The sequence below is a fragment of the Phaseolus vulgaris genome, chromosome 1 (genome assembly GCF_000499845.2).
Source record: "Phaseolus vulgaris cultivar G19833 chromosome 1, P. vulgaris v2.0, whole genome shotgun sequence".
In the NCBI taxonomy this organism is placed as follows: domain Eukaryota; kingdom Viridiplantae; phylum Streptophyta; class Magnoliopsida; order Fabales; family Fabaceae; genus Phaseolus; species Phaseolus vulgaris.
In genome coordinates, this window is record NC_023759.2 from 8,741,926 (window position 1) to 8,886,104 (window position 144,179).

General features: G+C 35.1%; 6 protein-coding genes across 6 annotated transcripts in view; 4 read left to right on the forward strand and 2 right to left on the reverse strand.

The window, feature by feature from the left end:
• LOC137813487 (pentatricopeptide repeat-containing protein At2g35030, mitochondrial) overlaps nucleotides 1–306 on the reverse strand; it is a 2,510-nt gene extending 2,204 nt beyond the window's left edge. The window contains exon 1 of the mRNA XM_068615778.1: nucleotides 1–306. This exon is cut by the window's left edge and continues 2,204 nt beyond it. Coding sequence (XP_068471879.1) covers nucleotides 1–178 — 178 coding nt within the window. The 5' untranslated portion in view covers nucleotides 179–306.
• A 27,218-nt stretch (nucleotides 307–27,524) lies between these two features.
• LOC137813488 (rust resistance kinase Lr10-like) lies at nucleotides 27,525–29,825 on the reverse strand. Its single transcript, XM_068615779.1, has 2 exons — nucleotides 28,944–29,825; nucleotides 27,525–28,750 (listed from the first exon to the last, which is right to left on the reverse strand). The coding sequence occupies exons 1-2, from the start codon at nucleotides 29,689–29,691 to the stop codon at nucleotides 27,660–27,662; spliced, it is 1,839 nt and encodes a 612-aa protein (XP_068471880.1). The 5' UTR covers nucleotides 29,692–29,825; the 3' UTR covers nucleotides 27,525–27,659.
• Nucleotides 29,826–33,260: 3,435 nt separating this feature from the next.
• Nucleotides 33,261–57,812, forward strand: LOC137813489 (uncharacterized). Its single transcript, XM_068615780.1, has 5 exons — nucleotides 33,261–34,042; nucleotides 34,714–34,746; nucleotides 44,092–44,136; nucleotides 49,024–49,047; nucleotides 57,653–57,812. The coding sequence occupies exons 1-5, from the start codon at nucleotides 33,289–33,291 to the stop codon at nucleotides 57,727–57,729; spliced, it is 933 nt and encodes a 310-aa protein (XP_068471881.1). The 5' UTR covers nucleotides 33,261–33,288; the 3' UTR covers nucleotides 57,730–57,812.
• Nucleotides 56,077–57,381, forward strand: LOC137813490 (rust resistance kinase Lr10-like). Its single transcript, XM_068615781.1, has one exon. It carries the CDS (start codon nucleotides 56,282–56,284, stop codon nucleotides 57,299–57,301), a length of 1,020 nt encoding a protein of 339 aa, XP_068471882.1. The 5' UTR covers nucleotides 56,077–56,281; the 3' UTR covers nucleotides 57,302–57,381.
• A 28,435-nt stretch (nucleotides 57,813–86,247) lies between the features above and the next one.
• Nucleotides 86,248–90,032, forward strand: LOC137813492 (uncharacterized). Its single transcript, XM_068615783.1, has 3 exons — nucleotides 86,248–87,033; nucleotides 88,003–88,044; nucleotides 89,856–90,032. Exons 1-3 carry the CDS (start codon nucleotides 86,622–86,624, stop codon nucleotides 89,930–89,932), a joined length of 531 nt encoding a protein of 176 aa, XP_068471884.1. The 5' UTR covers nucleotides 86,248–86,621; the 3' UTR covers nucleotides 89,933–90,032.
• A 43,513-nt stretch (nucleotides 90,033–133,545) lies between these two features.
• LOC137813491 (rust resistance kinase Lr10-like) lies at nucleotides 133,546–134,598 on the forward strand. Its single transcript, XM_068615782.1, has one exon. The coding sequence runs from the start codon at nucleotides 133,546–133,548 to the stop codon at nucleotides 134,527–134,529; it is 984 nt and encodes a 327-aa protein (XP_068471883.1). The 3' UTR covers nucleotides 134,530–134,598.
• The last annotated feature ends 9,581 nt before the right edge of the window (nucleotides 134,599–144,179 follow it).

Below are 144,179 nucleotides of genomic sequence, written 5' to 3' on the forward strand. Positions count from 1 at the left end.
TGTCAAACACTTTGCGTGCATCGTCGATTTTGCCATCCTCACAGAGCCTGAAGATTAAGAGATTGCAGCGCTTCATTTCCGGGTGATTAGAAACCGTGGATGTTAACCTGATAATAGTAACATTGCTGCTTAGCGATTTGGGAAGAGTGAATGGTAATTGATATAGCAGCTTCTTCATGTTTGTTGGTGTTTAGCGAATCGACGAGAGAAGATGAAGAACAAGAATTAGATTGTTGAGGAGATTATTTTCTAATTCTACACTAGTTGCTACCCAGATTTTCTTCAAATAAATTACTGTGAAAATTTTTCTTCTACTATTTATATCAACTCGTACCCTTTTAATAAAAGTAATATCAAATTTATATAATATTTATTTGTTTTATTTTGCATAACAGAATTACCTATTTTGCTTTTTATATGATTTTTTATTTAATATTTCAAAATTTCAAAATTTATATCATAATTCTTCTGTTATATTTTTCATCCTAAACTCATTTATTTCAAAGTTCTAAGTGTTTTTATTCTTTACAACTTTGAAATAAAAGGTGTCTAATTAAGACCTTTTAAATGAAAAACATAATTGAACTACGTAGAAATTATGATATAAATGTTAAAAGATTCTTATTTTATCTTTGAAGATAAGGTGTTTAATTAGGATATTTTAGATAAAAAAAAAGATTATATGAAATTTGAAGTGCTGCTGCCAAAAGTTTCCTATAAATGCTAAATAGGGAAATTTTACAATGGAAAGGAATCAACTGAACATTCAAAACCAAAGCAACAAAATATTCAAAATTTCTAAATGAATGTTCATAAATCAATGTTATGATGTAAAATCAATCTTCATAAATCAATGTTCAACAAGCAGATTTTTATTAGTAGATTATTTTTTAAGTAAAGCATGTTGCAAAATTTCAGACAGAAATTGAACGAGTTTTAGGTGGGGAATTTGGTTGAAGACTTTATATAAGCTTTATCATCCTTGAAAAATGTTGTATTTTTCATCAAGAAAGATTATGTTGCATTCTCTAAAATCCGACCAAATGTTTAAATTTAAAACAAGTATCTTCTTCCACACAAAAATGCACGCTCATGGATAAAAATTAACAAATAAAAAGAACTCTAAATCAAAGAAAACAAGTAACTAAACTTACATTGAAGACTTACAACCTATAAGGCTTAATGAAACTCATCATTGCTATCTCAAAAAACTTGCAGAAACTTTATAAAATTGTAGGGACATGGGTTCCAAATATTAACAATGCAAATAGAATGTCACACACAACAATATTTTACAGTTAAGCCTACAACACATGATTTATCTATATATTAAGAAAATGGAATCAATACAATAAATACGAGATTTGATATCCTCTAATAATAAAGCTATGACACAAATAAATAAAAGTATTCTTCATAATTTATATATATATATAATATAAATATTCTTGATTATATAAGATCTACTACTTGTTTCTAAAATTATAACAGGACCTATAAGCATGTCTCTGTACAAGTTTTGGTAAGTCTCCACTCTTTATATGATAAATTCACAAAAATATCAGCCTCCAATGATTTTATAGATTAAGGGTATGCTTCGAAAAATTTCTGCATAAGCATTTCTAAGAGAAAATAAATAAGAAAAAGTTAAATTTTTTTCTTGAGCTAAAATCACCTTATGCATAAGCTGAACTAATTTTAGCTTACGGGGAAACTGTTGTAAGTGTTTATAGAGAAGCATGTCCAAACGAACTCTAAATCAAATGACACCAATCCAAAACTTGACACACTCACATAAATCAATGCCCCTATATAGAAAATAATTTTGATTAATCCACCATTGAATTGTTATTATGCAGAACTTGCATATCAAATTTAGAAACTTTAAAAATTAATAGCAAAGCATCTGATGAAGTTCGAGCATTGTACTTTTATTTTAAGATATTTCAATGTAACAAGAAATTTTATGAGCTTGATGTTTATGATGCAAACAGTAATGGATTGGCATAAAATTAACTTTGATTTACTCCACCACGGTACATATCCTAACCTAACCCTATGATTGCAATAGAAAGAATATATTGGTGACATCCAAAAGAGCATTATTTAAACAAGGTCACTGAAGCATAAGAGTTCATACTTTTACAGTATAGAAAGGTCTATATCGATTCAAAAGATATCATAAATTACTAGGGCAGTGAACTGAAGAGGAGGTGATTGAAAAGTATCTCCATGAAACAAGCAGGAAGATACCTTTAGCTGTTTAAAAGAGCATAAACTTGTTTAAAAGAGCATAAACTTATGGAAGTAAGGAGATTACTAAAGGAACAAATGCTGAAAAGGTTTCTTGAGATGTCTGGAAACATCTATCCAAACTTGGTAAGGGTCTTTTACTACAATTTTTAAATTGTTGGGGATAATATTTGTCATTTGAAAGGGGTGGACATGAAGATCACCCATGATGCTTGGACAACAATCACTGGCCTAAAGTACACTGGATTAAGGATCAACAAAGGGAACATAGGAGTTGTTGAAGAGTTCAACAAAATGCAGTATTACAAAAGTTGTCCAAAGAATTCTCTTTCAAGAGTGAGAAATTTTTCAGTAGGAAGACTGAAACTGAATGAAAGGCTCATTGCCTTTATCATCTCATGGATATTTACTCCAAGGGGCAGCAATCACTCCACCTTGTCTGAAAAAGATATGGTCCTCATCTATTACATAATGAACAAAGTGAAACTCAACTGGATTCACATTTTCAAAGATCATATGCAGAAATCAACAAGGTTAAGTGACTATCATTACCCTTATACTGTTTTGATTTCTAAATTTCTGCAGTATTTTGAAGTGGACCTAGAAGAGGAACTTTTTGAAATTGTGAAGTCCACAAGTGAGATCAACAATGGTTCCTTAAGCAAGATGGGGTTTACCAAAGTTGATGGTAGATGGGTAAGTAAAAATGGAGATCAAGCTGACTCATCAAGTGGCTCATGCTGAGGAAGAAGATGAAGTTGCCGCCACTAGAGATGAACCTGCTGCTGCTGGAGCATTTGAAGTTGGACCAAGTTCGAAACACATGGATGAAAGAATAACATTCATGTCTCCCTTTGAAAGACTCATGGTGAACATGATGGACAACTTTGCTGATAATCAAAGGAGTCTCCATGAGCCGTGTGCTGCAAGATTTCAAAACATGGATGCAAGGTTTCAGACCTTGGATGAGCAAATTGAAGCAGTACATAATCAATTGTTTGAAATGCAGTATGACAAGGATGACTGAAGACATGTAATAGTTTTTTTTTTTTTTTTTTTCATTATGGTTTAAGTTTCTAAATAATTGTTTTTGTTTTTATCCTTCTTTCATTCTATTTGTGAAGAAAAATAGGGGGAGAATTGCTATGGGGTCTGTAATGTTCTGAGGTTTGCCACTAATCTTGTTTTAAGACTGGTTAGCTTGGCTGGTTTTAGTTTAACTACACTAACTCTGTTTTTTTTAATTGGTTGATTTTTCTTTTAACCGATTGATTTTATCCGCTGCATCAAACTGTTTTTAGCTGGTTTTCACATTGATTTTGCTGATCTTCCTTTTTGGAAATCACTCAGTGAAAATTGGTTTTGTGATGTTTATTGTTTCTGGAATGGATTACCCCTTGTACCTGCACATTTTGTGTATTGCAGGTTGTGCCAAATTCAACAGAACATCCCAAAGCAACCCAGGGATTTGTCTTCATCAGGGGGAGAATGTTGAAAATGAAGCTTTGATGCCTCCAAATTTGTGAAGATAGCTTGAAGTCTGTGTTTTTGTGTATGGGCATGGGTTTTAGGTTGTTTAGAATTTGTTAAATTCACTCTTAGTCAATTCAAATATGAATCAATCCAATTCCTTAAACGATTATTTTTGAAAGCTATAAAACTGGGATTATCTCCCTATATCAAAACATACAAAAAGAGAGATTCAAAAACACATTTGTGAAAGATTGGATTCAAGATTGCAAGATTGCTTTGGCTTTGCATTGGTTTAAGAGTGGAGTAGGTCTAACTGTAATTCCTTGAATCAGGTGTAATCTTTCCTGTTTTCATTTGTAATTGTTTCCTAGTTTGTAAATTTGCAAACTGTTGTATTGTGAAGTCAGAGGGTGTTATGACTTTGTGTGTGGTTTATCAAAGAGGGTGAGTGTTCTTGAGAGGTCAAGATCACCTCTTTGTTGGTGTGTGTGTTTGTAATCTGTTGTTGGTTACATAGTGGAATGTCATAGAGTTTCTGAGAACTAGATGTAGCATTGGTAAGGAGTGAACCGGTATAACTGTTTGTGTGATTTTCTCTTTCTCTCTCAATCCTTTAAAATTGTCCGTTATGTGATTTTAACATCTGCGGATATAAACAATTGGTTAATTCGCATAAACAACCGATTGATTTTTTGAAATCAGTTTAAAAATAGTTTTGGTTCTTGGCTGATATGATTGTTTTGTCTGTACTTCTTCATTAATCTTCATTCTACTCCATTGTTTGCCAAAATCTTCCATTAAACAATTCACCCCTCCCCTCTTGTTTAAGTCATTAAATCTAACAGTTCTGCTGCCTACCGAGGAGAGGGAAAAGGTCATGACCCACGATGAAGGCCACCTGATTCGTGAGGCCATAAGGCGGTTTGGCCAAGCTCTTGCTACAAGTTGATTGGCCGATACCAAGATAAAAGAACGGGCGACCGCAGAAGACTTGAGAGCCCAATAGACCTTCAAGCTCCGCAAAGAGGTAGAAAATCTGCAAAGCGAGCTCCAGCATACCAAGAATTTCCAACAAGAAGTTGAGCGTCTCATGGCCGAGAAGACCAAAGAGGCTGCAAACCAAGCTCAAGAGGCTGTGGCAGAAAGGGGAAGGCTCTTGGCTAAGGTCGAAAAACTTAAGGGGGAGCTGGCTCGCAAAAGATGAAGAATTCACTAAGGAAAACAAAGCATGCAAACAAGACGCCACCCAAGCCTTCCTTGTAGGATTTGAGGTGGCCATTGAACAAGCTTCAAGACTTCACCCCAACATTGATTACTCCTAACTCAGCCCGAGTAAAACCGTGGTCGATAGTCAATTAATGGAGGAGTAGTCTTACTCTTCATTTATTTGTAAATATCTGAATATTTTAAACAATATCATGCTTTTCATTTACTTTACCTCATGCCTGTTAACTAGGACTTTCTTTGCTAATCTCACTATTTAGCTTAGTAAACTTCAAATAGTGTAACTCAATGCATGCCTTGTTATTTAACTTAGTGAACTACGATCAACCTAAGTATAACAACTATTGTTAACATCAACTTAACATTTAGGCTTTAAGCTTGAAGTAATAAAAATAACAAGAACTCAATGCACAAAACTGAGCAGGTGAAATCACGGGGTTCTCAAGGAACTAACCTTTTGACGAACTATACCCCTTAGCCACAAAGAATCGATGCCCATTCTTGACGTACATATGTGTACTTCATATACTTGGGTAGGGGTCATATACCTTGACCTTGCCAGGCATTGCTTCACTTACTCAGATAGTTGCACCTTTATGAGCTTGGTCATCTCATCCTACATTAAGAATGATTCATTTTCTTAGGGTATCTAACTCGGATGCTCATTTATACACCGAGTCAACCCCAATTTGTCATAAACATAACCAGACACCTTCATCGCACATTACTTAAGCATTCCATATATAGCGCTTGAACTCGGGTGATCGTCCTCTCAACAAACTAATCCAACTTATCATACACTTAGACAACTTAGTCACTACTCATATGCAGAGCGCCTGAACCCGGGTGGTCATGTTGAACAAGATGCTTTGATGTCTCCAAATCCAAGAGGAAAGCTTGAAGACCTTGCTGCTGGGTGTGTGTGTTGTCTAGTTGTTTGAAACTTGTTAATTCATTCATTAAGTTGATCCAAGTTCATTTGAATCTTTAACCTTTTGAAAAGATGTGTTTTCTAAAAAGCTGTCAAAAATTTAACAGGTTGTTTTTCAAAACAACAGGTTGTTTTACCTTAGCTGTTTTTGAAAACTTGGTTGACTTTGCTGTCAAACCAAAACAATCGATTGTTTCGACAAAACAACCGATTGTTTTCCTGCAAACCTTAACAAAATTCTGTTAAGCGGTTTTAATATGTTTTAAATGATCCTAACTAACTTGGCTCCTTTATTAAATGCTTTGTACCACTTGGTGGGTCTATATAAAGGTGGTTTTATCAAAATAACAGAAAGAGTTTATCAAAATAGTTTTTCCAAGATTTGAAAGAGCTTTGAATCATTTTTAAGTGTGTGGAATAGGATTGGGTTGTAATTCTGAACTTTAAGCTTTGTAATACCCAGGTGTATTCTATTCCCTTCTTCCTTGATTACTATATTTCTATAGTTGTGTTGCCAAGGAGTGTTGTGTGTTCTTGAGGGGTTCAAGATCAACATTCTTGGTGTGGTTTGCCAAAGGTAGTGTGTTTCTTGAGGGGTTCAAGGTCACTACTTTGGTGTGTGGTGTTTGTAATCTGGTTTTGATTGCATAGTGGAATACCCAGTGGTTTCTGGGGACTGGATGTAGCTCTTGGTGTAAGAGTGAACCAGTATAAATTGCTTGTGTGCTTATCTCTTACCCTTAACTCTTTAAATTCTGTTTTTAAGTTGTTTTCATAACCTGCTGATAAAAACAACCGATTGTTTTTCTGATATCATCTTAAAACAGTTTTGGGTATTTGTTTCCTTGATTATTTTCTCTGTAATTCAGCATTGATTTTTATTATACCTTCAAAGTTTGTGAAAATCTCTCTTAAACAATTCACCCCCCTCTCGTTTAAGGCCATATATTCTAACAATTGGCATCAAGAGCTAAGTTCTTGAAAGATATTCAAGTTTTGATCCTAAATCTTTTTTAAATGGCTGAAAAGTTTTCTTTTGGGGAAGGTGCCTGTTTAAGCAAACCACCTTTGTTTTGTGGTATGAAATATGAATTGTGGTGCATAAGAATGAAATTCTTTGTTGAATCTATAGATAGAAAAATCTGGAATGTTATTACAAATAGCTATCTCATGCCTATATCTGAAAATGTTTCTTCTGAAAGAAAGCATCTTGATTGTGTAGCTATGAACATCATTGTATCTGCACTTGATTCTAATGAATTGCTCAAGGTTTCAGAATGTAGTTCTGCCAAAGAAATGTGGAATACCCTTGAACAGTATCACAAGAATCCAAGGAGTACCTTGATGGACAAAAAAGAATCTTTTGTTGAATCTTTCTCTTCAAAATCCAAAAAAGAGGTTTGTCTTATGACAAAAGAAGAATTTGGATCAAGTCAAGCTGTTGGGAACAAAAACTGTCAATACTCAAGTGATGAGAGTGAAGAGGAAACATTTAGGTTGTTGTTTAAGAAATTCAGCAAGTCCCTAAAGAAGAGAAACAACAAAAGTGACTCATTCAACAGGTATGATAACAAGAAACCTACTGAGTTTAACACTAACAAATATACATGCTTTGGATGTGGTGAACAGGGTCATATTAAAATTGAATGTCCCAACAAAAAGAGGAAAAACTTCAAGAAGCATGAGAAGAAAGGAAAATCAAGAAGAGCTTATAATGATGACTCATCAAGCTCCTCTTCAAGTGATGAAGAAGAAGCAATTTTATGTCAAATGACAAGACAAGAAAGTGACACAAGCAGTGTAAGTTCAAGCTCTTCCATTAATGTTTAAAATTATAGCCAACTTCTTGAGGCCTTCAATGAGACTCATGAAGAAGCTAATAGGTTGGCCCTTTTGAACAATCGGTTGAAAGGTTTAAACAACTGGTTGGAAAATCGAGTCAAGACTTTGGAAGAAGAGTTGAACCATTCAAAAACAGATTTTGAAAGTTTGGAAATGATTTACAAAAACTCTTTTTGCAAGTGTGATTCTAGCTTTTGTGAAAATTGTGAATCTCTTCAAAAGAAGGTTCACTATCTTTTAAAAACCATGGACAAGTTTTCCAAAGGCCAATCCAATCTTGAAACTGTTCTTGCTTCTCAAAAATGTGTTTTTGGCAAGGCTGGGTTGGGGTTTAATCCAAACAGAAAGAACAAATCTGTTTCAAAACCCTTTTCAAGTTTCTTTGAAAAATAACCTGTTGTTTTATCGAAACAACCGGTTGAAATTTGTCATTACTGCATGAAAAGGGGCCACACTATTAGATTCTGCAGAGTAAGAAGGTTTTCTGTTCCTAAAGGTATTTTGAAATGGGTTTCTAAGGTTTCTAAGGTTCCTACTAACATCATTGGACCCAAATTCATAAGGGGACCAAATCTTGCTTCTTAATCCTTTCTTGTAGGTATCCTTGGCAGCCAAGAATAATCTTTGGGCTTGAAGAATGATTGTCAAAGGGAAAAGTGACAAGAGTAAAGTCAATCTTTGTACCTACACTTTCAATTGTATATGTCTTGCAAGGTTCTTTGAAAGTCAAGAGACATCTTGGCACATGCATAGTGGGTGCTTAAAAGAGAAACTTCAAGAATAAAGAGAGTATGTGTATTTTCATTTCTCAATTTATGTAAGTGTGCCTTGTGACCATATGAACATCTCAAAGTCTTCTTTTTGAGTGAATCTATTGGGGTTCTCTGTGCAAAGGTATGAACAAATTGCTTACTGCATTAAAAAATGTTCTTTTTGCTGTCACAGTAAAACAATCGATTGTTTCTGCGAAACAACCGATTGTTTTTCCTCTGGCACCTTTGTATAATGCTGCCAAGTTTTCTTATGCATGATTAAACCATTCCTCTTTTTCAAATCTTGCTTTTGGATAAATATACATTGAGTGTGCCTTAGAATTTGATAATAAAAGTTATATCCACTTATTTTCTTGAAAGCTCTATGACATGTTCTATTCTTGAAATGTCAAAATTGTTTGTACTGCTGGACTACTCTATTATCATTTTGATTTCTGGTATGTACAACCCTTCTCATTGTCTATTTGTAGATCAAATAGGGGGAGTTGTTTATGCTTGATTTGGTTGTATAAGATAGCTTTAAAACTGATGCATTATGTTGTTGCTTCTCTGCACTTGAAAGCACTTGATTACTTTAATTTTTTCTGGTTTTTCTACTAATGTTGTATATGCAGAAAACTGGTTTGTGTGTGTCTTGTTATCTTGTTGCTATACTTGCTTTGTATATGCATCAATTATGTGTTACAGGACCTTTCAAGTACAGGTGTTATGATGAAGAATAATCAAAGTGATGCTTATGGTTCAAGAGTATACACCTTATTCAAATTTTTGACAAGTCAAAATTCATGACCTATGTAAAGTAAGTTGTATATGTTCATCCTATGCTTTTGGCTTCATAAGACCAAATGAGATTCTAAACATGCTTGTGGTAATGCAAAGGTATGAATGTATTTCATTATGCATTTCCCATCACTTTGAAAGATGATTTGCTTTGAAAAATAACATTTTCTTGCTGTATCAGAAAAACAGCCAATTGTTTTCACGAAACAACCGATTGTTTTACCTCTGGAACATTTGAATAAAGCTGTCATGATTTCTTATGCATGATTACAACTGTTTCTTTTCTTTCATAATCCATTATGAGTCAAATATGCATTCTTTGTGCCTCTGAATTAGATCATAAAGAGATATATTCTTTGTTTTCCTTGAAATTCAAAGCTTTTTATGAATGGCAACCACATTGGTGGTCATGGGGTTGATGAATATTTGTGAATGTAATCTTTGGAACATCTGGAAGGTTTGCTCTTAACAGAAGAGACAATGTGTCTACCAAATCCAACTCTTGAGCAATCATTTGACCAACTTGAAGATGAACTTTTTGAAGTACTCCATTGTTGGGTGCTGCTGGATGAAGAAAAGATAGGGGGAGAAATTGTGGTCTCCTTGCTGAAATTTCTTGGAGTCTATGGTACTTTGATTCTGCTGTCGTCATAGCTCTGATACACCATAGTTTTTACTGCAATTCTGATATGGTATCAAAGATTTGTTGCTGCAATGGTGCTGCTACAACACATAGGTTTTCTGGTTTATCATGTTGCTGTTATATGCTGGTTTTCAATGCTGGAAATTCTGTTGTTTGTATCCCTTCTTTCATTCTATTTGAGAAGACAAATAGGGGGAGAATGGTGTGGTTTTATGTGTTAAGTTGTTGTTGCTACACTATGGGGTTATCTGGTTTTATCATGGTTTAAATTCTGCTGCTACCATGCTCTTAGTCACCATAGTTCTGTTGCACACAAGTCTCATTTGGGCAAAGGTTTTTATGGTTATTTGACTGGTTTTTCTGCTTAAAGGCTTATGCAGAAAACTGGTTTTGTGTGCCTTGGTATCCTGCTGGTATACTTGCTTTGTATATGCACAAATTCTGTTTTGCAGGACCTTTCAAGTTCAAAAACAACAACACAAACAAACCAGGGATTTGTCTTCATCAAATAGGGGGAGATTGTTGAACAAGATGCTTTGATGTCTCCAAATCCAAGAGGAAAGCTTGAAGACCTTGTTGTTGGGTGTGTGTGTGTTGTCTAGTTGTTTGAAACTTGTTAATTCACTCATTAAGTTGATCCAAGTTCATTTGAATCTTTAACCTTTTGAAAAGATGTGTTTTCTAAAAAGCTGTCAAAAATTTAACAGGTTGTTTTTCAAAACAACAGGTTATTTTACCTTAGCTGTTTTTGAAAAACTTGGTTGACTTTGTTGTCAAACCAAAACAATCGATTGTTTCGACAAAACAACCGATTGTTTTCCTGCAAACCTTAACAAAATTCTGTTAAGCGGTTTTAATATGTTTTAAATGATCCTAACTAACTTGGCTCCTTTATTAAATGCTTTTGACCACTTGGTGGGTCTATTTAAAGGTGGTTTTACGCTCCTAATCTTGAAGTAACAGAAAGAGTTTATCAAAACAGTTTTTCCAAGATTTGAAAGAGCTTTGGATCATTCTTAAGTGTGTGGAATAGGATTGGGTTGTAATTCTGAACTTTAAGCTTTGTAATACCCAGGTGTATTCTATTCCCTTCTTCCTTGATTACTACATTTCTGTAGGTGTGTTGCCAAGGAGTTTTGTGTGTTCTTGAGGGGTTCAAGATCAACATTCTTGGTGTGGTTTGCCAAAGGTAGTGTGTTTCTTGAGGGGTTCAAGGTCACTACTTTGGTGTGTGGTGTTTGTAATCTGGTTTTGATTGCATAGTGGAATACCCAGTGGTTTCTGGGGACTGGATGTAGCTCTTGGTGTAAGAGTGAACCAGTATAAATTGTTTGCGTGCTTATCTCTTACCCTTAACTCTTTAAATTCTGTTTTAGAGTTGTTTTGATAAACTGCTGATAAAAACAACCGATTGTTTTTCTGGTAGCATCTTAAAACAGTTTTGGGTATTTGTTTCCTTGATTATTTTCTCTGTAATTTAGCATTGATTTTCATTATACCTTCAGAGTTTGCGAAAATCTCTCTTAAACAATTCACCCCCCTCTCGTTTAAGGTCATATATTCTAACAGGTCATACTTGTTGGGTCTATTAATGTCTAAGTTTAAGGGGGGGGGGGGGGGGGGTTGAATTGAGCTTTGAATCGGTCGGCATCCTGAGAAGAAAGAACAAATTGATTTTAAAAAGAACAGATTTATTTTCTGATTAGTTTTTCAAATTCAGAACCTTAATCTGATTAACTTGAGATTAAAAGATAGTTTTTCCAGAACAGGTAGGATCTTTTACAACAACAAGATTTACACCTAGAAATTAAACTTTGAATCTTTAACAAGTGATCTTGAATGGAATATGAATCTTGTGAAGAGTTAGTTCAAAGATTTATTACTCTCTTTAAACAACCAACACACAGATTCAGATATTTGCAGACAACCAAGAATTTATTCAGGATCTTTGAAGAACAGTTATGAACAAGCCCAGAAAGAAGAAATTTAATTTTGATTCAACAGATTTATTTTCTAACAGATTATCAAATTATGCAGAAAATGAGTGCAGGGATTGAGAAGAAAGATGAACACACACTTTATACTGGTTCACTCATCAAGAGCTACATCCAGTCTCACCTCACACCAAGGTGAAATCCACTAATCAATATACAACCAATTACAAGATCGTGGTTCTTGAACCCTTCAAGAACAAGGCATACACAATGCTGAAAAACCCTATTTTAGCACCAATAACACTCTAAGAAACCCTATCAAGAAGTTTCTACACAACCACATTTACTCAAGAATGACCGATAAAAGATGTGTGGATCGAGTCGAGTTTCTTGATAGTTTTAATTCTGGTCACATTTTGTGGGTTTATAGGAGGAGTAATCCTTTAATAAATGCAATTGGAGTCAGAACTCCTTATGTTCTGACCTGCCGTGGTAATAAAATATATAAAGATAAAGGGAAGGAGATAAGATGATAAAAATGTTTAAAGTGCCTCGTTAAAACCTTCTTGTTCGAAAACCCTCCTCAGGGATAAAACAACCAAGCGAGGAAAGAGTACACTGTCAATGTTTATTAGCTATAATAAAATTTTAGATGTGTGACATTCCACATTCTTGGCATAGCTTTTCCTGACAAATATTCTAAGTAATAAGCACCTCCGACTGCTGGGTCGGTAATGTGGAACGGTCCTTCCCAGTTGCTTGAGAATTTGCCTTCAGCCTTTCGAGCGTCACTTCACATTCGCCACACTAAGTCTGCTCTTTGAAAATTCCTTTGCTCTACTTTTGAGTTATACCGTTTGGTCGCCCTCTACTTGCACGCCTCTTCCCTGATTCTGTTTTTGTCTCTTAACTCGTTAATGAGGTCGAGGCTAACCAATAAGCTTTCGTTTTTTAGGGTCAGATCCAACGTTTGTCGTCGCAAAGAAGGTTTTCCCACCTCGACCGGGATCATGGCCTCTGTCTCGTAAGTCAAACTGAACGGTGTTTCTTGTGTGGTGGATTGTGGCATACATCGGTAGGCCCATAGGACTTCTAGGATTTCTTCGATCCATTTACCTTTAGTTGGCCCGAGCCTCTTAGTAGGGAAGACTTTACACCAGACAGACTTGTCAATCGTGTACAGAGTCATTTGGGTCTTGAAGACATTCATATGTTCGTCTGGGTCGGTGGAGCCATCATACAGTTTAACAGTCAGCCCTTTCCACTTGGAAGGGAGTGGTGTTTCTGTGAATGAGTATCCCCAAACGTCTTCCTCATTATCTGGGAATTCTGGAGCTTTGGTGCGTCTGATTTGTTTGGAAAGTGGGTGGCGGCTGTGGGATTGGATTAGTTGGATTAGTTGGCGGAGCATGAGACTGCCCTTCTCGTTTATGACTCTCGAGCTGTTGTTGCAAGGATCTGTTTTGCTCCCTTAGGAAGGACATTTCCTCTGCATGACGATGCTGGTTTTCTTCATTGCATAGTTGATCCACGACACTTTTTTGACGCAGTTCCTCCATTTGTGCTTGAAGGGCTCTAATCATGCCTACTTGTTCGTCCATCATGCGATCGACATTATTTCTTGTTGAGGCCATAGTTGCTTGTTTTTGTTGTCGAAGATCAAGTTTGCTACCTTGGCCCTATGATGGACGCCAATTGTACCTGTATAGAGGGAGCGGGACCTAGGTAACACAATTTGGTGACGTGTCGATGTTTGCTGGTTATCTGCTGAGTAACTTCAAGCTTCCTTCTTTCACTGTTGAATTCAGGCGGTCGGGGGTACCTGCGATTGCACTCCGACGCTCAAGTCAGTATTAGAATTTTGGGGTGTTCTTTCAGAGTAAAAACGTACCTTATTACAACTTTGTGAAGGTTTTATTTATAGTGCTAGTTATGGGCTTTCTCCATGATGGGCTGAATATTAGTTATTCACTTATACATCGTGATCCTTGATTAATTGGGAGGTGTGTTGTTTAAAGAATATCTGCAACGTCTTTTAGTTAATCAGTATTTGACTAATTTTGCGGAGATGTTTCCCACATATTTTAGATACGATTATAGCACATTAAATGCTATTGTAACTATAGTTACTCTTATGTAATGCATGACTTGAAGTATCATTTGATTCGGTCGGTTGCTGTGTCCAGAAAAGACTCGTCTGATGCCGATCGATACATTATAAAATAATTTTTTAATATTTTTTTCACCACTTTGAAAAAGAGAGATGTTGTTTGAAAGATTTAAACTAAATTTGAGTATGATTAAACTAATATATATTCTTGCACTATAAATATTTTCTTAAGATCATTCACTAATTATTATTATAAAAAGTAATATCAATAATAAGTTGCTATATGTGGAGCTTTGTGTATGTTATAAATTTTGATATTTCTCATTTGCTTTCTATTTATTTATTTTTTGTTAACTTTTATTTTGTGTTACAGGAGGCTGTGAGATTGGACGCAGATCCAAAAAGTTCCTATTTTTCATTTTTTTTAAAATTATAATCATTTTTATGTTTTACTTATTTTGATAGTTAGTGTTTTTTTCGATTATTGTATTACATATAATATATCTTCTTTCTTACCCATATTTTTTTTCACTTTTTATCCCTCAAAATTGAAACTTCACATATTTTGTTATTCTTTGCTGTTAGTATAGAAGTGTAGTAACATGGGTTGTTTTATTTTTGTTTTTATAGAAATGGTTTTAGTAAGAATCTATATACAAAATATCACATTTAATAAATACAAAAATTTAAATTGTATTTTACGATTTTAAATACAGATGACAATAAGGTAAAATGGTTGTAAAATATTTATTAAACATTATAAAAATTTAAATAAAATAGATGGAATATGATGTTGACACAATTTTAACGATAGAATTAAATATATTTTATTTCAAAAGAATTTTAATTATATGAATTTTAAAATAAAATACAAAATAAATAAATTATTCATATTTTAGAGATTTAAAATAAGAACAAATATAAAAAAATGATTTAAAAATCAAATATTACCGTAATCACTAAAAAATTATTAATTAAGACTTAATTTTTTTTAGTTTGAAATACTAATTAAGATAAATAAAATAATAAAATATTTAAATTAAAATGATTTTTTTTCAGTTGCAAAGTTCAATCAAATAATTTATCTAATATTAATTAAGATAACCATATTTCTTTATTTTTTATTATATAATTTATGACAATATAAGAGTAAAAAAATAAATATAAAATTAAAAAATCATTAAAAGTATGTGATAAGAATATTTTAATAAATTAATATTTCTTAACAATTTCAAATTTTAAAAAAAATCATTCTAAAACCTTTCTAGTCACATCCAATATATGAAAAAAAAATATAATTGAATATGTGAAAAAAAACTACACTAATTTTACAATTATGGTTGTATCTGATGAAAAGTTTACAAAAATATTCAAATAGGTATAAATGAAATCATATTATATGTGAAATTTTTATTTAAAAAGATACAATTTTTATTGAAAGTGTGAACGTTTTGTTGTGAATTTGTCTTAATCATGAAAGATACCACTTGCTTATCTCCTCTATCTTTTTCTACTCTTCTAATCAATTCTACTGTTAATTAACAACAACAAAAAAATGCTTGTTGCATTCATTTTTCTTATATTATTAGGCAAAATCTTACCACACCTTAAATCCTGTGACATGCATCCGATTGTTTTTTAAAATTTTAAAATTATCCCTCGTTTATGTTGTGAGATAATGGACTTAAAAGTGACATCAATGATTGAATTGAAGTGTGGAGAAGATGAAAGGGAGAAGAGAGGTAAAGTGGCATCAATGACTGAATTGAAGTGTGGAGAAGATGAAAGGTAGAGGAGAGGTAGAGACTTAGAAGAGGTGTGACCAACTTCTATAAAGATTCAAGCAAAACACTAATAGAAGTGCAAAGTTGAGGGTGAGAATTTGAAGACAAACCAGCTAACAACTTGGACAACATTTCATTATTAATTCAAATCTCATTTATAAGAGATTAACACTTATATTTATAAGGGATTAACACTTATATTTATAGTGCTATGTAGTTAAGCTAATTTCCTGACTTGGGTAGTTTATGTGACTGACTAGGAGTTTCATCGCGCAAGCATGGTCTCATTATTTTCAGTGCAAGAAATACAAAGAAGGGGATAACTGCATGGCTGGTCCATCTCTGTCATGAGTTTGAAGGGTTTAGGGTTTATTCAGACCACAAGAGAATTCCTCATCGCACTCGTTATGAGCGCTGCTGCCATTTTGTTTTCTTACTTTGAAAACAGCTGTTAACCGAGCTGAGTGCCTCTTTTAGTTTATCTTAACACTTCTAATTTCTATTTGTTTTTTACATTTGCAATCAGTTGAAGAAACCACATAGAAAAGATAAAAAAGACTTGTGATTTCTCATTAGTCAAAGTCCGCGTTATGAAAAAATGAAATCCAGTCCAGTGTCATAATTTAGCGATAACTATTATTATCATAAATTTAATTCTATGAATGTCAAGGTAGATGCATATTAAGTGCCAAGAATTGACTCCCCCAAACAACAATAATGCAGTGAGAGTCTCACTCGTATACAATACCACCTTATCAAATTCTTTGAAATTCACAGCTACAAAAGTTCTATATCTTCCGTGCGTTATATTAATGCAGAAAAGTCAAGCCAGACTAATGAACAGTACACGTGACAATAACAAAAGTTTGTTCCAAGAAATAACAGAAGTTTGTTCCAAGAAACACAAAGACTAATAAGTACTTAAATATAAGCAAATTTCAACATCCAAAACTATATACTTATCTTTAAACATAAGCACATTTCCCCCTATAAATGAGGCCCCTATAATTGAGGTAATGTTGGAAATCCCACGTCGACTAGAGATTATAACCTGAAGTTGAGTTAGGCTTAAAGTTCACTTCGTAATAGGTAATTCAGTAAAAGTATCTCTCCATTGTATGAAAATGAAACTATTAAATAAACTTAACTACTCTGAAATGACATTAATTAAAAAAAAAGAAGAATGGTTCATTCTTCAAAAATAGTTGTTAAAATTTTAAATTGAGAAAAAAATTAGTCAACAAATTCGACACATCGAGAAGAATCGGGTCAAGTTATGAATAAGTGATATATTGATAACATATATTAGTTTACATTTTAATTTTTTTTCTAAAATCTAAGTTTTTTTTTTTCATGAAATGATAAAAATATTTTTTCTTTATATCATTAATTACAAGTTGTATATTAACGTAGGTTATCAATACATAATTTTTGAAAGTTATGATGACGAAAATCTTTAAAAAAAATAGAAGAAAAGATTTATTGTTTTAAACAAGTGTTTAATGGACATATATTTGCTTGTAAGATAACTGGATCATTAATAACATTGTTTTAAATGTCATGTATAATTAGTGGTGTAAAAAATATTTGTGAATCATTTTCGAAATTTGTGACATTGATGGTATAACTAATTAAGTACATTTTGTTTTGTATTTCTTTATAACTTTCTCTTTAGTTTCATCAAAGGTCATCTATACTTGTTTTACAATTACTTGTTTAATTAAGTGTTTATGACATATCAATCACTTTTTGCTCAGAGACGGTTAATATTGTTTGGAACACAATCTGGGTCGGGGTGGTTAGCGAGATATGGAAACACAGGAATAACATAATTTTCAAAACTGGAGTGGCTGATGTGTTTGAAGTTTTTGCTCTGGTGCAGGTAAAGGTGTGGTCTTGAGTCTCTACAAATTTTCGGTTAGTGTCGTTTTCATTTTCTGATTGGTGTTTAAAACCTTTGGTGTGTATGAGGTTAGTCACTTGAAGTTTTAAGGGCAAGGTTTGTTTTACTTTATTTTAGCTAGTTTCAGAGGTTTTAGGCTGGAATCGGTATTTGGGCACCGTGTATAAAGGTTGAACCACCCCTGAAGTGGTTCCAATTTATTTATTTTTTATTGCCGATAAAAAAATGACATATCAACACTTATTAATCGTTAACACGTTAAACCATCATTAATACATAACAATGCTTTAACGATTGTTAAAAAGTTATATAAACACGGTTCAAAAATCATCATTATTTTGGATGTCGTTATAAATCAGTTGTGTATAACAATATAGTTCTACAACCATTGTTATAAACCCCATTAACGACACGTGTAAAAAACTGTCGTTATTCTGCAAAATAAATGAAATATATATAATGGAACGGTTGTTATAACTGAACTTTTAAAAAAAAAATTATTATATATATCCTAATCTTGCATAAAATATCAAATTTGCAGCACAATAATGCATGTAATATCATAATTTAAACATGAAAGTCTACACACAATAAATTAGTACATATAACATTATACAAAAAATTTCTACAAATATATGAAAAAGTTCTATGTGATTCTAAACCCCAAATCTTAAGTTTTTTTTTTTGTATTATAAGGTATTACTTGATCCCAACCTCTATGAATTCCATCTTGCACAATAGTCGACATCCACCGCAAAACATAATATTTGTACTCATAATCAACCTCTATTAAATGAATGAATTAGACACATTAAAGCGAGTGAACAAATATAACTTCAAATACCTTAAGGTGCATCATCCAAGTGATTTTTTTTGCATTTGTGCTTCCCCTCCCACTAACAAGCACTGAAATAATAAGATTTCATGTTAGCCCTTTTGTTTAAATTGATTACATTTTTGTAATAGCCCTTTTGAGCCAAGATTTTTTTTATTGCACCCAAAACCTTAACTAATATATTTTCCTACCTGTTGACATGATCAGGGAAGGAGAACATAAATGCAATTTATATAAGAAAAAAGGGTGGTTGGTTTTGGTTGTTTTTAATATTATAAGTTTAAATAATTCATTTTGCTGGAAATATGAATAATCTATTTTTATTCTCTTTTGAAAAAAAATAGAAAAAAAATTGTTATGATGAATAAGAGATATGAAATGAAAATGGGGAAAATGTTACGAGAAATTGATAATTGAGTAATACAAATGTGACTGCATTTAAATTGTAGGTATGTTCTTCTTCTTTTAAAGTGTGCATTTTGTTATCGAAAAAATCAATACTTTTTGTAACTCAACCTCATTAAAACCCTATAAAAGACCTTAAGATTCATGTTTTTTATGTGATTATGATATAAAAAAAAATGAAGGACAACTATGATTTGTTAAAATTTAATGAAAATTGAGAGAAAACACTTACCTATGAAAATATGATAAAAGATTCCTTACTAATTGTCATTTCATGGTTACACTTGTTTATCTTGGATATTGATTGCATTTATATCTTGCTACATTTGGAGTTGGAAGCAACATATGTTTCTAATTTAATCTATTATCCAGTGAATGAAGTTGTTTTGATAATTGAACCATGGTCTTGTTTATCTGGATTTATTTACTTTGCTTGAGGACAAGTAAGATTCTAGATTTGGGGAGTTGATAAGTGTTATTATTTAATGAAATTCCATGCAAAAAGTTAGACATTTATTGATTTTAATTGTTGATTAAGCTATGGCTCAATCCTAATTTGAAAAAAATAGAATTTAATAATATATTTTGGAGTTATGAGATTAATAGAACTATTTATTCACAATTTTGTTTTCTTTTCAAGATTTAAGGAGAGATGAAACAAAGAGATATATTATGAATAGAGATGTCACTTAGCCTAAGTGCAATTAGGTTAAATAAGGGCGTAACAGAGAGAAAGAGAGAAAAAGGAAACCCTAGGAAGCAGTCGTCAAGGAGAAACGTTCTGGATTTCTTTCTTTTGCTTTGGTGCATTTAATAAGTGGCTAATTCCTTTCTTTTGAGATTAAATGTAATCTTTTCAAACTCGGATGAATCCTGGTAATTTTGATATATGATATTTTGTTCTTAATTGATATTGGTATTGTCATTTTATGCTTAAAGCTTGAATTTTTATTTGTGAACTTGATTATTGTATTTTGTGCTTAAAGCTTGAATTTTTATTCATGAACTTGATTCTTGGATTTATCTGAAATGTATTTCTAAGAATCTAACCTAAAAGAGAATATTTGATATGTTTTGATACTAGACATAAATTAGAATATATCAATTGCTATTATAACATCTTTTCTTAATGATGAGAATGTTTTCTAAATATTTGAGACATCAATGTTTAGGAGATAATCTTAATAATTTCATAATTGAGACATCAATATGAATGACTCTTATATGTTGCATCAATATCAATTAATTCAAAATATTGAAAGTTTCTATATTCATCCATGATTCAGAAGAGTGAGAAAGATTAACTTCAATCCCGATTTTATCAATTGAATTCTTTTAAGTATATACTTTGTTTTCATTTAATTTTCACACGAATTTATTTTAACAATGCCAATATCTTTTCAATTAAACTTTTACACATATCTTGATATTTAGTGAACACTATACATTGAAATTTTAAAAGAATTGTTTCACGTAGGTTCGATATCCGTCTTTTGAAGAGACAAATTATTACTTTTGACTCGGTACACTTGTCGTATCATGCTAGCAAGTCCGGAATCAAAAAAAAGCAACAAGTAGAAATAACACTCTTATAATTGCACGAACATTAAAAAAAGGTTTCCATAGTCTTAGAAATCACAATAAAATATCAAAATAGGTAATTTCTACACCACAAAGACAAAAAAACCTACCTAGCAAAACCATCCTCAATCAAGTACTTTTTTTTAGACAATAAGATAAGAAGTTAAAAAAATCTTTATTAATTAAATTCATTCTTAGAGTTATATTAGTGAGTGGCACGTTGTGAGGAAGAGAGGTTCTGGGTTGAAGAAATCAAGTATTAACTTTTTCTTCACAAACTTTCCTCTTGAATATCAAGAGGAGGATATGTGGAGAGTGTTTCAGAAATGGGGAAGAGTGGTTGACGTGTTTATCTCCAGAAGACTGAATAACAAAAACCAGAGATTTGGTTTTCTCAAGTTTCAAGATGTGGTAGACGCGGTAGATCTAGAAAGGAGACTGGATTCAGTTTGGATTGGTTATTGGAAAGTAAGGGTAAACAGTCCGAAATATGGTAGAGACCGAGAACCTTGGCACGTTAGGAATTTAGATCCCAAACCAAAAGTTAGTAGAGCTAGTATACAAAGGAAGAAGTGGAATGGAGTATCCAACGTAAATCAGAGCCATAATGTTTGGAAGGAAAAGCTATCAAATCCTTCTGCTGTGGAGATTGGCGGTAAGGGGGAAAAAAGGATGAAGAACCCCATAGCGTTCAAGGCAGAGGTGCAACATTCAGAGTGGTTAGACAACTGTTTCATCGGGAGAACCTTGGAACCAAGTATGACTAAGGATATGAGGGAAAGTTTTTATTGGGTGGTTTTAAGTTTATTCGTGTGCGGTTCTTGGGAGGTAATTGTGTACTGTTATCTGGAGAAGACGCCATTTTAATTAAAAAGACCATAGAGGAAAATAAAGAGTGGTTTGAATCAATCTTCGAATCAATTATTCCTTGGGAGAAAGATTTTATGGTGTCAGAAAAATTTGTTTGGGCTCGCATTAGAGGATTGCCCCTGAATCTGTGGAGTAGACATAGTTTGGAAAATATTGTGTCTATGGTAGGAACACTTGTAGAAATTGATAAGGATACTTTGGAGATGGAAGAACTAGAGTTTGCAAGAGTCTTAATTAAACTACCTGTAGAAAGGGATGTTCGTTGGTCAAATTGTATGAAGGTTAATGAGACTATATGTCAAATAGCTATTGAAGAAGAACCTGTCAATACAGTTAAAAAATGTCACTTTGGTGGAAGGGAAAATAACTCTGATGATGGTGATCTCGGAAGTCTCGTTGGGAGGGAGTGTGGTGCTTCGGAAGAGTCAGAATTTGGTAGTAATTTTATTTTTAATGGAGGAGTTGGGGAGGAGATGACGGTGGAGGAGGAGGAAGAGCTCCTTCGCAGGGAGGCACAAAACCAACTTGCGGCTACACTAGTCAGGAGTGATGACGTGGAAGGTCAGAAAATTAGTGGAATACAAATTGTTGAACATTTTAATGAGGCAATTAATGTTTTAGATGGCCAAGAAGGGGGTTTTAATGAGGTAGGTGACAAAGTAGAGGGGTTGTCTAGTGAAGATACCGTTGCATTCAATGAGATTGGTGGCCAGCGACAAACCCTAATAGAGATAAAAAACCTATTTGTTGATATTGGGCCCCTTGAGTGTGATTAGCCGGATCTGGCCCTAGTCTTAGTGAAACTGAATTATCTGGTGTGGGAAGTAGGGCTGACGTGGCCCTAGGTCATCCTAGCAGCGGTCACCGTTCACCGCCACCTGCGGTTGCCGACGATAAGGGAGTTCCTATGGTTGCGACGTCAACGTGGAGTGGCTCGGCGGCTCGAACGACGACCATTCCCGCGACTCGAACGACGACCACGTCTGCGGTGACGTTGGCTGCGCAAAGGATCTCACACACGGGGGTCTCCTCCGCAGTCCTCGACGGCGAACCGTGGCGCGTTACTGGTAAGATGACCTCCCTTGCCGTTGATGCGTCACCTCCTTGTACCTTTGACTCTACTCGTATGGCTGCCACACGCGAAGCGAAGGTGTCTCCGAACTGCCTAGTCACGCCTGTATCTGCCGGAGATGTCGACTTGGTGGTGGCGGAAACCTCATCGGAATCTGGTAGCAACTCTGCGTACTCGCTGGTGGTCCGTAGGCCGTTGTGCATGGCTACAAGCCCTGTGGGGAACATGCGTATTTACCGTAAAGGTGTAGTGATGCCCGGTGTTGGACAAAGGTTGATGGAAGTTGGGGAGTGTAGCAACAGCAAGTCACAAGAGGCGGGACTTACACGCGTCGATGGACTCAAAGATTTATCTCATAAAACGGAAGTAAGGTTAGTATCTAATTCTACCGCTTGTACTAATAATGATACTAAAAACTGTTTGGTCTGGTTAAACAATGAAAAGTTGGAAGCAGATAGAATTTGGAATTCAGGAAAGAAACTAGGATACTCTCGGTTTGGAAACGAGGATGATATTTTAAACAAATTAAAATGCTTGGAAGAAAGGGACAACGAGAAGAAGGGATTAGGTTGGGATGGACAATTTGTTGTTAATGATGAAACTCATTAGTATGAATATAAGGGGGTTGGGGGGAAAGATAAAAAGGAAGTATATTAGTGAGCTCATTAAAAAACAACAAGTTGGAGTTATTTGTCTGCAGGAAACAAAATGCGAACAGATTAGTAAGGAAAAGTGTTATCAAATGTGGGGGTCAAATGAAATCGACTGGATTGAGGTTGGAGCAGTTAATAATGGTGGAGGAATAATCACGATGTGGAAGAAAGATTGTTTTGAATTGAAAGGGTTCAGAAGTGGGAAAAACTATTCAATCAATGAAGGAATATGGAAGGTAGGGAAGCCAATGGAAATAGTAATAGTGAATGTTTACTGTGGTGGTAGTCTTAGAGAAAAGAGAAGTATTTGGGATGAGATAAGTGAGATAAAGAAAAATCACCAAATAAAGTTGTGGTGTGTAGCTGGAGATTTTAATTCTATTAGATGTGCTGGGGAGAGAAGAGGTCAAAGTAACAATGTCAACTATAGTAGTGAAATACAAAGTTTTAATAAGTTTATTGAGGATTCTAGTCTGGTTGATATTCCTTTGGTGGGTAGAAAGTTTACTTGGTACAAACCTAATGGGACAGCAAAGAGCAGAATAGATAGAGTCTTAGTCTCTCTTGAATGGTTGGAGAAGTGGCCGGGAAGCAAATTGTATGCGGAAGGGAGATCAGTTTCGGACCATTGTGCGTTAATTTTAAAGGAGATAAATATTGATTGGGGTCCAAAACCATTCAGATGTCTTGATGTTTGGCAAAAAGATGATCGGTTTAAGGAATTCGTAAAGAATAAGTGGGCAAGCTACGACATCAGGGGAAATGGCTTGTACGTCTTAAAGGAGAAATTGAAAAGTTTAAAGTTTGACATAAGGAATTGGAACAAATATGTCTTTGGAGATGTTAATAAACAAAGAGTGGATCTGGAAAAGAGAGTCCAAGATTTGGATGGAAAAGACGATGAGGGGGAGTTGAGTGTGGAAGACAGAGAAGAGAGGAGACAACTGTTAGCTGATCTGGGACAAGTGAGAGCTAAACAAGAGGCGATCTTGCAGCAAAAAGCAAGGGTTAGTTGGATAAGTCATGGGGATTTGAATACAAAATTTTATCACTCAAGCATTAAGTGGAGGAGGATCCATAATGGGATTAATGGTCTCATGGTCGGAGATCAGTGGTGCGAAGATCCAACTGTAGTAAAAGCTAGTGTGAAGGAATATTTTGAAAGCAGGTTCAGTAGGGGGGAAGTCATTTGGTTAGATTGGATAATGTTCGGTTTAAAGGCATATCTAGGGAGGACAATGAAATGTTGGTTGGTATTATAACTGAAGAGGAAGTTAAAGCGGCAGTCTGGAATTGTGATAGTTCCAAAAGTCCTGGACCAGATGGTTTTAATTTTGGATTTATAAAATTCTGTTGGGACATTTTAAAAGGAGATGTGGTGAATGCGGTACAAAGTTTTGCAGAGGGTGGAAGTTGGCCGAAAGGCACTAATGCTTCCTTTATTACTCTAGTTCCAAAGGTTGCAAATCCACAACTTTTGAATGAGTTTAGACCGATTTCTTTGGTGGGCTGTGTGTATAAAATTATTTCTAAAATCCTCTCTTCAAGGTTAAAAAGGGTTTTAAACAAGGTTATTGATCCCAGGCAGTCTGCTTTTTTGGAAGGTAGAGGTTTGTTGGATAGTGTGCTAGTGGCTAACGAGACACTTGAGGAGGTAAAAAGGAAAAAGAAAGAGTGCGTGGTATTTAAGGTGGATTATGAAAAGGCATATGACTCAGTAAGCTGGGAGTTTATTTACTACATGTTGGGAAGATTGGGCTTCGGTGGTAAATGGATCAAATACTGCTTAGAGTCATCCTCGTTATTTGTGTTAGTAAATGGAAGCCCAACAAATGAGTTCAAACCTATGAAGGGACTAATACAAGGGGATCCTTTAGCACCTTTCCTTTTCCTAATTGCGGCTGAAGGTCTTGCAGGGGTAGTTAGACAGGCGGAAGAAAAGAAGTTAGTAGAAAGTATTGAGGTCGGGGAAAAGCAAGTAAAGGTGAGCATGCTGCAATATGCAGACGATACTCTATTTTTCTGTAAAGCCTCAATCCAAAGTGTTCTGACTTTAAAGGCTATTCTGAAGTGTTTTGAACTAGCATCTGGCCTTAAGTTTAACTATTCCAAGAGTAAGGTTGGCGGAGTGGGAGTGAATACGAATCAGATGATGATTTTTGCCTCGATCCTTAATTGTGACATTATGAAGGCACCTTTCAGTTATTTGGGGGTGATGGTAGGTGGGAATCATAAGAGGTGTGCTTTTTGGGAAGGTATGCTTAATAAGTTACGACATAGGTTGAGCGCGTGGAAAGGGAAATCTCTCTCTTTGGCTGGAAGAGTATGCCTTATCAAATCGGTACTTACGTCCTTACCACTTTTCTATGTCTCCCTATTTTGTATGCCGATGACTGTGATGAGGGAAGTGAAAAGGATACAAAAAAACTTTTTGTGGGATTGGGGGTCAGAGAACAGGAAAATTGCTTGGGTGGCGTGGGATAAGATATGTCAATCGAAAGATAAAGGCGGTTTAGGGGTCATTGACATAGAAAAGTTTAACTTGGCTCTTCTAGGGAAATGGATTTGGAGACTTAAGTCTGAAGAGAGAAGTTTTTGGAAGGATATTCTAGTGTCTAAGTATGGTGGGTGGAGGGGATTAAAATCTCAAGATCAGTTTTGTAAGGAGTCGTTGTGGTGGAGAGACCTTAGGAAGGTATGGTACTTAGAGGGGTGGGGTAATGATTTTGAAGGCAGAGGTCGGTGGGAAGTAGGGGATGGGAAAGAAATCAGGTTTTGGGAGGATAAATGGTTGGAAAACATTCCTCTACTACATAAGTTCCCTAGGCTCTTTTCAATCTCCTTAGATACTGATTGTACTCTTTCTCAAGTGGGGCTTTGGAATAATAATATTTGGTCGTGGAAGTTGCGGTGGAGAAGGAATCTTTTTGAGTGGGAATCCAACTTGGTTGTTCTTCTGATGCAGTTGTTGGATAACAAAAGGTTAACAAGAGAGGGTGGAGTTAAACCTGATAAATGGATCTGGAGGGACGTAGATAACATGGATTTCTCTGTGAAAGCAGCTTATAAGTGTCTCATGGGGGAGACGTCTGTAGTGGATGAGGTTTTATTCGTGAATTTTTGGAATCTAAAGACATTACCCTCGGCACAATTGTTGGCTTGGAGGGTGATATGTAATGCCATTTCCACGAAGGACAATCTCTCGAGACGTGGCATAACGTTGATGAGTGATCGGTGCCCTTTGTGTGGTGTGGAAGAAGAATCGGTAAGACATTTATTTTTTGAATGTAGAATCTCTTGGAGAATTTGGGGTATGTGTTTAGAGTGGTTGGGGTTCATCTCGGTGCTACATCGTGACCCACAAATGAACTTTAGGTTGTTCAAACCTATAGGCTTGAACCATGCAGTTACCAGGTGTTGGGGGGGTATTTGGGTAGGTATCGTGAGTGAAATTTGGAACCATAGGAATAGGGTTGTGTTTGAGAACGGGCGGGTGGATCTAGTGGAGGTTTTTACCGTGGCACAAAGGAAGACTTGGTCTTGGGTCACAGTAAAAGAAAAATTGGCTGTCTTCTCTTATTCCGACTGGTGTCTGGAACCTCTCTGTTGTATGAGGTATTTGAAAGACTGATTCCTTGTTTTATTTAACTAATGTTTTGTTTCCCGTCCTGGTAGTCGTGGTGTGGTTTTTTATGCAGGCTTCATCGGTAAATCTTGTCTGCCATGGTTGGATTGAGGTTAGGAAGGTATTGTATGTTTGTGCAGGTTGCCTTGGTCTTGTCTTTTTGACAGGGTAGGATTGTTGTTCTGAACTGCGATAAAGGAAGTGACTATATGTATGGTTATCAGTTTGGTATTGGATTCTTTATGATGTTTGAGCTGAGACAGATGGATATGTGACCCTTTTTGGTTACTGGTGTGGCCAGATTGGGGAGTTGTTAAGTGTTTTTTGCAGGTTTTCCTGGCGTACGCATCCTCTTCGTAGGATCGGGTTGTTGATGTTAGTATTTGGTTCTTTGGTATTTCTCAGCCTGCTACAAAGATATGGATTAGTTGTTTAGATGTTATGTCTTGTATTGGTTTTGTTGTGCTTTTCACTTGGGTATGGTACTCCAACATGTTGCCAAAGATTTTGTTTTAGTTGTTAAATGTATTTAGTTGTTTGATGTTTGTCCTTGATTAAGGGTGTGACATATTTGGTGGGGTGAGGTAATTGTGTTTGTTGGGTTTATGTATCTTGTCTGGAATTTATCTTTGATATGGAGTGTAATGTTTGTTGGATTCCAAGTTGGCAGGGTACTAGGAAACTTGGTTTTAGGGTTTTGTATAAGGGTTGGGACACCCCTAAAGTGTCTCATTTTATTTTATTTATTCTTTGCTGATAAAAAAAAAATTATATTAATCTCTACGATAAAACTTTTTTCATGTAGTTATGACAATACTTAACAATACTTTACCTTTAGTTTAAGAATTTTCTTTATTTCATTATTGTTTCTAACATTACAAATTAAGTTTATAGACTAGATGTTCATCATATTTCATAAAATAATAGACTATAATTTTCTAAGTTAAACATTATTTTTTGCCGGTAAATCATTCCTGAATCACTTCCAACTGCAAAGGTCGTCTTGTGGAACTGAGTCCCTTAGCTGTAGTGGAAGTTGTTGAGTGAAATGGATTAGGAGGCACAACCAACTGGTTTTCCTCTTCAGTTTCTAGCATGTGTATCACAGATTTTATGGATGGACGGTTCACTGGCTCCCACTGAATGCACCAAAGACCAATAATTGCTAGTTTCTTTGCAATCTTAACATCACCTTCATCCTCAACATGGATATGTACATCTCCATCAACCAGGTTATGGATCCAATCCGGGTATAGAACATGGAAATTTTGTGGAGAAGACATGTCCACATTCTTTCTCCCACCAACCGTTTCTAACAACAACATTCCATAACTGTAAATATCAGACTTGTAAGACACGTTCCCAAAGTTTCTGGAGAAGACTTCAGGTGCAATGTATCCCAAAGTTCCTCTAGCAGCTGTCATGGACACCAAACTGGGATTCTTGGAACACAATTTGGCTAAGCCAAAATCAGAGATTTTTGGAGTGAAGTTGTGATCAAGTAACACGTTGTGAGGATTTATGTCAAAGTGAATTATGGGACGATTGCAACCTTGATGAAGATACTCAATCCCTTTAGCTATACCAAGAGCAACGTGTTGAAGCTTCTCCCATCCAAGGAAATGGTCCTTGTCTTCTGGTGGAAATATGAAGCTTTGTAAGGAACCGTTTGGAAAGAAATTGTAGACAAGAGCACGATGGGGTCCATCTGCACAGAAACCAAGCAAACGCACCACGTTGATGTGATGGATTTTGCCCATAATTCCGACTTCGTTGATGAACTCATTCCCCTCTCCCTCCGTACTGTTGAGGATCTTCACAGCCACCGCAATCTCACTCGAAAGTTTTCCTCTGAACACAGCCCCATGAGCTCCTTCTCCTAGCTTTTCCTTGAAGCCATTGGTGATTCTTTTCAGGTCAGCATAGGTGAATCTTGCAGGCTTTTCTGCCCTGTAGTCCTCTAAAAACTTGCCCACTCTTGCTTGGTCTTCTTGCTTTTTCCTAAAATAGAGGATGGTCTTGAAGACAGTAATGACCAGCAGCCCCAAAAGGATCGTACCTAGAATAGCAGTGGGAGACTTCATTAGAAAAAGAAAGATTTATGTACTTGTTTCAGTCTTTACACTTAAACATTACTTGTTTCAACTCCTAGTCTATACTTTTTAACGCCATTCAATTGTTGACATCCTAAATTGTAGGAATAAGGAATTGAACTAAATTAAAAGCGAATGTGTAAGAGCCTCTGGTGTCACCTGTAGTAGCAAAAATAAAAGATATAGGAACGTGAATTCTCTTCGGTTTGCATTTAAAACATTCGGTGTCACCTGTGGTGGTGTTGGTCTTCCATGTACATCTCTTGCCTTTTCCTTTGCACTCAGCACAGTTTGGTTTGGACCATATCAAAACCAAATCATTCGATTGGATGAATGGGATTGGCGCAGAGAGGTCGAACATCTTGGTACAGGATGTTAGACCCAATCGGAGGACACTATCAAAAGAATTAGAAATGTAAATCGGACAGGAGATCATGTCTTGTGTTGAATCTGAGCCATCGTCGTAGTAGTTTATGAGGTGTGGATGCTCAGCTGAAGTGCAGTTGAAGAAGCTCAAGTTATAGTGTGGTCCATCATATGGTGATTCAAATTGGTAAGTTCGAATAAAATTGATGGTTTGGTTAAACTTGTTGGAAAAGCAGTTTTCGGGGTCAATTAAGTCAATTTCCTGACTTTCGTAGTCTATGTAAGTGACTAGGAGTTTCATCGTAGGAAGCGCAAGCATGGTCTCATTATTTTCAGTGCAAGAAAGACAAATACGGGGATAACCGCAAGGCTCGTTCATCTCCTCTGTGAGTTGGAAGGGAAATCTGATAGGGGGTTGGTTCGGCCCACAAGAGAATTCCTCATCGCACTCGTTATGAGCGCTGCCAGTTCTGATAAGAAGAAGCATTAGCAGTAGCATCATCAATGCAGAATCACGTTGGAGGAGCAACACACTTGCCATTTTGTTTTCTTACGGGAAAACAGCTGTTAACCGAGCTCAGTGCCTCTTTTAGTTTATGCTAACACTTCTAATTTGTTACTTTTGCAATGAGTTGCAGAAACCATATAGAAAAGATAAAAAAGACTTGTGATTTCTCATTAGTCAAAGTCCGCGTTATGAAAAAATGAAATCCAGTCCAGTGTCATAATTTAGCGATAACTATTATTATCATACATTTAATTCTATGAATGTCAAGGTAGATGCATATTAAGTGCCAAGAATTGACTCCCCCAAACAACAATCATGCAGTGAGAGTCACACTCGTATACAATAATACCACCTTATCTTCGAAATTCACAGCCACACAAGTCCAATTGTGTGATGGAAGTTTGGGTATAGTGTCTGAAATTTCTTCTATTCACATTGTCCTGTATCTTTCACGCGTAATAATATCAACATATTAATTATTTCCTTTCGTGTAAATATAAGAATTTTAAAATCCAAAAATTGACTTATAGACTTGCATGTATTCCACCTACTTCTAATCTTCCAAGAACCTCAAAGTTGGAATAAAAAGCTTAGAGTATGTGAGTATCATTTCAACAATAATGAATTCCATCATGATTTCATGGAAAAGTTCAATAGCAATCATCCTTATGCTAAACTTAGCAAAACACCAATAAACTCACCAATTGAATCTCTAAAAGAAAGACCTGAAGAGCCCCTAATGAAGTTATAAAAAGATTTTAATTTTATTAATTATTTCTATTTTATATAACTTGCTTCCTTCCTTTTCTCATAAATTTGCATTTTTATTTGTAATTAAATTTGTTCATATAAAATTGCTTCCAAGGTTATCACGAAGTGTATTATACTTTTACAAATGAACGTTTAGTGGATACTAAAGCATGAGCATCAAATTAAGAAAATTTTCAACACCAAAACACTCACATATATATGTATATATTGTACAAGTTTAAAAGTTTTATAAATTAATTATATATTCAAATTTATTGTAGGAACAAAAGCTTGGACAATTTGTGTTTGTTGACGTGGTCTTTCAACAAACTCACATTCAAAAGTGTTGGAGAAAATATCAACGAATATATCATTAATTTAAGTGATTTTGATTAAATGCTAGGTAAAAAAAAAGAGTATAAAACGTGAAGGTATATTTGTTTATAAGTATTAGATTTTAAAATATTTGAGGAGTTTTTTCATTTGATTAATCACAAACACAAAATGGCTTGCAATATATCTTCATCTAATAAGCTCGCTCTTAGACAAATGATATGTAGTTGTTAGCATTACAAAGTGAAACTTAAAGACTTATAAATGCTTTTACTTTGTTTTACCAAGAATGTTCTCTTGTTTGACCACCAAGAGGATTTCTCGAGAAATGTCGAATATGTTGAAGAGTATGTTTAAGCTACTTTTTGTCAAACTCCTCCTTAGGTTAAAGATAAAAGACTAAAGAGATTTAGGTATGATATTTTTATACTACTTCATTTGAAACACCTAGACTACGCCCACTTCTTAATTAACATGTTCCACTAATGTAAATTATTGCTACTAAAATACAAGTTACTTATTATTTGAACCTAGTCACTTTTTGTTAAACTACAAATATAATTTGGACACGACCACTTCTAATTAAAAACACAAGTATTCTTTGAACACAATTACTTCTAGCTAAGTATGAGTAGTGTTTGGACCCAACTACTCTTGACTAAAACACTTTGATAAACAAAGTTTGTAATTTAAACGATCACGAATATTCGATGTCCAAAAGATAATAGCGTCTTAGGACGAAAACAAGATTGAGTACTCTTTTCTTGGTTGTTATAAACATAAATAATGTTCTTCCTAAAAAACAAAAAAGGCTAAAGATTGCTTTAAAGTTGGAGAGTGATAAGAGTTTCTTTATAAGTGTCATCGTTGTCAACATTTCTTCTTTATAGAGATCTTCTTTACATAGAGCTAAAAATAAAAGAGTTATTACATGTCTTTTTTGGAGTCGTGACGAGACTCTACACCCTTAATTTTTTTAATCTTATGTTTGACCACCTTCAAGTAGGTAGATCCATTAAATGATTCGTGCAACATTAAAAGTATTTGTCTACGTGATACGACTTATCAAGCCTAGACAAGTAGTTGACTTCACAAGACTGTCATTCTATTTTCAAAAAAATTGTTTGCGTGGAGTAGCTTTAAGCATGTTCTTTTAAGAGATTTTGAATTTAACACTTTAAAGAGAGATCCTCTTAAGAGAAATAAATAGACCAACATTCTTTGCAGACAGAATAATCATTTATAAGTTTTCGATGTGTATTATGAATGCTTAGACTTTGTATCAACTTTTATTTGTCCAAATAAAAACTTATTAGAAGAAGTGTACAACCGTGTTGGTGTCTTTTGGGTCAAACTAAGCATGCATAGTTGCATATTCAATAAGACAAAACAGATAACTAAAAATGCTTGGATATTTCAAGAATTAATATTAATAAACTACAAATAAAAACAAATTTAAAAGATATCAACTTTGATGTATCAAATATTTATTCTCATCATCACACTTTTTATTATTTATTGAGTAACTTTTTCATTATGTAGTTCAAATTAAAGAAAACATATTCAACACGAAATAACTAATATTTTATTACATAATTTATTACACATAACTAATATTTTATTAAACATAATAAATATTGTAAAAAAATAGATATAACCATAGTTGAAGTTGAGAAATAAAAAAAATCTAAAAAAAATAAAATTTAAATCTAATTAATCAATAAATAAACTGACTTGTCTAAATAAAATAAAATAAAAACATATCTAATTTTTAAAAATAAATACAAATGATAAATTTTGTAATAAAAAAATTAATGACTTTTTAAAAGGTTTAAAATTATAATTATATAAAATATACTTTTAAATATATAAATTTTATTTATATAATAAAACTTGTTTATTTATTTATTTTATATTATACCGGTACGACCATGGTGAAAAGGTCACATGACGACACGTGACCGACCGACTCTTGGCGATGAGTCATGGGTTGACTAAGTCAGCAGGATTAATTCATAGTTAAGTGTTGTTTAGCGCAACCCTAAACATGAACCAACCTTCTAATCCGGCCCACCAATGAAGGTCCATTAAGGTAATATAAATAGCATTCATTCCAAGGAGAAAGGTACGGTGACACCCGAGTGTTACCACCCGACTGACTTGAGCGTTGGAGTGTCTTCTACACGTATCACCCCTGCCGGTGGAGTTAGACGACCGAGAGAAGGAAGGTGAAGCAGGAAGCTTAGAGCATCAGTGACCGACCAAAGGTAGAGGCAGGAGGAATCGTTCTCTAGGCCCAAACCCATTCGAGAACATATATCATTTTATAATTGACAAGGATTTACTACAAGCAGTCATGAATTAGAACAAGTTGACTCTAGTAAAAACTTATACTATAGTTGTTGCAAAAAATAATAATTATATCTCAAATTTGGTTTTTTTGACTGGTTTATTTACTGTTCTTGTGTACGTGAAATTTGGCTTTAAATGTCAGCTTGGATTGTGTTGGCAGTAGAAGTTTAAACAGAAAAGTCTTTGGGCGTGAGCATGTGGAGAGAGAGAGCTTTGATAGTTTTGGTGTTTCTGCTCCACCTAATTCATGGAGAAAATGCTTGCCCTCCTTCTTCCTGTGGGAAAATCAGCAACATATCTTATCCATTCCGATTGAAAGGAGACCAAGGGTGCGGTCGCAGCATATATGAGCTATCTTGTGAAAACAATATAACGCTCTTCTCTTTGGTCTCGGGAACATTTCATGTGCAGGCCATCAACTACCATAATTTCACAATCCGACTGGTGAATCCTACACTTCAACAATCAAATCGCTCTTCTCTTCCTTGCTATTTCTTCTCTCCATCCAATTTCACAACTTCTTACCGGTCGTATCTCCTGTATGAAACTCCCAATCATGGTTCTTACCTAACTATTCCTTGGATTTACGGCAGTGATCATTATACCGAGCCACAGCATATAGTGCTTTTGAATTGTAGCCATCGAGTGACTGGGAAGCGCACGTATGTGGATACCGGTGGATGCATGAATTGGGAGTGGAAAGGCTACATATATGCTATGGCTGGTGACCTAATTGCAGAGGACTTTGAAGTAGGATGTCATGTGAAGCTGGTTGCTCTCACATCGTGGTGGGGTTTGGACACAAATACATATTCCTATGACATGATGCACACAGCGCTACTCTATGGATTTGACCTTTCATGGCTTTCTATGATCTGTGAGGATCGTTGTGGACCTACTTACTGCTATTTCAATTCTTTCAGCCAGACCCTTGAATGCGAAAAGGAAGGTATAGGGCAGTGCAGGTTTTCTGTTTTTAATGTTTCTGTTAAATTGAGTTTGTTTAATTTTTATTTTTTTTATATTTACTAGCTGAACACTCCATCGGTATGATTTGTTATATTATATCCTCTTATAATTTTTTATAAATACATACATATAATTTTTTATTTTATGTGAGCTTTTTATTATATCAAAATAAAATAATTAAATATATTATATATTATATTTAATTGATATTATAATAAAAAAATATAAGGAATCAAATATTTTAAATATTTATGATTTATTTATATGTAAAATGTTCATAGTCATTTTTTGTTACAATTAGTTTTTTTTCACTGTATTTTTTTTATTTTGTAAATTTGTATCGTAGTTTAAAAATATTATTAAAGATAAAATAGAAAAAAAATTGTATATACAAAACGATAAAATATTATTAATATTATTATAAATTATAGATAAATATATCTATATATTTTTAAAAATCAAATCATACTAAATCATCATTTTATAAAAATAGTTGGGTTTCAATCCACCTATTTTCTTAAAAAATTTCAAAACCATCTGAACCCTTTAATTTAGTTTTTTCTTTATATAGTAAGTAAATAATGTAAACATTATTGAGTAATTTCTGTGCATATTTGATATTGATACTCTGTTCCTTTTTTGGGTGAATAGGGAGGAGATATTGGTGGCAGCCGTATAATTTGGGTAAGGATTCTATCTCTTATTGCCTACGTTTGAATTATATAGTTTTTAAATTAGTATCTAATTAGTTTTTAAATTAGTTTCTATTAGTTAAATAGTTTCTAAATTAGTATCTAATTAGTTACCAAATTTAGCCACCAAATAAATTATTTAGATTTTAAATTTGGTAGAAAAACCTTGGTAACTAACTAGATACCAATTTAGAAATCATTTGACAATAATAAAAACTAATTTATAAACCAATTTTTTTTTTATTTCTAAAATAGTCTCTAATTTAGTCACTATAACAACTAATTATTATTTTTATCTAAATTTAGTTTTTATTTCATTATTTTCTTGTAGTGAATTATCATGTTACTTATTATATATTTTTTTTTTCAAATTTTCATGTTTAAATATAGTTGTAATCTCTTAATTTAAATTTGGATTTCTTTTATATTGGTTTGCTAAATTAAATTTTTTTCCTTCATTTTGAAAATGGTTTTCTTATCTCTATGCGTACAGTATCAAATATGATGTGATTAATATTGTGTTTTCTAACTATTTATAAAATATGAATTTTAATGATTTTTGTTAAAATAATTAAAGTCGTATTATAGTTAAAAAATCATGAGAAATGAAGTTTCTAATATGTGATGATGTCTAAAGATTCACGTCATAAAACGACAAAAATATAAATATGAAATTTAGAGACTAAACTATCCTTATTCTTATAATCTTCTGAGACCGAATGTACCTATAGAATATATTCTGCCTTTTCTTCTTCTACTTGCCGTCAAGTATGTCTCATAGGTGGGGTGGTTTATATTATTATTATTATTAATAATATAATTTATATTATTATTATCATTAATATATTTTATATTATTATTATCATTAATATAATTTATGTTATTATTATCATTAATATAATTTATATTATTATTAATATAATTTTTATTATTATTAATATAATTTTTATAATTATTAATATAATTTTTTTATTATTAATATAATTTTTATTATTATTATTATTGTTAATATAATTATTGTTATTATTAATATAATTTATATTATTATTAATATAATTTATATTATTATTATTAATATAATAATAATTATTAATAATAATAATAAGTATAATAAAAATCGTGATATGACCAAAGAACTTGTCTAGGCGAGTGGTTAATGTTTCCATTGGTCACTAAAAGGACTAGTGTGGAAGGGGTTGTCGAAGACATTCGTCTCTCAATTGACCCTGTTGGTGGTACTGCCGAGTTGGATACACCCCGCCCTTGGACTTCTAGCTACAAATGGGTTGACTCAAATGTTTTTGGGTATCCTTCTCAGTTTGGAATTACTGCTTCCCTGAAAGCTTTTAGTGCAAGTATCGACATGGTGGACCCGACTTCACCGGATGGGGTCGTTTCCCTTCGAAGGTGCTCGCCATCCGACTCAATTTGTTTGGTCCCTGAGTCTTCCAATTATTTTTTTCTTTTACTCTTGCCTATTAACTGACGCTCATGTTGGTTTCTCCTTGATGATTTTTCCATTGGTGAATGTGGCGCCATCACAGCTCCACCCGAATAGCTGGGTGTATGTCCAAGCTTTCCAGCTTCTTTGTTTATTTCTTAATGTAAAACAAACTCCGAGGTCTTCCTGCAAATGTATAGTATGAGGCCGGGTAACCGAGTAGGGTGGTTATCCTTAATAAGTCAGCTAAGTTTTTGTTTGCTAGCCCCCTTTACTTCTTCTCATAAGAATTTTAAAGGGAGGTTTTTTAAGGTTGTGATCAGGGAAGAGGGTCGTCCCTTTTTTTATGACGACAACTTTCCACGTTTTCCCTTTTGCTGGACTCGTAACCCCGCGCATTTTTGTGTATGGGCAAGGCCATCTCTGACCTGGGAAGACTTCGATACTTTGTCTATTTTAGACAAACTCCCTCGAAAACTCCCTACCCGATAGTTGTTGCGAGTTTTCCTTTCGGCTACTCGACTTCAAGACATCGAGGGTACGCTTTGTTTTTGTGATTTGTGTTTTGATTTTGTCTTTTGATGTTTTTTTACTTTCTTCTTTTTCATCTATCATGGTTGCCACCACGTCGGGAGACGGGAAACTCTTCTATAAAGAATTGTTGAAACAAAGGCAAGCCGGGACCCTTTATGAACCATTCCTGTTGCCAAGAAACTTCCTCCTAAAGATCCCAGCTCGAAGAAAGCTTGTCGGGAGCACAAGAAGACTTTACAACGACATTCTGACAAGTCATCTTCGAGTTGGTCTTATAAGAGGCCTCATGTTGAAGTTGGGCTCGAGCTCAACTCCAGATTTTCTTGGCCGAGATATGTATCTTAGCGAAAAAGTTTCTATTTCTCTTAGCTTGTCGAGAAGGAGGAATTCATTGTTGCTTCCCCTTCAGAAATGGCCGTGTAATTCTTTGAACTGGGTACCTGTACTCTCATCCTCGGGAAACGCATGGGCTCAGTTCTAAAGGAGCAAGATAGCACCAAAGTAGAGGGCCTAAAAACCGAACTAGCCGAGTCTGCTGCTTCCCTCCAAAGTGCACATGATTCCAACAGCGTTCTACTTGGTAAAAACAAAGACCTCGCTGCCGAGCTAGCTCGGTTGAAGTTGGAAAATGATAGGCTCTTGGCACGCTGCTTATCGGCCAAAGAGAAGGAGAAGGAAGTGTTGGTCGAGCAGGAGAAGCTGGTTGTGTCTTCTTCGGCCAAGAGGGAGAGGGCTGACCAATTCCAGCCGGCTCCGCACAAGGTGGGTGAGGATCTCCAACGCACTCAAGACTTCGTCCTCCACCCACACGAGTCACGTTTCAACAAGGGGCTGGAACAAGCTGCGTTCTTTTATGGCATCCCCCTTGATGAAGGGAAGATTTTACGTAAATAAGGATTTTTACAAGGGGGAGTTGGTGCCTATTACCGATATCCTAGATGAGGGTGGTGAAGAGGAGTATGGATGACTTGCCACTTCCGATCTTGATGATGATGCCGGCAAGTCTTGATGGTTTTTCGTTTTGAACTTTACTTTTGTTTGGTCGAGATGAGCTCGTGCTTATTTTGACATCACTAATGTAAACGATTGGTCACCGTTGGTAGTTTTCTATCTTGGACATTGTATTGATTTACTATATTTAATTACGAACAATTTTCTCGTTTTTACAGCTTGCTCCTTTATTCGTTTTTTTTATTATTCGCCTTTTCGTTTATTTTTTCGTGCTTGTTTACTTGGTTGTTGTGTTTTTCGACGTTTCGACTTTCTTTTACAAATCCATTTTTGGATTCTTCTTTGGTTTTTCTTTTACTTTGTCGGTAGTGATCCATTTTTAGGATTCTTCCTTAACCGAGATGGTTGTGTGGAGGAAACTGATTGCATTCTCATGCCTTGTACAACATTTCCAGTTGGCCGTGCAATATGCTTTCGGGACGAGAGTGCATTACATTCTTAACTAAAATAAAATTTAAGGTGGCTAACATTTCACGTTCTTGGTATTGGTTGTCAATCGAGGCATTCTAGGCGGTATGCTCCGTTGTAAAAAGCTTTCGTTTACATGGAACGGGCCTTCCCAGTTTGATGCTAACTTTTCTTCGGTTTTGTCCTTCTGATCATCGCCCTTCATTCTTCACACTAGATCTTCGGGATTAAAATCTTTGGGTTTCGTCTTCGCATTATATCTTCGAGTTGCTCGTATTTTGCAGGCTTCCTCTTGTATTTTTTCTTTGTCTCAGAGCTCTTGCAGTAGATCTAGCTCCGTTATAATTCATTCTTCATTGACTGTTAAGTCAGCCAGTTGTCTTTGAATTGTTAGCTCCCCAACCTCGACTCGTAACAAGTGTCATATGTTAAGTTATATAGTGTTTCACCGGTTGAGGATTGAGGGGTGCACCGATATGCCCATAGTACCTTTAGTAGCTCTTCAGCCCAACGCCCTTTCACTACTCCTAGCCTTTTCTTCAATTCGTTTAAGATAACCTTGTTAGCCGCCTCGGCTTGTCCATTCGTCTGAGGGTGTTTGACTGACATTACTCTGTGTGTTATGGCGAAGTCTTCGAAGTACTTTTTTCAGCTTTTTGTCAGTAAATTTTTGGTAACCATCGTATGGGGTATGCTGAAACGACATATAACGTTTTTCCATACGAATTGTTGTACTTGTGTCGTTGTTATCGAAGCTAGCGGCTCGGCCTCGATCCATTTAGTGAAGTAATTGATTGCCACAAGGAGGAATTTCCTTTCCTCAAATGTCTGGGAAAAGGGACCAATGATGTTCATTCCCCACATAGCGAACGACCACGGGGAGTTGATACTCTAAAGGTTTTGGACGGGCAGAAGGATACGAGGTCTGTGTTCCTGGAAACTTTTGCATTTTTTGCTGAACTCGGTGCAATCGGCCCTTAGTTCAGGCTAGTAATATCCTGCCTTGAGGACACGACTTGCCATATTACTTCCTCTCGAATGAGTTCCACACACCCCGTTATGTGTCTCATTCATTACATACTCCGCTTCCGTTTTGCCTAAGCATTTAAGCAAAGGTGTCGAAAAGCCTCGCTTATATAGATCTTGTCTGATTAATAGGAAATGTGATGCCTTACAGTGTAATGCAGAGTCAGCTATCTCTTTGCATGCATCTCGGTCTTGGACTCCCTTTTCCATGATGGATAACCAACCTTGGGGCCCGGAATTCGTGTTTAGGCATTCCTTTACTGACATCGTCGGTCCGAGAATACTTTGTTGAATGATTGTACTCAATCCTTTCTTGTTTTTACCACTAGCGAGCTTGGACAGTACGTCAGCTCGAGTATTTTCCTCCCTCCTTATATGATTCACTTCCACCTCTTTGAAGTCGGTCATCAGGGCGGATACTCAGTGGAAGTATTTAAGTAGCAAAGGATCCTTGAATTGGTATTCCTTCTTTACTTGGTTGACCGTCAATTGGGAGTTGCTACGACACGTCACCTTTCGTGCTCCCATATCCCTGGCTAGGAGCAGGTCTAGAATTAGCGCTTCATACTTGGCCCGGTTATTTAATGCTCTGAATCCAAAATGCAAGGACTGCTCGATCCTGATGTGTCACGGTACCTTTAGGACTATCCTGGCTCTGCTTCCCATTTTATTTGACGAGTCATCCACATACAGTGTCCACCATTTGTCACTCACTTGATTGTCCTGTAGCTCTGAAACAAAATACGCCAAACGCTCGGATTTCATAAGTCATCGAGGTTCGTACTTGATGCCAAACTCGGACAACTCCACAGACCATGCTATCATTCTTCCCATCAATTCTACTTTTTAGAGTACCTTGCTTATCGGGAAGTCAGTTTTAACAATCATTTGATAACTTTGAAAATAATGCCCAAGACTCCAGGAGGTATGCACCAACGCCACTTTTTCGATCGTTTGGTAATGGGTCTCTGGGCCTTGCAACACGCGACTGACAAAGTATACATGCTTTTGGTCAGTCGTTCCTTGGGCGATAGTGGCGCTAATGGCTTCATTTGTCACATCTAAGTACACTAGTAGTGGTTCTCCATCTTTCAGTTTTCTGAGAACTAGCGGTGTAGTCAACCTTTTCTTGACCTCGGTGAATGCGGCTTCACACATGTCGTTCCAATTGAAGATGTTCGCCTTTCGCATTAGTTTAAGAATGGGCCTTATTTTCTCGGCTAACTTTGGGAAAAACTTTAACATTCAGGATATTCGGCCTACCAGTCTTTACCCTCTTGCCTAGGAATTTTCCGCCTTCGACTCCGAACACACATTTGGTCGGGTTAAGCCGCATATCAAACTTTCGAAGCTGGGAAAATATTTCTTCTAGATCTTTAGCGTGTTGCTCCGAGTTCTTTGACTTTACAATCTTATCGGTCATGAACACAGTCTTCGATTTATCTGCTTCATGCATGGGTATTTGGTTATACCCAGAGTAGGTGTCCAAAAAACTCATCACGTTGTGCCCCGCGACACCATCAACCAACTTGTAAATGCTAGGAAGCAGGTAAGCGTCTTTCAGACATGCTTTGTTCAGGTCCGTGTAGTCGGTGCACATACGTCATTGACCGTTGCTCTTTTTTACGAGTACAATGTTGGCCAACCACATAGAGTACTGGATTTCTCGAATGAACCTGGTCTCAAGTAACTTACCCACCCCCGCCTGCGCTATTAACCTTCTCTCTTCTCCCAACCTCATCTTTCTCTAACCTACCAGCCTAGCCTCTTGGCAAATGGCTAACCTGTGGAACATGATTTTAGGGTCAATGCCCGGGATGTCGTCCGCTGTCTAGGCAAAAAGATATTTATTGTCAGTTAAGATCTATACAATCTTTCGTTTTTTCTTCTTCGTGCAGGTTCGAATTGATCTACATGTCCTGCCCTAGGTTGCCAGTTTGCCATGGAACAGTTTCGCATCTCGGTTCTACCCTCAATTCGTCGTGTGGCCTTGGGTCGAAGTCACCATTTCCTACAATGGTGTTTATCTCCTCTTTTTTTGCAGTCTGTACCTTGGCAGAATTTTCAAGCTGTTCGCGTAGCCTTCCTGGGCGAAATTTTCAAGCTGGTCGCGTAGCCTTCCTGGGCAGTTTTCTAATTTATTCTTACCCTTGCAATTTTCCACTTTCGGTCGAAAACTTCATGGTTAAATGTGGGGGTGAAACGATGGCCCCAATCCATTTCAGAGAGGGTCTTCCCAACAACATGTTGTATGAGGTATCAGTGTCGACGATCACATACTTAATATTGACAGTTTTTTGCCTCTTATCCTCTCCAAACTTGGTATACATATCGACATACCCTATTGTGTCCACCCAATTCTTCAAAAAACCTACAATTTGTTCGTTGAAAGGGACGATGGGCGGTAGTCTCCACGACCTGTCCTCAGTTTGCGTCGGTCAAACCTTCTTTTCTTTTGCACGAATTGCCTCAGTTGGTCGGTCGGTATGAGCTCCTTTATCTTCTCTTTTAGTGTGGCACATTCTTCAGTAGTGTGATCGAAGTTTCGGTGACATCTGCAATGCTTGATCTAATCGACATTGGGTGGTGTAAGGGTCCTCTTTTGCGGCGGTATCAGATCCGCGTTCAGGGCCTTTTCTAGAATCTGGGATTGTTCGATCGTGAAGGAGGTATAGTGCAGGAATCTAAACGGTTTGGGGAATTCTTTGGGCCTCCTCAGCGCGCGCATTCCCTTGGGTGCCTCTCTCTTCGCTCTTCGATTCTCAGCTTCGTCTGTGAACTTTGTTTTAAATTCTCACATTTCTTCCAGTTGCATGAATTTTGCAGCCCTTTGCCTCAGCTCGTCTAGGTTGTTTGTCAGCTTTTTGCATAGGCTGTCAAAGAATGGTCCTAGTTTGAAGGCAGTCACCAGGTGGTGGAGCGCCAGCATTAGACTCAAGTCTCTCATGGAAAGGGCTACTCTTTTGTATCTATCCATAAAGGACTTTAGTGTTTCAGTCCTTTCTTGTTGAATGTTTATGAGAGTGAGAGAGGTTAGGTGGTGGGGTGTGCTTGTAGCGAATTGAGTCGAGAACTTGAATACTAAGGTATTGAAGCAGTCAATCGAATGTGAAGGTAGGCGGGTGAACCAATTCAGTGCGGCTCCTTTTAACGAAATGGGAAACACGCGACCTAATAAGGCGTTGTCAACAGTGTACAAGCTTGTTTATGTTATGTATGCATCAACATGTTCGTCCGGATCGGTGCTCCCCTCGTATTTATCAATGGACGGGCTCTTCCATATAGGTGGTAATGATACTTCCATGAAGTTTTCTGTGAAGGGGTGCCGACGTGACGACAACCCTACAGTTGCTCTAGAAGCCGTATAGCTAGTATAATAGGGTCAATAACTATTTTCTCCTTCAGGTGTGTCTGAGTTTTGTTTTCGGACAGGCTGTGTTCCTTTCTATCAATGGTGTTTGTCCAATCTCTAAACTTTTCTTCATTAATAAGTTCTCGACCTTCAAAGCCTTTATCTCTCTCACGTTCTTTTGCTTCATATTTTCAAACTCTCTCTTCATTTCCATCATCATGGCAATTGGGTCCACTGATGTTCCTTCGTGCTGTCGGTCGTTTCTTGTCATATTTCTCATTGCTACCATGTGGCTACTCGATATGTTTTTCTTTCGGCCCCACGGTGGGCGCCAAAATGTTCTTACAATCTGAGACTGAATGTGCCCTACCAAATTTCTTTTGCCTTTTCTCCTTCTGCTTGCCATCAAGTTTGTCTAATGGGTGGGGTAGCTGCAAAGACACTCTAACGCTCAAGTCAGTTTGGGTACATGAGTGTTTAGTGAGTTTGGAACTAGAAAAGTCATTACCTTTTATCATGTGAGTCTTGTCTTATTTATAGCCTTATATTGGGCCTTCTGTCTTAATTACGTTGGCTTAGGCCCAATAATTCTTAATAGTGTTTAGTTATCCATTAATCCCAAGTTATTCTAATTAATCAACTAGGCTACTTCTTACGAGACCCACCAAACCCTCCACAACCACCAAAAAACGAAAAGGAGTTATAAGGTCGCCTTGTCTTAGACCCCTTGTTGGTTTAAATTCCTGAGTAGGACTACCAATGATTAGCACAAAACCCTAATCTATTTAGCATGTAATACAAAAAATCTCACCTAATGGAGTCATAAACTTTTTCATAGTCAACTTTTATGGTTACTACTAGCTTATTGCCCTTCCTTAACTCCTCCACCACTTCATTTGTTACAACAATGTTTTCCACTAGACACCTATCTCTCAAGAAAGTAGATTGTTAGTTGTCTATAATTTTAGAAAGGATATTTTTCAATCTATTGGCTAGAATTTTATATATAATCTTATATATTGCACCCAAAAAAGAGATAAATCTGTATTAAGTAATATATATATTATAACATTTTTCTTAAATTCTCAAATGTTTATCTGTAAAACATGAAAATGCTTAACGAAGTGGGGTTTTATAAATAAATGAACAATATGCATAAATGAAAAGCCATGGTTGGTTGAAGTTGATAAAAAGTAACATAGTTAATTTCATAATGTTTTGTGTGATGATGAAAGACTTAATTTTAAGCAATTTGAATAACAAAAGTCATAATACATATGAGTTGGTCTAGAAAGATAAAAACTAGGAATGAGACTAATGCAACCAAACTATTTTAATAATAATTAAAATCATATCAGGATATTCAACTTTAACCGGATGAGGTAGAAACTGTTTCTTCCTTTTTCATAGATAAGAGAATCTCCTAGAAAAAATAAAATAAAAAATTAGAATTTTTAATTGGACAAGTGTTTGTTATAGTAAGAAACATACATACCCTATTAAATTTATGTAAATCTTCTTTATGAGTTGTGCTTACTCTTTTCCTTTTTTTGGGGGGCGAATAGTTGAATATGCACGTTTGAGGCCTCGGTGGATGAAGTATGTTTTTGGTAAGAATTATACCTCTTTGGATTACCTAGGTTTGAATGGTAACGTAATACCAACAACTAATTTTGATTCTACATAACTATCATATTACCTATTATACATTCTTTTTTTCCCTTTTTTTTCATGTTTAAATATAGTTTTTTAATCTCCTAATTTAAATTTGAATTTTTTTTATGTTGTTCTTCTAAATTAAAACTTCTTTCCCTTCCATTTTAAATTTCTAAAATATGAGTTTTAACATTTTTTAATTGAAAATTTAAATTAGTGATATAATATTATTTATAGATATTTTTAGCAGTCATAACTAAGAACATATGAAAAAGAAGAGTAATAGAATTTTTAATATTAATTTTAAGAAGTTTTTAAGACATAAAAATCACATAAATATATAAATATTACAATAGATAAAGTAAATTTCTTTAATTAATATATATAATATAACATCTCTCTTAAAATCAGCATGCATTAGTATGAAACATAAAAAGTTGTCATTCAAAAATTGAAAACGTTTGATAAAGTGAGATTTTGTAAATATTTTAACAATCTACCTAGATGAAGAAATGAAATAAAATGTAATGGTTTTATGTTGAAGTTGATGAAGAGTAAAATGACAATCAATTTAAAAAAAAATTATACTCGTGAAAGACTGAGTTATGAGTAATTTGAATAACATTTTTCTTGTTGTCATTATACATAGGAGTTGATCTATAAAGAGAAACATCCATGTTAGAAAGAAGTCAATGCAACCAAACTATCTCAGTAATGGCTAGAGTCATGACACCATATTCAACTTCATTAGAGGAACCATAAACATTATCTTGTTTCTTGCTCTTTCAAAACATAAGGGAATCTTTTTAGAAAAATGCAAAAAAACATGTAGTAGACTTATGATGAGTAAGGTCATGAATCCAATCAACATTAGAATAAGCACACAACTTCAAGGAAGATGATGAGGGAAAAAGAAAGCTCTGAAATTAAGTACTACGAAGATATCTAAGAATGCAGAAAACAACTATGCAAAGCACTAGTAGGAAAAACAAGAAACTAACTCACAACATGAACAACATAAGCAATATCAAGATGAGTAATGGGTGGATATAATAGAATATCAACAATAGTATGATACATGGTGAGATCATAAGAGAAACACCATCAGAAGAAGTATATTTCACATTAAGTTCAATAGAGGTATCAATTGTATGCGTATCAGAAAGACGAGCATGTGCTAAAGTGACAATATACTTAGATTGAGAGAGAAGATAACATTTAGGAGAATATGTACCTTCAATATCCAACAAATAATGAAAAGAACACAAATCCTTTCATTTTAAACTATTTTTTCAACTACAATTTCAACTATAATCCGATCTACATCATCTCTGATGATTATCATGTCGTCAACATATAAAGAGATAATAATACGGTCATGAGAAGAAGTATTTCAAAACAAACCAGATTCACAATCACTAGAACAAAATCCAAGAGATGCAATAACTATGGAGAACTTTTCAAACCAAGTTTAAGAGCTTGTTTGAGAAACACCTAGAGGAGGTATCGTGTATACCTCATTTTATATATCTTCATTTAAGAAATCATTTTTAATATCCAACTAAAAAATATCCTATTGACGAATAGAGACAACAATAATAAGAGTACAACTATACAAATGGTAGTCATCTTAGAAACCGGGACAAAGATTTATGCATGATCTATAACATATTCCTAAGAGAATCCTTTAGCAACTAAACTAGTTTTGTAATGCTCAACAAACCCATCCAACTTTGTTTTAATTTTACAAAAAGCCATTTTTTCTTGGAGGATATCAAGTCTCAAGTAGCAGTCTCATATAAAGTAGAAAGTTTCTCTTACATAGCCTATTGCCAAAGTGAATCAAGGACAATTTTTTTATAAGAAGAGGACTCATAAATTTATGAATTATGGTTAAGAGGAAAGCAAAGGAAGAAGAATAAAAAGAATAAACAAAATTTGGTGATTGGGTGGACTTATGAACACATGGAGGATACCAAGGACGTGAAGGATCAATAATCACAAGAGATTTCAGGGAGTTTTGGGAGTTAAAAGAAAATTAATATAATGGAATGTGTTCAAGGAAGACAACTTAACAAGAAATATAGAGTTTGTGGTTGGTAGGATCATGGCGATGATAATTCTTTTGACAATCCCATAACTAAGAAAAGTGCATATTACAAAACTAGAGGACAATTTATTATGTTCTTGTGGATGAAGAAAAAAATGTAGAACCAAAACCTTTCAAGGAAGATTAATTAGAAACACAACCATACAACTTTTGAAATGGAGACATGATTCAATCTAAGCTTGCATCTTCTTTTGTGGATCTTTTTCTTCATTGTTTTGATTTGAATATCTTCTACGAATGATGAAAACTATTGCAGAAGCATGAAGAATTGTAAAATTTTTGGAAGAAATGAAAATTATGTTAGTGAATCTAAGTGGGGTTAGGTGAACACTTAGTTTCTATAGTGAGGTTAAGCCAAGACTACTAGGAGGAGTCTAGAAATTTGTATAACAAGAAGACAACTCTAGAGAGAATTTTGAACAAGTAAAAGTGTCTTAATTGGACAACATTTCATTACTCAAATTAGAGTTAAAAATCATGTACAAGAGACTCCTATTTATAGGAGAAAGTCTCGCAAAACCTCTCAAATGAGAGTGTGACAAGTGTCACACCTTATTGGTGCAAATCCTCTCCATTGAGGAGAAGGCATGTGGAGCCTCATGCCTTCCTTGCCTACATTTCTATTTACACCTCTCTTTTACTATTATACATTCAACTTTCTTTTCTATTTACATCCTTCTCTACTTTGGCCCAAAATACAAGACCCAAACCTTCCTAACTACTTTATACAATTTTTACAAGGCTAAGAAGAAGAAAAACACTTTACAATATCTTCAATAAGTCTCAATCTTTTTCTATCTTCTCAGCTGAAAGTTTCGAGGTCGGATGGTTTTCATTAAGACATACCTGAGATAACAGAAGATGAAATTTGAATAATAACATGAACAAAATAAGACATACCTAAATCATACAATAAAAGAAATTGGTATATTCAAGATTTCTTTCAGCAACTCCCTTCTGTTGAGGAGTATCAATACAAGTTTGATGAAGAGTTCCACTGATGATAAGTAATTCACAAAAAATTATTAGAAGTGTATTCACCACCCAAATCCCATTGAAAACATTTAATAAAAACATTATATTTGGTTTTAATCATAATATGAAACATAAGATATACATAAAAACAAAAAAAAAAACTCAAAACAATGTTTCATAAGATAAACCTAATAATAACAAATATGTTCATCAATATAAGGATACATAATAGTGAGATTCACCTTTGTTAGGAACCAAAGATGGACCCTGTGCATGATAATGAGCCAATTCAAAAAGGTGTATGAGACCTAAAAACACACTTGATAAAAGGTAAAGTAGTAAATTTGACAAGTTTACAACCACAATAATTAGAGATATCATTGGTCTGTAGCTTGCCTAAAACTCCAGTGGAGACCAAGTAATTTAACTTAGTGAAAGAAACATGTCCAATACATAAAAATGATAAATCAAAATGGAGGTTTCAATAATTGGATTCTTTAGCTCATCTATTATATAAAATCCCCATATCTACAACTTGTCCGAATCAACCTCCTGAATTGAGGATCCTTCACATAAAAATTAGTAAAAGAAAAAAGAAAGCGAGTAAGTAAAGTCACATAGTTGAGCGACACAAACAAGATTTAAAGTGAGAAAATAAATGTGGAGACAAATCCAATATCTGCTAATGGCATTGAGGAACCACGAGTAGTCCAAATAGATATAGGTGAAACGAAAATTGAGGACTAAAAAACATAAGATCATATGACATGTGATGTGAGACATCAAAATCAAGGATCCATAAGAAATGAGACATATTTGATGAATTAGAATAAAAATTTTAAGAATTATGACTTGTGACGAAGTAGTAAGAAACTTTTGAAATTCTTCTGCAATATCAAATACACTGATGAAATTCAAAGAACCCTCATTTTCACCTACAATATTTAATTAAACAATAAAATATTTAAGAATAATAAAGAAAAAAATAACAAAACAAAGATGACACAGGACACAAATTAGATTGCAAATAGGACCTTGAACCCCTTAAAACTCCATTGTCCTACAATAGTTCAAACAATATGAAAGGAGATGTGGAAATCTCACATTATTTATCGAACCAGATGAGTTTAATAGTAAATGATTATCAAACCAGCTATGACCTTTAATACTATATTATATTTTAACTTAAAACCAATTGACATTATGTGAAGTTGTTTATACATATATAAACTGCACTCCCATACTTGATGCAGGCCATGTAAGACTTCCCAACACCCCTTTTAGACAGTTAAAAATCGCAGTAAATTGGAAATCCAAAACCACCTTACGTGTCTAGAAGAAGATAAAAATAACATTTTCTAAGTTATGTAACTACAAAATATTTTTTTAATGTAATGCATAAAAAAGTGAGTTAGATTTGAGGGAAAAACATATTTAAACTTTTTTATTAAGTTTAAAATATAAGTAAATTCAAATTCAGCAGTCATGTAGTACAACAGTTCCTCGAGTGGCATCATGCATGTTCCTCCTTAAAGATATTAGTTAATTCAGACAAGCGTGGATTACTCACGTAACAAATTTAAACAAAGATTTCACAATAAGATATAACATAATGCAACAAATGAGTATTTAAAACACCAACTTGTTCCCTAGATTTTACATTACTTTTTATTTTGACCCTTTACATAAAAGAATATTTTACTTTTAATTGTGTCAGATTATTTATTAACTCAAAGATTGTTTTTTTATTTTACAGGGACTATTTATAGTATCAAAGAAGGTGAGTTCCTCTATTTGTATATTTTTTTTTAGGTAAAAATTTATTCCTCTATTTATATATGTTATAAGTAATAAGTTGATGGAACAAGTTTCTTTATAAATATATTTATTTGAATAAAAATATAAAAACATTAAATAAATTATTTAAAAGTTAAAACTAATTTATATTTAAACTATTTTTTACACATTCTTTAATATAACCTTTTCAATTTCCAATTTATAAACAATTTGATTTAATTTTTAAATTTTTATTTTTCTTTTATAAAAATACTTATAAAAAATTGTACAAATATAACTAATATTATTTATAAACTATTTTTGCCAAAACAGTCCTATAATAATTTTTTATTATGATGAGATCTATCACTTTGATTTTTAACTCTTCCAATGACATACTTTTAAAGATAAGAATTTGTGTACAGGTTCTAGGAGAGTAATTGTTTTCATTTTTATTGACTATTATATGTTAACTGAACAGCATCCTTTATTAATACTAAGAAAACTCATATCCACATTTTTATTTCATTAAAATAATATAATTTTGCAAACAAAATATTAAAAATATATTAAAATTATAAAATTTATATTTATATAATTTTGTAAAAGTAAGATTAAAATAATATATATGGTTATACAACTATATATAGAGGATCCTCAATGTCATCTTTTAAAAATAAAACTAATGTTACACAACACATGTTATTATATGAAAGAGAGACTATATTAGACTGACGTAAAAAAACAAAAAAAAACACTTAAGAGTAACTTAAGCATTTACATTGAGAGTTTAAACCAAAAAATAAAAAAATTAAATAAAGATAAAAAGAAAAATAAAAGAAGATTTTCTAATATGTAGCTCCCATAAAGATAGCACGGATAAACAATTGAATTCCAAAATCCTATGATATTAATGCACATCCAGACCATTACTTTTGTTGGGTTGACTTGCTTTGGAGGTTTTATTATTGGCTTTCACTCCGACTTTATAGGACGTCCCAATCTCCTGAAAGTTTGAACTGGTTCATTGTCTTCACTTAATGATTTCTCCTTATCCATCTTTTCAGCTCCGAACTTAGAAACCAAATTGACTTCTTCTAAGAAAATGTCAGCCAACGTAGATTCAACTATACTCATTACCAAGATGGTCGAACATGTCTCTGAGTCTCTTATTCACCATCTAAACGAGATTCAAAACAATTTGCAAGGCCAAATTTTGAGAAATAAATTTAAAAGTAACTCATTTGGCAACTGCAAATTTAGGACTTTTGCATTAGTTGTAGATTCGAGATGAAAAAATCCTTCAAAAAGACTAAATTTTTCAAGAGGCAAGGAGTCTTTTTTTTTTGTAGCAAATCACTTGATTCGTGGACATTCTCCAAAGAGAGTATATCAACAAAAATATCATCCTGAGATCGTGAACCAGACCTTATATCAACAATTAAAACAAAGAAACATTATCAACAACAAATAATTCTTTTGTAGATTTCTTAAACTTTTGACCAACAAGAGATCCAACCTCCACTTGGCCAACAACAACTTCAACTAAGCGTATCAAGATCAATAGCAACTCCCTCAACTTCCACCACCCCTGTCTTATGAACAAGTACATCATATTTCTATATCTCTACTGCAAAATTTTGATTCTCTATGACACTAACCACTTCCTTGTGAGGGGCATCTTTAATTTCTTTTGGTATGGATAGTCACAGGTTTATACTCTGCAACAAGTTTGGATAAAATAGTAGACGGTTTGATTATGTCATTAAGGTTATTAGGATTGTTAGAATATAGGGCTGAAACAAGAGGGGGTGAAATGTTTTCGCAAGATTTTCAAAAAGGCTGGAAGTAGATTAGTAGATTGAAAAGATCAGTTAAATCAATCAATTGATTTATTTTTTCAACTGGTTACTCAATAGATTACAGTTATGTGAAAAATATAAACCTATTGTTTTTTACAAATCAACTAATTGTTTAATGCAGAACACACAGAGAAGTATTTAAAATAGTTTATCAGAGTAGGGAAGAGAGATTCACACAAAGAAGTTTATATTGGTTCACTATAAACAAAGAGCTACATCCAATCCCCCGCAAACCACTTGGAATTCACTAAGTAATCAAAAAATAGATTACACCACAACCAAGAGTGTTGATCTTGAATCCTTCAAGAACACACAACACTTAACAAAAACACAGTTTCTAGAAACACAATATGAAATTGTTTTACACACAATACAAATTAAAAGAATGAATTAGAATACACCTAAGCTTTATACAGTTGAAAAACAATAGAACATAAAACTCATAATCATATTTCACACAAAAGCAATGATCCAAGACTTCAAGAATGATTAAAAGCTCTTTAGTCTTCTCTCTTGAAAAACATGTTCAATAAACTCTCTTTTTCTTTTTGAAATGATGAGAAAACAGTCTTTATATAGACTTTAAAAGATGGGTAAAACAGTTTGATCATTAAATGAAATCTATTACAAACATTTAAAAACATTTGAAAATCATAACAAAATTTTGTTAAAATCACTTAATTGATTTTTAAAACAAACTGATTGTTTTCACTTTCGGTTAGAAACTCAACATAAAAAGTTTGTTCATTTATCGAAATAACTAACTATTTTTTCTTTACAAAAAAGACAAAAGAAAACAAATCATTTTTAAATCCTTTTAAAAACCGTAAGTGTAATTCAATTGGTTGTCGCGATAAATTAACCATTTGAAAAACTTGTTGTAGTCACCAAATTAGAACAAAAGCTTTTTCAACGATTTAAAACACGAAACAACTAACTAAAATTAACACAAATTTGAAAAACAAAACTTTCAAAAAAGATTTCAAATCATACGAACTTGGATCATAACTAAGTGCAAATTAACAACTCAAAATCTACCTAACTACACACAACAGCAAATTCTTCAAGCTGGATTTGGAAATCATCAAAGCAACCTTGTTCAATAAGGATGTCGTCTACATTTAGAAATATCATACCCTGTCATTTTACACAAAGAGAAAAATGGAGACAACTTCTCAAATTCAATATCTGCAAAAAAGCAAAACCAGGTATTTCCACCAAAATTTGATTAGGGAAAGCATATAACATATCAAATAAGCAAAAAAACCTCTAAATTTATTCAGGTGCGGTCATCAAGGGAAAAAGGAGTACTAATCCATTTCTCTATAGAGAAAATTGTTTTTGGTTTCCAATATTCCATAGGAAGACTGGATTTTCACTCAACATGGAGCTTTGGTGAGTTTCATTTAAGATGGCACAAAGTCTGGTTCAAGCAAAGACTATCAAGATACCCAAATTGAGATTCCATAACCTCATTGCTAGGACTCTTCTAATGTCTTCAAGAGAAGAAAAAACAAATTCATAAAACCCTTTTCCCAAAGGAATAACTTTCCAAAATCCTTGAGACTTTCATGTAAGATCCAACTTTTTGCTCATGTTCATATGAGTAAGAGGTTTGTCACCTTTGGATAGTACTATTCTTCCATGAAGGTGATTTTACCTTCTTCAAGACTTACGAGATACACATCTACATCAATTTGAATAGATATCAAATCTCCATTCACTAGTGCAGAAACATAAAACAAATGCGGTTGTTTTGAATTTATAAATGCGGCTTTATAACCGCATTTGATCAACACGCACTTGTAAATCAAGAAATATAAATGCGGCTATATAGCCGCATTTATAAATACCATTTACAAGTGCGGTTATTTGCTTAACCGCACTTGTATATGCCGAATCATTAAAAATTTTAAAACATCGTCAATCTTGTGTGAAGCCAAGATTGATGAAGAGTCACGGGAGCGAACAACGGTGGCGGCAGCAGAAGGGACGACGGACAGGGAAGCAGCAACGAAGCAAACCAAAAAATCCACAAGAAACCACGAAGACAATGAAAGAGTGCTTCGAGACCACTAATGCAAGGAAAAAAACATATATAAGAAAAACGAAAAACATTTATGCATATATTTGTGAAGATGAAGAGGAAAAAAGAGAGTTCAAGAAACTTACATTGCACAAATGGAATGCAAATGTAGTAGAAGGAGACGAACTCAGAGTGCAAACGCGAAACGAAGGCAAAGACGAGAAATAAAGTTTGAAATTGTGTGTGGCGCGCTTCAAAATTTAAGGTAAAAAAGGATTTACGAATGCGGTTAAAGGTAAAACCGCATTCGTAAATCAAAGAATTTTGATTTACGAATGCGGTTATTCAAATAACCGCATTTGTAAATCAAGCGCTTTGATTTACAAGTGCGGTTATTCAAATAACCGCATTCGTAAATCAAGCGCTTTGATTTACGAATGCGGTTATTCAAATAACCGCATTCGTAAATCAAAATAATTTCAAAAATGCCACCGCGTTTTTATTGAAAGCGGGTAGCGCAAAAGCCGCACTAAATAAAGCGTATCCTTTTCTTCTTTTTGCACTAGTGATTAATGCAAGAAGAAGATAACAGTGAAAGAGGGATATCACCAACATTATTCAAGGTTTTGCAAAATTCATCTTTTGTGTTTAAGTCCTATAAGATAACTTGATTTGCGAAGAACAACCTTAGTCCTTGAGACACCCCTAAAAAATTTAAAAATTACAAGAATTTGTCCCAATCCCACAACATTAGAGAGAAAAATAACCTAACCGCTTAGAAGAGAAGCGCCGACAAACCTTTGCTTAACCACCGAACTCTAATTTTCAAGGATATAGTTTTGTCATCTCAATAAAAAATTTATCTTTAATTTCATCTTTTTAATTGATAATTTTATCATTTTATAATTTTATTCTTTAGTAAAAAGAGGAATCCTGTTGTTGTAATGGTCTAACTTTCCCATTTAAAATAACATAAATATACATTTTCTTTTAACTTTTAAATCATTCTTTTAGAAATACTTTTTAAAATTTTATTATCTGCAATAACATTAATAAAGATAATATTCTCTTTGGTACATAAATTCTCACTGTCTTATCCTTTGATATTTTTTAAAACTAAAATAACTACTTATATAACACATTACCTACAAAATAAGAAATTATTGTTTACAAAATTATAAAAATTATTTTTAATTGGACAATTTTATCCTTTATTAATAAAAATAATTTATTTATTTATTTAATAAAATAAATAATAAAATAAATTTATTTATTTATTTTAAAATAACTAAAGAACTTATCTATTAAAAAATAATGTTTATATAATTTTTTAATCCTATTTTTATCCTTTGAGTAGCGATTTTTTAAAGCCAAAATAACTATGTATATAAATAAACTACCTATGAAATCAGAAAATAATTTATCTAAAAACTTATAAAAGTTGGTTTTTTTTACTATGATGGGGTTATTGTTTTTTGGTTTTTACCAAAATGGGGTCCGTTTAAAAAAAATTACAAATTTAGGCAAGTCGTGCCTAATTGGGACGACTTCATATGCAGAAGTTGTCCCAATTAGGCACGACTTCTGCCCTGTCATACTGAAGTCGTGCCAAGTTGGCACGACTTCTGCCCTGTCATATTGAAGTCGTGCCAACTTAGCACGACTTCTGCCACCTCATAATTTTTTATTTTATTTTAATTTTATTGTTTATATATTGGATAGTAAGTTATGTAATGTTACAAATTAATTTCTTCTCATCATTACGTGTTTTGTAAAATCATTACTTCTCAAACTATTTATTTTTGCAAATTCACAACAATAATTCTCTATTTATTTTCCAAATATAATAATTTTTCATTTATCTATTTATTTCCAAATTCAATAACAATTTTCTTCATTTTTTAATTAATCAAGTTATTGTATTACATTACCGTCAAACATGATCCATACACGATTATCCAATTTTTTGTTCCTTAAAACTAACACTCTTAGAAAATTATGTATCAAATTAATTTTTAACATTACATAACTTACTATCCAATATATAAACAATAAAATTAAAAAAAAATGACGTGGCAGAAGTCGTGCTAAGTTGGCACGGCTTCAATATGACGGGGCAGAAGTCGTGCCAAGTTGGCACGACTTCATTATGACATGGCAGAAGTCGTGTCTAATTGGAACGATTTCTACATATGAAGTCGTGCCGAATTGGCACGACTTGCCTAAATTTGTAATGTTTTTTTCAACGGACCCATTTTGGTAAAAATAAAAAAAAATAACCCCATCATGGTCAAAAAACCATAAAAGTTATTTATATTTATTTTTAATTGGACAGTTTACCTTTTAATAAATAAAATTTATATTTTTTATTTATTTAATAAAATAAATAATTGGATAAATCTTCTTTATTTTAACAAAATTAAAGAACTTCTTTTTTAAAAAATAACAGCTATATAATTTTACAATACTATTTTTACAAAATAATATATATTAATTTATATTTTTTAATTAAATATTCATAAAAATAAAATAAAAGACTATAAAAGTATTAAAATTATAATTTTATCTATTTGAATATAATAAAGATGTGAATACACATGTGAGAAAAATGTGTTTTCGTTAGTTTGAACATAAGCGCGAGAACTACTGGATTCTACTACTTTTTAAGTAAAAAAAGTTATTGTTTTGGTAGAAATATATTATTTAATTATTGTTTTATTAATTAAATAAATAAAAAATTATTAAAAGATAAAATTATCTAATTAAAAATGACGTTAAAGATAGTTATCAAAATATCTATTCTTTTTATTTAATGATATATATTATTTTTAGTAGAAGTAAATTATTCAATTACTTGTTTTATTAAATAAAATATATATTTTTATCTATTAAAGAATAATTATTTTTAATTAAAACATAACATAAAAAATAATTATAAAAAATGTATTGGCACTATATAATACCATAAATGATGAAAATAATAATAAGTATAAATAACTTTAAAAGTTTAAGGATTTTATTATTATTATATTAATAAAAAGAAGTTGATAAGTGATTTTTATTTCATTTTAAGGAAGTGTGATTTTTTTTTCTTTATTATAACATGATGACATTTGCGATTTTAATTCACAGGCTTGGTTAGAACAATAAATGGACAAAACAAAAATATTGAATATTACGGTGCAAATCAATTAGTATTAATTAAGTTGGGACAGTATGTTATACCATACTTCATAGTTAGATATGTTGTTGGCACCATATTGTTTATTGCTCTTTTGACGTATAAGTGGAGAAGAAGGCATTCGTCCGAATACGAAAATATTGAAAGTTATTTAGAGCAAAATAGCTTGATGTCTATTCGATACACATACAAGGAGATTAAGAAGATGGCCACAGGTTTCAATGAAAAATTAGGTGAAGGAGGTTATGGCTCTGTATTCAAGGGAAAGTTGCGTAGTGGACCTTCTGTTGCTATAAAAGTGTTACGAAAATCAAAAGGTAATGGACAAGACTTTATCAATGAAGTTGCAACCATTGGAAGAATACATCATCAAAATGTAGTGCAGTTAATTGGATATTGTGCTGAAAGCTCAAAACGTGCCCTTGTTTGTGAGTTCATGCCCAATGGATCTCTTGACAAATTTATATTTTCAAGTGAAGGAAATATGCATTTAACTTATGACACAATATATAATATAGCAATGGGAGTAGCACATGGGATTACATATTTACACCATGGTTGTGAGATGCAGATTTTGCATTTTGACATCAAACCCCACAACATCCTACTTGATGAAAAATTCACCCCAAAAATCTCTGACTTTGGATTGGCAAAACTATATCCAATAGACAAGAGTGTTGTGACTATGACAGCAGCAAGAGGGACAATTGGATACATGGCTCCAGAATTGTTTTATACAAATATTGGAAAAATATCAGATAAGTCTGATGTTTATAGTTTTGGAATGCTTCTGATGGAGTTAGCAAGCAAGAGGAAAAACTTAAACCCCCATGCAGAGCGTTCAAGCCAACTTTATTTTCCCTTTTGGATTTATGATCAACTTGACAAAGAGAAAGATATAGAAATGGAAGATGTCATAGAGGATGAGAAGAAAATTGCAAAAAAAATTATGATAGTTTCACTTTGGTGCATACAATTAAAACCAAATGATCGTCCTTCCATGAATAAAGTAGTCGAAATGCTTGAAGGAGATATTGAGAACCTTAAAATACCTCCCAAGCCTTCTCTGTATCCACGTGAAACTTTGGAAAGAATCTGCTTTGACCAAACAACAATGTCTGAGTTCATTAGTTCTTCAAGCTATTCCATGGGGATTGTCACTAATGATCCACTAGATGAAAGTATTTAATAATGCATATTAGTTGTTTATTTACCTCAAACTTAGTGACGACTTAAACATTATTCATCTATAATATTTACATTGTCTAAGTTATTTCCTATTGTTTTATACTTCAAAGTTTAAAATGATGGTTTACCAAATTTAAACATTTGTTTAAAGATTTTCGATATGTTAATTATACTAAAGTAGTTGTAGCATCCTAAGTTTTTTTTAATTGTTATTTAAAACTTAATCAAATATACAAGTAAATTTAGTTAAAATAATAAATTAAATAGGTATATTTTCTGATAAGTGCATGTACTAAATTCTACAATAATTGGGATTTTGTAAGCTAGATAATAGTACTTTATTGTAAGCTAGATTATTGGCATAGAAAGACTGGAGGAAAGAACTTTGAAGGATCAACCTCACAAGATTCTATTGCAAGTACTTTATAAGACAAACATATTTTGACGAGAGTAACAATAATTAGCTCTAGTGGTGGAAAACAATGTTATGTGGATAATGGATTTAAGTGCAACTTGGCACCTTACCCTGCACCAAAATTGGTTTTACACTTATGCACCTATTGTTGGAGTCGAAGATTGAGCCAAATTATATTTCATGAATTCAACCCTCATGACGATCGAAGACTTTGTTTAATGAAGAAAACTTTATTTCATATAACATTTGTGTGTATGTGTGTATTTTAGTCTATTTCATTGTATGGTTCGTATGCTTATAACTATCAACATAAATGAATCATAAGAAATGATCCAAGGATAATGATTCAAATTTTTTTAAATTGTTTAAAACTTAGGTATTAAGGCAATTTCAATTAATTGAAATTATGTTTTAATATGTTAAAATTACTTACAACCTCAAAAAGTTCTATACAGATATTTAATTTGTTAAAAACAGTTGTTTGACATATTCAAAACTCTTGGTTTTAAGGATATTATTATTTTATATGTTTAACAAATTTAAATCTTTTAAAATTTTAGGATGTCTTATCTATTTTGTTTTAATAGATTGAAAACTCAAATTAAAAATCAACAAATTGATTGGAATTTTTAATCCATTAAACTTTACAAATCAATTTTTGAAAAGTATTTTTTTTTTAAAAAACATCTTTTGAAAAACTTTGAAGATAGAGAACTTAGGTTTTTAAGAGAGGATTTTACTCTGAGCAAAAGTTTTTATTCTTGGCTGAATTTTTAGAACTTAGCTGGTCCTACTTGTATTAATGTGTAGTTCTTCCTTGATTCTTTTTTTTATGTGTAGGTGAATTGAAATTAGATAGTATTTCTAATTTTTATAATAACAACAAGGTGTTGTTTCACTACAAGAAAAAAATGATTTTAACAGGGGTTTATTTTTACATCACCAAGGGTTAAAACCTTCATTAAGTCACTTACCCAAGATTGTAGTTTCCCAACCATCCCTGAGGAAGGTGTTCCCCGACGTTTTTTAAAACCCCAAGAAAAGTCTTTCAAAACTCCTGTTAAATACCATGGGTTTAAGAACCTCCGTAAAATACCATGGGTTTTAGGACCTCCATAAAATCCCACAAGTTTTGAAACATTCGTAAAATACCATGTGTTTTAGAACCCCCCGTAAAATAACATGGATTTTAATACATCCATAAAATACCATGGGTTTCAAAACCTCTATAAAATACCATAGATTTTTAAACCTCTGTAAAATACCATGGTTTTCAAAATTCCTGTAAAATATCATGGGTTTTAAAACCCACAAAAAATACCAGAGGTTTTGAAACTAAAAACATTTGTTTTTTTACTCATTTTATCGTTAAAACATTCATGTGCTTCTTCAAACACAACTATAAGAAATGAATATAAGAAATAAATTACAAACTTTCACTTTATATATATATATATATATATATTATTCACTGGTACTATTTACGATAAAAGTTACTAATAAAATTTTTTTATCCACATATCCAAACAACAAAAGAGTTCAAGAGTTAAAACCCTTTTTTCTTGTAGTTCTTGTTGGGTATAACACTCTTGTAGGGTTCAAGAGTTCTGTTTTTGGTATTCTTTGTGTTGTAAAGATTTTTTCCATAGTGAAATCTCAAATAGTATGGTTGGAAAACTAGATGTAACTCTAATAAAAGAGTGAAACTAGTATAAAAGTTCTTTTGTGATCCTTTTTCTCTCTCTATTTACGTTTTTGCATTTAGTTCTTGAATTGATTCTTATGTTTTAGAAAAAATTAACAAATTGATATTCTGATTAGATCTAATTTAACCGATTGAATTTTAAATTTTTTACCAGTGAACTAAAATTTTAATTTGTTATCTGCAAATAATTTAATCTGTTGATTTTTTAAGAACTCCATTCTAAACTATATTTTCAAGAAATTGTTTTTAAGTTCAATTCACATAGCCCCCCCGAACTCGACCTATCATTCTAACAATTTCAAAGCTAGTTATTTAAATTTATTAAAGTTTCAGTCCTTGTTTTATGAAAATGGTTGAGAATAAATTTCTTATGCTGAGGGTGTCTCTATTAACAAGTCATCCAAGTTTGGAGTTGTTAATTATCAATTTCGGAAAGTTAAAATGAAGATCTTTATACAATCAATTGATCAGGGTATTTGGGATGCAGTTGTTGTTGGATCTATTAGTGTCTAAGTTCAAGAGGGGAGGGGTGAATTGAGCTTATAAAATTTTCGCAAGAACACACAATTTTCAGTATATCAGAGGCAAAAGAACAGATTGTTTTTACATGAAACAGATTGATTCTTCAGAGCAGTCTAGCACAATTTGAATTTGTTCAAATTAAAATTGTGATCAACAGAGGGTTATAACAGAATCAGATTAGTTGGATATTATGAGTATGAAGAATACAGCTATGCTCATAAATCAATCAAATTCATTCAACACAAGGTTTTAAGGAGAATGACTCTTTCTCTGATTTTAATGAATAGACTATTTGTTCACAGATCAATTAAAACATCATATACAACTGCCTTGTTTGTGATCAGAGAGCTTTAACAAATCAGGAAGAACAGTTTTTATTAAACCCAGAATTAACAGATTCAATTTCAAAAGAACAGATTTAGTTCTTGACAGAATTAAGCAAAACCAGAAACGAGTGCAGGGATGAGAGGAAAAAGGCAAGCAGGTTTTTATACTGGTTCACTCATACAGAGCTACATCCAGTTTCACCTTACCCCAAGGTGGAATCCACTAAAAATAGTACCAATCACTTACAAACACAGCAGTTCTTGAACACTACAAGAATAATACAACCAATGCTGAAAAACTCTATTTCAGCACACCTTGCACTCCAAGAAACCCTATCAAGGAGTGACTAACACTTACACCTTTACAAACCAGAATAAAGGAAAGGTTACACCTGAAAAGAAGATGCAAGAACTCAAAACCAGTAGTTCAATTTGCTGCAGAACTGCACCAACACCTTCACCAAGATCAAAGGTTTCCTAGAACAAGCACACTTGAGAATCCCTTTGGAAAACCTTTCAAAAATCTTTTCAATCCTTCTTCTCACATTGAAAGTGTTTGATCTCTGTCAAAAACGTAATTGCTCAGCATCCTTTCATGTGAGAGAGGCTTTTCTTTATATAGAAAACAGTTTCTAACTTCTTTTCAAAAAACAGTTGAAAAGCTGTTATGAAAACAACAGATTCAGTTTTGAACTTAACAGATTTATTTTGTGAAAACTGCCAACTCAGCTAACTGAAATAACTGTCTGAGTTGTACCTTTGGTGCCCTAACTAACTTTCGAAAATCCTTTCAGCAGACCAAAGAATAAACCTGTTCTTTTACAGAGAAACAGATTCATTTTTGTGCAGTATCCTGATTTTAGGAGAAAACTCCAAAAAGCTTTTAACCACTTCATGTGCTTATTCTAGGCTTGGTTAGGCATCTAGAATAGATCATGTAGCAAAAGGCAACCTTACACATACACCAGCCTACATACAAGATCATCTAAACCTATTACAAACTTTACAACAAACTAGCTATTTTCTACATCAAACACAAACTAACACTAGGTAGAGAAGAGACTTCATCCATCTTCAACAGTTGCTAATGGTTATTTTGTGCCTAAGCATGTCATAGATGATGAAACAATTGCTAATGGTTATTTTGTGCCTAAGCATGTCATAGATGATGAACTTCTTGAAAATCCATGGGTTGACTGGTTTGAAATCGAAAATAAAGAAATCTCAATATGAGTGCACTCCAAAGAATATTATAACCTCTACGTTGAATATGAATTAAGTTTTTAGGGTATCACAATCTTCTCCGGCTAAGGAAATGTGGGAGATTTTGGAAGTAACTCATAAAGGAACTTCAAATATAAAGAGAGCCGAAAAACATGCTCTGATACACAAGTATGAACTCTTCAAAATGTAATAGGGAGAGGGAATTACATATGTGTAGAAATGGTTTACATATGTTGTAAATCATCTCATTTGTTTAGGAAAGATCTTTGATAGAGAATAGTTGAATATCAAGGTTCTGAAGTGCTTAGATAGAATATGGCAACCCAAGGTCACGACTATTTCAGAATTAAGAGATTTGACCACCCAAACAATAGCTTCCTATTTGTAAAAATGAGAAAGCATGAGATTGAAATGAACAAACTGAATGAGCAGAAAAGTGAAGTTAAGAAGACCAAAGGAATTACTCGAAAATCTTGTCTTCACAAAAGTGAGGAAGAATCCAATGAATGTAGTGATACAAAAACACTTAACATGTTGACTAGAAAGTTCAGTAAATTCTCAAAAAAGAAAGGCAAGAATAAGGTGCAGTGAACAAAAAGGTATAAATTTAGAAAATCCTATTGAATTTGGTTCATCTAACTACACCTGTTTTGGTTGTGGCAATACAATGTCCAAATGTTTCAATCAAAGAAAAAGGTTATGAAAGGAAACATGAAAAAGGAGGAAAGTCCAAAAGAGCATACATAGCTTGGTAAGACAATGATGAGTCATCATCCAACTCCACATTTAGATAAGAAGAAGTTAACATATGCTTGATGGTTGGATATGAATCTTGAACTAGTAATGTAAGATTGAACTCTTCTTAAAATGATGAAAACTATAGTCAATTGTTAGATTCATTTAAGGAAACTAATGAGGAAGGAAATAAATTGGCTCTTTCAATGAATAGATTAAAAGGCCTAAACAACTATTTCAAAAACAAGGTCAACACTTTGGAAGAAAAGTTAAAGAATACCAAGTATGATTTTAAAAATTTAGAGATCATGTACAAAAACTCTTCTTGTAAATGTGTTGAATCTAGTAAATCAGTGAAGAACTGTGAAAATTGTGAAGTTTAAAAAAAAAAGTTCATTATCTTATAAAAAATTTAAGTATTTTTTTATAGGAAAAGGAAATTTGGAAGCTCTACTAGGTTCTCAATTTTTTATTTTTTTTATAAAGCTAGTTTAAGGTATAAACCTGAATTTCAAAATAAGACAAAATAATAGAATTTTTTTTAAAAATTTAGTAAAACACAATCCTCACCTCTTGTCACCTGTTTAGGTTATTTAAGAGGTCATACCACTAGAAACTACAACATAAGAAAATTTGAAATTCCAAATGGCTTAATTAGGTGGGTACCAAAAAGTAAAATTAATAGTTCTAGACCTAAGTTAATAAGAGGCCAAAACCTGTTCCTTCAATCTATTTTGCAGGATTCATTGACAACCAAAAACCATCTATGGTATCTTGATAGTGACTACTCAAAGAACATGTCTTGAGACACTTCATAATTGATTGATTTGCAACTAAAACATGAGGAATATGTCACTTGTGGTGACAATAATGATAGAAGGATTCTTGGCAGAGGTGATATTGGTGATCATAATTGAATACTTATCAAAGATGTGTTGTATGTAAAAGAACATAAGCACAACTTGTTGAGCATTAGCCAACTTTGTGGAAAGGTTACCAAGTCATCTTTAAGCCACATTCGTGCCTAATTTTCGAAGTAGGTTCAAGAAAAGTCTTTCTAGTAGGTAAAAATTCATAATGTTTACAAGTTGGATATTACAAACACTACATCTAAAATTTAATGTTTACTTCTGAAGCCCAGTTGTCCATACAACTGGGCTGGTACAACATCTTATAAATAATGTTATATCCTTTAAAGGGAAGAACATGTGTGAGGCACAAATATAACAAATGAAGGCTTTCCCAATTTTTATGTATAAGGGTAGGATGAGGTATGGATGAGTATTAGTTTATTTGTATGGTAGAAAGGATATAGGACAAAAAAAGATTGCCTCAATGTGACTTTCTTCTACTTGTCCTTTTGGTTGAAAAAGAAATGTCCCCCTCTTCTAAGGCATTTCAATCATCATATCATTTACACAGTTTTTCTCCCTTTATCTTTTCCTTTTCATTCATTTTTAGCGACCAATGTTGTTTCAATAATTTGAAAGAATGCATTACTATATTTTTTTTCCCAAAAAGGGTGAAAAAAATATTTTTTTTTTTGATAAAGAAACATGGTCACAAATTATTTCAAATCCTAGTTATTCCCTTTTTTTCAGAAAGATTAACTCTAAAACAATAAAGATAAACCCCTTAGCCAGACGAGACAAAACTCAACAAATCTGCCACAACATAAGATATTCTTGTTTTTCTAATTCAGACAATGATGGAACCTACCATAGGATTTCAAGTGACATGCGTATGAATGCTTCAAAAGAAAAGGTTGGTTGGTTGTTAAAACATTATACCACGAAAAAGCATGACACACATTTGTCATTATTATCCTTTTTATTTATTTTTTGTTTTTAGTCCTTATTTGCTATTTTTGGAACATCACAAATTTGATGATTTTGCCAAGAGAACAAATGAATCAATTTCTTTCTGTTATATTTATTTATTTATTTATTTTTACTTGAAATAAGTTTTATTTATACAAATGAAATTTACTATTAACCAGAACTAATAAACTATTTTAACCAAATGTGTTTAGCATTCAACTGATCTATCAAACTACTGAACAACCTCTATAGACATTCAGATTGTCTATTATAATTGCAGTTTCACAAAACACTGTTAGAATGTTCATATCACAAATAAAACGTTTAGTTTATTTCTATTATCATCAAAACTCAAACTTCACATACGATGCATTGATAATCAAACTATCTAGTAGAGTACAGACCATCCAGGTTCTCAGCATTGTATATGTCATAAGACTTTACCCTTTTTAATGAGTTAAAATTGTGATATATTTATCACTCAAACTTTGTGTTTGTATAAGTCAAAAGTGGCTCATAAAAAAATACTTATTTAAGCTAAAATTGACTTGTTGAAAGTATACTTGAACAGGGTCAGACAGAAGTAGTTAGGAGTCAAAAGTGGATTGTGAGAATACTTAGGTTAATCCATCAATGAATTTTTTAAAGAATAGTTGAGCATGCTTTGCAACAATAGTCTGCTTACTAGAACTTGACTGGTCGATCAAGAATTGAATGTAGTTTTTTGAGGTAGATAAACTAGTATAAAATCACTTGTCTCCTTTGTCTCTCTGTATATTGCATGTTATCTAAATAACTAACCTAAGGAGGGTGAAATGTTTAAACTAAGGTTACAAAACTTAAAAGTTTTCATCTGTTGGAAAACTAAAATTATCATCTGACTATCACACTATACTTATGAAAAACAAAGAAATTTTAAAGACACAATTCAATTTTCCCTCGTATTTTTATTGTTTTAAAAAAATATTGAAATATTGTTTTCAAAACTAGAGTAATTTATCACTTGATAATTTATCCATAGAAGTTGTGAGCAGTAGCTCACAATTGACATGTACTCGACCTCTTTTTATCCACATAATATAGTTTGTGTGGTAGAAACCTTCTAATATGAAACTTACATTTTTCTTATAACACAAGCATAAATTATTTGATCCTAAAAGATAATAAAAGATCCATTTTACATCCTTTAAGTAAGACTCTTTTAGAAATTATTGGAATATTGCAGATAGATAAATGTTATGCATAATACCACATTCCAAAAAGGTTTTGATTTTGTAAAGTCATTTAAAAAAATTTAGGATCTCTGTTTTGAATATTTCTCAAAAAATAGCTTTAATGCCAATTGTTATAAAAGGATAAATGACTTGTTTTAACTCAAGAAGGGGTGAATTGAGTTTCAAATCTTTTTCATTGGTTCAATTTTAAATTAAGTTCTTGTTCATTGTTCCACCACCGTGCACCACTTTTCTTCCACTGTTGTCACTGTTGTCGTCGCTGTCCTTCACCGTTGCCCTCCACCGCTGCCATCACCTTGAGGTTGGTGTTCTTTTTACTTTTTATTTAATATTTTTTTAGTCTATATGTGGCTTATAGATGGCGGTTCTACCTCAATAGAATAGACTATGTGTTGATAGACAACAATTTTGAAATCGCTGTCTAATTGCTAAAAGAACTACGTACTGTCTTTGACCTTTTATGTGTTAGTGTATGTCTTTATTAATTAACTTCATTTTGAGTTTGTTCATGTTTTTTAGGTTATCTATAGTTCCTCTACTTTAGAATTACTTGTTTAAAAATGTGAATTTATTTTCATCAAGTATACTTTTCTTTATTCTATTTTATATAAACAAAAATGCATTCACAATGAATGTGATATTCTAACGAAATTGACATCAACATTAATAGTTTACGAGATGTTAAACCAATAAAAAAACAAATATAAGATAATTAGGCCAAATTTATGAAAAAAATTTATAAATAACTATATTTCAAAAAGTCAAATCTATTCGTTAAAAAAGATGTCGAATATAAGAGAATAATTTCACCAAAGAAAACCATATTTGGTATTAATAGTCAAATTAGCTTTTAAAATCTAAAATTTCACTTATAAACTTGCATTTACTCCATCTACTTCTAGGGACCTCAAAGTTGGTATAAAAAGCTTGAACCGCTTGCATTTACTCCATCTACTTCTAGGGACCTCAAAGTTTGTATAAAAAGCTTGAACCGCAACAGTGAGTGACATTCCAACCATAATGAATTACATTTTTTTATATATATAAAAGCTTTCATGTTAGGCATCACTATGCAACTTGACATCTCAGTTAGGTTAACACCTCAAGTAACAACAATCATATGCCATTACATGAAAAAAATATTTTTAAAAAAAAGGAAAAAGAAAGAAAATTTAAAAATAAAATATGGGGAAACTAGACCAAAACTCATATGTTAACAAAAATGATAGGTAGACTATACCTATTCATAAAGAATTATAAGAACAAACTAGATGGAAGCCTATTATACAAATGAAATTATTCTTTGTGAATAAATCCTAAATTAGCCAACTTATTAGCATACGCATTCCCTTCACGAAAAATATGAGTAATCCTAAACCTAATTTTCTCACAATAATTAAGACAAGTATTCCATTGAATACGAAGCATCCACAGGACATCAGTTCTAGAAGTAAACGCAACACAAACCAAGGTAGAATCACATTCAAGTCATACATTAGTAAGCTCCATCTTTTGAGCTTCCTCCATAGCATGTTTAACTCCATAAAACTTAGCAACCATAGCAGTTTGAACTTCAAGAAACCAGAGAAAGCACCAATAAACTCCCCCATACTCCCATGGAAAATTCCTCCACAAGTAGCAAGACCAGGATATCCCCTAGCAACCCCATCAATGTTAATTTTAACCTAGCCTAGTGAAGGGAACTCCCATCTAACAAGAAAAGGACAAAGAACTTTACCAGTACGAGTATGTATATCCCATGGGTTGTTTGATGGATCAAGAAGTGTTTCCTATTAAGAAAGTGTTTTTTATTCCAGGCCAAAGGAAGACTTTTGCTCAGGCTTTGGGAAATACATGTGACATTCCTTTTTCCCAGTTACCAACTCCTTGTATTATGGGAGACATGGTTGTTGTCCGGGTTGATGAGGAAGATTACTTCGCTGGTCTTGAGGATTGCAAGACCCATCTACATGGTTGGATTATTCTATCTAAGGGGGATAAACATCTCACACACCTTGATTTTACTAAAAAGTTGCAACTTGTGTGGAAGGTTATTAGATCGTGGAAAGCAATCTTTCTTGGGAAGGGTTTTTATGAGTTTGAGTTCTCTTCTTTAGAAGACATACGGTGGGCTCTCGAGATGGGGTTGCTAGGGGATTGTTTGCCTGAAGAAAAAAAAACTTTGTTCCATCTACTATGAAGAGTACTCAAAACCCAGACTTGGGTTAGAATCTACCATTTGCCTTTGAAATATTGGAGACCAAGGGCGATATTTTCCATCACCAGAGGCATTGGAATTCCTTTGTCTTTGGATGATCATACCATGAGAAAGAATAGGTGTTTGTTTGCTAGAGTGTTTGTGGATATTGATCTGTTGTCCCCTTTTCCCGATCAGCTCTTGGTTGAACGTTCAGACTTTTCTTTTGTAACCGAAGTGGAATATGAATGGCTCCCTCCATTGTGCTCTTACTCTAAGATGATTGGGCATGAGCTTGCTCAGTGCCACGTGATTCATGATCAGGGTCATGTTTTTGGACCACAACATAAACCTTCTCAGAAGACAACTCCTGATGAACAGGAATAGAGAAAGGTCGCAGTTCCTAAACAACATAAAGAGTATCGGAAGAAAGATTCGCAGTCGAAGCTCTTGGAAGGCCCTATTGGTAATTTGACAACTGATGCTCCTGGAGGGGCTAATGCGGGGTCACTCTTGGGTCACCTTTCTTATGATAAAACAAATGGAGGGGAGGATGATATTGTAGATATGCCTCATCTCGAGGATGTCTCAGATCATGATAGGTCCTCACCCAGGCACAGGTTGTTCACTCCACTTCTAATACAGTTAAAGTTTCAAAACCGGGGATGGTAAGGAATTCACCGGTTGTTATGCAAGTCAAGGGCTCAGAGTCACAACTTGTAGTAGATTCAGTTACGATTCCTATTGATGGTCATCATGAGGAGGTCTCAACTACTATGGTTGTACCATTTCCGTCACGTCATATCTTTCCTCAGAAGCCTAAATCACTTGGGGATGCTAAAGCACTAGTTACAACTTCTATTAATGGTCATCATGTGCAAGTCTCTACTATTATGGTTGTACCATCTCCGTCGCGTCATACCTCTCCTCGGAAGGCTAAATCACTAGCGAATGTTAAAGCACTACTCTCAGATAACGATATGTTGGTCTTGCAAAATCACTTTTCCTCTCTTGATGGTTTGGAAACTACAGATGCGGGAGGTGATCCTCATAATGGTACGCCAATTACTCCGACTGTCGTTATTGAATTTAATTTTGAACATATAACTGTTGAAAATCAGGTAGTCTCCAAATTTTGGGCAAATCCTAATGAGATGGAGGAGCATGCTAGCGATATTGGGGAGGAAATTGTTTGCACGAAAAGAAAACCAGGGAGACCACATAAGGAGACTGGTAAATCCAAAAAAAAACTGCTAAGGCAGTTCTCTCTAAAACGTCGCAATAGAGGTCTTTTCATTTCTTTGGAATGTTATAGGACTGAGAAACCACAAAATTGTGAAGATGTTGATTAGCTTACATAAACTCCTTCTTGTTTTTCTTGTTGGACCTATGATGTCATACACTGATGCTTTCGATGTCCTTTTCAAATCTGTTAATATGCATTTGGTGACTACGTCTCCTATTGTTAATAAAGTTTTTAAGCTTTGGTGTTTGTCGGTTCCAAATCTTGTCCAAAATTTCTTGGTCAATGATCAATTTATTTTTGTAACTTGCCTTCTGTATGATAAATGCTTTAGCTTTACAGGTGTTTATGGTGCCAACACATACTTAGTTAGATGTTTTTTTTGGAGGGATTTTAGTTTCTTCATAGGGCCTTGGTGTATTCTGGGAGATTTTAATGTTGTGCTCTCGGCGGATGACTGCAAAGGGGGGTGGCTCCTAATCAGATTTCTCGTAATGAATTCCTTGATCGGATTAATACTAATGATCTTTCTTGTAGACCTTTTACTAGACCTTGTTATACTTGGTGTAATGGAAGGAGAGTTTTGCATAGAAGTTATAGAATACTGGATAGGGCTTTATGTAATGGAGTGTGTCTAAATGAATAAGATTCTTGTACTTATTAGGTTCTTGTTAAAAATTGTTTTAACCATTCACATGTTCTTGCTAGTCTTGCTAGTAATTGTTTAAGGAAGGTTAGCAATTTTTGTTTCTTTTTCTATGTGACTTCAGGACACTTCATGTATGAAGCTTATTCATGATTCTTAGGCTAATAAGGTTGTTGGTTGTCATATGTTTATTTTGCAACATAAGTTAAAAAGGTTGAAAATTGAGCTCTGAAACTGGAATAAAAATTCTTTTGGTAATGTTCAAAATGCAGTTCTTCTTAAGTAGGGTCTCTTCCTTGGTATTCAACAAACATTAGAGACTACTAGTTTGTCTGATATTGATGGGTTTCTCTGTCAAGAAAAGATTGCTAAGGAGGAACTTGATCATGCTTTTCACTATCAATATTTGTTTTGGAAAGAAAGGGCCGAGATGTTTTGGTTTAAAGATGGGGATAGAAATACTGCTTTTTTCCATGTTGTGGTCAAGAGGAGAAATAATTCTAGTGGGATTCATCGTCTACAGATTGATAATGAGGTTATTGAGGAACCTAAACTCATTGAGGATCATATTTTGAACTTTTATACAAATCTTTATGCTGAGTTTATTTCTAATGTTCAAGATACAAGAAATTTGGAAGATTTTATTGGTACTTATATTCCCAAACTAGTTTCCTGTGAGGAGAATATGATGTTGATTAAATGTCCTGAGTTTTTGGAAATCAAAAATGTTCTTTTTAATCTTAATGGTAATAGTGCTCCTAGTCCTGATGGTTTTGGTGGTGTTTTCTATCATTCTTGTTGGGAAATTATTGGGATAGGTGTTTGCAATGTTGTTCAACAGTTTTTAAACAAAATTGGGTTCTCCCTGTAATGAACAAAAATGTGGTATCTCTTATTCCTAAGATTCAGGGTGTTGAATCCATTAAAGATTACAAGTCAATTGTTGTTGCTAATTTCAAATTTAAGATTATTTCCAAGATACTGGTGGATAGGCTTGCACTTGTGGCTGCTAGAGTCATTTCTCCTAATCAATATGGGTTTGTGCAGGGTAGACATATTCATAATTGTATTGATATTGCTTCTGAAGTTATTAACATGTTTTCTAAAAAGGTAAGAGGAGGTAATGTGCCTTACAAAGTTGATATTCATAAAGCCTTTACCACTATGAGTTGGAAGTTCTTATTATTAGTTTTGACACGCTTTGGTTTTCACCCATCGTTTGTCAGTTGGATTAGTACAATTCTTCGTTCATCTATGCTTTCTATCAAAATAAATGGCAGTTTGGTGGGTTTTTTTCTTTATAGTAGAGGTGTTAGACAAGGTGTTTCTTTGTCTCCTTTACATTTTTGTCTTGCAGAGGAAGTTCTTAGTAGAGGTATCTCTAAGCTTATGAATGATAAGAAGATTCTACACATGACTAGTCCGTAAGGTTATCTCACTCCCTCTCATATTTTATATGTTGATGACATATTTGTTTTCTGTAAGGCAAATAATAAGTCTCTTAGAAATTTGAGTATTTTTCTTAAAATATATGGTGATTTTTTGGGTCAATAATATATGTTAATAATTCTAAGAGTAGTTTTTTCACCATGGATATTCTGCAAGATTTTGTCACCATAATTCAACGTATTCTTTTTTGTAGTCATGGTTGTTTTCATTTCACTTATTTAGGAGTGTCTATCTTAGTTTGTGCTCCAAAGTGTCGATTTCTTCAACCTTTGGCTGATAAAGTCAAATTGAATCTAGATTGGAAAGGTAAATCTCTTAGCATGATGGGTCAGATTCAGTTGGTCAATAGGATGATTACTAGATTTTTATCTTATAGCTTTAATATGTATAAATGACCTGTTTCACTTCTTAAGCAAGTTGAGCAGTGGTGTCGAAATTTTATTTAGACTGGTAATATTCTGAAAAAAGGCATAGCTACCGTTAATTGAGTGACGATTTGTTCACCTCTTGAGAATAGAGGTTTGAAGATTTTTAGCCTTCATCATGAAAATAATGTGTATCTTCTTAAGCTTGCTTCGAACTTTGCTTATAGCAACATGCCTTGGTCTTTTCTCCTGAAAGTCAGGGTTCTTAAATACGAGTTTAGAATGGTTTATTGATCCTCGTCTCCTTGACCTAGAATTAAGCAGTTTTACTCTACTATACTTGATAATATTTCTTGGACTATTGGTACAGGTAGTTTTATTAATTTCTGAAATATGATAAATGGTGTTCTACTACTTCTTTAACAAATATTCCAGGATTATTTGTTGGTGCTAGCATTCCGAATATACAATCTACTTTGAAATGGACAAATTCAATAGCGATCCTAATCATGCAAAACTTAGCAAAAATTAAATTAGAAATAGTGTTAAAAATAGTAAAAATACCAGTAAACTTATCAGTTGAACCTCTAAACGTACCAACTAGAAAAACCTCAACAACCCCTAAAGAAGTAACAAACTAGCTCTAGAAAGGATTTCAATTTTATTATGCTTTTCTATTTTATATAACTAGCTTCCTTGGTTGTCTAATAAATTTGAACTTTTATTTTGTAATTAGATTTGTTCCATCTACTAGAAATGTTTCCAAGCTATCATATAAAGTGTATTAAGTTACAATTCCTTAAGTATTGGAGAACATGGGAATGATAACGAAATCCAATAAGGATTCAAACAACAATATTGCAATTAAAATTAAAGAGAAAATAAAAACATTATAAGATGTCTACAACACCTTCATCTTGGGTCATCATCATCCAAACATTTTCACTTGTGGCTTCAAGTTTTCTTCATGACCAACAAGTTTTCTTGATTACCAAATGAACCTTGAATCAGACGAAAATACTTAACAAACTAATTTATTCATTTATTTCATTATTGTTTCTAACACTACAAAATACGTTTATAGACTAGATGTTATAGATTTCGTCATCATATTTCATAAAATAATGGACCATAATTTTTCTAAAAGTTAAACATTAATTTTGTCCGGTGTAAATAATTCTTGAATCACTTCCAACTGCAAAGGTCGTCTAGTAGAACTGAGTCCCTTAGCTATAGTGGAAGTTGTTGATTGAAATGGATTAGGAGGCATAACAAACTGGTTTTCCTCTTCAGTTTCTAAGATAATTAGGCCAAATTTATGAAAAAAATTATAAATAACTATATTTCAAAAAGTCAAATCTATTCGTTAAAAAAGTTGTCGAATATAAGAGAATAATTTCACCAAAGAAAACCATACTTGGTATTAATAGCCAAATTAGCTTTTAAAATCTAAAATTTTACTTATAGACTTGTATTTACTCCATCTACTTCTAGGGACCTCAAAATTGGTATAAAAAGCTTGAACCACAGTAGTGAGTGGCATTCCAACCATAATGAATTACATTTTTTTTTATAAAAGCTTTCATGTTAGGCATCACTATACAACTTGACATCTCAGTTAGGCTGACACATCAAGTAATAACAATCATATGCCATTACATGAAAAAAGTATTATTAAAAAAAAGAAAAAAGAAAGAAAATATAAAAAAAATGGGGAAACTAGACCAAAACCCATATGTTACCAAAAATAATACATTGGTAAACTATATCAATTCATAAAGAATTCTAAGAACAGACTAGATGGAAGGCTATTAAACAAATGAAATGATTCCCTATGAATAAATCCTAAATTAGCCAACTTATCAGCACACACATTCCCTTAACGAAAAAATATGAGTAATTCTAAACCTGATTTTCCCACAATAATTAAGACAAGTATTCCATCGATTACGAAGCATCCACACAACATTAGTTCTAGTAGTAAATGTAGCACAAACCAAGGTAGAATCACATTCAAGCCATACATTAGTAAGCCCGTCTTTTGAGCTTCCTCCATAGCATGTATAATTCCATAAAACTTAGTAACCATAACAGTCTGAACTTCAAGAAACCAGAGAAAGAACCAATAAACTCCCCATACTCCCATGGAAAAATCCTCCACAAGTAGCAAGACTAGAATATCCCCATCAATGTTAATTTTAATCCATCTTGGTGAAGGGAACTCCCATCTAACAAGAAGAGGACGAAGAACTTTACCAGTACGAGTAAAGGAGGCGCCTGAGGCCCAAGCCCAAGAAGCCCAAGCCCAAGTGGAAACCCAAGCCCAACCTATGAGCTCAACATCCTTCATGCCTCAAAGGATTACTAGGAGCAAGGCCAAGGCTTTGGGAGAAGAGCATCATTGGATGTCTCTTTTTGTAATTTCTTTTGAGTAGTTTTTTTGGTAGAACATAAAAGGAAGGTGTAGATATAGATATAAGGGGTGCTAATGTACAAAGGTAAGTCACACCTTCCATGTGACATAAAAGTAAGTGTAGATATAGTTTTAGGAGGTGCCAAAGTAAGAAAGCAAGTCACACCTCCCATGTGGCTTGTTTTGGCGCCGAATTTGAATGGTTTGTGTTTGTAATTTTGCCTCTTCAAATTCATCCCTCTCACACTATAAATAGAGGTGCCATGCTCATGTAAATGCAGATTGGAAAATTGAAGTAAAGTTACTCTACTCAAATTGAGAGAGATTTGTGTGAGACTTTTTCTCCTTCAACTAGTCTTATCTTGTGAGTTTTGGGAGCTCCAAGTGGCAGCATCTTGCACTTATCTTGGATCAATCACCATCCAAGTGACATGTTCTTCCTTTCCATGGCTTCAACCACATAAGTCTTTCTTATTCCATCTCCATTTCCATTTCTGAATCATGTTTTAGTAATTCCAATCAATAGTTTTGTGTTCTTTGTCTTGTTCTTTCATTTCAATCGGTTAATCTTGTTCATCTTGTGTTTCCTTTCAATTCTGCATTTTAATTCTCCATTTCAATCGGTTCATTTGTTGTATAATGTGTTTTCTATTCATTTTAATGACTTGTTCTTATCTTCTTTAAGTTTCCGCATCCTAATCTTGTTCTATTGTTGATAGTTTGTGTTTTTGACTATTCATTTGTGGTATAAGGAAATGAAACTCATGTTCATGAGTTTGGTTCATCATTTGGAAGACAGTGAACTCCATTGATGTTTCCTTAAGCCTCCTTAATGTATTGCACCTTGTCTTTTTCCAATTCAACTGACATCAATGAGCTTGCTCACTGTTGCGTGATTCATGATCAGGGTCGTGTTCGACCACAACATAAACCTTCTCAGAAGACAACCCTGATGAATAGGAATAAAGGAAGGTCGCGGTTTCTAAACAACATAAAGAGTATCGGAAGAAAGATTCGCAGTCGAAGCTCGTGGAGGGCCCTATTGGTAATTTGACTACCAATGCTCCTGGCGAGGCTAATGCAGGGTCACTCTTGGGTCACCTTTCTTATGATAAAACAAATGGAGGGGAGGATGATTTTTCATATATGCCTCCTCTCGAGGATGTCTTGGATCATGATAGGTCCTCACCCAGGCAGGGGTTGTTCACTCCAACTTCTGATACAATTAGGGTTTTAGAACCTGGGATGGTAAGGAATTCACCGGTTGTTATGCAAGTCAAGGGCTCAGAGTCACAACTCGTAGTAGATTCAGTTACGACTCCTATTGATGGTCATCATGTGGAGATCTCTGTTACTATGGTTGTACCATCTTCAACGCGTCATACCTTTCCTCAGAAGCCTAAATCACTTGGGGATGCTAAAGCACCAGTTACGACTTCTATTGATGGTCATCATGTGGAAGTATCTACTATTATGGTTGTACCATCTCCGTCATGTCATACCTCTCCTTGGAAGGCTAAATCACTTGGGGATGCTAAAACACTACTCTCATATAATGATACGTTGGTCTTGCAAAATCACTTTTCCTCTCTTATGGTTTGGAAACTACAAATGCGGGAGATGATCCTTTTATTGGTACACCAATTATTCTGACTGCCATTATTGAATTTAATTTTGAACATATAACTGTTGAAAATCAGGTAGTCTCCAAATTTTGGGCAGATCCTAATGAGATGGAGGAGCATGCCAGCGATACTGGGGAGGAAATTGTTTGCACTAAAAGAAAACCAGAGAGATCACCTAAGGGGACTGGTAAATCCAAAAAAAAAAACTGCTAAGGCAGTTCTCTCTAAAACGTCGCAATGAAGGTCTCTTCATTTCTCTGGAATGTTATAGGACTGAGAAACCACAAAACTGTGGAGATGTTGATTAGTTTACTTAAACTACATAAACCCCTTCTTGTTTTTCTTGTTGAACCTATGATGCCATACATTGATGCTTTCGATGTCCTTTTCAAATCTGTTAATATGCATTTGGTGAATACGTCTCCTATTGTTAATAAAGTTTCTAAGCTTTGGTGTTTGTTGATTCCAAATCTTGTCCAAAATTTCTTGGTCAATGATCAATTTATTTCTGTAACTTTCCTTTTGTATGATAAATGTTTTAGCTTTGCAGGTGTTTATGGTGCCAACACATACTTAGTTAGATGGTTTTTGTGGAGGGATTTTAGTTTCTTCACAGGGCCTTGGTGTATTTTGGGAGATTTTAATGTTGTGCTCTCGACGAATGACTGCAAAGAGGGGTGGCTCCTAACGAGGTTTATCGCAACTAATTCCTTGATTGGATTAATACTAATGATATTTCTTGTAGATCTTTTACTAGACCTTGTTATACTTGGTGTAATGGAAGGAGAGGGTTGCATAGAAGTTATAGAAGACTGGATAGGGCTTTATGTAATGGAGTGTGTCTGGATGAATGTGATTCTTGTACTTATCAGGTTCTTATTAAAAATTGTTTTGACCATTCCCATGTTCTTGCTAGTCTTGCTAGTCTTACTAGTAATTGTTTAATGAAGGTTAGCAATTTTCGTTTCTTTTCTATGTAACTTCAGGAAACTTCATTATGAAGCTTATTCATGATTCTTGGGCTAATAAGGTTGTTGGTTGTCCTATGTTTATTTTGCAACATAAGTTTAAAAGGTTGAAAATTGAGCTCTGAAACTGGAATACAAATTCTTTTGGTAATGTTCAAAATGCAGTTCTTCTTAAGCAGGGCCTCCTCCTTGGTATTCAACAAACCTTAGAGACTGTTAGTTTGTCTGATATTGATGGGTTTCTCTGTCAAGAAAAGATTGCTAAGAGGAACTTGATCATGTTCTTCACTGTCAATATTTATTTTGGAAAGAAAGGGCCAAGATGCTTTGGTTTAAAGATGGAGATAGAAATACTAGTTTTTTACATGTTGTGGTCAGGAGGAGAAATAATTCTAGTGGGATTCATCGTCTACGGATTGATAATGAAGTTATTGAGGATTCTAAACTCATTGAGGATCATATTTTGGACTTTTATACAAATCTTTATGCTGAGTCTATTTCTAATGTTCAAGATACAAGAAATATGAAAGATTTTATTATTACTTATATTCTTGAACTAGTTTCCTCCGATGAGAATATGATATTGATTAAATGTCCTGAATTTTTAGAAATCAAGAATGTTGTTTTTAATTTTTATGATAATAGTGCTCCTGGTCCTGATAGTTTTGGTGGTATTTTCTATCATTCTTGCTGGAAAATTATTGGGACAGATGTTCGCAATGTTGTTCAACAATTTTTTAAATAAAACTGGGTTCTCCCTATAATAATTTGTTTGTTTTTTATTTTTGCAATCAGTTGCAGGAACCACATAGAAAAGATAAAAAAAGGATTTGTGATTTTTCATTAGTCAAAGTCTGCGTTATGGAAAAATGAAATCCCTTAATTAGGCCAGTGTCATAATTTATCGATAACTATTATCGTACATTTAATTCTATTAATGTCAAGGTAGGTGCATATTAAGTGCCAAGAATTGACTCCCCAAAGCAATAATGTAGTGAGAGTCACAATCGTATACAAGACCACCTTATCAAATTCTTCGAAATTCACAGGTATAGTGTCTGAAATTCCTTCTATTCACATTGTCCTATATCTTCCACGCCTAATACTGCAGAAAAGTCAAGCCAATGACTAATGAATAGTCCATGTGACAATAACAAAAGTTTCTTCCAAGAAATAACTGGAGTTTGTTCCAAGAAACACATAAAGATTAATAAGTACTCTCTCTTTACTTTCAATCTTTTTTTTTAAAAAAAAACTAAGGAGCTTAAGTATAAGCAAATTTCAACATCCTAAACTACAGTTATCTTTAAAAGTAAGTACATTTTTTTAATATAAATTCTAAAATTAATAGTTAAAATTTTGATGACTAATTTAAAGACTAATTTATAAATTTATTAACAACAAAAATTACTTTAAATATTAATAATTTTTTAATTTATAAAATAGTATCTAATTTAATTAATGATTAATTATTTTTTATTTTTGAAAATAATTTTTATTTAATAATTTTTTTATGTAGTAATTGAATTCGATATATGAAGAAGTTATATAGTAGTTAAAACTACAAGTTTGAAAAAAATCATAAAATAAAATAAAAAGAAAAATCTAAGTCAATGAACGTGATATTCTAACTAAATTGACATATCAACCCTCACAAATATTTTACACCACGTTAAATCAATAAAAAGAAGAAAAAAAAACATTTATAAGGGTACTAGGCAAAAATCATGAAACAAATTACAAAAAATAATATTTCAAAAAGTCATATATTCTTAGAAAAACACCAAAACAAGAGTAAATAATTTCACCAAAAATCAGATTTGGTTTAGGCAGAGTAGCTAAAATATCAACATATTTATTTCCTTTTCGTGTAAATATAAGAATTTTTAAAATCCAAAAATTGACTTATAGACTTGCATGTATTCCACCTACTTCTAATTTTCCAAGGAACCTCAAAGTTAGAATAAAAAGCTTGAACCAGAGTATGTGAGTGTCATTTCAACAATAATGAATTACATTATGATTTCATGGAAAATTTCATTAGCGATCATAATAATGTTAAACTTAGCAAGGAACATTATTAAAAATAGAAAAAGCATCAATAAACTCACCAATTTCACCAATTGAATCTCTAAAAGATGTAGAAAGACCTGAACCCCGTAAGTAACAAACTAGTTCTAGAAAGAATTTCAATTTTATTATTTTTATTTTATTTTATATAACTAGCTTCCTTCCTTTCCTCATAAATTTGCATTTTTATTTTGTAATTAGATTTGTTTCAAAAATTTGTAATTATATTTGTTCCAAAGTGTATTAATGATGGACGAGAGCCCAAGCTCACCACACAATGAAAGCCAAGCCTCCAAGACTAGACGGTCTAGCCTATGATGGGGAGCGTCTAGACTCAAAAAGGAGCGTCTAGCCCATGATGAGGAGCGGCTACATAAGGAGCGTCTAGGCCATGATGAGGATTCCTTCTAGACCGTCTAGCTTCACATACACATGGGTCAAAGCTACGGTTTTGGGAAGAGAAGACCTTTGTAATTGTTACATAAAGGCCTATTGGGGGTGCTTAGTAATTAGAGTAGTGTAGAAAGCATATTTGTGTGAACATTCTAGAAAGACCATGGAGGGGGTGAGCATAAAAACTAGACACACCCCTCCCCATGTGCTCATTTGTGCACCCATGTGCCATGTGCACCCATGTGCTTCACATTTACATTTCATTTGGCTAGCATTAGGGTTGCATTATGGTCCTCCTTAGCCTATAAAAGGATGAGCCTACACCTTGTATTTGGCAAGTTTATTGTGAGTAAAGTTATGCTGCCATTTTGTGCCAAGCTTTGCTTCTCCCTAGAATCCTAGGCTCTAAACTTCAATTCCTTCATCTTTTCCCTTGGGCTGGCCGAACCACCCAATACCCACACTTAACATGCACCTACAAGATCAACACCACTCTTAGGAGGATCTTGCTCACCTCATCCATTGCTTTCGCCCCTTTGCTCTACTTTGATTCAAGAAGAACTTCATGAAAATGCCATCATTTGGTATCATGAGCTTTGGTTCTTCAAGATGAGTAGCTCCTTGTCTTTTCAATTTTAGTTTTTCTTTATTTCATATTGTCATTTACTTTCCTTACTTGTCTTGCTGTTTTTTACATTTTAATTTGTTCTTGGTGTGCTTTGTGGAAGATCCAACCGAAGCACTCTTGTTCAATTGATCTTGAACAATTTCTTGTGCAATTTGTGATAGGATTCCATACACCTTTGTGTTGCTATTTTCTTTTAGGTTTTTGAGTCTTTATTGCTTTCCTTATTTGGTTCATATTATGCTTTGAGTCTTTAATTTTCTGAATCTATACATGTTTTGTCAAGTCATGTTCATCCATATTGTCAACAATTCATAGTAGTCCTTTTATTTGGCTTAATTGTTTCTTGATTTTGGGTCTCTTTATTTGCTTGAACCTGCTGTTCTTTGCTCCTTTGGTGCCTTTTTAATTTTTAGTTTGAGTTCATATTGTGTTTAGATCATACACAATTCTTTTTCACAAATTTCCATTGTGTCTAAACTTTGGTATCTTGCTGTTTTTGTTTCCAGTTTTCAGATTCCCCTGTTTTCACCTTCTCTGTTTTGGTTGTTTTAACCAAGAAAAATATTTCCACCCATAGGAAAATTTTGATTCTCTGGAAAATGCAAGTTTAAAGTGTTATAGAAAGGACAAAAAAAGAATTAGGTCAAAAGAAGCAACAGAAAAAAAATGATAAATCTTTTAAAATCAGAGTGCAAATCTGAAGCGCTCCAGCTGGCCTAACCGAACACCAAATTTGCAAAATTTATTAAAAAAAAATGGTGCATCCGTTTTGAGTGAATCCAAAGCCAGATTTTAGATAAGATCCTGAGTATCTTGCATAACAAATTTCAGAGCCAAATTCTAAAAATACAGCTCAGAATAAATCGGGGAACAAACACGTTTTCTGGCCCACAACATTTTCCAGTGGTGCTGTTTTTTTTTTATTTGGTCATCTAATCTAGTGCTTTTCTTTAGGAATTCTTTTGTGTGCCAACCTTTAATTGAGTACCTTTATTTGTTTTCTTTACTTACTTGACTCTCTTTCTAGTTGTCACAATCTAAATCCTTTTGGTGGTACTGTTTTATTCAATTAAATTTGTTTATTGCTTTTGTTCTTTGACCTCTAAATTGGGTGCTGGAATTTAATCCTTCTTTGGTGCTTATGTGAATGGGAACTTGATTTGGTTAAGGTTTAGCCCTTTGCTAGGTGCTGGAAATTGGAGGATTAAAGACCATCATTCTAAGGAGAAGACAAGGCCAAAGCCGAAACAAGCATTCTTGGAAAACTCTACAAACACTTGGAAGATCAACAAGCAAAGACAACAAGGAAGTGCACTAACCAAAAAGAGGATCAACAAAGGGAGTTCTCTTATTTTCTTTGCAACTTGGTTTATTGTTAATTACCTTTTTAATTACGTTTTAGACGGTGAGTGTGTCTTCAAGGGCTCCAAGTGTCCAAGAAGCCTCACCTAGGGCCGAATAGTATAGCATTCTTGATTAGTAATTGTTAATTGTTTGTAATTGCCTTTTCTTTTGCTTAGTTAGTGACGCTTTGCATGGTTATTTTGTTAAGTTTGTGTTAAACCGACTAGCTTTGTTGATTAGTAGCTTGCATTGTTTTCTTTCATTGAAAATTTGATTTCTCAACTTAATTGTGTTCTAAGTGGTTTACTAAGAGAAAGTTTTGTGTGAAGACATTGAGGGATAGTTTTTGGCTAAGGCAAAGGCTTGGTATTTAAGTAGTCCTTTGTGACTCACCTCCCTTACCTGGAAAACTACCTTCTTTGACTTTCCTAAGTTTTCTCAAGGTAAAATACTTGTATACACAAAGCTTTAGCCATGCCTTCTTCTTCTCATTCTACAAAGTCTATTGGAAGTGAATTAAAATCTTTAAAAACTCTTTTGAAAGAAGTTTCACAAACTGTGCAATCAATTGCTTATAGACAATTGGAGAGTGAGACTAAACTTAATGTTTTGACTAAAGCAAAGAATGAGAAGTCTCAATTTTCAAAAAAATTACATTCTCATGCATCTAGCTCTAAACATCATGATTATCTTGGGGAAGAAAGTCTTCGGAAAAATGAATATCATCAACAATTCCCTAGGAGAGCTAGGAAAGAGAGACAAGAAAACCTAACCAAGCATATCTCTCACACTCCAGCTAGAGAAATTCCATGTTTAGAATACCTTGGCAATGATCAATTAGCATCTCAATGTTTCAATGAAAGATCTATGATCTTAAGGGACAAAGATGAGAATAGTAGCCAAGAAAAAGAAGCTAGTGAGAGTGAAGAAAATGTAAAAATAGAAAAGCAAGAGAAAAACCTTGGGAAACAAAAGGCGTGGGAGAAAAGTGTTCCTTCCCACACGGTCATTCAACAAGAAGGAAAAGTTGAAAATACATTTGAAAATATACCTCTTGTTGAACAACCTAGCCTTACCTTTTGTAAAGGAACACTTGCAAGCCTAGAAAAAAAAAGAAGAATCCTTAAAAAAGGTTTGCATAGATAAAAATATAGTAGATTATTTTACATACATGCCAAGATATCACCAAGTGAAGGTCAAGTCATCTATAGGCATCTACAAAGACAATTTTTTATGTGAAGTAGTGCCTAAAGAAACTTGTCATGTCTTATGAGACAACCTTTGCAAAGAATTGAAATTTCCATGAACAAAAGTTGTATCAACGAGACTACCTTCACACATAAAAGAGAAATTCTTCATGAAGGAGAACTCATGGGTCAAATTAGAGTTGATAAAACTCTAGAGCTTTTAAGAGGAAAACTTTTGTCACCCATGAGAAAAGAAGTTCAAAGACATTACTTTAGGTATAACTCTTGTTTTCAAACTACACCTAAGGCAACGTCCCAAGAACTCTATACTCCTTCACCTTTTGTAAAAGATCCATGGGAAGACACACATTTCAAATTAGAGCTTCCTAGGACGACAAAAGGTCTTGATTCTTTCTTCATGGAAGTGGATAAACTCTTCTTAAGAAAAGTGACAAGCCTCCATGATTTATTTTCAAAAATAAGGGATAGAGCTCCAAAATTTGAAAACATAGCTCTCCCTTCTATGCTTCACGAAATCATGAGGGACACCCACAATTCTTGGGATAAGAATCCTTTTCCTTTTATGCATGCATACAATGGAGTAGTCCACAAGATTACTCATATCTCTCCATTTGAAGTTGTATGTGAACATAGTCCTCTTGCCTTTTTAAAGTTGTCACCATTTCCTAAAGGGATTATGCCTAAGGAAAAAGTAACTACTTTTGGAAATTTTAGAAAACATAAGAGGATTAGAAGGCACCTACAACCATCAAAAGGGAAGCATTGTGAGAAGTTGACCAAAACAAGAGAAAAACAAAGATGGCAACTTCACACAATTAATTGTTCTCCAAATACTCACTCTAACTCCTTTGCTTTGTTTCAAGATTCTCATAGGTTGATATTTGATCCGGGGGACACACCTTGACGAAGCAAGAGGCTGCTATCCGAGATCAAGTTAGCAAATCTGAGGATAGATCTTTTCCCGAAGGAGGAGATGATGGACACCATCCAGCCACAACAAGCCCCCTCAAAAGCAAAAGCTTTGGATTTGAGGACAAATCCTTTTCAAGAGGGAGGGGATGATGGAGGAGGGCCCAAGCTCACCACACGATGAAAGCCAAGCCTCCAAGACTAGACGGTCTAGCCTATGATGGGGAGCGTCTAGACTCAAAAAGGAGCGTCTAGCCCATGAAGAGGAGCGTCTAGGCCATGATGAGGAGCGGCTACATAAGGAGCGTCTAGGCCATGATGAGGATTCCTTCTAGACCGTCTAGCTTCACATACACATGGGTCAAAGCTACGTTTTTGGGAAGAGAAGACCTTTGTAATTGTTACATAAAGGCCCATTAGGGGTGCTTAGTAATTAGAGTAGTGTAGAAAGCATATTTGTGTGAACATTCTAGAAAGACCATGGAGGGGGTGAGCATAAAAACTAGACACACCCCTCCCCATGTGCTCATTTGTGCACCCATGTGCCATGTGCACCCATGTGCTTCACATTTACATTTCATTTGGCTAGCATTAGGGTTGCATTATGGTCCTCCTTAGCCTATAAAAGGAGGAGCCTACACCTTGTATTTGGCAAGTTTATTGTGAGTAAAGTTATGCTGCCATTTTGTGCCAAGCTTTGCTTCTCCCTAGAATCCTAGGCTCTAAACTTCAATTCCTTCATCTTTTCCCTTGGGCTGGCCGAACCACCCAATACCCACACTTAACATGCACCTACAAGATCAACACCACTCTTAGGAGGATCTTGCTCACCTCATCCATTGCTTCCGCCCCTTTGCTCTACTTTGATTCAAGAAGAACTTCATGAAAATGCTATCAATTAAGCTACAATTTCTTAAACCTTTAACAACATGGAAATGATACTTAAATCTCATAAGGAGCAGTATTGGTTACATTTTAAGGTAACTTGTTGATTTTGTTAACTTAAACCATATTTTATGTTAAATTTATAATGTTCTCTTGTTTGGCCACTAAGGGATCTCTCGAGAAATGTCAAAATCAAATATCTTTTAAATAGTTTGTCAAAACTACTTTATACTACTTCATTTGAAATATCTAGACTACACCCACTTCTTAATCAACATGTTCCACTAATGTAAATTATCACTACAAAAATACAAGGTACTTATTATTTAAACCTAGTCATTTTTTGTTAAACTACAAATATAGTTTGGACACAACCACTTCTAGTTAAAAAAACACAAGTATTTTTTAAACACAATTACTTCTAGCTAAGTATGAATAGTGTTTGGACCCAACCACTTCTGACTAAAACACTTCGATAAAAAAAAGTTTGTAATTTAAACGATCGCAGATATTCGCAAATCAAAAGAGAATAGCGTCTTAGGACGAATACAAGATTGAGTACTCTTTTCTAGATTGTTATAAACATAAATAATGTTCGTCCACTACAAGAAAACAAGTTATTAGCTTCCAAATACTTGCGTGGGCCAACAACGGACGCTAATATCGTCGGACAAAATGGCGCAAAACCCACACAAAATAGCATGACACAAAATGGATGCACTTATGGATTTAATTTTTATTTTTTTTAAAAAATCCAGTTTGCAGTTGCGGCCCACGCATATGCGTCGGCTTGCGTGTCGGCTTGCGTCGGCCACGGCCCACTCATGTTTATATTTTAAGATTTTAAAATTATTTATTTAAATTTATTTAATGTATAACATTATAAGAAATATTTTAATATTTAATTCTTTATTGTATTTATTTTAAAATTATTTCTTTAATATTATAATAAATTATTTAATTTATCAATTTTTAATATAAATTAGTTAAATTAAATTATTAAATTAATTAAGTGTTTGATTTAAAATTAATTGAGTAAAAGAAAAGATGTATTTAAATTATTTAAATGTTATATAAAATATTTTATTATTTTAAAGATTATTTATTTTAAATTTATTTTATTTCTATATTGTCATATATAAATTAAACAATATAGATTATTATTTGTTATATATTTTAAAATAAATTTTGTTGTATAAATGAAATGAATTATTTTTGTTGTATAAATTGAATTTAATTGTTTTGTATTAATTAAAGAATTTTTTTTATAAATTATATACAGTTTTTTATACATTAAATTTATTTATTTGTTGTATAAATTTAAAATAAAATGAATTGAATTTTTGAAAGTTTTAATATAATTTTTATTAAATTATATTTAATGTACATATTTAAGAAAATTTTCAGGTGCCCCACATTAAAAATATTAATAATAAGTATAATAAAAATCATTATATCACAAAAAAACTTGTCGGTGTAGTAGTTAAAACTTCTTTGTCATTGAGAGGACTTGAGTTTGAGTCTTGCCCACTACAGTACATAAGTGTCCGTTTTTGGCCGCGTAATGCATAGAACCTGAGACAAATTACTAACTTCACAAGACTGTCATTCAATTTTTTCAAAAAAATTGTTTGTATGGAGTAGCTTTAAGCATATTCTTTAAGAGATTTGATTTTAACACTTTAAAAAAAAATCCTCTTTCCAGAAATAAATAAACAAACATTCTTTGCACACAAATTATAGTCATTTATAAGTTTTTGATGTGTACTATGAATGCTTACACTTTGTATCAACTTTATTTGTCTAAATAAGAAATTATCATAGGGAAGTGTACAACCAAAGCCATTGTGTCTTGGTTTAAATGAAGCATGCATAGTTGTATATATTCAATAAGACAAACTAGATAACCAAAAAATGCGCGTATGTAAAAAATTAATACTAATAAACTACAAATAAAAAATACATTTAAAGGATATGAACTTTGATGTATCAAATATTATTCTAATCATTATACTATTTTTATTTTTATTATTTATTGAGTTACTTTTTCATTTGTTATGTAGTTCAAATTAAAGAAAAAATATTCAACATGAAATAACTCATATTTTATTACATAATTAATTGAACATAGTTAATATTTTATTACCCATAATAAAAATTGTAAAAGAAATAGATATAACCCTAGTTGAAATTGAGAAATAAAAAAAATAAAAATTAAATCTAATTAATCAACTAGCTTAAATAAAATGACTTGTCTAAGTAAAATAAAAAACATATCTAATTTTTAAAAATAAATACAAATGATAAATTTTGTAATAAAAAATTAATGACTTTTTAAAGGTTTAAAATTATAATTATATAAAATATAATTTTAAATTAAATATATAAATGTTTTATATAATAAAACTTGTTTATTTATTTATTTTATAATTGACAATTTGCTGGATTTACTACAAGCAGTCATGAATCAGTACCAGTTGATTCTAGTAAAAAAACTTATTCGATAGTTGTTGCAAAAAAAGAATTATATCTCAAATTTGGATATTTTTGTACTGGTTTACTTACTGTTCTTGTGTATGTGAAATTTGCCTTTAAATATAAGCTTGGATTCAGTTGGCAGTAGAAGTTTAAACAGAAAAGAATTTGGGCGTGAGCATGTGGAGAGAGAGAGGTTTGATAGTCTTGCTGTTTCTGCTCTTCCAAATTCATGGAGAAGATGCTTGCCCCCCCTCTTCCTGTGGGAAAATCAGCAACATATCTTATCCATTCCGATTGAAAGGAGATCCACAAGGATGCGGTCTCACCATGTATGAGCTATCTTGTGAAAACAATATAACGCGCTGGTCTCTTTGTACTTGGGAACATTTCATGTGCAGGCCATCAACTACAATAATTTTACAATCCGAGTGGTGGATCCTGGACTTCAACAATCAAACTGCTCTTCTCTTCCTCGCTATTTCTTCTCTCCATCCAATTTCACTCATTCTTATCTAACAATGATTCCGTATCCCCTATATATTCACCCCAAACATGGTTCTTCTGTGTGGAATTATCCCGAGCGGCTTGTTGACGAGCATATAGTGTTTTGGAATTGTAGCCATCCAGTGACTGGGAACCCTAAGTATGTGGATACCCGTGGATGCCTGAACTGGAAGTGGAAAGGCTACATATACGCTGTGGCTGGTGACCTAATTGCAGAGGACATTGAAGTTGGTTGTGAAGTGAAGCTGGTTTCTCCCACATCTTGGAGGGGTTTGGACACAAATACATATTCCTATGACATGATGCACACAGCGCTACTCTATGGATTTGAGCTTTCATGGATTCCTCTCGCCTGTGAGGATCGTTGTTCAGATATTGACTGCTATTTCAGTTCTTCCAGCCACACGCTTCAATGCTACAACGAAAGTAGGGCAGTGAAGGCTTTCTTTAATGTTTTTTTTTTTCAAGAAAAACTAAACCTACTTGTTCTGTTAAATTTGTGTTTCTTTGACAAAAATGTTTATTTCACACTCAAAAAGAAAACCACATAATTACATTTGAAAACCAATTTATAATAATATAATAATATTTTTTTATTACTTTTTATATTTACTGGCTAAACACTCTATGGATACGATTTTGTTATTATATTCTCTTATAAAATTTTTATAAATACATATATATTATTTTTTATTTTATGCGAGCTTTTTCTTTTATGAAAATAAAATAATAAAATATATAATTTATTATATTGAATTTATATTATAATAAAAAAATTATAAAGAATAAAATATTTTAAGTATTTATAATTTAATTACATGTAAAATGCAAATAGTTATTTTTTCACAATTAGTTTTTTTCCACTGTATTTTTTATTTTTGTAAATTTGTATTGTAATTTAAAAATATTATTAAAGATAAAATAGAAAAAAATTGTATATACAAAATCATAAATTCTTATTAAATAATTTTATAAATTATAGATAAATGTATCTAGATATTTTAAAAAATCAAACCAAACTAAATCATTTTATAAAAATAGTTTGGTTTCAATCCATCTATTTCCATAAAAAATTTCAAAACCCTCTAAAACCGTTTAATTATTAAATAATTTCTATAATTATCTATTATAATAATAAAAATAGTAATGATATAATCTTTAATGATTAATAAATGATTATTTTGTACATTTTTATATATTTTATTATAAATCTTACCTTAATGTTTGGGAAACTATTCTTTATTATTAATTATTATAATAACTAAATTTTTAAATGTGTAAGTTTTTATTATATTATAAGAAATGTACATACCCTAGCAAATTTAACTAGATAGTCTTCCTTGTTGCGTTGTGCTCCTCTGGTATTGATACTCTGTTTCTTCTTTGGGTGAACAGAGAGGAGGGGACATTCATCCAACCTCAACCTGTATATTTTTAGTAAGAATTCTATCTCTTTGGATTGCCTATGTTTGAAGTAGTGTGTACTACCAAAAGCTAATTTCGATTCTACGTACTTATTATAATTTTTTTTCATTTTTTCATGTTCAAATATAGTTTTAATCTCTTAATTTAAATTTGAATTTTTTATGTTGGTTTTCTAAATTAAAATTATTTTCTCCTCCATTTTGAAAATGAATTTTTTAATCTCTCTATGTACACCGTTAAATACTGATGTGATTAATGTTATGTTTTCTAACTACTTATAAAATATGAATTTTAATAAAAAATTAAAATCGTATTATAGTTAAAAAAAAAAATTATTTGTGAAGGGTTTTAACAGTAGTAATTGAGAAGAATTAAACAAAAGATAAAAATATATGAAAAGAAAGAGTAATAATGTTTCTAATATTGGTCACATTATGAAGTCTAAAGATTCAAGTCAGAAAGAGACAAAAATATATAAATATGAAAATAACATCAAGACTAAATTATTCTTAATAATATATATATATATATATATATATATATTATTTAGCATTTTTTAAAATTTATGATGCATTGGTACGAAACATTAAAAGTTTATCAGTAAAATAAGAAAACGTTTAACAAAGTGTGGTTTTGTAAATAAATCAACAATAGGCATAAACGAACAGATGAAAGGCAACATAATAGTTTCATGTTAAAGTTGATAACGAGTAAAATGAGAATTAATTTCAATATATTTTATGCACTGAATAAAGGTTAAATTACAAAGAATTTTGAATAAAATAATATATATTGTTACAATATATGAGTTGATGTAGAAAAAGAAACATATATGTCAAAGAGAAGCCAAGGCAATCAAATTACATCACTGGTGGGTGACTAAAGCCAAGACACGATAGTAGATGAACGAGAAAAAGTATCTTATTTATTGTTTTTCGAAAACAATAAGAGAATCTCCTAGAAATACAAAAACTTCTAGAAATTCTAACTAAATTTTTAATTACGTAAGTGTTTATATAGTAAGAAATGTACATACCGTATCAAATTTTTGTAATAGATTTTGGTATATACAATTTTATCTATGTTATAATAACGTTTTGATAACTATTTTTTTTATTCTGGTTAAGGTTATGGTAAGTGTTTTGGATAGTTATAGTAACTGATCTTTAGCAATATTTAAATGATTTATTAAATTCCTTTTAACATGTCAATAATGCTATATATTTATTGATATAGTCATGGTCATTTCACTCGTTTGGATTCAAAATTTCAAACTTTATAACAATAATCTTTTCCCAATCCATAATTTTTGTATCAACGAGTGTCTTTCTAATTAATTGTGTATTTTATCTTGAAAGAAATTGATATTTTTCTTCAATTAATCACTGACTAAAGGGGACTTTTATTTATCTCCATTGACTTCTTTAATAAATATCAATATTTATTCAATTAACTCCATATATAAATTAGATATTGACTGATTATGAGTGAAACCATCTTTTATCTATTAAAACATAATTGGACTGCTAAAAACTATATTTTGACATTTTGTAAAACTAAGTTTCAAAAGTGTACACTTATTGTCATAAATTTCCATTCCATATTATCGATAAAGTATCACTCTATTAATTAAATATTTTTTAAAACAAAAATTAATTATCAGTTCTTTTTTATATTTTACCTGCATTATGCATTAACTCATGTAAAATATTTTCTGGTTTCAAAAAGAAATAAAATCATTTAGACAGATTATGAAGATAACATTTGTGAAATTATGCAAATAACCTCTGATATTGGTGCTTTATTCCTTTTCTGATGAATAGGGAGACCTCCGAGGTGGCTGATGAAATTTTTGGGTAAGAATTCTACCTCTTTGGATTGCCTATGTTTGAATTGGTAACCAAAAACTAATTTTGATTCTACATAACTGTCATGTTACCTAATGTACATTTTTTCATGTTTAAATATAGTTTTAATATCTTAATTTAAATTTGATTTTTTTTTATGTTGGTCAGTGTACTGTCAAATACTTAATTGATGTGAGTCATATTGTGTTTTCTAACTATTTATAAAATATGAATTTTAATGCTTTCTAATAAAAAAATTTAACTGCTATTATAGTTAAAAAATATTACTTGTGAAAGATTTTAAGAATGATAATTGACAATAAAACAAAAAATAAGACATATGAAAGAAAGAGTAGTAGAGTTTCTAATATGAATTCATAAATATATAATTATGAAAATAGCATAAAAATTAAATTATTCTTAACTAATATATGTATTATATATATATATAGATGAAAACATGAAAGAACTCAAACCCAAGCCCCAAATCAATATTGCCAGGACTCGAACCCAAGTCCTTCCAGGAAGGAGAAGAGTTAACCACTAGACCAGACAAGTTCTTTGATCATTTTTACTATACTTATTATTATAAATATTATTAATATTATTATCAATTTTTTTTATTTTTCAAAAATAATTTCTCTTAATAACATTAAAATGAGAAGTTAAAGAGTATACAGTTAAAGAGTAGTGTGTATCCGCATCAATTTCTCTTAATAACATTAAAATGAGAAGTTAAAGAGTATACAGTTAAAGAGTAGGTTAATAAAATAGTGGAGAGCGGTAATTAAAAGTTACATACGGTAAAGAGAATGAATGAATTTTCAAAATTTAAAATTCAAAATTGCTATTTGAATTCAAAACCGTCTCTCAAGATAGAAAATAATTAAATAGAATTTGAGTTTCACATTTTTTTATAATTTTTAATATTTTATTAATTATGGGTAAAAATATATGTATTTGGTAATAGTTAAAATTTATTTAAAACTACAAACTCAACCGAAAAAATAATTAAATAGAATTTGAGTTTCATATTTTTTTTAATAACTTTTTAATATTTTATCAATTGTAGGAATTAAACCAATATTTTTCATTAGGTCTATAAACAACCAATAATATATGACAATTATTACAATACATATGACACCATTAAACAAACAATAAACAAAAAATTCATCCTCAATTGTTTGAAAAATATTATATACAAAAGAAGAAAATGCAATGAAATTTGCTTCTCTTTTCTTCACCTTAGACCCTTGGACCTGTATAGAGACTCATTTAAATTGTTCCCATCTTTCGCACCCAAATCTAATGTTCCTTCGTGTTAGAATCTTACGATTGGGAGAGTGAGCGCGACAACGAAACTCAGTTTTTCCTTTTTGCTTCTCTGATTCCTCTATTTTGCTATGAATATTAACTCTCTACAATTAACAAATAAAAAACAAACAAAATATTAGTATAACATGTAAAACATAGATTTAAGAACACAATGACATACCTTCTCTGCATAATGCTCTATGTTGAGCAAACATATTTTGAAGGTGGTCTCTAAAATCATAACTTTATGAAAAGTTAAGATAATTTCAAAAATCAAAACCTAAAAGAAGAAAATATAGAGGAAGAGCAAAGATAAAAAAAATGGTGATGATAGAAAACTTAAAAATCAAATTAGAAGTAACTTTTCCGTAAAATATGAGGAAATGAGAATATAGTTTAGTTAATGATCTGTATGATTTCATTTAAATCCATAAAATTGTTACCAAAAAGGGTCTTATTGCCTCCTCTTGTTGAGTCCTTCTTATCCCGCTAGTCACATGTTTCAATCATAATTTCAGAAGACAAATTAGTGTTTTACAAATTGAAATGAATATAAAGAGAATTACCTATTGTTGTGATGAAGTGCGCAACTTTCTTTTCGTTCCTCTAGTCACAAACTTCAATTACAATTTCATGAAACAAATGTCAAATTAGGGTTCCACAAAGATTAATCAAAGAAATGAAGTATGATTTTACATCAAAGTGAAAAGGAAAGAGAAAAGAAAGTGAGAAGTATGGTAAAAAAAGAATGTGTTATGTGTAGTGGAGAGAGAAAGTGGGAAGTAGGTACCACTCTCTGCTCGTGCACAAAATATTACAAATATCTTTAATTTTTTATTTAATAGAGAAGAAGATCTTTAAAACAGAAAAGTAACTAATCACTCTCTCCACTCTCCACTTAAATAATAACAAATAAAATAAATTTTAAAATTAAAAAATTATTTTATTAATTTTTGAAATTATAAAATGTCCAAATAACCAAAATAAATTAATACAATAAATTATTAAGTAAGGATAAAATGGAAAAAAATTAAGAGCAGTTAAGAGGGGAATAAGAAATGACACAATGACCATAATACAATAATAAAATTAAATATTAATATAAGAATAAAATAAGAAAAAAAATTAAGAGCAGTTAAGAGGGGAATCCCCTTTATATATAGGTATAAATATTATTAATATTATTATAAATATTAATAATATTATTAGTATTAATATTCATATTATTAATATTATATTCATATTATTAATATTAATATTGTTAATAACAATAAATATAATAAAAATCATAATAATACTAAAGCATTTGCTTGGGTAGTGGTTAAATTTTCTGAGTTATCTGAAAGAACCTAACTTTGAATCCCATTCACAGCAAATTTTATATTTTGGCGCCAAAAGTTACATACGGAAAAATCCGTATGTAATGTTTTACATACGGAAATCCGTATGTAATATTCCGTATATAATTCGTGTTTTTCTTGTAGTGTAATAACTATGAAGAACTTCTTAAACTTAGTGTAGGAGCTTGTTTGAGACCATAAAAATCCTTTCTTAACTTACACATCACTTTTGGATTATGAGAAACACTAAGAGCAATCTTATACAAAGTAGAAAGTTCATATTGCATAGCCTATTGACAAATGTAAAGTATCAGGCGATCTATCACCCATTAGAATGAGAGTCTTAGAGTTTTGATGATCACAATACACTTTAAGGTGTGTTATATGTTTAACCAAGCTCACTCATGTACAACATAAAAGAAACAATACATCAAACCATACATGAGATGAAACATTGCAGGAAATACATAGATATAGAGACACACTAGAAGATGGAGTTATAAACACAAATGTCAAACTAAATGAGTGTTAAAAGAACACTTCAAAAGCTCGCATTATATGATAATCTAGAAGGATGAGAAAGACCTTATCATACAAGCACAAGAATAACTACAACATCAATTGGAAACGTCAAGACGAAGTCATTAAACGAATAATGTGCTCATGAGATTACAAGATAAAACTAAGAGCATAAAATAATGATAGTACAAAAGTGTACTATAAAATGAGCATAGAAAGAATTATTCATGGTTAGCAAGACAAACAGAATAAAGGACTCTACAAAAAGTAGTAGGCGAAGTCTACAAAGAACTCAATCGACCAAGAGTCATATACAACGTGTTAGACGAAGTTCGAACACCATAGAGCTTAAAGATAAATGCATAAGATGATGTTGCTAAACGCGTTATGCTACACGCAAGAAAACATAAGTGTTACAAAGACCAGACGTTGATCAAATGAACATAGGAAAAGAAGATCATGTGCTAGATGAACAAGTTTTAAGGAAGTTTCCATACTTAATCCTTTCACTTTTACATGAGCTCTTCAAATGTTCTAAATATGTTTTGATTATATTAAGTTATACAAATCATATTTAGTCAGAACGCAATGTTTTAATTAAAACCCTAGAATGTTTTCAAATGAGTTTCAACGAATATATCTTGTGACTAATTTGTCCAATATATTGAAAAAATTATAAGCTTAATTGATGTATCTATACAAAATATATTTTTTAAAAACACAAAGTTACTTAATTGAGATTTAAATTTGTGTTTGAAAAGGTTTTGTGGAATATATTCAAGAGAAATTATGGTTGATAATGAAAGAAATTTAATCTGGATGATTAACTTCAATATATTGATTATGTGTTTTGAATTAATATCTAAGAATGGAATGTATTGATAATTCATCTGATATTCCAAGATATTAAGAAATTTTTATTTTGTGACATATTTGCTCTAAGATATTGCAAATATTAAATCACTGATAATCACAAAGGTTTCCTAATATGATTTTAAGAATCTTCAAGACGCAGAGGAGAATGAGAACAAGTTTCCTTTTCAAGCATCCAATGGATACAACAAAGTTATTGCATAGCGAGATTTGTGGAATACAATTATTCAAGTTGTTGCTCATAAAAGGAGAAAGAGAATCTCGAAAGAGATTAAATTGAGAAGACAACAAGTGAGAATGAGCATTAAATATGCAAGCCATAACTTTCATTATTCAGCATCTGATATGTTCAAGAGTCATCACAACATTCAAGAAAGAGCTCATTTAAGAAGATTTGCGAAGAACAAGTACGTGACTAAGTGAAGAGCGTAATTTATGCTATGGAGAACGAGATTCAAGAAACATAAGATAAATTAGATCAATGTTCCCAAAAGAGAAAGAAATTGTAAAAACTTGAGACGCAAAGCAAATACTTCTATACTCAGCGTTGAAAGAAATTACTGTGAAAGCATCTGTAAAAAAGATATGATTGAAGATTCAAGTCACAAGATTTAAAGGATTAATGTTCACATAATAATATCATAAAGGAATCAATTCAAATTGTTTCTAATCATTAAAGACACAAAGAATATAATCTAAGCATAAGTTGTCATATTTAGCATCCAATGATGAACAATGCGCGAAATTAAAGAAACCCTAAGCTCACCTCATTAATGAATCAACATTTACATTGGGACTAAATGAAGAAACTTTTCAAATACAATTGAAGAACAAGACATAGTTGAATAAATCAAGAGCAGTGATTTTCTAATCCAGCGTCTAACGACTATGTGAACAAAGAGATTAACTAAAGCTTCAACTGTCACAATCTGAAACACTATATAAAGACCTTGAAGATGAAGAACACAAAAATGAAGCATACGAGCATACAAAGATCATTGCATACTATTTAGGTTTCCTTGTATTAATGTTCTGAGAGTATATTTCACATATGCTATTTAGAGCACTTACAGTTTGGGAGTGAACCTTGTATTGTAAATCATTCACTATGTGAAGTTTACTCTGAACTTTCATTATTTGTTCTCTTGTCAAGAGTGTTTTTCTCACTTGTTGAGAGGTCTTAGTCTCAAGGGGAGATTAAGATTTGTTGCCTAGAGAGGTATTGAATACTTGTGTACCTGAAGAGGTGTAGAATACTTGTATACTTGAAGAGGTGGAGAATACTTATGTACCTAAAGAGGTGTAGAATACTTGTTAGCTGGAAATGTGTAAAATATTTAAGACTCTTAAACAGGGAGCTTATGACTCTTAAACATTGCACTCAACCTAAAATTATCTTCACAATATGCATCAAAGACATCCACTCTTGTTTTCCACAACATATTCAAATCATAAATCAAGGGCCTAAGATACACATATATGTAATTTCCTAGTCTATTATGTCATGAAATAATCATAAACAACATAATATATTTTCTCTCCATGCACAACCAAGGAGGCACATTGTAAATGACCAATAAAATTGGCCATGAACTGTGTTTAATACTTAAGTTCACATAAATATTCATACCATCTATAGCTAGTCCAAGTCTGAGGTTTATTAACTTCACACCAAATTCTAAATGTTTCATCAATCCTATTCTATTGTGTAGAATCAGTTGGATTTAAAAAAAAAGTTATCACATTTTCAACCATTTTCATGTCATGTCAAGTTTTTTGCATCCTTTTTGTTGGCAAAAAATCTTTTAACCTTAGGTATTATTGGCTAGTACATAACCCTAGGTATCTTCCTCACCACTACTTGCATCAGGTTTCTTTTTAAACTGTGATAACCAACATGTCGAAAATACCCTCAAGGTAGCAAACTCATTTATGCATAATATATATTCATCAGGGCATGCACGTATCTTCTTATACTCCACACCCATCGAACACAATATATCCCTCTCTCTATAATTACTATTAAGTAACATGTGACCTTCTCAAAACATATCCTTCAATAATGAAACTCTTATCGGTTCATCCATTTCTTTCTTTTAAACTGAATAGTCTTAAAGTTTTACTGACACTCTTGTAAAGTTATTGCATTATGGTATAATTGTTTCTCCAAATCAAACTTCAAACAATCATATACATTTTCTCTTTACAACTGTTGTTCGCCAACATCATGTATCATCTCCTCTAAATGATTGTCCATCCTTTCTTCAAAGTTTTCTATAGTAAACATAGTTGGAATATCTATTATTTCTCTGTGTCATGCTCATATTGTATAACTCTTGACAGTACCAAAGATAAACAGGAAATCATGTATTTCCTCAAGCTTCTTAAACATTTGAATTAAACACGAACACAATGGAAACTAATACGTCCCCTTGATAGGTTTTCCATTTTGTCAAGAAAATTGCAATAACTTATCAACTCCCTTTTCATACTCTTCACTAACATGATGTGCATTCATCCAAGTTCAATCCATAACTAAGTATGTTATAAAATCTATCGTAATCAATCATACAAATGCAATTCTCACTTTTGTAATTCAAGGTGAGACTCTACCCATTCAGAAAAAAACATTTTCCCTAATTCTTTAACATGTATAAATTAAGTCTATTCTCTTAAATTTGATAAATTTTTGAAAAAAATTTACATTGGTCTCCAAAGTACACGAAATTTAAGCGGTCACAAAGAGTGCATCACACTCAAATATGCTCCTAGAGAACAACATTAAATGGTTGGAACCGAAATTACATTAGACTCAATGTATACATATTAACAAACTATGAAAAATAATTTTCCCAATCTATCCAATCAAACTATACAAGATTTGGTATGAAGGATTAATATTTAACCATTTGTACTAAATCTCAAATGAGAACTACACTTCACTAAATGTATGCATCAATACAATATTTATTTTAAATAAAATTAGCAAATTAAATACAAACTAACTTTTATATTTAGGTAAATTTAGTTTATATACAATTGCTTATTTAGAAATAAAACAAAATATCATAGAAACTTTTTAAATGTTTTTTACAAAATAATGTTCATAAAAATAAAACAACATACTAATGTACGTATAAAAAAATTACCATATACTAAAGTATCATGCAAATAAAAAGATCTTCCTAAAAAAATCCTAAAAAAGTTTCAAATATAATGACAAAATATTTGGTACTTACCCTTAAACACGAAAAATGGAAGTGCAATGGTAGAGTTGTGACGACAAGAGCGGAGGAGGATGAAAAATCGTCAAACTTTGCAGCAGTGACGACAGCAAATTGAAGAATCTATAAGAAAATTGTATGTAAGAAGATGGAAAGAAGAAAGAAGATGTTTTTTATTCTCTTGTGTGCATTTACATCACACTCCATGTATAGGAAATATATAGTATGAAGATTTTCTCTCTCCAAATTATAAGCTAATTAGGTAGGGATCCACTAATCATGGGATTTTATTATTAAATTAATTGCATATAATTGCGTACAATATCGTACAATATTGTATACAATAATTGCGTATAATTTGATAATTATTATTTTCTTAATACTCCCCTCAAGTTGGTAGGTGAAGATCATGAAACTGTTCCTTGCCTAGTGACTTCGTAAAAATATCTACGAGCTGATACTGTGTCAGTACATATGAAGGACGACTGATTATCTCGGCTTGTAATTTTTCTCGCACAATGTGGCAGACTATCTCAATGTGTTTTGTGCGTTCATGAAATACTGGGTTTGTTGCTATATGTAATGCCGCTTGATTGTCACAGAAAAGTTGAGCTGACAAGTTACATGACACCTTTAAATCCTGCAACAGATATCGCAACCAAACTATCTCCAAACAAGTATTGGCCATCGCGCGGTATTCTGCTTTCGCAGATGATCTTGATACATTTCTCTGTTTTTTTTATTTCGATGAGATAATAAAGGAACCAAGAAAAATGCAATACCCAGATACTTATCTCCGAGTTGTCTGACAACCTCCCTAGTCTGAGTCGTAATAAGTTGTCAATGTCAAATTGTTCTCAAATGGCAATAACAATCCTTGTCCCGGCGATCCTTTGATGTACTTTAGGAATCGAATTGCGGCATCCTAATGAGGTTTCCGTGGAGCCTGTATATATTGACTTAGGGTCCAAACCGCAAATACTAAGTCAGGTCGAGTAACCGTGAGGTATATCAATCATCCCACAAGTCGCCTGTATTTGACTGGATCCTTTAACAACTCTCCACCTAAATTCCTGTCAAAAGAATATCATCCACATAAATCAAAAGGGCAGTAAATTATGAGTTATTCTTTGTGATTAGAGAGTAGTCTATCTTTGACTGTTGAAATCCTACTGATTTAATCACATGAGAAAATGTTGAAAACCATGTCCGGGATGCCTGTTTGAGACCATAAAGGGATTTGTTGAGTCGACATACAATGTTCTCCCCCTGTCGGTGATGCCCGGGTGACAAGTTCATGTAAATAATTTCATGCAATGTGCCATGTAAGAAGGCATTTTGCACATCTAGCTGGTGAGTAAACCAATTTCTGACTGCTGCAATGGTGAGGAGACACCTTAAAGTTGTTAATTTTGTTGTTGGTGAAAAAATTTCAAAATAGTCAACACCTTCAATCTAAGTGTACCCCTTTGCGACAAGGCGTGCCGATGGGTTTCTGCCCAGCGGGTAACGGTGTTAAGGTCCACGTTTGATTTAGCTGCAAGGTTGAAAGCTCTTCGTCTTTTGCTTTTTGCCAATTTGGATCAAGGATAGCTTGAGCATAAGTGTGAGGTTCTTTGGTGGCTGTGATGTTACATATGCACTATGTGTAGAAAAAAATCGTGAATTGGAAAAAATATGATGCATAGGATACCTGGTTCAATTCGACCGGTCTTGGCCAGTGGTCGAATGATTGGATTGGGATCCCGTTACGTAGTCTTGAAGCCAAGAAGGTGGGGTTGATGTGCGACTAGATCGTCGAACAAGAAGGTCGGTTAGAGAAGTTTCAGTAATGGGCGCTAAACTTCCTGGAGTGGGAGAAGAAGGTTGGTTTGCTGGAGGTTCAGGTACATTGTGACGAGTAGGAGAAGAAGGTTGGTTTGCTGGAGGTTCAGGTGCATTGTGACGGGTAGGAGAAGAAGGTTGATCGAGTGAATGTTGGACAGGAGTGGGTAAGTCAATGTCAATAGCGGGCAAAATACCTTGTAATGGAGGTGAGGATTGCATCTGGGACTGTTGCCAAAATGGGAAAACACTTTCATGGAAGGTGACATCCCGACTTGTAAAAATAGTGTCTGCATCTATATCAAATAATTTGTATCCTTTTTTATTGAGAGGATAACCAATGAAGATGCATTGCGCGGGTCAAATTTTTGCTTAGGTGAAACAAAAGTTGCGTAAAAGAGGCAACCAAAAGGTTTTTAGGTGAGAAAGTGAAGGTGGGCGATTATATAACATCTCAAAAGGTGATTTGTTTTTTAGTAAAGGTGATGATGGCAAGCGATTAATGATATATGTAACGGTTAAAACTCATTGCCCCCAAAATTCTAATGGTAAATGAGACTGAAATAGGAGGGCTCGTGCTGTGTTTAAAATGTGTCTATGTTTGCGTTCTACTACTCCATTTTGTTGAGGAGTGTAGACGCAAGTGCGTTGACATTCAATACCCTTTTTGAGAAAAAAAATTACGCATTGAAATAAATTCCAATCCGTTGTCAACACAGATGGTTTTAATATATGCTTGAAATTGATTTTGTGCAAAAGTAATGAATAATTCTAAGAAATGTTGGGTTTTAGACTTGTGAGTCATAAGAAATACGTACATCTAGTATAGTCATCGACTATAGTGGGAAAAAAAACGATTTCCAAAATGAGTTGGGGTTTTATCAGGACCCCAAATGTCACAATGCAATAGATTAAATAGAGAATGATATTTTATTGTGTTTAAAGGAAAGTGTAGCCTTGTCTGATTAGCTTTGGACAAATACTACAATTATTATGAATGGGAATGAGATTTTTACTGAAGGATGTCCAAGACGCTTGTGCCGTAAATCAGAGTCGGTCGAAATTTGAGATGTGTGGGCTTGGTTTGAAAGAGGGGACATGTAGTATAAGCCTGCGTCTTGTTTACCCGAGCCAATCATCCTACCCGGAGCCAAGTCCTGCAAAACGCAACCATGTGAAAAAAAGACGACACAACACTTTAGTGAACTGGTTATCTTACAAACAGACATAAGATTTAGATTAAAAGAAGGAACGCAAAAAACATCTTTGAGAGTGATATTGTCATTGAATTTAATTGTGCCCGTAGATGAGATGAGTGCAGTTGAGCCTGTGGGTAGATTAACATTTGGAATAAATGATGATGAAGTGTGTGTGAAAAATTGTGAATCGGATACAATATGATTGGTTCCTCCACTATCCAAAATCCATGTTTTCGTAAAAGCAAAATTAATAGACGAATTATAGGCAAGCATACCTGCAGAGCTAACAAACATGTCACTTTTACCGTTATTATTGAGCGAGTAAATAGCCTTTGCCAATTGCTAAATTTGCTCGGTAGTGAAGTCTTGTACGAGGTTTCTATTGAACTCATTACTGGTGCTTTCTTTGCCAAACATGATATCTTATTTAGTAGATAAAAATGACGAGGCTGTCAGAGCACCAATTGATACCATATAAGAAAATTGTATGTAAGAAGATGAAAAGAAAAAAGAAAATGTTTTTTATTCTCTTGTGTGTATTTACATCACTCCATGTATAGGAAATATGTACAAGTAAGTGTATGAAGACTTTCTCTCTCCAAATTACAAGCTAATTAGGTAGGAATCCACTAATCATGAAATTTTATTATTAAATTAATTGCATATAATTGCGTACAATATCGTACAATATTGTATACAATAATTGCGTAAAATTTAATAATTATTATTTCCTTAATAAGAATCGGCTTATTTCATGATGGTAACAATAATGACTATCAATGAAGACGACCACAACCACACTAAAGACACCAACAACAACGATGAAGAAACAAAGTATAAAGAATTGAACTTTAAATCTAACTAAACCTTAAATCGGCTCATAAGATGAAGTTTGCATTCACTTATATACTATGAAATGTTCTTATTTCTAGTCAATGTAGATTCGTGTGTGAGATATTTATGGTCTGATAGCGGTCCGATAACGGGTGGCCTGATAAGTCCAAAAAGCTCTCGCTAGAATAGACTATAAATGACTTTGATATCATATTAAGAAGTGAACTTTAAGCCTAATTCAACCTTACAAAACCGTCTCATAAGGTAAAGTTTGTATCCACTTATATACTTTGAAATGTCCTTATCTCTAGTCGTTGTGGGATCTCTAACACCCCTTTGTTAAGACCCTCCAACTCCCTCTCATGCCGAGATCCTTCAACTCCTACATGAGACTATATATTTATAAGTGGTTTGGTAGCTACCCAATAGCGGATGTCATGATAATTCCAACAAACTCTTACTAGGATAGACTCTAAAAAGTAGACTTTAAATCTAACTCAATCTTAGAAAACTAACATCATAAAGTAAGATTTGTACTACTTATATATGTGAAATGTTTTTATTTCTAGTCGATTTAGGATATCCAAAGTGACAATACAAAATAAAATAAAAAAAATCGAGAGAAATGAGTTACGTAAACTTTTTTTACATCAGATACAAGAAAGTATGATGTAAAACTAGACATTTACATATGATAATCTAGCATTGAATGCAAATCTGAACTTTTAGATTGGATTTTCATATTAATGAAGGAAAAGAGTTTACATTATTAACTAAAATATCACCCATTTTTTGTCCAGTGATTACCGTTTTGTCAGACATAAATCGTAAACGTAGATTTTCGCTTTTATAACTAGTGGGTTTTGCGTAGTTCTTGTAAACTTCTTGTCATCTTTAGCTTGATTTAAATCCTTTTATTAAATTCATTTTAACATGTCAACACTGATTGTATTTATTGCAAAAATCATGTTATTTTATTAGTTTGGATTCAAAATTTCAAACATTATAACAATAATCTTTGCCCACTTTATAATTTTTATATTATCAGGTTTCTTTCTAATTAATTTTGTATTTTATGTTAAAAGAAATTGATATTTTTCTTTCATTAGTCACTGGAACTTTTATTTATCTCCATTAACTTCTTTGATAAATACCAATACTTATTCAATTAACTCCATATATAAATGATCCTGCCGGTTGACCAGAGCGCAAGAGTCTTGCCACGCCGAAGGTATCTTCCTCTGGATCGGCTTTGCACCACGCTAGCTTCCGTCCTTCACACCTTGATTCTCCTCAAGAACCTGCAAAAGACAGAGTGGCGCCGCTGCGGCCGATCGCGCTCCGACGCTCAAGTTAGTGACGGAATCACCAAAACTCTAAGAGAGAAAAGCTAAAAACTCAAGGAACCGTGCAAAAACTCTCTCAGCGTACTCAAGTATTCTCAAAGCGTAAAGAAGTGTTCTAAACGCGCGTACCTCAGAATCTGTTAAGAGTTCCTTATATACCTGTGCATTTTCTCTCTCCTAACGGTTACACCTCTGGACACGTGGCTCGCATCCAGCTATACACGTGTCACCATCTGGAACGTCTTCTGCTTGAGCGCCACTCCTACTCTTCAAGCTGTTCGACTAAGTTACTCAGGTGAGGAGCAACTCGGTGCATAGCTGCCTTGGAGTGCGATCTTCTTCTAGTGGCGAGCACAGGGTGTCACCTTGCGCACCTTCTCTGTGATCTCGCCTGCCGCTATCACGATCTGCATTACTTGCTCATCGTGCATGTTCTGGTAAACTGTTCCCTGACCTCAACCTCTGGCTAGGGAATGATCATTTGATAACTTCATCCTTCGTACTCGTGCCCCTTGAAGGCCTTGAACAAGCTTTCCTGATCTTTCGGCGATGTCCCCCTCTCGGCGATCTCTGACCACTTGGTCGCCTAAGTTCACATACGGCGACTACGACACAAGCCTGGTGACCGCCGGTTTAGATATGCTAGAAATCGGAGCACGCCAACTTAATGATTGGCGACTACACGAACTCCCCGATGTCCTTCCCTTCCGTCAGCCAGGTGTTCCGTTCAACACGCCTATATTACCACTTGCTGCCACGTCATCACTCCCAACTACCTGGTCGGTACACAAGCCCCCCAGTCTTAAGCGAAGACTTGTCCAGCGAAAAGACTAAGAGGTCACATCACCGTCGATCTACTTGGCGCTGGCACGGAATTCCAAACGTCTGTACCCTCTGCTTTCCTGACACTCCACCAAACCCCTTTTTCCAATCGCTCGACACGTGGCTTCATCAACGGTCATCCTCAGTTGTCGTTTGTGCTTCCGAAAACGTTCGAAAAACCCTTAAACCCCTTGCACTTCCACTGTTCCATCATCTTTCTGCACCCTCAAAACGTTCTAAGTTCTTCTCTGCGAACCCACGAAGCTTCTCAACTCTCTTAATCTCCAACTCTCTTCAACGCTCATCCGATCATCAAAAGGTACCCCTTTTACTTCTTTTATTGATATTTGCTGCATTTTAACCGATTTGCATCATCCATTAACGGATATCATCATAGACAACATCATGTATTTTCGCTTCATGCACAATCCAGGAGGTAAGTTGTAAATAACTAGTAATACAGGCCATGAACTGTGATTTGTACTCATATTACCAAACGGATTCATTTCGTCTGTAGCTAAACCAAGTCGGATATTTCTTGATTCTTTACCAAATTCTGGAAAGTCATCATCAAATTTCTTCCATTGAATAGAATCAGCTGGATGTCGGTACATGCCATCGCATTTCCTCTCATCTGCATGCCATCTAAGATTCTTAGCATCGTCTGGGTTTGCAAACAAACGCTTCATCCTTGGAATGATGGGAAGATACCACATAACCTTCATTGGGGGTCCATGCTTTTCCATGTCATCAATAGAATCATCATCTTTTTGTTTCAACTTATAACGTGATAACCCACACCTCGGACAACTTTTCAACAATTCAAAATCTTTCCGGTATAATATACAATCATTAGGACATGCATGTATCTTTTTGTACTCCATACCCATTGGACAAAGAATCTTTTTTGCCTCGTAATTACGATTAGGTAGACTATTTCCCTCTGGAAGCATATCCTTCAACAGCTGGAGCAATTCCGTGAAGCTTTTATCAGTCCATCCGTTTATTGCCTTCAAATTCATCAATCTTAACACCGCCGACAACCGTGTGAAGTTAGTTGATCCAGGATACAAAGGAGTCTCTGCATCTTTTGACATACTTTCATATCCATGCGCTTTTGCAAAACACTCAGCTCCCACATCACGAATCATGTCCTCCAATCGATCATCATCTCCATCATCGTGTACTGCTTCATCCATGGTAGAACCCACATATTCTTCAGTTACGGAAACACGTGGTAAATTTAATAATTCACCATGCCATGTCCAAGTTGTATAAGATCGAAGAAACCCATCACATAGCAGGTGTTCCCTCATGATATTCACATCCAGTATCCTTCCATTCAAACAGTTAACGCACGGACACCTGATCTTTGCTCCATCATGACCACTAATAATCGCGTTACGCTGCGCAAATTGTATAAATTCCTCTACTCCCCTTTCGTACTCATCACTTATACGAACAACATTAATCCAACTTCGATCCATTATATATTCTGGAATATAGTTAGGATTTTCTAATAATTAGTATTCTCTTCAATCTCACACATTTGCCGAGGGTCGAACACCCCCGGACTCAATCCAAACACGATATTTCTATTCTAAAAGTAACAATAACTAACATAACATAAAACTTTTATTAAAATGTAATTAACAACTAACTAAATATTTCACTTCTAAAATTAAAATTCTAGAACAAAGTTTAATACACTATAGAATTATAATTCCATAAAGATTAATATCATATTCATTTTTATTTAAGTAAAAGTAGTTTAAAGTGACAATTATAAAAAATAAATGATGCCAGGGAAAAAAAGAAAGATATGCAAAGAGAAAGTGCAAAAAATAAAAATAATTACAAAAATAGAATTTATATATAATATAAATTTAAGAAAATAGAAATTATATAATACAAAAATTCAAAATACACACAAATATATAAATTATTAGTTATTAGTTATATACATTCCAAGTTATATTAGTTATTAATTAAATATATATTATAATACAGAAAAATAAAAATTCAAAATATTAAATATGAATTCAAAATTTTAAATATAAATTCAAAATATTAAATAAATACAACACCAACCTTTAGGTTGATGGTGATCAGAGACGAAGACGAAGGCGTAGGCGAAGGCGGTGGCGGAAGCAGTGGCGGTGACGGAAGCAGTGGCGGTGGCGGAGCAGAAAAAACCAGAGAACCAATAGAACAGTAACCACCTATATGTAGAAAACGAGTAAGGAAACGAAATGACAATGCCAAGGAAGTGAATAATGACAATGACAAAAACGAAAACGAAAACAAACGTTGAAGCAGAGAGAGCTGAAACTTACAATGCAAAGCGGAGAGAGCTGAGAACGTTGAAACGAAGAGCGGAGAAGACGAAAGTGAAAGTGAAAACCAGTGGCGCGCTTCTATTTTTAGGGTAAAATTGATTTACAAATGCGGTTCTAGGGTAAGACCGCATTTGTAAATCAATTTAATTACAAAAATGCCACCGCGTTTTTTACAAATGCGTTTAAACGCAAAGCCGCACTAAATAAATAGTCGTTGTTTTCAAATTTTGTACTAGTGATTATCTGTCTGAAGCATACAGTGTGGGCTGTTTTTTTCCTTTCTCCTTCTCTCGTAGCTTAGGGCTTCGTTCTTTGTTACGTTCATCCCAGCGAACTCTCGTTCGTTCGCTCTGTCTTCTTCGTTCTCAATCGAGTCGTTCTGTTGGCTTTGTTTCATCCCTTTCATTTTCCTTTGCAGTTCCTGCGATGACTCACACAAAATCCACCGCGAATCCTCCTTCTTCGTCGCGAAACCCTCCACCCCAAGCGCGTAGGGTTGCTCCTGGGGCAAATCCTCCACCAGCGCGTAACCCACCTCGAGCATCTAGTGCTCCTTCTACCCAGGCTGAGACGCCTGCAACTTCTCACGCCAACCTCGCTCAGGCAACCCCGCCAGTCGCTGAAGGGTCTTCCTTGCCTCCAAATGACTACAAGGAACTCTATCCTTGGGCCACCCCACTCTTGTTAAAAGAGACTTCTTCAATAAACACGGAGTTGGGCGTGCACCGACTAAGGAAAGGAGACCAGTCCGACCTCTCCTTCCACAAGGAACATGATAGCAAGGTGGCCGTGCTGCCCTGCTTCCCGGACGAGCCGATCTGTGCAGACGACAAAGGAAACAACGGCGAGTCGTTCTGCTTCCTCTACGCCATCTTCTTCAAGAAAGTGAAGCTCAGACTTCCCTTTACTCGCTTCGAGAGAGAGCTGCTAACCGAGCTCGATATCGCCCCCGCCCAGCTTCATCCCAACAGCTGGGCATTCGTAAGGGCGTTCCAAATCATCTGCGCACACCTGGGGCTGCCGGCTTCAGTAGATGTCTTCCTTTTCCCGTTCGAGGCTAAGAATCCTGGAGACCGCCTCTGGATTAACTTAAATGGGATTGCTGGGAGGTCAATCCTCTCGATCTTCCAGCAATCCTACAAAGACTGGAAAGGAAAATTCATCAAGGTGCGCCCAAACGAGCAAGATCCCTCACTGCTCGACGGTTTCCCCTTGTACTGGGTACACAAGGGGAATAAAGACTCCAAGGAGTGCTTCAGGAGGCCAAGGAGTCCTGACAACATGGGGGAGTTGGGCAAGGATCTCTGCCTTTTCTGGAAGAGCGTAGCAGCCGCCAACATCACTTTCCCCACCGCCTCGATAATCTCCTTCGAGTTCCTCGAGGGCCAACTTGAAGCTCACATAGGTTAGCCCTTACCTCGACACCAAGACCTTCACTTTGGGTTGGAATTGACTTCGCATTTCTACCATCTATCATTCGGCGTTCTGTTTGTCGTGTACTGATCTTGATTTTTAATCCACGCGCTACTTGCTTGCGTTATTTCTGCGTGCATATGTTTGTATAACCTGTTTCTGCTTTGGGGCCTACTTATCTGTTTTCTACCCTGTGCAGACCTCATGTTGGGAAAAGGAAAACTGGCTGAGCTGAGGGCGATCGCCCGATCCCACAAGTTGGCGGCGGGCTCCCAAACCGTGCCCAACTCGGTGGTGGAGATCGCCGTTGCTCAGGGCAAAACTCCCCCCCGAGGTGCAACTCCTTCGGAGACACTACCCGCCCCCAAAGAAAAAAACTTGTCTTGAGGAAGCCAAAGAGGAAAACTCCTCAAGTGGTACAGGAAGAAGAGGATGACGAGGCGACTGAGGACGGCCTCGTCACCAAAAGAACAAGGGTGGCACCCTCTTTACCACCTGCTCTCCCAACACCAACACCGCCCTCTCCTCCAGCTCCAACACCGCCAGTCCAAGCAACACCCTTGGCTGTCGCGCCCCCAGTGGTTGAAGGCAGCGAGCCTAATTTCATTGGGAATCCTCCAAGCGCCTCCATGCCATTTCTATCTGCTGGAGAAGGTCCTCCTTCAACCGCCTCTATCGCTGGGGCTGCACCAGGAGGAGATGAAGGTGGCCATAACTCGCCGATCCTGATAACAGAGTCTCCGACTCCACCACCACGCCAAGAAGCCCCCCTTGCCCTTCAAACTCAAGAGGGTGGTGGTGAAAGTCAGCACCAAGCTCCTCCAGCACCTCCACCAGCAACAACTTCAAACTTCCCCCCTTCCATCGACGAGATCTGGGGACCCTTCACAGCCAAACTTAAAATGATGGCAGAGGATCTCCCCTCAATCATAACAAAAGCTGTGAAGATCTCAAGCAAGAAACTCCAAGACGAGAATGCGGCGCTCAAGGAGGCAAACCGCCTGATAAGAATGGAGGCAGAGAAGCTTTCTTGCAATCTGATGATGGCGGAAATCGACCATTCAAGGCTGGAGGACACCATGGATGCCGAACTAAGAGGCGCACGCAAGGAGGCCTCCGATCTGCACCAAAAACTGCACCTCTAGGCTCTAGAGAAAATCGAGCTGGAGAGTAAACTTGTACCTTACAGGCTCAAGGTGGCCAACTTGGAGGCATCAATGAAAGCAGATGCGGCCAAGGTGGAGAACCTTGAAAAGAGGTCAGCAGATCGGGAGGTGCTCCTTGGGAAAGTCGAGAAGGAGAGGGACGATACCAAGGACGAGCTCGGCAACGCTCAAGAGGAAAACGCGAGGATTGCTGCAGAGCTGGCCCATGCTCGGGAGGAAAGCAAGAAAGCTGCCGAAGAGCTTGCTCGGGCTCGTGAGGAAACCGAAGGGCTGAAGAAGCAAATTGATGAGCTGCAGAAGCAGGCTCAAGAGCTCGAGCAAAGCTCCGCCCAAGTCCTTTCCGCCGGGTTCGACGCCACTTTGGAGCAAGTCTCGTGTCAATATCCCGAGCTCGATCTCTCCATGGTGTCAATCTACAATGAAGTGGTGGATGGGAAGATCGTGCCCTCTGAAGATTAATTGTCTCCCTCCATCACTTTTTTCTTTGAAAACTTGGTGCTCATTTCTGTTTGTAAGAACTTTTATATGTAACTTTTCTTCGTATGTATTTGAACTGACATTGCTTTATGTAACTCCTTATGCTTAAGATATTGTTGTCTAATACCGTGCCTCAAACGCTTCTTACTCGCTGTGTGATTAACCAACATAACCGGTAGAACTCGCTTAAACAAATTGACTTAGCGATTCTTCAGGCTTAACTGCTCACTGCTTTGAACTCGAGCAAACTGTTAATCTCATAACGATTTATCGAACTGTTACCTCAAAGTAAAATTTGAGCAACTACCAACTTTCAAACGGTGACATTTAACGTAACTTGCAAACTTAAGGCAATAAGTTACTTACTAGGCAGCAGGTTTTATCTTAAACTTGTATCACAATACAGTTTACCTGATCTGCCCTGGCAAGGCTAGGCTTTACGCTCGTCATCGCCTGGAATTCTTCTGATCGCCGTAAGGTTCTGGCGATGTAGGCTTTCTCTGCCTTCATCGCTGGACTATTGTTCCCTCATCTAGGGGGTAGAGGTGCCTTTCGGATCCTTCTCTACCTCCCTGAGTTTCAGAACAAAGAACTGGATAGCGAGGTGTTCTCTTTGAACCTACCTTAGCTATCTCTTAAACATTTTTCGCCCTTCACGCCATACCTGAACTCGTTCAAGACGAGAAGGATTTGATCTGTCTTCATACCGCCTACAAGCGTGGAAATTTTCTCTGGTCTTACTATGTCAATATTTATGCCTCACTTAAAGGGGGAAAGGCGTTTTCCTTCCCTTCCCGCCGTTTAAGGTCACGAACACCCCTGACTTTTCAGTTCATCTTGCCTGAACTCACTCTGAGGTGAGAAGGACTTTTTCTCGCCTGAACTCGCTCGATGGCGAGAAGGACTTTATCTGGCCTGAACTCGCTCGACGGCGAGAAGGACTTTATCTGGACTTTATCTGGTAGGCGTCATTCCCGAGCGCCTCGGTTATTCTGAACGGTCCTGTCCACTTAGGCGATAACTTGTTTTCCATCTCGTACTGGTGGGCCTTCCTCATCACCAGGTCGCCCTCTCTAAACTGCCTTGGCGTCACCCTCGAGTTATACCTTCGCTCAATCGTCCTTTTCACTGCCTCAGCCTTTACCCCTGCCTCTTCCCTGACCTCATCCAGTAAATCCATATTTAACCTTCTTTCTTCGTTCGAGTCTTTCGCCACGAAATTCTGAAATCTCGGCGAGCTCTCCTGGATTTCCACTGGAATCATTGCATCACATCCATAGACCAAGCTGAACGGGGTCTCGTGGGTTCCTGACTGCTCGGTGGTATGGTACGCCTAAACTATGCGGGGTACCTCCTCAGCCCACGATCCCTTAGCTTTTTCCAGCCTTCTCTTCAAACCCCTCAGCAACATCCGATTAGCGGACTCTACTTGGCCATTTGTCTCGGGGTGCTCGACGGATGCAAACACCTGCTGTATCCCCACCTCTTCGCACAGCTTCTTCAGTAGGTGACTTGCAAACTGAGTCCCATTGTCTGACACCAGGCGCTTAGGCACACCAAACCGGCACACGATGTTCTTCCAAACAAAACTCTCGATCTTGTGTGCGGTGATTTGGGCTACTGGTTCTGCTTCGATCCACTTGGTGAAGTATTCAACCGCCACCACCAAGTACTTCATCTGCCTGATCGCCAATGGGAAAGGTCCTAGAATGTCGATTCCCCACGTATGAAACGGCCAAGGGCTGTAAATTGACTTTAATTCCTCTAGAGGCGCCTTGTGCCAATCGGCGTGCTGCTGACATTGCTTGCAACACTGTGCATACTTCTTGCAGTCTTCCCTCATTGTTAGCCAGTAATAACCTGCACGGAGAGTTCTTGCAGCCAGAGCTCGACCCCCGACGTGACTCCCACATATCCCCTCATGGAGCTCGGCCATGATTCTAGTGCATTTTTCTCCGTGCACACATTCTAGGAGTGGGTGCATAAACCCAAACCTATATAGCTCGCCATCGATCATGGTGAACTTGCTGGAGTTCTTCTTTATCTTCCTAGCCTCTGTCGGATCCAGCGGTAGAAGGCCATTTGCCAGGCAGCGCTGGTACTGTGTTATCCATGTGTCTGGCTCATGCGTAGCGCAGACCTGCGTCATGTTCACCCTCTCCCCCCGACATGCTCCTATTCTCGGCGATCTTAAAGTCTCCTGGGTCAAGGACCTGTGACTCCTCGCCACTTTCTCCGTCGATTTGCTTATCTGAAGAACCAGGTGGTCTGCCACAAATGCTCTAGGCGTCTTCAGAGTTTCTTGGATCACTGTCCTCTGCCTACCCCCCTTGCCCGAACTGGCGAGTTTGGCTAACAAGTCTGCTCGGACATTCTGCTCTCTGGGCACATGCACCACTTGAAATGAGAGAAAGGAACTCTTCAACTCCTGCACATACTCCAAGTACGTCGCCATTTGTGGATCCTTGGCCTGGAATTCGCCTGTTACTTGTCCCGTGACTAATAAGGAGTCACTCTTAGCCATCAGCACCCTAGCCCCCATCTCCTTGGCCAGCAAGATTCCGGCGATTAACGCTTCATACTCTGCTTGATTGTTGCTGGCTTTGAAGGCAAACCTCAGGGACTATTCTATCAGAACGTCGTTGGGCCCTTCTAGAATGACTCCAACACCGCTACCCTGCTGGTTTGACGATCCATCCACCGAGAGCACCCAACGAAAGTCATCCCCTTCAACTCGTGCTGCTTCTGACGAGAGCTCGACCACAAAATCAGCGAAAATCTGCCCCTTGATCGGACCTAGGGGCTCATACTTGATGTCGAACTCCGACAGCTCCACCGCCCACTTCACCATTCTCCCAGCCACATCAGGCTTCTTCAGGACTTTCTGGATGGGCAAGTCGGTCATCACTAGCACTGTAAAACTGTGAAAATAGTGGCGCAACCTCCTCGCCGAAAATACTACAGCCAGTGCAGCTTTCTCCAAGGCCTGATACCTCACCTCCGAGCCTTGCTACACCTTGCTGACGAAATAAATAGGCTTCTGAGCCTGGTCTTGATCTTGGGCGAGCACCGCACTCACCGCCCTCTCAGTCACAGCAAAATACAACCTGAGAGGGGTTCCTACTAAGGGTTTACACAAAACCGACGGGCTCGCCAAGTACTCTTTAAGCTTCACGAAGGCTTCTTCACAATCCTTCGACCAGACAAACTTGTTGTTTCGCCTCAAACATTGGAAATACGGATGGCCCTTCTCTCCACTAGCTGACACGAAACGAGACAGGGCGGCCATCCGACCTGTAAGTTGCTGCACCTCCTTCACGGTAGCCGGGCTCCTCATCGCCAAGATGGCAGCACACTTATCAGGATTTGCCTCTATTCCTCTTTCAGTCAAAAGGAAACCCAAGAATTTCCCTGCCTCCACGCCGAAAATGCACTTCTCGGGGTTTAACTTTAATCTGAACTTGGCAATCGTGGTGAGCAACTCCTCCAGATCCGAGACGTGCTTGCTCTTTTCTGGCGAGGTCACGACCATATCATCTATGTACGCTTGCACATTCCTTCCCAGCATTGGTGCAAGTACCTTATCCATCAATCTTTGGTACGTGGCCCCCGCATTCTTCAGCCCAAAGGGCATCACCTTGTAGCAGTAACACGACCTCTCAGTCATGAAGGCAGTTTTCTCTTCATCCATAGGATGCATCTTTATCTGATTATACCCCGAGAAGGCGTCCAGAAAACTCAGCAACTTGCACCCTGCTGCACTGTCGACCAGGGCATCTATGCTTGGCAAAGGATACGAATCCTTTGGGCAAGCCTTGTTCAGGTCTGTGAAGTCGACGCACATGCGCCACTTCCCATTGCTCTTCTTCACCAGTACGACATTGGCCAACCATTCAGGGTACTGGACCTCCCTGATATGGCCTGCGGCGAGGAGCTTCTGTGTTTCATCCCTAATCGCCTACCTCCTCTCCTCGTTAAACTTCCTTCTTCTCTGCCGCACTGGTCTGACTTGTGTGTCCATTGCCAAGTGGTGACACAAGAAATCGGGGTCAATTCCCGGCATGTCTGAAGCAGACCATGAAAAGGCATCCAGATGCCGTTTTATCACCTTGGCGATCTGGTCTTGGAGCTCAGCCTCCAAAGATCTTCCCAGCTTGAAGACCTTCCCCCGATCTCCCTTTCGAGCCACTCCTCGACAGGTTTGGGTCTGGTTTCCCTGGCGATCACCGCCTTGGCGATTCCCAATTCCCTCGCTTCCTCTGGGTGGTTCCTCGCTTCTTCCTCCCGTCCGGCGCTCTCTCTCTCAACCTCAGCATCCACCATGGTGACATCGCCTCCGGCGGTCACTTCCATCGCCGCATCACCAACTCGCCATTCCGTTGGTTGGGGCTTCACACCGGGAGGCGGCGTCGTGGTGATGTAACTCACTGACCTCTTATTCTTGAGGCTATTCTCATAGCATTTCTTCGTCTCCTTCTGGTCAAATCTGATGGTGATCACCACCCCCTCCATCGATGGTAACTTAACCTTCATGTGCCTAGTTGAGGGCACAACTCCTATTCTGTTGAGGGTTGGTCTCCCCAACAGAATGTTATATGCTGAGGGGGCATTCATAACGAGGTACTTGATTTTCTCCGTCCTCGAGGCCACCTCATTCGTGAACGTTGTTCTTAGCTCGATGTACCCCCTGACCTCCACCTGATCGCCAGCGAACCCATACAAGCACCCTCCATAGGGTCTTAGCTGGTCAAGGGGTAGTTGCAACTGTGTGAAAGTCGGCCATAACATTACATTCGCCGAGCTTCCTTGGTCCACCAGTACCCGGTGGACTTTCCTTCCCGCCGTGACAAGCGAGATGACTATGGGATCGTTGTCGTGAGGCACAACGTCCCGGAGGTCTTCCTTCGTGAATGTAATATCCACATCTGGTGAGTGGTCTTCAAACATATCCACTGTCATCACAGACCTTGCATACTTCTTCCGCTGTGACGCAGTGCATCCACCACCCGAGAAACCTCCAGCGATGGTGTGGATCTCGCCATGAGTGGGCATCTCATGCTGTTGAGCCTCACCACCCGCCGGCTGGGAGCTCGACGCGCCTCCCGTCCTCTTGTCCAGCAGGTAATCGTTCAAAAACCCGCTCTTGACCAGATCGTCGAGCTGGTATCCCAGGGCCAAACACGAATCAACTGTGTGACCAAAACTCTGGTGGAACTCACACCAGGCGTTTGGTTTTGGTCCTAACACCTTGTCGCCCACTTTCTCAGGCGCCTTAAGCCTGGCTGCTATGTTGGGAATGGCGATCAGATCCGCCAACCCCATGACAAACTTGTACTTTCGTGGGCGATTATACTCCCTGGGGCGTCCTGGGCCCCTTCCCTTGTTCTTCCTCAGATCATAAGGATGGCGAGTCCTCTGATCCTTCTTGGCCGCCATCGTCTCCAGCACCCTCTGCGGCTGGATTCTAGTCTGGGCACGTGGCCTAGCAGGGGCCACGCTCCCTCTCTTCTCGGCGACCTCACTCTCGTCGGCGATGTGGGCCACCGCAAGTCGCTTAACTTCAGCAAACGTGGCGGGGTGAGCCCTAATCAGCCCCTCACAGAAAGGTCCCGACAGCACGCCCTTTTTGAAGGTGTATACCAACATCTGCTTGTCTTTAGCAGGCGAGCGGACCATCTGTGCTCCAAAACGATTCAAATAGTCCCTGAGGGACTCTTCCTGGTATTGCCTGATGTCGAACAGGTCATAAGACACCCTAGGTGGCGCCTTGTTCACAATGTACTGCTCGACAAAAAGCTTCGAAAACTGCTGGAAATTGGTTATGTGACCTGTAGGCAAGCTCACAAACCATTCCAGCGTTGTTCCCTGGAGCGTGCTCACAAACATCTTGCAATATACAGCATCCGAGCCCCCTGACAGCATCATCTGCGTGTGGAACATAGTGAGATGTGCCTCAGGGTCCTCCATGCCGGTGATAGAAGCTTTCACAGGTACTACGCTCGCAGGGATAGGCGTGTCTGTGATCGCCTGAGCGAACGACATTGGGAAAACGCGCGGTGGCGACGACGGCGCGACCTCTTATACAACTGGGCGTCCTCTCTGCTCCTAAAGAGCTTGACGCAACTCCTCAGTTACTTTGCTGAGCTCTTCATTCCTGGCCTGAGAGGCGACCAGGTCTTCATGCATCTTCGCTTGCTCTATGCGCGATGCCTCCACATTCGCTTGCAGCGCACGCATGATCTCCATCATCTGTGCCATGGTCATGGCGCTTTCTACAACAACTGGCACAACGGGACTTGAACGGTTGCTTCTCATCTTTCTCATGAAAACTCAGCAAACCAAACTTCAACGAGCAAAACCTTCACCAGCGAACGATCGATCCAGCAATCAATCGGTCAGAAATTCCCAAACTCCCAAGAACTTCCAAAAACGCAACCACAACAGCACGTCGGTAGATTCGGACGTCGAAACCTTCACAGAAACTTGCAATCTCACCACGAACCTACCGCTCCTCCAGCAAAACTCCCGATTCACCAATCAGAAACGCGACTGAACGGTAAACCTTCGAATCAACCGATTGAAAACCGTGCAAACAGCAAGAAACTTCAAGAATCCAATCGAAAGCTTCAAACGAATGGCGGAAAATTCGAAATCACTGAACAAAAGCTTGAACGAACGGTGGAAAACTCGAAATCACCGAACAAAAGCTCGAACGAACAGTGGAAAATGGTTGCACCAGCACACAACCACACAGAAACTACAGAAACTTCAAGAACTCACGTTGTGGATGGGGACAGGTTTTACACGACCCCACGGTGGGCGCCTGATGATCCTGCCGGTTGACCAGAGCGCAAGAGTCTTGCCACGCCGAAGGTATCTTCCTCTGGATCGGCTTTGCACCACGCTAGCTTTCGTCCTTCACACCTCGATTCTCCTCAAGAACCTGCAAAAGACAGAGTGGCGCCGCTGCAGCCGATCGTGCTCCGACGCTCAAGTCAGTGACGAAATCACCAAAACTCTAAGAGAGAAAAGTTAAAAACTCAAGGAACCGTGCAAAAACTCTCTCAGCGTACTCAAGTATTCTCAAAGCGTAAAGAAGTGTTCTAAACGCGCGTACCTCAGAATCTGTTAAGAGTTCCTTATATACCTGTGCATTTTCTCTCTCCTGACGGTTACACCTCTTGACACGTGGCTCGCATCCAGCTGTACACGTGTCACCATCTGGAACGTCTTCTGCTTGAGCGCCACTCCTACTCTTCAGGCTGTTCGACTAAGTTACTCAGGTGAGGAGCAACTCGGTGCATAGCTGCCTTGGAGCGCGATCTTCTTCTAGTGGCGAGCACGGGGTGTCACGTTGCGCCCCTTCTCTGTGATCTCGCCTGCCGCTATCACGATCTGCATTACTTGCTCATCGTACATGTTCTGGTAAACTGTTCCCTGGCCTCAACCTCTGGCTAGGGAATGATCATTTGATAACTTCATCCTTCGTACTCGTGCCCCTTGAAGGCCTTGAACAAGCTTTCCTGATCTTTTGGCGATCTCTGACCACTTGGTCGCCTAAGTTCACATACGGCGACTACGACACAAGCCTGGTGACTGCCAGTTTAGATATGCTAGAAATCGGAGCACGCCAACTTAACGATTGGCGACTACACGAACTCCCCGATATCCTTCCCTTCCGTTAGCCAGGTGTTCCGTTCAACACGCCTATATTACCACTTGCTGCCACGTCATCACTCCCGACTACCTGGTCGGTAAAAAAAAAAGTTAAATATTCAATTATCACTGAAACCATCTATTATCGATTAAAACATATTTTAACTGCTTAAAAAACTATATTTTGACATTTTCTAAAACTAAGTTTCAAAAGTGTATACTTATCGTCATAGATTTTCATTCCATATTATCGATAAAGCATCACTCTATTAATTAAATCTTTTTTAAACAAATATTAATTTATCAGTTTTTTGTATTTTACCTGCTTTATGCATGAACTCATGTAAGACATTTTTTGGTTTCAAAAAAAGAAATAAAAGCATTTAGACAGATTATGAACATAAATTTTGTGAAATTATGTAAATAGTCTTCCTTGTTACGTTGTGTTTATCTGATATTGATACTCTCTTTCTTTTTTGGATTAGAAGGGAGACCTTCGACGTATCAGTGGATGTGGTATGTTTATGGTATGAATTCTACCTGTTTGGATTACCTATATTTGAATTAGTACGTAATACTAACAATTAATTTTGATTCTATATAGAAAATCATTAAATAAAACCTAGATAAAAATTAATTAGATATTGAATAGATTGAATATTTAGAGTAATTTCTAAATTTATAAACTAGTTTTTAATTTGTATCTAATTAGTTTATTGGTATTTAATTAGCTACCAAATTTTTACCTACCAATTTTAGAATCTAAAGTACTTGATAGCTAAAATCTAGGTAGCTAATTTGATACTAATTTATAAATTTTATTAATAGTAAAAACTACTTCAGATACTAATAATTTTTTGGTCTCTAAAATAGTATCTAATTTAGTCAATATAGTGATGTGAGTTGATTTGCTATTACACATGTTTTTATAAGTTTCACTTGGATTGTGATTTTTTTATTTGTAATAATAGGTGAAGACTCGGTGAAGATTGTCATTGGACACAAACTTAACCAAGTGGTAAGTGGTTAAGTAAGTGTGAAAGTTCTCTTCAAAAGAGCAAAGGAAAAATATACGCTCTATGATGAATGATGAACACAAATTTAAACATAATAAGGAATGAGAAGTGTGGAATTCAATAGTGAAGAAAAGAATAAAAGGAACTAAAAGAGTATTGGCAGATGGAATGGAAAAACAATGAAAGAGATAAGAAATAAAGAAGCTTGTGAAGTGGAGAAAATGAAGGTGATTCACGCCACTTGAGGGAGAGATCTCCTAGATGAGTGAGGAAGTGAGTCGCCACTTGCAGCCATTTATGCCAAGATAAGACTCAAAGGATTTGTACAACACTTAGGATTTCACTCAATGAGAGTTTCTTTACTATTCATTCAAATGTCGTATACAAGAAGTGAGGTACCCTATTTATAGCCTTTAGTGCCTTGGTGAACAAGTGAGGGGGTGGCTATTGAAGGAAACATTCTAGAATCTAGGGTTGGCCAAGGGTGTCGCACATGGAGAGGAAAACCTTCTAGAAACTAGGTTAAAAATGGCCTTTTTAGAAGCTAGGTTATAGAATGTAGCACATGGATGACACATAGGGTGATCTTCTATAAACTAGGATTTCTAGAAGCCTAAGCTAGCTTATTCTTCTTCTTGGGCCAATTTGAGCCTAATTTATTACGTAGTCTAGTCTTGTCAAAAGACTAGAAGAAAGAACAACTGCTATTTTGGTCCATGTCTAGGTCTTCTTCTTCTGAGGATCTTCTGAGGGATGGTGGGACCTTGTCTCTTATCCTGATATGAATGACCTAGGTGTGAATTCTCTTTTGTGCCCTTTTTCATTTGCTTGTAAAGTTGGGTTCTATCCCTAGGTTGGAAAGAATTCGACCTCAAATTTAGAACTCCTGTAGATAATATAGTTAGTTTGTTCACAGGAAAGATAGAAACATTTCTAGAGGTGTGAAGTGAATCAAACTAATGTTCGTTGAGCTTTTGAAGTTCTTGTGGATTAGTTCTATATACATGCGATGCTTGTAGAGAATGGTTAGGGACAAAGTGATTTTGACATGTAATGCCTCTTAAAAGGTGTAAACCTTTAAGAGGTTTTGGAAAGTCATCCCCAATTTTCTCTAACAAATATTTGAAGTATTTAGAACTATCAATAGATGGAAAAAATAAGGAAGGAGAATATCTAGTAGGATAGGCAGTATTTATTTTCGGTCGAGCCAACATTACCGTTTTTACTGTGTGGTGAGATGATGAGACCCATTTTGATTTTGTGATTTTCCTCACCTTTTTCATTTTCTCTTTTTGTTTTCATTTTTTTTATCATCAATAACTTCTTTTGGAGAGAGAGGTTTTAATATAATTTTGTGCCCATGGAAGTTGAAAGAGATTTTGTTGGTAATGTCATCATGTAAAATTTTTCTATCATATTGCCAAGGCCTTTCCAAAAGCATGTTTGTGGCTTCCTTTGACACAACATCACACAAAACTTCATCTTTATATTTCCCAATGGCAAAGATTATGTGGACTTGTTTATTAACCATTATTTCACCCTCTTCACTAAGCCATTGTAATTTATAGACTTTGTATGAGAGATAGTGGGTAATTCAAGTTTTTCCACTACTTTTGTACTTGCCACATTTGCACAACTTCCCCCCATCTATGATCATGGAACATAACTTGTTGATAAGGCATCGGGTGTGAAAAATATTTGCCAACTTTCACCAATAAGTCACCTTCACAAGGTATTTCTCATTCATCTTGACTAGGGGTTTTTGAAGAGGAAGGGGGGTTAGATCTAGAAGATTAAGAATTATGGTCACTTACTATTATCCCCCTTTTTACCATCATGGTTCTTTTATTAGAGCAATTTGAAACTATGTGTCCAAAACCTAAACATTTAAAACATTTTTTGCTTGAGGTTTTGGTTGACGATTTAGTACTAGAAGGAGAAGGGTTGTCTTTACAAATTTTATGTTGTGGGGGTGGATTCTCTAGAGAAATTGGAAGGAAAATCTTGATTTTGAAATTTATTTTGTCTTTCCAAGATGATTTGTAAAAGCCATCATTATGAGTATTTTTGAAATATTTTTTCTTTAAAATTTGTGATTCAACCTTGATGGCTAGGTGAACCAATTTTTCCAAAGATGTATACTCATATAGTTCTACAACATTTTGAATTTCTCTCCTTAATCCACTCAAACATCTAGTTATCTTTGACTCTTCACTTTCATGCATATTGATTTTAGTCAAAGTAATTTCTGAGTCCTTGAAATATTCATCTACACTTCTATTTTCTTGATGAATTCGTTGGAGCTTCAACAAGAGTTCCTTCTTATAATGAGGAGTAACAAACCGCACGCATGCAAACCTTTAAATCATTCCAAGAGACCACGATTGACATCTTCTTTAGCCCAATGTCCAATACAATTTGATGCAACCACTTCATGGCATAATCCTCAAACTTTAGGGAAGCTAACTTTACATGTTGGTCCTCATCTACATCATATACACTAAAGATTTGTTCTACTTTAGCTTCCCATCCTAGATACACATTAGGGTGACTATCCCTATTAAAAGATGGTAATTTAACAAAAGGTATGGGTTTCTTGGGTTGTTGATGATGGTGGTGCATATCTTCATAATTGTGGCCTCTCCATTCTTCCTCGTCTTATTCTTGACTCCCATAATGCCTTTGATACCTTGTTGCTCTTCTAGGATCCCATCTTCTTTGTCGATTTTGCCTCTCTTGTGAATCTTCTAGCATTTGAAGCCTTTCCATCGTTTGTCTCATATCCTCTTCTCTTTGAACCAAGCTCCTCTTGTTCTCTTCAAGCTCCACCATAAGGTTTTCCCTTTGAGGAGAAGGTGGCTTGGAGGATTCCCCTGATGACAAGTGAGTCATAATTTGTGCACAAACAAAATCAATTAGTTCAAACGAACAATTAAATCACTCTCTCACGTGTATCACTTGGCTTTTTGAGAAAAAGAGGAAGAAGGGTTAAGATCACTCAATCAAGAAAGGTTTTAAAATCCAAAGAGCCCACACGTATGAGAATTGCTTCAAGTGAAAGAGGTCAAAACTCTTATCACTCACTCAAACAAAACTTAAAGAAATTTGAAGACAGACAAGAAAAGTTGAAAGAAAGAAAGCTAAACCAAATTTGAATGAAGATGAAGACAAAATTTTAACAAGACAAGCAATAAAAGCACTTTTAAGACTCAAAGAAACACTTAATTAAATTTTAACTATGAAGTTTACATTTAGAAATTATCAAATTAAAAAGGATAAAATTTCACAAGTTATGAAAACAATTTGCCACACAAATAGAATCTTTTTTAGCAACTTGATTTTTGAAATGTGAATGCACAGAATTACCTGGCTACAATCAAAGAATTACAGTGATCAAGAAAGAAAGGAATGGAGTACACCTGGCTACAATCAAAGATTAGCACAGTGAATACAACACAATCCTATTCCACTCTTAAGAATGATCCAAAGCTTTTTGAAAATCTTGGAAAACTGATTTGAATGATTTTCCTTAGTTAAATTATGACCAGAAGCGTAAAACAACTTATTTAAACTCCAATCAGATGGTCAAAGCATTTAATACAAGAGCCAAAATCAGTTTAAATCATTTAAAGCAACTTAAAGGCATTTAACAGAATTTTGTTAAGGTTTTCAGAAAATCAATCAGTTAAAAAATCAATCGATTGAATTGGTTTGATAGCAAAGTCAAACAAAGTCAAGCTTTTTCAAATCCTTTTCAAAATAAACTAAGTGTAAAACAACCGGTTGAATCGAAATTTCAATAGGTTGAGTTTTCACTTCTTTAGAAAACATATCTTTTTCAAAACGATTGAAATCAAACAACCTTGAGTAATCACAAAGAGTGAATTAACAAATTCAAATACTCTAGACACACACACAACCAACAACAAGGATCTTAATGCATTCCACTTGGATTTGGAGACATCAAAGCAGCTTGTTCAACAATGTCCCCCGATTTTATGAAGACAAATCCCTAGTTTACTTGTGTTGTCGTTTTTTAATTTGATGGATCCTACAAAACAAAAATCATGCACATACAAGACACATATAGCAGCATGATAACCCAAGTTTAATAAGCACACAAAGACCAGTTTTCTGCATAAGCTTTCAAGCAGATAAACTAGAAAAACAGTTTGAAAACAGTGGTGAATTAAGGTGCAAATCAGAGATATAGCAGCATACATAACACATAAGAAACCATAGAGTGCAGCAACAACAAAGTACAACACAAAAATCATACCATTCTCCCCTTATTTGTCTTCACAAATAGAATAAGAAAAGGGATAAAAACAAAATTAAGAAATAATTTGAGAATGAAGAATACCCAATTCATTTCTTAAGAAGAAAAACCTTTCCTTAGGCAGTGGCTTAGTGAAGATATCTGCAAGTTGCTTTTCAATTTCAATAAACTGAATTTCACGATCTCCATTGCTCACATGATCCCTTATAAAGTGGTGGCGGATCTCAATGTGCTTAGTCCCTGAATGCCGAATCTGATTTTTAGTGAGGTTGATGGCACTTGTGTTATCACAAAGCAAAGGGATATTACTGACGTACAACCCAAAATCCTCTAGTTGTTGTTTGATCCAAAGGATTTGAGCACAGTAGCTACCAGTAGCTATATACTCAGCTTCTGCAGTTGAGAGGGCCACACAAGCTTACTTCTTGCTATGCCAAGATACGAGGCTTGAACCAAGAAGATGACAAGTACCCGTTGTGCTTTTTTTATCCAGCTTGCCCCCTACAAAATCAGAATCATAATAACCAACCAAATGTATAGGAGAGTGAAAGGGATACCATAAACCAACACGGGTTGTGCCCTTAAGATATTTTAGAATTCGTTTGGCAACTTTGAAGTGAAATTCTTTTGGATTTGATTGAAATCTACCACATAGACAAACTACAAACATGATGTCTGGCCTGCTAGCAGTGAGATAAAGCAAAGAACCAATCAATCCTTTGAATTTGGTTTGATCTACTACTGTTCCAGCCAAGCCATCATCCATATAATAGCTTGTGAACATTGGTGTGGATGCCTCTTTGCAGTTTTCCATCTCAAACTTCTTGAGAATCTCCTTGTAGTACTTGGTTTAGCTTAGGAAGATGTCATCCTTTGATTGCTTGACTTGCAATCCTAAGAAGAAGGATAACTCTCTCATCATAGACATCTCAAACTCCCCCTGCATAGTTGCAACAAACTCCTCACATAGGCAGTCATTAGTAGCACCAAATATGATGTCATCAACATAAATATGAACCAAAATGATAACAGATTTTGACTTTTTAATAAAATGAGTCTTATCAATTTTTTCTCTCTCATAGCCATGAGATAAGAGAAAATTGCTAAGCCTCTCATACCACACTGTCTAGGGGCTTGCTTGAGTCCATACAAATCTTTTTTCAGCTTGTACACATGGTGAGGATGTTGATGATCTTCAAAACCAGGAGGTTGTGAAACATAAACTTCCTCATTGATGAATCCATTGAGAAATGCACTCTTCAAATCCATCTTAAACAATTTGAAACCACTCATGCAAGCAAAAGTAAGTAGTAATCTCACAACTTCCAATCTGGCCACAGGTGCAAAGGTTTCATCATAGTCAATACCCTCTTCTTGATTGTATCCTGTAGCAACCAACCTAGCTTTTTTCTTGTTATCACACCAGATTCATCCAATTTATTTCTGAACACCCACTTGGTTCCAATGACATTCATGCAATCAGTCTTGGGAGCGAGAAACCACACATCATTTCTGGAGAATTGATTTAGCTCATCATGCATGGCAGCAACCCAATTTTCATCTTTAAGTGCGTCACCAATAGATTTAAGTTCAATTTCAGATACAAAAGTCATGTGTTTGCAGTAATTAGAGACAAAGTTACGAGTAGACACTCCCTTAACAATTTGTCCAATGATGTTGTCCACATAAAGATCTATAGGAATCCTCCATTTTTTGGGAAGTTCATTCTGTTGCAGAATTTCAACCGGTTGTTTCGAAGAATCAATCGGTTGTTTTTCTTGACAAAATTCCAGCTTCTGCAGAATGGTGTTCTGCTAATTTTCTTCTGCATAATTCTTCATGGATTCTTGTTATGTGTTGGGCTTAAAGGTTATTTGATAACCTTTGTCACACAACTGGCTTATGTTAAGGAGACTATGCTTGAGTCCTTCCACAAAAAGCACATCATGGATCAAGAAGGTGTTCTTGTCTCCAATGGTTCCTCTCCCAAGAATTTTCCCTTTGTTGTTGTCTCCATAAGTCACATGACCTTCATGCTTGAGAAGTAGATTAACAAACTTGGTTTTATCCCTCGTCATGTGCTTGGAACATCCACTGTCCAGGTACCACATATGCTGGTTTTCCATCAAAGAACCCTACAAGAAACAAAATCAAAAGGCACGATTTGGTCCCCTTACAAATTTAGGTTCATGGGCATTAACTAGATGATTAGGAACCTTAGAATTCGTAGGAACCCACTTCAAAACACCCTTAGGAACATAAAATTTCCTAACTCTGCAGAATCTAACAGAGTGGCCCTTCTTCATAAAGTAAAAGCATGAAAAAACCGGTTGTTTCGACAATTCAATCGGTTGTTTTTCAAAAAAAGCTTGAAAATGGCTTTGAAACTGGTCTCTTCTTGCTGTGTGGATTAAAACCCAATCCAACTTTGCCAAAAACACACTTTTGAGATGCAAGAACAGTTTCAAAGTTTGATTGGCCTTTTGAAAATTTATCCACAGTTTCTACAAGATAGTGGACTTTCTTTTCAAATGATTCACAGTTTTTACAAAAGCTAGAGTCACATTTGCAAGAAGAGTTTTCGTAAATCATTTCCAGATTTTCAAAATTATTTTTCGAATTGTTCAGCTCTTCTTCCAAAGTCTTGACTCTGTTTTCAAGCCAATTATTCATGCCTTTCAATCAATTATTTAAAAGGGTCAGCCTATTAGCTTCTTCAAGAGTCTCTTTAAAAGCATCAAGAAGTTGACTGTAATTTTCAAAGTTTATGGAGGTGCTGGAACTTACTTGTTTCAGATTTTCCCTTTTCTATCAAGCACAAATTTGCCTTTTCATCTCCATTTGATGATGAGCTAGTGGAAGAAACGTCATTGTCTTGTCAAGCAATGTAGGCTCTTTTACATTTGCCCTTCTTCTCAAGTTTCTTTCTTTCATTGTTGAGGCAATCAACTTTGATATGTTCTTGCTTACCACAACCAAAACAAGTATAATTGTTAGAATTAAAATCATTGAGTTTCTTACTATTATACCTATTTGAAGACTGGTTCTTGTTCATGTTCTTTTTCAAGAACTTGCTGAATTTTCTGGTAAACAAGTTAAGAGTTTCCCCATCACTGCCCTCACTTTATTCTTGACCTCCTTTATGACCAACAACTTTCAAAGCAATGCTCCTCACATGCTTCTCTTCATGCTCTTGATCATTCAACATGTTCATCTCGTGTTCCCTAAGCTTACCGAACAGGGAGGTTGTTGCCAAGTCAAATCTTTCGATTCAAAGATAGTAGTGACTTTAGGTTGCCAAGTTTTGTCCAAGCATTTGAGGATCTTGATGTTAAGTTCCTTCCTTTCAAATATTTTGCTAAGGCTGATGAGATGGTTTACAATTGAGTGAATCTCTTTTGTACATTAGCAATGGTCTCCCCTTTGAACATTCTAAACATCTCATACTCCTAAATTAGAGCATGCTTTCTTGCTCTTTTGATGTCAGTGGTTCCTTTATGTGTAACCTCAAGAGTGTCCCAAATCTCTTTTGTTGAGGCACATTGTGACACCCTGAAAAACTCATCAGAATTTAGAGCAGATGTGATGATGTTTCTAGCAATAAAATCAAATTGAGCTCTTTTACTTTCAATCTCAGTCCATTGGGACAAAAGTTTTTCTATGAAAACATCATCTTTTTCAAACATTGGAATAAAAGGGCCATTTACAATGGCATCCCAAATTCCTCTATCAATAGATTCAACAAAGATCTTCATTCCAACCTTCCAAAACTGATAATTTAGTCCACAAAGAAAAGGTGGCCTGTTTATTACAGCATCCTCCCGAAAGGATAGTTTTTCAGCCATAAAAAAAATTAGGATAAAAAACTTGAATGACTTTCAAGAACCTAGCTCCTGATGCCAATTGTTAGAAATGTAGGCCTTAAACAAGAGGGGGCAAATTGTTCATGAAACAATTTTTGCAAATATTGAAGGTAGAGTGAAAGACAATGAAGAATCAATCAATTCAAAATCAGTTCAGCCAATTAGAAAATTGTTTTTAATTTGATTGTTGAAAATCAACCGGTTGTTTTTGCGAAATAATCAGTTGTTTATATCACCAAAGTTGAAAATCAAAGCAAAAACAGATTTAAAGAGTGTAAGGATAGAGAGATTAACACAAAATATTTATACTGGTTCACTCTTTACCAAAAGCTACATCTAGTCCTCATAAACCACTAAGAATTCACTAAGTAATCAAACCTTGATTACAAACAACACACCAAAATGGTGATCTTGAACCCTTCAAGAACACACACCACCTTTGACAACACCACACAATTTTCAGAACAACCTTTGAAACTACACAACACCAGTTCACACAGAATTACAATGATCAAGAAAGAAAGGAATGGAGTACACCTAAGTAAAATCAAAGATTAAAGCACAGTGAATATAGCACAGTCCTATTCTACTCTTAAGAATGATCCAAGGTTTTTTTAAATCTTGGAAAATTGATTTGAATGATTTCTCTTAGTTGAATTATAACCAGGAGCGTAAAACAACTTATTTAAACTCCAATCAGATGGTCAAAACATTTAATACAAGAGCCAAAATCAGTTTAAATCCTTTAAAGCATATTAAAGCCACTTAACAAAATTCGGTTAATGTTTTCAGAAAATCCATCGGTTGAAAACACGAATCAATCAATTGAATTGGTTTGACAGCAAAGTCAAACGCAGTCAAGCTTTTTCAAATCCTTTTCAAAATACACCAAGTGTAAAACAACTGGTTGAATCGAAATTTCAACAGGTTGATTTTTCACTTCCTTTAGAAAACATATCTTTTTCAAAAGGATTGAAATCAAACAACCTTGGATCATCACAAAGAGTGAATTAACAAATTCAAATACTCTAGACACACATACAACCAACAATAAGGGTCTTCATGCATTCCACTTGGATTTGAAGACATCAAAGCACATTGTTCAACATAAATTGTAAAGCAAAATTAACTCAGAAAAATTTAAGCACAAATAAATCATGTTTTGAATACCACATTATGTGAGTTGATTTGCTATTACACATGTTTTTATAAGTTTCACTTGAATGATGATTTTTTATTAGCAATAATAGGTTGAATTGTCTTTTATGTCCTTGGTCATCTACTTATAAAGTTGGGTTGTATCATATAGTGACTAACTATTTTTAGTCTCTAAAATTAGTTTTTATTTAATGATTTTCTTGTAGTGTTGTCTATTTTACATTCTTTTTTTTTATTTTTTATGTTTAAATATAGTTTTAATCTCTTCAATTAAATTTTTGATTTTCTTTATGTTGGTCTTCTAAATTAAACCCCAAACCCCAAACCCTAAACGTAAATAATTTATAAAATATTATTTGTGAAGATTTTTAACCACAATAAGTAACAACAATGAAGTAAAGATTAAAACATGAAAAACAAAAGTAATAAAAAATTTAATATTAGTCTTATTAAGAAGTTTTTTTTAAGACATAACAATGACATAAATATATAAATATGACAACAAAAAAAGACTAAATTAGTTTTAACTAATATTTATAATCCAATATCTCTTTTAAATTCAACATGCATTAGTACCAATTTAAGTAAAACTTTTCTTGTTGTCATGATACATAGAATTGGTCTAGAAAGAGAAACATCCATGTTAGAAAGAAGCCAACGCAACTAAGTTATCACAATAGTGGTTAAAGTCATGACACGATATTCAACTTCAATAGAGGGACCAAAAATAATATCTTATTTCTTGTTCTTCCGATAGATAATAGAATCTTCTAGAAAAATACAAAAACATGTAATAGTCTTATGATCAGTAAGGTCACCAATCCAATCAACATCAGAATAAGCACACAACTTCAAGGAAGATGATGAGGGAAAGAGAAGGCTCTCAAGTTGAGTACCACAAAGGTATCTAAGAATGCAAAGAACAATTATCCAATGCATTTTGGTAGGAGAAATAAGAAATTGATTCACAACATAAACAACATAAGCAATAAAAAGATGAGAAATGGGGGGGATATAATAGCTTATCAACAATAGTATGATACATAGTGAGATATGAAGAGACATCATTAGAAGAAGTATATTTCACATTAAGCTCAATAGGGGTGTTAGTTGTGTGAGTATTAGAAATTAGAGCATGTGTTAAAGTGAAAAAATAGTTAGATTGAGAGAGAAGATAACATTTAGGAGAATATACGACTTTATTCTCCAAGAAATAACGAAAATAACCCAAATCCTTTCATTTTAAACTATATTTCCAACTACAATGATAAAAACCCATTCAAACTCAAAACATTTGGCTAAGAAGATTGGAAGTAGAAAAAGGAGCTCAGAAAACTCTCGTCTCAAGGAGAAATAATTGTTGTCTGCTCTTCCATTTTTCTCTAGTTTTATAACCATTGTATAGAGTAGTATAGGCTTTATTTTGGACTTGTATTTGGGTCATTTTCTTGGACCATGTTTTGGGCCAATTTTCATGGGTCATATATTGGGCCAATTATAGTTGGGTGTAAATCGAAAAAGAAAGAGTCTAGCTAGAGTTACAATTGGGCCTCCTTGGACCCAATGCAACTCTAAGCCATCTAGAATGCATAAATAAATTACTAGAATGAAAATAGAAAACATGAAGTGACAAGGAAGGCATGAAAGTCCACATGTCATCCCCTCAATGGAGAGGATTCCCACCAATGCCAAAAGGCCATTTGTATTCATAAGAATGGAGAGGATTCTCTCCAATTAGAGAAGAACACTTATCAACTTCTAATTTGAGAGGATTTGCTCCAATTAGAGAGAGTTATTTGTCCTTCTATGAGTGGAGGGTTTTTGGGGTTGAAGCTTGCACCTTGGCTGCCTGTAACATTATAAATACAAGTGCTAGCCCATTGTAAATGAGCTTTGAATAGAATATTGAATTGTTGTCCAAATCTGTGCATATCTTGTCTTCTTTGTTCACTCTTTGCTAGCATTAGTTTTGTGTCTAGCTTAGAACTTCTTAGGAGTTTAGGGTTTAGGGTTCATGGTTTTTTTTTCACTTATTTTAGTCATCCAATCCCACCAAATTTCACACCCCAAAAATACAAAACAAAAAACTCATAGCAATGCAAGCTAGGATTGTATCACAATTTCAACTCTACAATTTGATTTACATCATCCCCGATGATTATCATGTCATTAACATATAAAGAGAGAATAATACAATCATGAGAAGTAGTATTCAAAATGAAAGCAAAGTGCAATCACTAGAACAAAATCCAAAAGATACAATAATTATGGAGAACTTTTCAAACCAAGTTTGGGAGCTTGTTTGAGACCATAAAAACTCTTTCTTAACTTACACACCTCCCTTGGATTATGAGAAACACCTAGAGGAGGTATCATGAATACCTCCTTTCTTATATCATCATTTAAGAAATCATTTTTAATATCTATCTAAAAAATATCCTATTGAAAAATAAAGGCAACAATAATAAGAGTACGAGTGGTAGTCATCTTAGCAATCGATACAAAAGTTTTTGCATAATCTAGAACATATTCCTAAGAGAATCCTTAACGACTAAACAAGTTTTGTAATGGTCAACAAACCCATCCAAATTTGTTTTAATTTTATAGACCCACCAAGAGCCAATGCCTTTTTTTTTCTTGGAGGAGGAGATATCAAATCCCAAGTAGAAGTCTTATATAAAGTAGAAAGTTCCTCTTGCATAGCCTGTTGTCATAGTGGATCAAGGAAAACCTCTTGATGAGAAGAAGACTCAAACAAACTATGAATTCTGGTTAAGAAGGAATTAAAGGAAGAAGAATAAATAGATTAAACCAAATTTGGTGATTGGATGGACTTATGAACACGTTGAGGATACCAAGGATGTGAGGGATCAAAATCACAAAAGGTGCTTAGGAAGTCATGGGGAGATCTTGAGTTGTTGTAGTACCATTATAATCCTTGCAATTCTCAATTCCAAGATTATTTACATCATCATCATTTATGAAAAAGGGATCAATACAAATGAGATCTGACCTTGTAGAGTTATGAGAGTTAGAAGGAAATGAATATAATGGAATGTACTTATGGAAAATAACATGATGAGAAACATAGAGTTTGTGATTGGTAGGATCATGACAATGATAATTCTTTTGACAATCCCTATAACTATGAAAAACACATAATACAAAATGAGAGGACAATTTACTATGTTTAACTTTGTGGATGAAGAAAAAAAGTAGAACCAAAACCTTTCAAGGAAGAGTAATCGGAAACACAACCACATAACTTTCAAAAGGGAGACACACCTGAGATAGTAGAAAATGAAATTCGGTTTATAACATGGACAAAAATAAGAGCAACCTCATTCAAAATTTCATTGGAACTGAAGCATACAATAAAAGAAAATGAGCAGATTCAAGAATGTAGCAATGTTTTCTTTCAGCAACTCCATTCTGTTGAGAAGTATCAATACAAGAAGTTTGATGAAGAGTTCCATCGATGGTAAGTAATTCACAAAATTTATTAAAAGTGTACTCACCACCCAAATCACATTAAAAACATTTAATAACAACATTATGTTAGTTTTAAGCTTAGTGTGAAACATAAGATATACATTAAAAAAAACTCAGAAAAATGTTTCATAAGATAAGCCCGACAATAATAAATATGATCATCAATAAAAGAGACATAAAAGTAGGATAGGCATTGATAGGAAAGAAGGATAAACCCTATGCATCATAATGAACCAAGCCAAAAGATGTATGACATGTAAAAACACTTGATAAAAGGTATAGTAGTAAATTTGACAAGTTTACAATAATAAAAAATATCAATGGTTTGTAACTTGCGTAAAATTCTAATGAAGACTTAGTAAGTTAATCTAGAGAAAGAAACATGTCCAATACATAAAGATGGTAAATCAATAATCGAAGTTGTAATAACGAATTCTTTAGCTCATCTACTATATAAAATCCCTTATCTACAATTTATCTCAATCAACCTTCCAAATTAAAGATAATTAGTAGAAGAAAAAAAATGAATAACCAAAAGTCACATAATTAATTAAATGACAGAGACAAAATTGAAAATGAGATTTGGAATATAATAAACATTTGAAAGCGACAAAGTAATAGAAAATCCACATTTGCCTGTCAAACCAGGTGATTCTACTAGTAGGTGATTACCAATGATATGGGCTTTAATGCCATATTAGATTTTAACCTAAAACCAAACCAAATGACATTAAGTGAAGTTGTCTATTCATGTATAAACTACACTCTCATACTTGATGCAGACCATGTAAAACTTCTCAACACGCGTCTCAAAAGATGTTTGTAGAACCAAAGCGAGCCTAATAATAGTACCAAATGAATATATATACTTAGTACCATGATAATAATGAAACAAAATATGATGATACATGAAAAGAAATTGATTTCATATACTAATCTTAATAGAAAGACTCAAAACATAACAAATATATAAATATGAAAATAATATAAAAGTTACCCTACACTTAATTATTTAATATATATATATATATTATTATTATGCTAACAACAAGTAAATAAAATTAGGGTAAATAGGCGTATTAAGATATGGAGGATTGTGATGCTATTCTGAATCCTAACTCAAAATTTACATATCATGAAAGAAAGAAGAAAAAAAGAAAAAAGTGGGAGAGAAGTAAAGCAAAAGAAAATTTGAAAACAACTCAAAATTTAAAATCCCAAACAAGAAGATCATGTCCAAAATTTAAATTTAGACAGTTTAGAAATCGCAGTAAATTGGAAATCCAAAATACCTTACGCGTCTATGATGAAGAAGGATAAAAATAACATTTTGTAAGTTATATAACTACAATTTTTTTTTAATGTCATGAATAAAAAAGGGAGTCGGATTTGAGGAAAAAAATTAAACTTTTTTATTAAGTTTAAAATATAAGTAATTCAAATTCACCAGTCATATAGTAAAACAGTTCTTCCATGACATTGTGCATGCTCCTCCTTAAATATATATATCATTGCTGATAATATATATATATATATATATATATATATATATATATATATATATAATCATTAGTTAATCCAGACAAGTGTAGATTACTCACGTAACAAATTTAAACAAAGATTTCACAAAAATAAGATATAGCATAATGTAAAAAATGAGTAAAACACAAAATCGTTCCCTAGATTTTACATTACTTTTTATTTTGACCCTTTACATAAACGAATATTTTACTTTTAATTTTATACTATCTATTAACTCAAAGGTTTTTCTTTTTGCAGTGACTGTTGATACAATCAAAGAAGGTTAGTTCCTCTATATATATATATATATATATATATATATATATATATATATATATATATATATATATATTTAAGTAAAAATGGAAAAAATAATTTACTTTGTTTCTATCACATGGTTTTATTCCTCTATTTCTATATGTTATAAATGATAAGTACAATGGAACAAGTATTTTCATAAATATATTTATTTTGAATAAAATATAAAAATATAAAAAAATTGAATAAATTATTTAAAAGTTAAAACAAATTTATATGTAAACTAAGTTTTAGGCATTCTTTATATAACCTTTTTAACTTTTAATTTCTAATTTATAAATAATTTGATTTCATTTTTATCTTTTTATTTTTCTTTTATAAAAATACTTATAAAAAATTGTCCAAATATAAATAATATTATTTACAAAAACTATTTTTTCCAAAATAGTTCTATAATAATTTCACATTATTATTCTTTTTTTTATTATGATGAGATCTATCACTTTGATTCTTGATTCTTCCAATAACATACTTTTAATGATAACAATTTGTGTACAGGTGCTAGGAGAGTAATTCTTATTGACTATTTATAAGTTAACTTAACAACTTCCTTGATTAATTAATACTAGGAAAACTCATATCCACATTTTTATTTCACTAAAATAATATAATTTTGTAAAAAATATATTAAAAATATTAAAAGTATAAAATTTAGAATGTATATAATTTTGTAAAAATAATATTAAAATAATATATATGGTAGTTATCTATACCATTGAGGATAGATTTTTTAACCACCTTTAGTATCATATTTTTAATTAATAATTTTATCCTATGATAAATTTATTCTTTTAGTAAAAGATGATATTTTTTTTAATGGTCTAACTTTCCCACTTAAAATAACATAAACATACATTTTCTTTTAATTTTAAATCATTCTATTGGAAATATATATTTTTTTAAATTGTTTTATTTGAATCAAGAAAATATGAATTGTTTCTACAAGTTTTTAAGTAAAAAAGTTATTTAGTTATTTTTTTAGTAGAAATAAATTATTTATTAAAAAAATTATTTATTAAAAAGTAAAAATATCAAATTAAAAATGACGTCAAAGATCATTATCAAAATATGTACTTTTTTTTATATAATTGTATAGATTATTTTCGTAGCAATAAGTTATCCAATTACTTATTTTATTAAATAAAAAATTATATTTTATATTAAAGAATTATTATTTTTAATTAAAATATGACAACAAAAATAATTATCAAAAGGTGTATTCGCTATATAATAGTGTAGACGATGATGATCATAATAATAACATTAAGTATAAATAAATTTAAAAGTTTTAAAGATTTTATCTTTATTATATTAATAAAAAAAGGTGACAAGTGATTTTTTTATTTCAAGGAAGGTGTGCTTTTTTTTCTTTCTTTATTACAACATGATGATGACATTTGCGATATTAATTCACAGGATTGTATTTTACAATAACTGGACCAAACCAAAATCTTGAACATTACGGTGCATATCAATCCGTATTAATTACGTTGGGACACTATGTTATACCATACTTTATACTTAGATATGTTATTGTCACCGTATTGTTTATTGCTATTTTGACATACAAGTGGAGAAGAAGACACTCATCAGAATACGAAAATATTGAAAGTTATTTAGAGCAAAATAACTTGATGCCTATTCGATACACATACAAAGAAATTAAGAAGATGGCCATAGGTTTCAGCGAAAAGTTGGGTGAAGGAGGTTATGGCTCTGTATTTAAGGGAAAGTTGCGTAGTGGACCTTGTGTTGCCATAAAAGTGTTACGAAAATCAAAAGGTAATGGACAAGACTTTATCAATGAAGTTGCAACAATTGGAAGAATACATCATCAAAATGTAGTACAGTTAATTGGATATTGTGTTGAGGGCTCAAAACATGCCCTTGTTTATCAGTTCATGTCCAATGGATCTCTTGACAAATTTATATTTTCCAGAGAAGGAAATTTGCATTTAACCTATGACACAATATATAATATAGCAATTGGAGTAGCACGTGGGATTTCATATCTACACCATGGGTGTGAGATGCAGATTTTGCATTTTGACATCAAACCCCACAACATCTTGCTTGATGAAAAATTTACCCCAAAAGTTTCTGACTTTGGATTGGCAAAACTATATCCAATAGATAAAAGTGTTGTAACTATGACAGCAGCAAGAGGGACAATTGGATACATGGCTCCAGAATTGTTTTATACAAATATAGGAAGAATATCAGATAAGTCTGATGTTTATAGTTTTGGAATGCTTCTAATGGAGATAGCAAGCAAGAGGAAAAACTTAAACCCCCATGCAGAGCGTTCAAGTCAACTTTACTTTTCCTTTTGGATTTATGATCAACTTGACAAAGAGAAAGATATAGATATGGAAGATGTCATAGAGGAAGAGAAGAAAATTGCAAAAAAAATGATGATAGTTTCACTCTGGTGCATACAATTAAAACCAAATGATCGTCCTTCCATTAATAAGGTAGTCGAAATGCTTGAAGGAGACATTGAGAACCTTAAAATTCCTCCAAAGCCTTCTCTGTATCCACATGAAACATTGGAAAAAATTTGCTCTGGCCAAACAACATTGTCTGAGTTTATTAGTTCTTCAAGCAATTCCATGGAAATTGCCACTAATGCTCCCCTAGATGAAAGTATTTGATAATGTATATTAGTTGTTTATTTGCATCCAACTTATTGACTTGAACATTGTTCATGTATAATATTTACATTCTCTTAGTTATTTTCTATATAATGTTGTATACTTAAAAGTTTAAAGTAATGGTTTACCAAATTTAAACATTTGTTAAAAAAATTCAGTTATGTTCATTATACTAAAGTAGTTGTAGCCTCCTAAGTTTTTTTTTTAACTGTTATTTAAAACATGATCAAATATAATAACAAGTGAATTTAGTTAAAATAGGTATATTTTCTAGTAAGTGCATGTACTAAATTCTACAATAATTGAGATTGTGTTGTAAGCTAGATAATAGTAAAGGATTGTATGTGAAAGTAATCAAAGAATTCATCAAATCAATTATAATTTGTTACTTTAATTTGTTTTGTTTTAATTTGTTTCTAAACATGTATTTTAAGAAAAGTTTTGATGAGTATGAAATAAAATAGTCTTTTTAATATCCCAAATGACCTTAAGCCCTTAACTTATATTTTGGGAGTTTTTTTAACTAAAATTTCTCTAATAAATAATACCATGTGTACAATGTTACCAACTTTCATCATATGACAAAAATTCATTGTCTAATCTCGTAATGGTGGAACACTATTAGTAACTTTATAATTAAGTTGTGTCACGCATCATTGACTTTTTTTAAGCAATAATCTTAATACTTTTATACATTACAAAAAAATTATGTTTAATGTTTTTTTTGTTTTATTAGCATTTTAAACCCGTTAAACTTATTATTCACAATCCTAAAAGTTGTCGACAAAACATTAGTGATAAACAATTTACTACAATCATTATTAACACAAAATTACTTGTACAGTTATAAAATCTCTTAATATCAAACATTATACATGCAATTTCATTAACGTTATAATATATTATTTACGATTTTCTAAGTCTTGAGGCTGCATTTGGTAATATCAAGATAACAAACGAATATGAATCTTCTTTCCACCTTTCATTTCACGAAAATCCTACAAGATAAGTTAACCCAATGTTTCTTCTAATGCCATAATCTAACAAATAATCTAACAAATTTTACATAAGAAAATTGGATTTAGAGTTTTGTTAACATGTTGAAGAACTTCAATATAAGACGAATTGGGTTGGAAGAAATAATTGAAATAATTCCTCATGACATACATGCTTCTAATATGACAAAATGATATATATTTAACAAACGAAGTGTTCTCGAACGAGTTTGGGACCTAGAGAACAATTGCTCATATTCTTATGCTCGGTCGACCTAGTACTCTTGAGACTCCTCAATGCGTTCGCGCTTCCTGATGTGCTCCCTTCCTCTCGGTCGTCCTGCTCCACAGGCGGGGATGGTACCTGTAGAAGGCACTTCAACGCTCAAGTCAGTTAGGGTGTCGGTATTTGGTTATCAGAGTATTGTAGATAATGACGTACCTTTCTTTTGAAATGCGTACTATTTATATTACCTTAATGGGCCTTCACTGTTGGGTCGGGTTAAGGGATTTGGTTTGCGTTTAGGGTTGTGTTAAGCTACCATTAACCATGGATTAGTTTTGCTAACCTGATCAACCTTTTACTCGAACGTTATGGGTCGGTCGGCCACGCGTAGTGACGTGGCCATCTATTTATTATCTTGGCGGCGGCGTAGGTCGATTGCTGGCCGACTCAATGTGTCGTCCGGTCGTGCCAGTACAGTTGCCCCCCATGCTCGTGTTCTAGTACAACCAAAGAGTCTGAAAATGGGGCTCGGGCGGTGGTGTAATGGTAGATGAAGTGACAGGAAATGGCGCCTGAGCGGGTGATGTGACGTGCATTTATGAGGGGGTTTTTGGGCGTCAAACGATGTGGGTCGTTAGATCAAGCAGATCTGACGGTTGAGATTTTGTGACGTTTGGGTTTCCGAGACGTTCTTGGGCTATAAATATGGGTTGGTAGTAGTGGCCTCTTACACATTTTAATATTGATTGAGTTTCGACACCCGAGTGCATCCGAGTGATCTTTGCTGCTATCGTCGTCCGTTCCAAGGTTAGTCATGTCTACCCACTCCCATCCCACTTCTTCTTCTTCTCCCGCTCGGTCTCCTCTTCCTGAGCCCCATTCTTGTTCGTCGTCATCGTCGTCCTCTTCTTCTTTTACTTCTTCGTCCAACAAAGTTATTTAGGCCGGGGCAGTTGAGACCGCTGCCCCGCGAGTGGAGAAGGTTAGGAGAGATGACGCTGGTAATGCGTCGGATCGACCAGTCTCATGCGAGTGGCCGCGTCCTCATGTGGGGCCTGCCTGGGTTGATCCTAAGGTATGCGAGGTTGCGTCTGTATTTCATACGAACGCCTCAGTAACTGAGTTTTTGAACAAGGTCCCAGTTTTGAAGGCTTCCGTCGAGGAGTCTTTGTTGGCATTCGGTCCTTGCTCCTTGGTGGACCATGTTTATAAGGAGTGGTCATCCACCGAACCTCCCTTCTTTTTCATGTACAATTGTCTTTTTTCGGACCTTCATGTGTCCCTTCCTTTTGATATGTTCACAGCCGATGATGGAAGAGGCCCAAGCACAAGCCCACATGCAAGCCCACCAAAGGGTAGATTTGGGCCAACCCTAGAGTTATGGCCAAAAGGATCCAAGAAGACGTTCTTTTACATGTTTAAATGTCATAAACTCTAGTGTAGAGTAGACTTTACTTTCTTGTCAAAATTAGATTATGAATTTTATTTGTAATTTTTCCTTAGATGAAATTTGGCACCTAAAAACCAACCTTAGTTAAATTAGGATTTCTAAAACACCTAATTTTAATCAAGGCCGGTTATGTTTAACCAAGGCACATTTTCCACATATTCCATATTTAACATGTGCTAAACGTTTTCCATCACATGTTAAATATGCTTCATGTGCTCCATGTGCTAAGTGTAAAATAGGCGCCAATTTCAATTTCTTTTGCATTTGAATTTCCCTCCAATTCTCTTGTTCAAATCCAGCCCTCACTTGCTATATAATGAGGAGCTTGGGTCATGTAAATTCAATATTAATATACTTAGTGAATTGCTGTCAAATTGTGCCAATTTCACTTCTTGCCCAAAACATCCTAGGTTAGGCTTTTAATCTTCACAAATTTCCCTTTTCCAAGTAGAGTTGGCCTCACCACTCTCAATCCCTACCTCTCATGCACCTTCAAGGTCACCACCACTCTTAGGAGGACCTTGCTTCATCTTCAATCCATGATGCTTTCGCCATTCACCAACAAAATCCGAAAACTATGAAGGCACATCTTCATCAGCCAGTGTCCTTCGGGCACTTAATGTGGCTCCGACTCAGTTGCACCCTAATACATGGACGTCCATGCAGACTTTTCGCATGATGTGTCTGACGTTTGGGGTGCGTCCTTTTCCTTCATGTTTTTTTCATTTCTATGCTTCCCATCCTGCTGAATTGGTCGGTTGGCATTCTTTGGACAGTCAAGCTGGCAGCGTGTTGTTCAAAGCCTTCACGGCCTCTTATAAGAACTTTAAAGAAAAGTTCTTCAAGGTGTACGTGGAGCCGACGGGCACGCATTACTTTTCTGATGAAGTCGGCCAGACAAGGTTTTCGTTGTTCTGGACGAGGAAACCCACAAAGATCAAGGATTGGCCGAGGCCGGTCAACCCAAATGAGTATGAGCGGGAAGTTTTTACGTTGTTCGACAGTCTCCCCAAGAAGCTCCCTACTCGACCGCTTATGTCTTGTACACGGTGACCAATCGCGCGATGGCCTTCGAGGATATGTGGTCTTAACGCTTCGGTCGTTTATTGCTTTTTCTTTGGCTAACGTTTTTTCTTTTTCTTATTTCAGAAATTGCCAAGAGGGAAATTCTGCAGGCAGTCGGCATGTTGAGCTCCTTTAGGAACAAGCTGAACAAGAAGAGGGGGGCAGCCGGTGCCAGGGCCCTTACCACTGATACTGCCCGTGCGGGCCCCTCGAAGAACTCAAAGAAACGGGCTAGAGAGGGAGGGAATACTGCCGTTAGGGCTCCGGGGCAGATGTTGATCCCTCCTCAGAGCCAAACGGTGACTCGTGTTGGGTCGTCGCCAACCGATGACTTCAACCGCCCTATCCCGACCTCTGGCCTTGCTGGGGGGTGACAGGTGCTTCACCCGAGCGATGAATTTTGACTTGCCCCCTGACCTCGATGAGCTAATCGGGTCGGTCCCGGATGATGATGTTCTCGACGGTGGTGTCGAGATAATCTGTCGCGGGTTGATCTTGACCCGCCGAGGCGCCGAGGCTCGAAGGCAACGTATTGAAGATTTGTCGCGCCTCGAGCATGATCTTCAGAAGGCATCCAACAATCTTCAACAAGTTGTTGATGCAAACACAACCTATGAGAAGAAGTTGCGGAGTTGGAGCTCGGTGCGACCCGACTGGCCGAGGTGGAGAAGGCTGATGCCGATAAAGCGATGGAGATCACACTGCTTCGAAAGGCGTTACAGGCGGTCGAGCGTAAGGGGGGTTTCTGGAGGAGGAGGTCGCTTCAGAGCGTCGGGGGAAGGAGGCGGTCGAGGCTGAAGTTTTGAAGACCATGAAGGACACCATGGTCTTAATAAATCAGAGTTTTGACCTGGCCGTTCGTCAGGCCGAGGTGCTGTACGGGGGGCCTCCACCTTCTGGTCAATTTGACCAAGATGTGGAGATCGTCGATGGCCTTTTGGTACTTGCGGGCGACGTCCAGAATGCTCAGAGCGCCGACGAGCCCGTCCCGATTGAGGATATTGAAGACTAGGGCTTAGGCTTTAGGTTTTTAAGCTTGTTCGTTTTTTTCCCTTGGGACCGGGGTGTGGCCTCCACCTTTTGAATGAATGGAATCGGTCGTCTTTATTTAATTTTATTTGCACGTCTTTTCTTTTGGTCGGTGTAAATGTGAGTTAAGACGATTAACATTAATGAACCTGGTTGGCGTGTGATGACATTCCTATGAGCTTTTCTTTGTTTTTGTTGATGATGGTTGCGGAAGCTTAGTGGAGGAGAGTGGAACAAGGCCCTCCTAAGAGGTATGGGTGCCTTGAAGGTGCATGAGGAGTAGTGAGGGTTGGAGTGGTTCAACCATCTCCATTTGAGGGTGAAGTTTGAAGACTATAAACCTAATTCTAGAGAGAATTTGGCAAGGGACTAATTTGAATGGCACTTGGGCAGCATTTCATTACTCAAAATAGTCTTAGAATTACATGAGGTAGGCTCCTCCTTAAATAGCCTAGGAGGACCATAAATGCACATGTAAATGAAAAGGAAATGCTAGCCAAATTACATGTAAATGTGAGCACATGGGAGCACATGGAAAATGTGAGCACATGGGAGCCTAAATGAGCACATGGGGAGGGGTGTGTCTAGTTTGTATGCTCACCCCCTCCATGGGCTTTCTAGACCGGCCTTGGTAAATTTAGAGGTTTTCTTAGAAACTCTAAGTTTACCTAGGTTGGTGTTTTAGGTGCCAAAATTAATTCTAAGAAAACATACAAATAAAGTTCCTATGCTAATTTTGACAAGAAATTAAAGTCCACTCTACACTAGAGTTTATGGCATTTGAACATGTAAAAGAACGTCTTCTTGGATCCTCTTGGCCATAACTCTAGGGTTGGCCCAAATCTACCCTTTGGTGGGCTTGCATGTGGGTTTGTGCTTGGGCCTCTTCCATCAGCGTGTGTTAATAACGAATTGAATCAGGACGACGGTCGACCTCTGAAGTATAACTAAATTGTGAACTTTTGTTTTGCGCAAGTTAATTATTCGCTTGGGGTAGGCCGATATGCCTTTACTGGTATCGGGAGGGTATGCCGGTTAAGGATACGTCCTGACCGAGCCATGGATGAAGTGTTGGAAAGGTATATCGCTTTAGGTTTTACCCTGGCCGACACTTGTGTTTGGGTTTTGGGAGGTTATGCCGGTTAAGGCTTTGTTCTGGTCGAACCGCGTATGGGGTGTTGGGAGGGTATGCCGTGTGAGGCTTCGTCCTAGCCAACACCCACGTTTGGGTCTCAAGAGGGTATGCCGGTTAAGGCTTCATCCTGGCCGAGCTGTGTGTATGATTTGTAGCGTGCACATTGCTTGAAGAAAACGCCTCGTTAAAACCTCTCTGACCGATGGTGGTGCCGGGCGAGGAAAGAGTGCGTAAATTTTATTCATGTTTAGCTAAAGTAAAATTTGAGGTTCGTGGCATTCCACGTCCTTGATACAATTTTGCCTAATAGCCATTCTAGGTGGTATGCTCCTCCTTCTCCTACCTCTCGGATTCGAAACGGTCCTTCCTAGTTTGACGAGAACTTGTTGTCCGTCTTCCTGGCATTGCTTTGCATCCTCCAGACAAGATCACCTTTTTGGAAGCTTCCTGGCCGAACCTTCATGTTGTATCTTCTCGCCACCCGGAGCTTGCACGTTGTTTCGCGGATTTTGCTCTTGTCGCGAAGCTCGTTAAGGAGGTCGAGTCCGACCGCTAGACTTTCCTTGTTGAGGGACAAGTCAAATATTTGTCATCTGATGGACGGTTCACCCACTTCCATCGGTATCATCGCCTCTGTGCCGTATGTGAGGCTATATGGGATTTCTTGTGTGGTGGTTTATGGGGTGCACCAATATGCCCATAGGACTTCTATTAGCTCTTTAGTCCATCTTCCTTTTGCAGTTCTGAGCCTCTTTTTTAATTAGTTGAGAAGGACCTTGTTGGCCGCTTCTGCTTGACCGTTCATTTGTGGGTGCTCGACCGAGCTTGTGACAGATTTGATGCTGAGGTCGTTGTAGAAGGTTTGGAGGCCTTGGTCAATAAACTGTCGGAAATTATCGGACACAATTGTGTTCGACACTACGAACCGGCACACTATATTTTTCCATACGAAATTTTGGACGTTCTTGGCGGATATGGTGGCTAGGGGCTCGGCCTCTATCCAATTTGTGAAGTAAGCCACAACAACTAGCAGGTGTTTCGTTTAGCCTTTGTCGGGCGAGAATGAGCCAATGATGTCTATTCCCCATATGGCAAACGACCAGGGCGATGTCATGCTATGTAGTTCCTCTGGTTTCAAGTGCTGGAGCGGGCCGAACTCTTGATACTTCTGGCACCTCTTGACGTGTTCTACGCAATCTCCATGAACGGTCGGCCAATAGTATCCTGCTTGGATGACTTTGGCCGTCATAGTTCGAGCCCCGGAATGGCTGCCGAACGCTCCATTGTGAATCTCTTGCAATACGTACTGGGATTGTTCTTTGGTGAGGCATTTTAGGAGTGGGGTCGAGTATCCCCTTCGATACAAATATTGGCCGACCATGGTGTATCGGGCGCATTGTCGCCTGATATTCTTTTCCTTGCTCGGTTGACATGTTCCATGTTCTAGGTACTGGATGATTGGGCTCATCCAGGTACTGGCCTCGGTGATTGCCAGGCATTCGGCGTCACCTACACTTGGTTGTTGTAGGTGTATTTGGACGACTGAGCCATGATGGCTCTCCTTTTTAGACGAGGTGAGGCAGGAGAGTGTGTCTGCTCGTTTTTTGTCCTGCTGTGGTATATGCTCGATGATGACTTTGTCAAACTTGGCAATAGAGTTGTTGACCGTGTGGTAATAACACTGGAGGAGGGGTTCTTTTACCTCGAATTCACCCTTTATCTAACCGGCAACCAGCTGCGAGTCGCTCTTGCATACAACTTCCCGTGCTCCTAGGACGTGTGCAGCCTGGTTATTCGTTGCCTTGAAAGCGAACTGGAGCGCTTGTTCAATCAGGAGGTCCCCTGGACCATCCAGGACGACCCCTGCACCACAAGCAGTTTTATTGGACGAACCGTCTACAAAGAGTACCCACCCGGTCGGTGTGTCGGGTTGTGGTGTTAGCTCTGCTGAGAAGTCCGCCAAACATTGAGATTTGGTGGCACCTCTTGGCTCATACCGAATGTCGAATTTCGATAGCTCGACCGACCATCCTATCATTCGTCCAGCAAGGTCGAGTTTAGACAGTATTTTATATATAGGATAGTTGGTTCTTAAAGTAATGGCGTGATTTTGCAAGTATGGCCGCATCCTCCTGGTGGTCAATTCCAGTGCCAGGGCGAATTTTTCGATCATGTAGTACCTTCTTTCGGCTACGTGGAGCGTGCGGCTGACAAAGTACACTAGGTGTTCTTCATTGTTGATTTCTTGGACCAAGGCGGAGCTGACTGCCTCCTCTAAGATGGCCAAGTATACTACGATCGACAGATCGAGTCTTGGCTTCTGAATGACGGTCGGTGATGACAAGAATTCTTTCAACTGGCCAAAGATGCCTTCGCATGTCTTGTTCCAGTTAAACTTTGACGTTTTCCGAAGCATTTGTGCCATTGGTCTTATTCGTTCGGCTAAACGAGGAACGAATCTTGATAAGACTGTTAGACGACCGAGCAGCTGTTTAACTTCTTTCAGGTTCTTTGGGCTTCTCATCTCAGTTATGGCCTTGCACTTGTCAGGGTTGGCCTCGATTCCTCTGTGTGTCAACATGAAACCGAGGAACTTGCCGCCCTCGACGCCGAACGCGCATTTTTCGGGGTTGAGGCGCATGTTGACCCTCCTTAAGGCGCCAAAGACTTCTTACAAATCTTTGACATGCTGACCACACGAGTCATATTTCACCACAATGTCGTCCACGTAGACTTCGACGCTTCTGCCTATCATTTTCTTGAAAATCTTGTCCATCAACCTCTGGTAGGTAGCTTCTGCATTTTTTAGGCCGAACGACATTACCTCATAAAAGTAGTTTGCACCGTTGGTTGTGAAGGTCGTTTTCTCCTTGTCTTTGGGGTGCATGCTTATCTGGTTGTAGCCAGAATAATCATCCAAGAAGCTCAATATTTTGTGCTCGGCCGCCCCATCAACGAGTTGGTCAATGTTAGGCAGAGTGTATGAGTCTTTGGGGCACGCCTTATTTAGATCTTTATAGTCGACGCACATTCGCCATTTGTTGTTTAACTTCGTGACCATCACTACGTTGGCCAACCAAGTTGATTATCGAGCTTCGCGGATGAACCTAGCTTTGAGGAGCTTTTCAGCCTCGGCCACCAAGTTCACCTGATGGAAAGCGCGCAAGTTTTTTTTCCGTGCACTATTCGAATTTCCACCTCCGGCAAACCCGTTGACGATGGTGTTAATGACCTCGCGACCTCTTCTGCGGTCATCTTTGGGAGGATCATCCCTCCTCCCTCTTCATTCTCGGCGACGGTCGTCTTCCCTTGGTCTCGGAGGAGTGCAGTCTCTTTTCCTTAACGTTTCTTCCCTACAAGGGGAAAGTCTGGTTGTGCGACTGCCTCGCATGAAGCGGCGTAGGTGCCCTGCTTGGATCAGCTCTTCTATTTTGTCCTTCAGTTCTTGGCATTCCTCGGTCGAATGACCGGTGTTCTTGTGATACCGACACTTCTTGCTACGGCCGACGTTATCAGGGCTCAAAGCCCTTCTCGGTGGCAAGATCAGCTCCGTGCTAAGGGCCTCTTGTAATATTCTTCCTCTGTCGACATTGAGTGGTGTGTACCGTGAAGGGTCTCCCTTGTTGTTCCTTCTCGTCTCTTTTCTCGCTGCTTGTTTCGGCTCAAGCCTGGTTCCTGAACTCACGCTTCCAACTGCATGAACTTGGCCGCTCGGCGCCTAAGCTCGTCCAAGCTTGCCGCAGTTTGCAT

What these genes read in the sequence shown, in the direction of transcription:
- LOC137813488 (XM_068615779.1), bottom strand. Translation starts at nt 29,691, where the DNA reads ATGGCAAGTGTGTTGCTCCTCCAACGTGATTCTGCATTGATGATGCTA. An exon ending in TTTTATTTTTGCTACTACAG is followed by an intron (nt 28,751 to 28,943) that starts GTGACACCAGAG and finishes CTGCTATTCTAG; the next exon opens with GTACGATCCTTTTGGGGCTG.
- LOC137813491 (XM_068615782.1), top strand. Translation starts at nt 133,546, where the DNA reads ATGGCCATAGGTTTCAGCGAAAAGTTGGGTGAAGGAGGTTATGGCTCT.
- LOC137813492 (XM_068615783.1), top strand. Translation starts at nt 86,622, where the DNA reads ATGATTCCGTATCCCCTATATATTCACCCCAAACATGGTTCTTCTGTG. An exon ending in GCTTCAATGCTACAACGAAA is followed by an intron (nt 87,034 to 88,002) that starts GTAGGGCAGTGA and finishes TTGGGTGAACAG; the next exon opens with AGAGGAGGGGACATTCATCC. An exon ending in CCTCAACCTGTATATTTTTA is followed by an intron (nt 88,045 to 89,855) that starts GTAAGAATTCTA and finishes TCTGATGAATAG; the next exon opens with GGAGACCTCCGAGGTGGCTG.
- LOC137813490 (XM_068615781.1), top strand. Translation starts at nt 56,282, where the DNA reads ATGTCTATTCGATACACATACAAGGAGATTAAGAAGATGGCCACAGGT.
- LOC137813489 (XM_068615780.1), top strand. Translation starts at nt 33,289, where the DNA reads ATGTGGAGAGAGAGAGCTTTGATAGTTTTGGTGTTTCTGCTCCACCTA. An exon ending in GTGGATGAAGTATGTTTTTG is followed by an intron (nt 44,137 to 49,023) that starts GTAAGAATTATA and finishes TTTATTTTACAG; the next exon opens with GGACTATTTATAGTATCAAA. An exon ending in TATTTATAGTATCAAAGAAG is followed by an intron (nt 49,048 to 57,652) that starts GTGAGTTCCTCT and finishes ATTGTAAGCTAG; the next exon opens with ATTATTGGCATAGAAAGACT.